This window comes from Saccopteryx bilineata, chromosome 1, assembly GCF_036850765.1.
Source record: "Saccopteryx bilineata isolate mSacBil1 chromosome 1, mSacBil1_pri_phased_curated, whole genome shotgun sequence".
Lineage (NCBI taxonomy): Eukaryota > Metazoa > Chordata > Mammalia > Chiroptera > Emballonuridae > Saccopteryx > Saccopteryx bilineata.
Genome location: NC_089490.1, coordinates 187734437 through 187878615, shown reverse-complemented (window position 1 = coordinate 187878615; position 144179 = coordinate 187734437). Strand labels below are relative to the sequence as shown.

At 39.5% G+C, this 144179-nt stretch overlaps 2 protein-coding genes across 3 annotated transcripts; one reads left to right on the top strand and one right to left on the bottom strand.

The window, feature by feature from the left end:
- Nucleotides 1-45512: 45512 nt before the first annotated feature.
- ANAPC10 (anaphase promoting complex subunit 10) lies at nucleotides 45513-115389 on the bottom strand. Of its 2 annotated transcripts, none has more exons than XM_066232688.1 (5): nucleotides 115279-115389; nucleotides 111921-112047; nucleotides 108793-108883; nucleotides 94412-94532; nucleotides 45513-50155 (listed from the first exon to the last, which is right to left on the bottom strand). In XM_066232688.1, exons 2-5 carry the CDS (start codon nucleotides 112033-112035, stop codon nucleotides 49925-49927), a joined length of 558 nt encoding a protein of 185 aa, XP_066088785.1. In that variant the 5' UTR covers nucleotides 112036-112047; nucleotides 115279-115389; the 3' UTR covers nucleotides 45513-49924. The 2 variants fall into 2 exon arrangements, with proteins under 2 accessions (XP_066088785.1, XP_066088796.1); XM_066232699.1 differs by having other exon boundaries at nucleotides 115290-115375.
- A 70-nt stretch (nucleotides 115390-115459) lies between these two features.
- ABCE1 (ATP binding cassette subfamily E member 1) lies at nucleotides 115460-141482 on the top strand. Its single transcript, XM_066232659.1, has 18 exons — nucleotides 115460-115592; nucleotides 120848-120977; nucleotides 121768-121853; nucleotides 124897-124994; nucleotides 126191-126308; nucleotides 127017-127154; nucleotides 127265-127334; nucleotides 127563-127659; nucleotides 128524-128613; nucleotides 132175-132296; nucleotides 134691-134912; nucleotides 135914-135973; nucleotides 136073-136131; nucleotides 137320-137430; nucleotides 137509-137651; nucleotides 137772-137894; nucleotides 139390-139501; nucleotides 140984-141482. The coding sequence occupies exons 2-18, from the start codon at nucleotides 120875-120877 to the stop codon at nucleotides 141029-141031; spliced, it is 1800 nt and encodes a 599-aa protein (XP_066088756.1). The 5' UTR covers nucleotides 115460-115592; nucleotides 120848-120874; the 3' UTR covers nucleotides 141032-141482.
- Nucleotides 141483-144179: the final 2697 nt, after the last annotated feature.

The window sequence follows — 144179 nt, the reverse complement described above, 5'->3', positions numbered from 1 at the left end:
GATTCCCGGCCAGGGCACATAGGAGAGGCGCCCATCTGCTTCTCCACCCCTCCCCCTCTCCTTCCTCTCTGTCTCTCTCTTCCCCTCCCGCAGCCGAGGCTCCATTGGAGCAAGGATGGCCCAGGCGCTGGGGATAGCTCCTTGGCCTCTGCCCCAGGTGCTAGAGTGGCTCTGGTCGCAACAGAGCGACGCCCCGGAGGGGCAGAGCATCGCCCCCTGGTGGGCAGAGTGTCACCCCCTGGTGGGCGTGCCGGGTGGATCCCGGTCGGAAGCATGCGGGAGTCTGTCTGACTGTCTCTCCCCGTTTCCAGCTTCAGAAAAATACAAAAAAAAAAAAAAAAAGGTGATATGCGCAGCTAATTCACCCTCCCAATAATCAAAAAATTGATTCTAAAAGACACTGAGGCTAAAAAACAAACAAACCTTGAAGAGAAAAGTGAAAATAAAAAATTTTAAAGCCCAGCTCATTTTGTATTTGTCTAGACTCTAGAATCTAGGTGTAGTGCTACTACTTCCAACAAATCAACTCAGATATAAAAAGTTGTGGTCTTTCTCTGCAGAGAAAAAGAAAATATCTTGAAAAGAAAAACTCAACTCTTTCATTCTGTATTTCTCTAGAGTATAGAAAATGAATTCTTAGTTTTTTTCCTTCAGTACTCTGCAGAAGAAGATTTTTTTTTATTAAATTTAATGCAGTGACATTGATAAATCAGGGTACATATGTTGAGAGAAAACATCTCCAGATTATTTTGACAATTGATTGTGCTATATACCCCTCCCCCAAAGTCAAATTTTCTTCTGTCGCCTTCTATCTGGTTTTCTTCGTGCTACTCCCCTCCCCCACTACCTCTCTCCTTCCTCGTCCCATTCCCCCTCCCCCTACCCCCCATCCCCGTTGCCATCACATTCTTGTTCATGTCTCTGAGTCTCATTTTTATGTCCCATCTATGTATGAATGGATATAGTTCTTAGTTTATTCTGATTTACTTATTTCGCTCCATATAATGTTATCAAGGTCCATCCATGTTATTGTAAATGATCCGATGTCATCATTTCTTATGGCTGAGTAGTATTCCATAGTATATATATATGTACCAAAGCTTTTGAATCCACTCGTCCTCTGACGGACACTTGGGCTGTTTCCAGATCTTCGCTATTGTGAACAATGCTGCCACAAACATGGGGGTGCATTTCTCCTTTTGGAGCCATTCTATGGTGTTCTTGGGGTATATTCCTAAAAGTGGGATAGCTGGGTCAAAAGGCAGTTCGATTTTCAGTTTTTTGAGGAATCTCCATACTGTTTTCCACAGTGGCTGCACCAGTCTGCATTCCCACCAGCAGTGCAGGAGGGTTCCCTTTTCTCCACATCCTCGCCAGCACTTATTCTGTGTTGTTTTGTTGATGAGCGCCATTCTGGCTGGTATGAGGTGATATCTCATTGTAGTTTTAATTTGCATTTCTCTAATGATTAGTGATGTTGAGCATTTTTTCATATGCCTATTGGCCATCTGTATGTCCTCTTTGGAGAAGTGTCTATTCATCTCTTTTGCCCATTTTTTGATTGGATTGTTTGTCTTCCTGGTGTTGAGATTTACAAGTTCTTTATAAATTTTGGTTAATAACCCCTTATCAGACGTATTGTCAAATATGTTCTCCCATTGTGTAGTTTGTCTTTTTATTCTGTTCTTATTGTCTTTAGCTGTGCAGAAGCTTTTTAGTTTGATATAGTCCCATTTGTTTATCCTGTCTTTTATTTCACTTCCCCGTGGAGATAAATCAGCAAATATATTGCTCCGAGAGATGTCGGAGAGCTTACTGCCTATGTTTTCGTCTAAGATGCTTATGGTTTCACGGCCTACATTTAAATCTTTTATCCATTTTGAGTTTATTTTTGTGAGTGGTATAAGTTGGTGATCTAGTTTCATTTTTTTGCAGGTAGCTGTCCAATTTTCCCAACACCATTTGTTAAAGAGACTGTCTTTACTCCATTGTATTTCCTTACCTCCTTTGTCAAATATCAGTTGTCCATAGAACTGTGGGTTTATTTCTGGGTTCTCTGTTCTGTTCCATTGATCTATATGCCTGTTCTTATGCCAGTACTAGGCTGTTTTGAGTACAATGGCCTTGTAGTATAACTTGATATCAGGAAGTGTGATACCTCCCACTTTATTCTTCTTTTTTAAGATTGCTGAGGCTATTTGTGTTCTTTTTTGGTTCCAAATAAATTTTTGGAATATGTTATCTATATCTTTGAAGTATGTCATTGGTATTTTAATTGGTATTGTGTTGAATTTATAGATTGCTTTGGGTAATATAGACATTTTAATGATGTTTATTCTTCCTAACCATAAGCATGGTATATGCTTCCACTGTTTGTATCTTCCTTGATTTCTTTTATCAATGCTTTGTAATTTTCCGAGTACAAGTCTTTAGTCTCCTTGGTTAAGTTTACTCCTAGGTACTTTATTTTTTTGGTTGTAATAGTGAAGGGGATTATTTCCTTAATTTCTCTTTCTGACTGTTCATTGTTGGCGTATAAAAATGCCTCTGATTTCTGAGTATAGATTTTATATCCTGCCACTTTGCTGAATTCATTTATCAGGTCCAGTCGTTTTTTTTTGTTTTTTTGTTTTTTTCTGAAGCTGGAAATGGGGAGAGACAGTCAGACAGGCTCCCACATGCACCTGACCGGGATCCACCCGGCACGACGCTCAGCCCACCAGGGGGCAATGCTCTGCCCATCCGGGGCGTCACTCTGCCGCGACCAGAGCCACTCTAGCACCTGGGGCAGAGGCCAAGGAGCCATCCCCAGCACCCGGGCCATCTTTGCTCCAATGGAGCCTTGGCTGTGGGAGGGGAAGAGAGAGACAGAGAGGAAGGAGGGGGTGGGGGTGGAGAAGCAAATGGGCGCTTCTCCTGTGTGCCCTGGCCAGGAATCGAACCCGAGTCCCCCGCACACCAGGCCAACGCTCTACCGCTGAGCCAACCGGCCAGGGCCAGGTCCAGTAGTTTTTTGACTGAGACTTTAGGGTTTTCTATATACAATATCATATCATCTGCAAATAATGATAGTTTTACTTCTTCTTTTCCAACTTGAATGCCTTTTATTTCTTCTTCTTGTCTGATTGCTGTGGCTAGGACTTCCAGGACTATGTTAAATAAGAGTGGTGAAAGGGGGCACCCCTGCCTTGTTCCTGATCTTAAGGGGATTGCTTTTAATTTTTGCCCATAGAGTATGATGTTGGCTGTGGGTTTCTCATAGATGGCTTTTATCATGTTGAGGTATGTTCCCTGTATTCCCACTTTGCTGAGAGTTTTGACCATGAATGGGTGCTGGATTTTATCAAATGCTTTTTCTGCATCTATTGAAATTATCATATGGTTTTTCTCCTTTTTTTTTGTTTATGTGATGAATCACATTGATTGATTTACGAATATTGTACCAGACTTGCCTCCCCAGAATAAATCCCACTTGATCATGGTGTATGATTTTTTCCATATATCGTTGGATCCGGTTTCCTAATATTTTGTTGAGGATTTTAGCATCTATATTCATCAGAGATATTGGCCTATAATTTTCTTTCTTTGTGTTGTCTTTGCCTGGTTTTGGAATCAGAATTATGTTCGCCTCATAAAAGGAGCTTGGAAGTCTTCCTTTCTCTTGAATTTTTTGAAATAGTTTGAGAAGGATAGGAGTTAGTTCTTCTTTGAATATTTGGTAGAATTCAGTTGTGAAGCCATCAGGCCCCGGACTTTTCTTTGTTGGGAGTTTTTTGATAACTGTTTCAATCTCATTTGGTGTAATCGGTCTGTTTAGGTTTTCTGATTCTTCCAGATTGATTTATGGAAGATTGTATGTTTCAAGGAATTTGTCCATTTCATCTAGGTTGTCTAGTTTTTTGGCATACAGTTCTTCATAGTATTTTCTTACAATATTTTGTATTTCTGTTGTGTCAGTTGTTATTTCTCCACTCTCATTTTTAATTTTATTTATTTGAGTCCTCTCTCTTTTTCTTGGTGATTCTAGTTAAAGGTTCATCAATCTTGTTTACCTTTTCAAAGAATCAGCTCCTAATTTCATTGATCCTCTGTATTGTTTCTTTAGCCTCTATGTCATTTATTTCTGCTCTGATCTTTATTATTTCCTTCCTTCTACTACATTTGGGGTTTACTTGCTGTTCTTTTTCTAGTTCTTTTAGATGCAGGGTTAGGTTGTTTATTTGAGATTTTTTTTTTAATTTTTTCTTTATTTTTTCTTTATTCATTTTAGACAGGAGAGGGAGAGACAGAGAGAGAGGAGAGACAGAGAGAGGGAAGGGGGGAGGAGCTGGAAGCATCAACTCCCATATGTGCCTTGACCAGGCAAGCCCAGGGTTTCAAACCGGCATCCTCAGCATTTCTAGGTCTACGCTTTATCCACTGCACCACCACAGGTCAGGCCTATTTGAGCTTTTTCTAGCTTCTTAGAGTGTGCCTGTAGTGCTATGAACTTCCCTCTCAGTACTGCTTTTGCTGTATCCCATAAATTTTGAGTTGTTGTATGCTCATTGTTATTTGTTTCTAAGAATTTTTTTATTTCTTCTTTGATCTCATTCTTAATCCATTTGTTATTTAACAACCTGCTATTTAGTTTCCATGTGTTTGAGAAGTTTTGAGCTTTTCTGTTGTGGTTCATTTCTAGTTTCATACCGCTGTTATCGGAGAAAGTGCTTGATATGATTTCAATTCTCTTAAATTTGTTGAGAGCACTTTTTTGCCCTAACATGTGGTCTATCCTAGAGAATGTACCATAAGCACTTGAAAAGAATGTATTATTCTGCTGCTTTAGGGTGAAAGGTTCTGAACATATCTATTAAATTGAGTTGATCTAGTGTGTCCAATAAGTCTGCTGTTTCTTTGTTAATTTTCTTTCTTGAGGATCTATCTAGTGATGTTAGTGGGGTATTGAAATCCCCTACTATTATAGTATTGCTGTTGATCTCACCCTTTAAATCCATCAAAGTCTGCTTTATATATTTAGGTGCTCCTATATTAGGTGCATAGATATTTATAATAGTTATATCTTCCTTTTGGATTACTCCCTTTATCATTATGTAGTGGCCTTCTTTATCTCTTACTATATCCTTTGTTTTAAAGTCCAATTTGTCTGATATAAGTATTGCTACCCCAGCTTTTTTTTCATTTCCATTTGCATGAAATGTTTTTTTCCATCCTTTTACCTTCCATCTATGTGTATCTTTTGTTCTAAGGTGTGTCTCTTGTAGACAGCATATGTACGGGTCCTGTTTTCTTATCCACGCAGCTACCCTATGTCATTTAATCCATTTACATTTATGGTTATTATTGATATGTAGTTGTTTATTTCCATTTTATTCTTTAAAGCTGTATTCCTTTTTTGCTATATTCTTTTCCCACTTTGATCTGTTTACAACAGGCCCCTTAACATTTCCTGCAGCATTGGTTTGGTTGTAATGAATTCCTTGAGTTGTTTTTTGTCTGGGAAGCTTTTTATTTCTCCTTAGATTTTAAATGATAGCCTTGCTGGATAGAGTAGTCTTGGTTGTAGGTTCTTGTTCTGCATTACTTTGAATATTTCTTGCCATTCCCTTCTGGCCTCAAGTGTTTCTGTTGAGAAGTCGGATGTCATCCTTATGGGTGCTCCTTTGTAGGTGATAGCTTTTTTTCTCTTGTAGCTTTTAATATTTTCTCTTTATCGCTTAGCTTTGGTATTTTAATTATGATGTGTCTTGGTGTAGGTTTCTTTTGGTTTCTCTTTAATGGAGTCCTCTGTGCTTCTTGAACTTGTGAGAGTTTCTCCTGCATTAATTTAGGAAAGTTTTCAGCTATGATATGATTGAACAAAGTCTCTATCCCTTGTTCTTTTTCTTCTTCTTCAGGAACCCCTATGATGCAGATGTTATTTCTCTTCATGTCACAGAGCTCTCTAAGAGTTTCCTCAGACTTTTTGAGTCTCTTTTCTTTTTTCTTCTCTGCTTTCATGCCTTCATTCCAGTTGTCCTCCAACTCACTGATTCAATCTTCAGCTCTATCTATCCTGTTTTTAATTTCTTCCATTGTGGTCTTTATTCCTGATATTGTATTTGTCATCTCCGACTGATTCTTTTTTATACTTGCTATTTCTTTATTTAGGTGTTCATAATGACCATCCATTGTTGTTCTAAGGATCATTACAATCATTATTTTGAACTCCGCATCTGGAAGTTTGATTATTTCCATATCACTCAGTTCATCTCTCGAAGGTGTCTCTTGTGGTTTCATTTGGATTGCACTCCTTTGTCTTCTCATCCTCTTTTTTGGGTGTTTTATTTATAGAGTTGGTTGAGTCTAGGCTTGGTGTTGTCTGCCTCCAGTTTTCAGTTGTGTTATTTCTAGGTCTTCTTGGGTTGGTATCAGCTATTATTTGTAATCCACTTTTGGATTTGGGCAGCTTTGAAGTCTTGATTTGTTTGTTTTCTTAACAGGTGATAGTCTTGTTTACTGATCTCAGCAGGGGGCTTCCTTGAAACTGTATCCAGGAATGCGGTGGGTGTAACCTGAGACTCTGAAGGCCTCTTCCACCAACTAATCTCTCTGGGGGCAGGGTGTTTTCTCAGCTTCTGTAGGGGGAGGTGTATCTCAGATCTCCATGGAGACCTGAGTTACTGCCCCTCCTCCCCACTTCTTGTTTTCAGCTGTGTCTTGTTGCACTGAATGGAGCTGGAGAGATGTCTGGAGATCTCTGAACCAGAAGTAATTCAGTACTGTTTTGTGGGGAAGGATCAGTCCCTCCCCCAGCTATGGCCGCCTCCAGCACAGATGTGTAAGCTTTTTTAGGTCGTCTCCTGCATTCCTTAGCCCCTCACAGTCTGTCCCTCTCTCTTTCCTTTCCACTTGGGAGATAAGCTGGTCTTTTCAACACACCTCGCTCCCTGGTCACCAGGCAAGTGGCTGTGAGCAGTATTTTCTGCTCTTTTCGCTGGAGTGAGATCTCCTCTGGGTTCTCAGTTTCACCCCACCCTCCATTCCTGTAAGCAGGGGAGATTCAGGCGCTCCCTACCAGGTTTGTTGTGGCTTCTTCTTTGCTCCTTGGTTTTTGAGAGCTGTTCTTGTAGTCCAGAGTTGGTTTTTCATGCTGATTTTTCCTAAATTGATTTGTATTCCAGTTTGGTGGTGAGAGCTGGGCGTCTGTGCATCTGCCTACTCTGCTGACATCTTCTAATCTCACTTGCAGAAGAAGATTAATAGATGCGGACAACATACAAAATTTAGAATTGATGTTCTTTACTGCCATCAGTCTGTCTAGACATTCCAGCCTAAGCCCCTTATTTACCAAGTCTGTAGTTTCAGTTTCTTTACCTGGTCATTCCATAACCAATTACATTTATCTTTTTTACTTTTTTATTTATTGATTTTAGAGAGAGAGGAAGAAAGAGAGAGACAGAAAGAGAGAGAGAGGAACATTGATCTGTTCCTGTATGTGCCCTGCCCAGGAATTGAACCAGCAACCTCTGTGTTTAGAATGATACTCCAACCAACTGAGCTATTTGGCCAGGGCCCATAACCCATTACATTTAGATCTTCAAATTCTTCCCCTGCAACATGACACTGAAGGAGTTTTTATTTAAATCACCTAACTGACAAAATGCTGGTCTCTGTTCAGTCCTCAGTTGATAGAGTCCCTACAGAGCACTTCTCCTGCCATGTGCTCTCTGACTTGGGCACATCATCACCACCCTGGTTCCCACCCTACTGCCTCACAGCCCTTCTCAGTCTCCTGCATGTCTCAGCATATCTTTCAACAAAACATTTATTACTCACAAGAGGGGAAATAGTAGTAGTAACTTTAAGGGCAGAAGTCTTGCAGATACCCTTCTTAACCAAGTGATCAAAATTAACATCGCCTGTCATGAGACAAATCAACATCATGCCCCTCCCAGTATTATGCACAGAGAAGGATGTTCTATGACATTAGTGGTATTCTTGACAAAAATGCACAATTCGGCCCTGGCCGGTTGGCTCAGCAGTAGAGCATCGGCCTGGAGTGCAGGGGACCCGGGTTCGATTCCCGGCCAGGGCACATAGGAGAAGCGCCCATTTGCTTCTCCACCCCCCCTTCCTTCCTCTCTGTCTCTCTCTTCCCCTCCCGCAGCCAAGGCTCCATTGGAGCAGGGATGGCCCGGGTGCTGGAGATGGCTCCTTGGCCTCTGCCCCAGGTGCTGGAATGGCTCTGGTCGCGGCAGAGCGATTCCCCGGAGGGGCAGAGCATCGCCCCCTGGTGGGCAGAGCGTCGCCCCTGGTGGGTGTGCTGGGTGGATCCCGGTCGGGCGCATGCGGGAGTCTGTCTGTCTCTCCCCGTTTCCAGCTTCAGAAAAATACAAAAAAAAAAAAAATGCACAATTCAACATGCATGTTTCAACATGAGGAAACAGCAGACCAACCCAAATAGAAAAACAAAATAATTGGCCAGGACTTTCCAAAAGTGTCAAGGTTGTGAGAAACAAAGAAGACCCAAACAACTGTCCCAGATTAGAGAACACTAAAACAGCCTGCCAATTAAATGCAGTCAGTGCAGAACCTTGGGTTAGATGCTGGACCATAAAAAGGACTTTAGTGGGACAAATGGCAAAATGAGAATAAAGTTTGTAGATTAGTTAATGACACTGTTTCAATGTTAATTTCCTAGTTTTGATTATTGTACTGTGGTTATAACATGTTAATATTTGGGGAAGCTGAGAAAAGGGCATATGGAAACTCTACATTTTTTGTAATTTTTTGACAGACTGAAATTATTTCAAAATAAAAAGTTAAAACTCACAGTTGTGATATAAAAATAAATGTATATTTTGGTCTTTTTTCCTGGCTTCCTTGCTTACAGGTCTAAAACCCTTGGAATTCTCAGAAGTGAAGTGCTGTGTCTTTTTGTAGCCTCAGGAGGGGGCTGTTGTCAGGGAAACTAACCAGGTAAGTAGAGGGTTGAAACATTTAACCTTGCCCCCCAGACCTCTGGGGAGGTGAGAGAGCTGAAGGCCGAGTTAACCACTAATGGCCAATGTTTTAATCAATCATGCCTACTAAGAAAGCCTCCTTTAAAAACCCTGACCACAGAGGTTCAGAGAGCTTCCCGGTTGCTGGAAACAGAAAAGTGCTCAGAGGATGGTGTGCCCAGAGTGGGCCTGGAAGCTCCACACCTCTCCCCTCAGACCATGCCCAGTGCACCTCTTCCATGTGGCTGTCGCTGCATTGTAACCTTTTATAACGAACCAGTGATCTAGTAAGTCCAGCACTTTCCTGATTCAGCGAGCCATTCTAGCAAATTATCAAACCTGACAAAGGGGTTGTGGATATCTTTGATGTATAGCCATTCAGTCTGAAGCATATGTACCAACTCGGACATGCAATTAGCATCTGAAAGACGAAGGGCAGTCAGAACACTTAACCTGTGGGGTCTGCCCTAACTCCAGGTGTTTAATGCAGTACTGAATTAAAGGACACCCAGTTGGTATCCAGAGAGCTTGATGTGGAAAGCCCACAGATTTGATGTCAGAAGTGTTGGTGTGACTAGAGGAAACAGTTTTTCCTTTAATAGGTTAATAGTTATGCTAAACATATTGTTCTTCATGGAAACATAATGCTGTTTATTTCTCATAGAGTTGGCTATCTGTCTCATAGAATATTTCTAGGAAAAAATTTTTTTCACATAATATTTAAGTAGATCACTGGCGATGGGGATCGCTGAGTTATCAATGTTATCTTGTGGTCACAACCTCAGACCTGAAATAACATTAAACATTTTCTGGGTGAGCAGCAGCATGGTACGATCGGAGGCAGTGACAAATCTACAGGGCAACAGTAAGACAAAAAGATTGAACGGGAAGAGGGGTGAGTCACGGGAACAGGCCATGATCTGAAAGGGAGTGAGTGAATGAGGACTTGCATGCTGGTTGGCAGTGAAAAAGGAAAGGAAAACTAAAGAAATTCACGTTTTCAAGTTCAGGTTTTGTCATCTGAAAAACAGGGAAGGAACCGCAGAGGCGAGCTATCGTGGGAAATAGTAGCATCTTGACAGAGACAGAAATCGGGAGGGACAGACGATGAACGCAATTTGGGCCACGCTGAATTTTAGGCAGTGACGGAACATTTGGAGTTAGGAGGCTGGAACCCAGAAAAGAGATTCAAGCTGTAAGTACATTTGAGTGTCACCAACAAAATGTGACTTGCTGAAATCATTAGAATGTGCATTCTCTTTGTTGGAGACACTGCAACAAAGAAAATCAGAGAAACAGGCGCTGCAAAGGGGAAAAGACTAGAAACAGGCTCTTCTCATACCTCTATGCCCACATATTAGCAAAAAATGTGGCCACTTCAGTTTAAATGTTATAGCAGACAATGATTGTAATGGTACCTGCCTCTCTAGGATCCTCCATTTCTGGGAATAGCATCTGGCTACAGGGGTGGGGTTCAGTGGCCAGGCCACTGCATGACCCTTCAAGAGTCTCCCCGCTCCCCCACATTTAAAACTTGGAATGAATAAACATTGTGACTGGGTGTCACATTTTTGGTAGAAAAGGTCAACTAAGTCCTATGTCTCGAGTCCCCGAGGCTTAATATCTAAAGTTTGGTTTTTAATTCTCCATAATACACTAGTCTCTTTTCCAACAAGTGCTCTCACTCCCGTTTCTGCTTTAAGGTACTTGGAGTCCATTTCCACCACTGTGAACAAAAGACTCAGTTCATACCACCGTCTTAGTCCATTTGGGCCACTATAACAAAATATCAGAGACTGGGTATTTCATAAACAACAGAACTGTTTCCCATGGCTCTGGAGGCTGGTAATTGTAAGACCTAAGTGGCGGCAGCTTCGGTGTCTGGTGAGGACTGACTTCCTGGTTCACAGCTGGAGGGCTCAGCCCTGGTGACCTAATAATCTCCCAAAGACTGTCCTCCAAACACCATCACATGGGGATTAAGTTTCTACATACAAATTTGGGAAGGGACATCATTGGGCAAACAAGTGTGTTACAAGAGTGTTAGGCTGGCTCGCTTGTACTTTGCCTGATTGGTGCATGAGCACAGGGCAGCATCACGTGTGTACACTCTGTGTAAGGCTGCAGGTGCTTGTCCTCAGGGCGGCAGACTGTAGACTGTGGACTGTCTGCCACCATTGGGAGGGGCCGTTGTTTGCTATTGTTTGCCAGAGAAGGGGTATGTCCCCCAGCCTGTTTGCTAACCAGTTTTCCCTGCCCACTGCGAGACTCTAATAAATGGAATGGCCCGCCATTTTCCGGCTCCACAGTTCCTTTACCGTCTGCCCGAATCCAGTGTGAACCTGCATGGCCATGGCCACCAGCCTTACAGACATAAACACCATAACAACCGCAAATCAATAATGACCATTTCATTGGTGTGGATATGAATCACCTAGGCATCTTGTGGAATGTGGATTCTGATTCACCAGCCCTGGGGTGGAGCCGCAGGCGCTCCATGTCTAACCAGCTCCCAAATGATACCACAACTGCCAGTCTGAAGATGCACTTGAAGTGGCAAAGGCATCATGTAACTGTGCCCCCAAAGAATTCACAGCCTGGCAAGGTAGATGAGCCACGTGCATGTGAAATAAATAACTCAGGGTGCAGCAGAAAAGTATCCTGAGTGACTTTGGCCTTGGCTCTGTTTAAAACTACTGTGTTTAAACTTGCAAATCACCGCATTAAATTGGATGTCTGCCTTTGCCTCTGTAGAACGAGAGTGACAGTATGACTACCATATCTCCCTCAACTTTCAAATTCTATCCATATAGTTAAAATTAATTACACAAATAGGTGCGACATCAACTTAAACAACTGTATATGTTTATAATACTAAGAAGGGAGTTATTCCTAATCAAAATATACATTTAATAATTTCAGAAAATGTGCACAAAATATTGAGTGGAAAAAACAGTTTAATAAGTGATATATATAATATTGTCTTAAGTTAAATATATAATAGATAGAGGGGGGGAACTTCTGGAAATGTTTGAATACATGGTTAATTCTAGCTTTTCCTCTTATCCTTTTCTGTATTTTCTACTAGCAACAAGACTGTTTTTATAAGAACCCCAATCTATAAAAGATAGTGTCCATCCTTGTTCATCTCTGACTGTCCTGACCCCACACCCAGGGCTCCCCACCTAAGCCTTGAGCGAGCAATGGCCTGGTCTGTCCCTACGTTAGAAGCTTCCTTCTCATGAGTGTGCAGAATCTGGAATAGTTTGTCCACTGTTCCTGGAGGTGAACTGAACCCCTGGGAACTGAGCTGCCATTTGATCTGACTGGCCTCCTGCCCAGCTTCTGGTTTTCACCCTGGCTCCCTGCTGGATAGGAACCCAGCCCTGAACCCCAGCCAAAAATGCTGCAGCCCTCACTCCACTTAATCGGTGCCAGCCCAGGAGACAGACCCTGCCATGGTGCTACCACTACTGCCACCCCAACCTCCCCAGCTGCTAGACTGTTCCCATTGGCCCTGGGAGACCTCCCAGGGCTGCAGCTCAGATAGCAGCTCCGATAATGGGATACCCTGAAAAACCTGTGAAATTCTCCCCTAGGCCTGAGACCTTAGCCTGCCAAAAGCCTTTTACAAATGACTTCTTGACATTCACAGCAACACATTTTGCAGGTTAATTCACAGTATTGACAAAAGAGCGGCTACCGCTTAAGAGGTGAAATGCATTTGCTTTAGAATTATGGTCTGATCACACACTTTAATATATACATACTTATGCTTACATTATGGATGAATTGTGACCATATAGCATCTTTGGGACTTGGGTTTCCTCATCTGCAAAGTGACTGGACAACTCTGTCAAATCTTTTCATTTAAAATTCTAGATAAATTTCTTTGCCAAGAAATTAGATTCACTTTTTGGACCCATTCTGCTGCTCCCATTGTGTTCATGCTGCTAAGAATGGCCACGATCTCACACTATTTTGTGCTTAGTGTCGCACGTGAGATTTTCTCCCATGAGGTCCTTGGAGATTAAGATTTTGTTTACTGCCTGACCTGTGGTGGCGCAGTGGGATAAAGCGTCGACCTGGAACACTGAGGTCGCCGGTTCGAAACCTTGGGCTTGCCTGGTCAAGGCACATATGGGAGTTGATGCTTCCTGCTCCTCCCCCTTCTCTCTCTCTCTGTCTCTCTCTCTCACTCCTCTCTCTCTAAAAAAAAATCAATAAATAAAATATTAAAAAAAAAAAAAGATTTTGTTTACTTGTAGCTGAGTATCCCACGCCGCGATTGGCTCACAACAGCCTCCATCAGCCCTGACTGAACCACAAACATTAATCACTAAATTACAACACGACACCAAAAACACTCTACACCTGGGCACAATCTGCAAAGTAAGTGCCCTTTACCGTTCTTAACAACTCCTTACATCCTGTAAAAGTCATCTTTAGATAAAAACAGTCATGTTGAAATCCATCAGGGGAACCCTGAGTTCTTTTGGTGATGTGACAGCAGAAAATGGGAGGACAATTATTTTACGGATTAATGCAGCCCACCTTCTGCAAACAGAACCTAGGGCAGCTTGCAACGTGCCAGGAGAGGCAGGAACTGGCAAGCTTCACCTCACTGATGCTCAGAAGCCCTGAAGCTACCTCCGGGAGACAGAACAACTCATCAGAGCTGGGAAGATAAAGAACAGAGGGACCAGAGAAACCTAGGACATCAGGATAAATAATATCAGACTAGTTGTGAGGCTAGCGCTGCTAGGCTGGGGTCATTTTCTTCCTGAGGATCTTGCCTCTGAGATTCCCTGGGTCACTTTGAGAACGTTTTGTAAAATATGTAAATATTGGTCTCTCTTGTAACCCCTAGTAAAGAAATAGTGCTTTGAGAACCTAGCAGAAGAGAGAGCTGTTAATAAGATCATTTTCAGGAAAGAAAAAAAAAAGGTAAAATCATGGCTCCCATGATATAAAAATAAACATGGGTTAAAAAAAAGTTTTAATCAGGCTGATGTTATAACAGTTAAAGAAAAAGTCAAAACACCACAAATTTATAAGTGAAGGAACACTGGATGGATTGCATATATGGACAAAACTAGTTTAGCCACTTGGGAGAAGTATGTAAATGAAAATCACCCCTAGGTCTCTCCGTTTCCTATAACTTACAGACGTAGCAAAGAGCCCAGAGACAATGAGGTAGTCTGGAAACTGACCATCCAGCGAGGTGTGCTGCCAATGAGGAATGACTACACTGAAACACTGCATTGTTTTCTACAGAGCTTACTTGACCTTCAGTCCTATCAGATGTCTTTAAGCCTAACAGGCCTCTCAGCCATGCTTTGACAAGCAAATTGCTGTCATTTCATACCTGAAATCTCTCCGGGTGTCTGAGAAGCCAATGTCCACAGGGCTCATTAAAGAAAGAGCCACGATTTTTATATCCAGGACGCACGTGGAACAGAGCTGACCTCAGGTTTTTAAGATTCCTAAGAACTTGACATTCTCACCCCTGTGCAGAAATAGGACACGGGGCTTCTCCTAATAAGGCCAAATTATTATTTTCTCCAAAAGTAATATTAACTGTGCTCAAATACTCAGGCGGGTACTCAGCTGAGACCCTAGAGTTCTGTGCCATGACACACTGAAGGAAGGATCATTTGGGCCCCAGATGTTTGGAAGGCTGCTGTTACCTATTACCAGACTTCCTGCTTGAAGTCATTCCTCCACAAGCAGCGTCTCCCACGTGTGCCCACGTGTCGGCATGGCCTTTACACTCCTCTCGGGGGTGTCTCTGATCTCTTGTTGTAGCTCTGCCCAGTTGGTAGAAGCCAGTCTGTCCCCGAGAGAGACACCTGGATGGGAAGGCGGAACTGGGCGAGGTGGCTGAGCCTTCCTCTGCAAGCCACCCCTCCCTGGGGCACGCAGCCAGCGAGGGACCTCGCCCCGTGGCCAATCCCCTCCCAGGCACCATCCTGGTGGTCTCTCCCTGTTCTCCTATCTCAGCCCAGGCGCGGGGGCCTGTGTTCGCTTATCGCGCTTGTTCTGCACTGTTTCATCCCCTGCGCCCTCCGGGAGCTCCGCCCCGCTCCTCCTGCCCAGGCCACACCCTCCCCTCAGGAATGTCTCTCTTATCTATTTGCCTGTCCGGGCAGCTGCCAGTTTTATTCAGAACCTAAAAACTCGTGTAATCTGGAGCCAGCGGCTGTGCGGAGGGATTAGGATCCCCTGCGCTGAGCAGGAGGCGGGGTGGCTCCCAGAGGGCCAGGCACTCAGAAAACCACCCAGGGGCTGCTTTGACCATGAAAGCAGTTCAGCCCGGCCTCTGGTGAATGTCTTAATTTTTGTTTTTTTAAATTCTAACGGTATCCCGATGGATCTACCAGGATTACGTTAACTGCAAAATACACATTCCAGTAGCTGAATGAGCTGACCGGTTGAATGGGGTTATTTAGCATTGTTCATTTAGAGACTGGGGAATGTCTGTCAAGTACAATGGTTTCCGCTATGGCATAGCTGAGGTTAAACTGTTCTGATAGGACGTAGGCAGCAGGTTCAGCAGCTTCTAAAGGAAAATCCTGGTTTGTATTAACAAAACCAAGACATCAGCAGCTTTAAGAAGGGCACACACTCTATTTCCTATGCCTTGCAGGGGTCTCCAGTTACGTAACAGCTGTATTGTTAGATATGAGTGAGCTATGATGACAAATCAAAGCACAACCCCGTGTTATACATTTATTTATTTATTTATTTATTTATTTATTTATTTTTAGCAAGCAAGAGACAGAGAGAGGGATAGGGACAGACAGGAAGGGAGATTGATGAGAACCATCAATTCGTTGCTGCACCTTAGTGCTTCACTGATTGCTTTCTCATATGTGCCTTGACCAGAGGGCTACAGCAGAGCCAGTGACCCCTCCTTGCTCAAGCCAGTGACCTTGGGCTTCAAGCCAGCGACCATGGAGTCATGTCTATGATCCCACACTCCAGCCGGCAACCCTATGCTCAAGCCGGGTGAGCCCATGCTCAAGCTGGTGACCTTGGGGTTTCGAACCTGGGTCCTCTGCATCCCAGGCTGATGCTCCATCCACTGCACCACCACCTGGTCAGGCAATGTGTTATACATTTAGAATCCGAATTTATTCCACCCACAAGACAGATAGAATTATAGAATTTAATTCATAGATTCATTCAAATGTTCTTCACCAAGAGCATTATTGTTCTCTAAACCGGAGAGACAAAGATGAATAAGACAGGTCTCTGTCCTGGAAGAATTTATTATACAAAAGAAACGACAGTGCAAATGAATGTGACAACATCTTCACAAGGTTGGCTGTGTGTCTGTCAGTCACTGTTTATTCCTGGTGTTTAGGTTTCCTGAAAATATACTAACTTGAATTGAAATAAGATTTGATTGGATCAGGAAATAAAATCACCATAAAAATCATATTATTTTGTTTTGACTTCTGGTATACTTTTTAATTGAAATAATAAAAGTAACATATGCTTACTATAAAAGAAATCATCCACAACCTCATCATTTTGGGGGGATCGAGAATGTGCATAGTTGAATACTTATGAGACGGGGCAAACTCCAGTGACTGATTAGTCCAGAGGTCGGGAACCTTTTTGACTGAGAGAGCCATGAATGCCACATATTTTAAAATGTAATTCCGTGAGAGCCATACAATATATTTAACACTAAATACAAGTAAATGTGTGCATTTTATGTAAGACCAACATTTTTAAAGTACAATAAGTCTCTGAATTCTTTTTAATAACGTTGTTATGCTGTTGCTAACCAATGATGAATCAAGTACTTCTACTATTAATGCGACTTCTGGTGCTGCATGGTTTTGCTGATGGCTTTGTAGTCTGTTTGATATGTGGTAAGATTAAGCTTCATGCAGGCATTGAGACTTCCATCCGTTAAACGTGATTGTAGGTTGGTCTTAACGTTCTTTAGATGTGAGAAAGACTGCTCACATGCATACGTAGAGCCAAACATTGTCAGTACAGCAATACTCACACTCTGCAGTGTGTGGTATGTGACGGGAAGTGTGTCCCAAGTTTTGACAATCAACTGGTCCGCAGGTTGAAGTTTTTTCATTTCTCCCCACTTGTGTTTGCTCGCCAACTCTGCTTGCTGTCGTCAAGTCTTTCCAGATATTCATTCAGTGACTTGAACTTATTCACCCACATGTCTGAGGCCTTCGGGTCAGCAGCTTGTAGCTAAAAATCTCTGACGGAGACACCAGGGATATAACTCAGGTTGGCGCTGTGCACTGCACACTCGTGTGGATATGTGACGAGTTTAAAAAGATGAGTGTGCTCACGAAATTCTCCAAAGTGCGCTTTGAATGACTGCAGGAGATTAGATGTGAAGCCTGCTAGCTGCTGGAGATCAAGATGTTGAGCAGGGTCACTTGTTGTGCATGCATCTTTAAACTCTCTCAGTTTTTCAAAGTGTAGTAAACAACCTGTTTCGATGTCAGCGATGAAGAGTTCCAGCTTGTTTTCAAATGCAAACACTGCTTGTTGAAGGGACAAGACTGTATTTCCAATGCCTTGCATTTTCACATTAAGCTGGTTCAGATGTTCAGTCATGTCCACGAGATAGTAGAATTTCAGGAGCCACTCAGTGTTAGCTAACTCAGGATGCGTGACGTTTTTCATTTCAAAAAAAGTCCGGATTTTGCTCAGACAAGCCACGAAACAGCTGAGCACCTTCCCTCTTGACAACCAACGCACATTGCTGTGCAGAAGCAGACCTGGATAATTATTCCCAACTTCATCCAGCAGTGTTTTCAACTGGCGATCATTTAAAGCTCGGGAAATAATAAAGTTGACCACCCGAATGACCAGTGAAATCACCTCACCAAGCTGCTCGCCACACATCTGAGCACAAAGCGCCTCCTGGCGTAGGATGCAGTGAAAACTTAGGATGGGTCTCTTTTCATGTTCACGAAGAAGCGCTACAAATCCTCTGTTTTTCCACACTATGCATGGAGCACCATCAGTACACACTGAAATAAGTTTATCCATCAGTAGATTTTTCTCTTTAGCGAACTCAGTGAAAAACTTGAGTAAATCCTCCCCTCTTGTCTCTTTCATAGGCAAAATAGCAAGACTTTCCTCACGTAGTGTGTCACCAACAGCATACCTTACAATCACACTGAACTGGGATAAATAGCTTATGTCTGTTGACTCATCCAAAGCGAGAGAAAAGAATGGTGCTGCATTTATGTCCTTCACTTGTGTTGCCTCAATTTGATTTGCCATCATGATGGTACAATCGTGAACAGTTCTTGCCGACAGAGGCATGTCTTTTATTTGTTTATCTTGTCTTTATCCGAAAAGTCGTCAAAAAGTTCATTGGCAACATCAAGCATGAATGTTTTGGCATACTCCCCATCTGTGAATGGCTTTCCCTTTCTCACAACTGCTAAAGCACCAGCAAAGCTAGCTGAATTCCAGTCACTTTGTTGGGTCCAAACATGGAATTGCTGCTGACTAGCTTGCACTGTGCACAGTAGCTCTTGACATGCTTTCTTCCTGCTGTCCCCGGCTGGATGTTTCGATGCAAATGTAGTATGGCATGTGTTGAAGTGCCGCTTTATATTTGAACGTTTCTTCGATGCAATTTTGTCATTTTATATTAGACACACTGCAGAACCTGCTCTCTCCACCAAGGCAAATTCCTCTGTCCATTCCTGCTGAAAAGTACAATACTCCTCATCTCTTTTTCTTTTAGCCATCTTCTTTGTCAAAAGGGTTTCTGCAAGTAGCTAGCTGACTAAAAGGAGGGAAGTTTACTTCCTGACCTCACAACGACCCGTGTACGTTATGCATTATCCAATAAAAATTTGGTATTGTCCTGGAGGACAGCTGTGATTGGCTCCAGCCACCCACAACTATGAACATGAGCGGTAGGAAATGAATGGATTGTTATACATGAGAATGTTTTATATTTTTAATGTTATTATTATTTTTATTAAATATTTGTCTGCGAACCAGATGCAGCCATCAAAAGAGCCACATCTGGCTCACGAGCTATAGGTTCCCGAACCCTGGATTAGTCTATATGATGGTCGATAATTCATACTCTACCATCTTGACCCCGCCCCCCTTTTTACCATTTTCTTCCAGGATAAAGAGAATAATAATGGTCTGTAGTAGATTATACCTAAACCTTGCTCCTTCTTTATTTAATTTTTATTCTTAGAGCTAATTTGGGGGGAGGGGGCAAGGTTTGCCAAAGAGCAGTGGCCATTGTTTTATTTAAGCTTTCAGTGATAATAAAAGAGTTAATAATAAAACAAGTAAAACTACAGAGTTAATAGATCCCAATTTAATAACTGACTTGAGTTTCTGAGTTTGTAGAATACAAAGAGATTACCATATGATTTTAAAGCTGAGGTCCACAACTTCTTACACATAGGAAATTGGGACCATCATGGGTTCTCTCAAAGAGGCCTTCCATGGACAAGGTTTTTCCTACATTCATGTTCATTATTAGTCCCGTCAATTCAACCTAAAGTCTTTCATTGTAATCAATCATAACCACCCCTCCCCCCCAAATAGACAAATGAGTTCTAGAATTACCTAAACTTAGTAAATCAGTGTATCAGTTAGGTAAGCCATGTGAAGGATTGTTTTACTAAATTTGTAGGATATATCTGGCTTCTCAGAAGTCTTTCCTGAGTAAGATAAAATACTAAAGATCAATGTGAAAAATGCAGATTTTTAATTTCTGATTTTTTTTAAAGGGCTTCTCCTCAGGAATAACACCCCAAAATTCAACACCAGGTTTTTCTCTGCCTTACCTCAGTCCCTAACTTTGGCTAACTCATCCCTTTGTGCCTAAATTTTTGTCTACCCAAAACATCATATCAATCACTAGAAGGGGAAGAAAACCAAATCATGTGTAGGGATTAAATACATTTATATTTTTAAGAAAAAAATGTTTAAACCAAATCCCTTTAAGATAGCAAAGGCAAATGAGTGTCTCTTCACATCTTTGACCTATCATTTCTTCACCTGTAAAATGAAGAGTTGAGTTAAATGATTTCTTGGGTACAATGTGGTATTAAAATTCTATCTCCACGTTATTCTAGTACAGGGGTTGGGAAACTTTTTGGCTGAGAGAGCCATGAACGCCACATATTTTAAAATGTAATTCCATGAGAGCCATACAACGACCCGTGTATGTTACGCATTATCCAATAAAAATTTGGTGTTGTCCCAGAGGACAGCTGTGATTGGCTCCAGCCACCCGCAACCATGAACATGAGCGGTAGGAAATGAATGGATTGTAATACATGAGAATGTTTTATATTTTTAACATTATTTTTTTTATTGAAGATATGTCTGCAAGCCAGATGCAGCCATCAAAAGAGCCACATCTGGCTCGCGAGCCATAGGTTCCCGAACCCTGTTCTAGTATCATGAGAATTATGTCCAGAAAAGTAAGAAATAAGATATCAGATAACAAACACAAATCATAAACATCCCATAATGCTTCCAATTTAGCTTTTACAAAAACAAAGTAAAATCTCAAAGAGGTGGAGCTGGGGGTGAAAAGTACCCTGAAACCTATGGTCTGACTCAGGCCAAGCGTCAAGGAATGAACATAGTCAGAGCCACGACCAAGTAGACATGGTAGCAGAGAGAATCATTTAGAGGAGATCAGGAAAAAAACTGCTATTTTCTCGATTCTGGTTTTATTCAAACAGATAGAAATTTTACTTTCAAAGCAATTTTTAAATTGTATTTAATAACAAGATATCAAAGTAGATATAGCATTAGGCATTTCTCCAGGCCATTCATACACTCCTTGGGTTGCTGTAGGGACTCAGCATCCAGAGTATTTGAGGTGTGTATGAATAGCTTAGTTAGTATGACAAAGTATCTTAGTGGCATATTTACTAAAGCATTTAATCTACTTCTTGGTGGTGAAGAGATCAAGTGCATCCTTGCTTAGGAGCAGAGTCTTGCTAGAGATAGTAGCAAGGCTGCTGCAGGATGGAGACCATGGACTCACCCTGTGGCTTGCTGATAACCTCAACTTGTCAAAGTTATCATTTGTCTCCGGGGCCTTCTGAATTAGAACCTGAGACATTTCATCAATACCTATCAATCCACACTCAGCAAAGAAAGCAATACAGTGTCAAGCACAGATTTAATTTAATGAGCTGGCCATAAACCTGTCATGGGTTGTTGTTTTTTCTTAGCTTCCCTCTGTCACCACTTCCCAAGTCAAATCCAATCACATACCCAGGGTTCACCAGAATCACTCGGAGTTGAGAGAAACCCCGCAGACGAGCCTGCCACCCATCTGTGTAACCTACCAGAGACGTGGCCAGCCAATAGGGCCCCAGCCTACCTACCTGTTAGAGAGTAAACTAAATGGTTTGTAGAGTTAATATTCCATCATTCTCTTTTTATTTATGTATGTATGTATTTATTTACTTAGTAGTATAAATAACCCTGAGTAAAACCAAATTTCACATTTCTTCCCTCAAGGAAATTTGATTTCTTTTTTCTTTTTCTTTTTCTTTTTTTTCCAAAATACACTGTCTATGGTACAAACGAGCTAAAAGGCCCCTGTTTTAGCTTTACGCCTTTAGGGTGGTATTTAAAGAATGAAAGCAGGAATGGCTGCTATTTAAAGGAGCAGTCATTTAACAAGAGAATAAAAGCTATAATTTAGAACGGAATTGTTTTTAATGAAATAATGCCACATATAAGGGCATCGTCTTTTAACCTATCTCTGTGGGTATAAATACCATGCCAGTATGCCGGTGTTGTAAGTGGACTCCCCAAAGAAGGAGACCCTGGAAAATGAAATGCTTTTATTGTAGTCAAGGTGTTAAAAACAATAATAAAAATAAAAGCCCAGTTCTTCTGGAAAAGACCTGGGAATTGAAAATCACTCCTATGTAATAACTAGAGGAAAATGGATCAGAACATAACTATACTAAGCTTCACTGTTGGACACATAATCACTAATCATATAATTATTAGCCATGCTATTACTGCCAGCATTTCCAGTGCAAGCAACAGGAAGATTAAAATGTTCTTAAGTGTTGGCCTCTGAGGCTGAAATGAAGCAGTTATTAGGTCAAGGCCAGAGATTCATTCTGGCTTTCTCTATGAACAACGACACAAAGAATAATAACACATTCAGTCAATCATTTCTGGGTCAGGCAAAAGAGGGGTAAGTAAGTACACAAGAAACTGGATTTTACACCAAGGTTCTAATGGGAAGGAGTGGGTTGAAAGAATGGATTCTTTAACCACGTGGAATGACTTTTCTGACTTTTTGTCAGAAAAAAGACAGGATCGTTTAGCTAACTTGTCTAAAAGCAGCTGAATACCTTCTCCATGAAGCCGCCCACTCTTAAGCTGCAGGAGGATTAAACCAGTTATTTCTAAGTTTCTTAAAGTCTTTTTTTTTTTTTTTCAGTGATTCCTGGAACTTTCAAAGACTTATCCAAATGAAACACATACCCAGTTTGAGGGCAAATCTACCCCAGAAAAAGCCTCTTTCACACCCTGTTCTATCTCACCTCAGTCAGTTTTTTCAAGATTCCGGCCTTTCAGGCTTCTGAGCTCAAATTTTCATTTCAACTGCTCCACCTCCTAGAAATACCTAATGGACTATTAAAGAATTGGCAAGGAGTAAAAGAAATATTTCATAACTGGTATTTTTATTTTGGTTAGAAAAATTCACAGGTTCTTTTAATTCACTGCTATAGTTCTTAGCCCATTTTAGAAGAGCAGTTGGGGCTGGGATTTTTTTTTTTTTTTTACTTACCTTTGCTGTAGACTACCTGCAAAATCATTAAAAATGCATCCCCAGGTGGGCCTGCGGTTAATTACCGTTCTCTGTGAAATCCATCTGTAAAGGCTCACTATAAAATATATTTTATTTCCCATTTTGTTTATGTTCCCAGGTTACTCACTGCCTTTGCTCAGGCTAATCTTTACCCAGTTGTCATAGAGAAAGACACAATGGTGTTCGAGTTCACAGCCTTTGGGTGTCACAGTAACACCCGGGGCTACTACTGCTCTTGTGAGATGACAGCCCTCATCATTCATGAAGAAGGTGTTTAAATTATCTGATCCTGAATTACAGATCGCCTTCGGAAACGCATCCAAGTGCTCTTTGAGGCTGCCCATGGCGATGCATTTGCCATCCAGCAACTACAGGGTCAGCATCTACTTGGTATGAGGGCTCCCCTTGCTCCACTCACACTTAATCCTGCACTAGGGAGACCCAGAATATACCAGGAAGAGAAAGCACAGCTTCCAGCTAACAAAGGCAGGCTGAGCATTTACCAGCTAGTGATTGTGTCCCCCCACTCAATTAGCAGAATTCTAATGGTTCCATAAAGTTTCAGAAGTTAATATTAGATATGAAAACCCAAGAATCTATATTAAAATAAAACTCTTTCATTGGCATTTGGTCAAGAAACTGGTTGAAATAAGGAAACAGCACTACATTAGGAGTAAGAAGATCTGGGTCACCAGCTGCCAGTGATTTCAGTTTCATCTGCCTCATAGAGCTGACACCGGCCTTAGCTACCTGACATGGTTGCTTTAAGGATCTAAATGAGCCCAGGCCTGGTTAGAGCATTATCCCGTTCTGCCAAGGTTGCAGGTTCAATCCTCAGTCAGGACACATATAGAAATCAACCAATTAATGTATAAATAAATGATGGAACAAAAAAATCAATCTCTCTCTTCCTCCCCCTCCTCTCTCTCTAAGATCAATAATAATAATAGTAAAGACCTGACCAGTGGTGGTGCAGTGGATAGAGCATTGACCTGGGACACTGAGGTCCCAGGTTCAAAACCTTGAGGTTGCTGGCTTGAGCGCAGAGTAGCCAGCTTGAGTGTAGAATCATTGACAATATCCCATGGTCACTGGATTGAAGCCCAAGGTCACTGGCTTGAGCAAGGGGCCACTGGCTCAGCCTGAGCCCCCAGTCAAGACACAGGTAAGAAGCAATCAGTAAACAACTAAAATGATACAACTACAAGTCGATGCTTCTCATCTCTCTCCCTTCCTGTTTCTCTCCCTCCCTCTATCTAGCTATCTAAAAAACAAGCAACAACAAAAAACAAACAAGAAACAAGCACCTGAATGGAGCAATGGGCGTTTATGTTCTTTGTAAACAATAAAGGATTTCACAAAATGTTTGAATAATTCACTTTTCCTGTTAATGTGTTCAGAAAATGAAATACATTTTCAAACAAGATTTTTACTAAAATGTTGCAAAAACACTGCAAAAGATCCCTAATAAAGTTTTTTCCTGATCTTCTCAGAAACAGAGGGGAACAGGTTAGTGCAGCAGCCGCGACAGAGGGACCGGACGACAGAGCGCGGCAGCCGCGACAGAGGGACCGGACGACAGAGCGCGGCAGCCACGACAGAGGGCCCGGACGACAGAGAGCTCAGCGTCTCGCAGCAGGGAGAGTGCTGAAAAGACTTGAGTCTCTCTAAGGAAGTTTGGATGAAAGAGACACACAATTCTCTACAAGACCTAATTTCAGTTTCATTACTGATTTTTTAACTCCAAAGCAGCAAAACATTCATGCAAGCAGAGCTATTCATTGGCCACCGCAGGGCACTTGTCCGGAGATTGGCCCCTTCTTCTGTCTTTACAATGTCTTTGGACACCTGCAAAATTCCAAAGGCAAAGGAAAACATCTGCTCACACCCCTATTCATATGCCTCTGGGTCCTATGAACCAATGTTATTATTAATTTATTAACAATTATTATATTATTGTAGTAGGATTTAGATTAGACCATATATAGATGGCAATGGTAAACAGGATAGATGAATATCATTTTAATTTTAATGGAATTATACTAATTCATTTATGATTTATTGCTAACCCAATGAAGGGTCCTGAAATGTCTACGTGCCCCAGGCCCAGAACAATTTATACAAGGTTGAAATAATTAAACACAAGCTCATTATGAAGTAGAAACAATAGCTTGAGATGCAGTTTGGAGATAACATGAGTTTCTCTAAAAAAAAGACAGAGGACTGGGGTGGTGAACAGACAGGACAATATACAGATGATGTATTACAGAACTGTACACCAGAAAGACTGGGGAAAAGAGACTCCTTGCTCTTTACAAGGCTCAGTTTAAATTAAAGCACATCGATTTATTTTCAAACAAAGTTGTAAAGTCACAAAACAGTCAAGCAAGCATCTTCTCTGAGAAGTCACAGAAAGAAATACAAGTGAATACTTTTCTTGATATTGAATCAATCTTTCCTCCACTCCACCTCTGTCCTTCCATCCCTCCCTATTCTTCTTTCTTTCTCTCTCTCTTTTTTTTCCCTGAAAAGCAACAGGTGTAATCTCTAAAGAAAGAGGGGACAATTTGCCTGGTCAACTTTTCATATGTCTTTATCTTAGTGTCCCCATCCCGCATCCACCCCCCCCCCCACCCGCTAACAGTAAAGATGTGGAGAGAGAAGGTTTTTATCTGACTAGGTCAAAGGTGAGACTCCCAGGACAATGTTGTCCTTTTAATAGTCTCTGGTATGACAGAAAACATAAAACCAGAGGCCACATACCTATCTTATCCACACATACCATCAACAGCAGTAGGTATTCCACCATTGCCTCGGGCAGCTCGTTCTGACAAGTATTCTGCCCTCCACCCACTCCTGTGTCCTGAGGACCCAGTTTGCTCTGACTGCATGTCTATCCCCTGTGTTTTCCTCTTCTCTGCTGTCCACAAAGAGAAGTCAATTAAATCTGACATTTCATAACACCTACATGAATCTTTCTGATGCTAAAGGAATATTAAATTATTTCTATGTGCTATCCAATACTAGAAGATGTGATAGATAGATAGATGATACATATGATACATACATACATACAGTTACTTCAGAGCTACTTAGACGTAAATATGCAACATAATCATCTGTGCTTATGCAATTTAGGCAAAGTAAACTGTTTCCTTAATTCTAAAAGGGGAATAATGATAATTATAGGAATATTATAGGAATTAAATATGGTAATACATAAAGAATGCTTTATCATAGCATCGACCTGAAAATGCTGAGGTCGCCGGTTCGAAACCCTGGGCTTGCCTGGTCAAGGCACATATGGGAGTTGATGCTTCCAGCTCCTCCCCCTTCTCTCTCTCTGTCTCTCCTCTCTCTCTCTGTCTCTCTGTCTCTCCTCTCTAAAATGAAAAAAAAAAAAAAAAAAAAAGAATGCTTTATCATAATGACTGCACAAAGAAAGCACCCAGCAAATGTTAACTATCTTTCATGCTGAGTGCGCACAAGAGGCAGACTTTGCAAGGCCAGTAGACTGAGTACCAGCCTCAGTAAACACGTGAGGGAGCCTCGGCCCCATTCCCGCCAACCCTTCCTCCCTCTTCCACATTCCGGTGTGGAAAGATGCGTGTGAACGAGATCCCTACACAGCAATGCTTGTGACTGACATGGGGGAAAAGCAGCTGAGAATGTGATTGCAAAAACACTTAAAAAAACCTTCTTAGCACAAGAGATGACTCAGATTTCACCTGTTGCTATTCTGGACAATGCCAGAATTACTCCCCAAGTTAAAAATAGCCCGGTCACTGGATAGGTTGGAGTTTGTGGTCAGGACTAGGACATTTGTAACAAGCCTGAGGAAACAGAGTCTAATATGGAAATAACAAAATCTTAACAGTAGCTGAAATAACAACTTACTCCTTTACCTCTTTAGGATGGAAAATTATCTTTTCACTTAAATGCACATGACAATGAGAAAGACTGTGTCTTCTATTATATGAAATTATGAATGATAATTCATATCATTATGACAGTAATTCCTATTACAATCATTTTTACTATTTCAGATACTTTTTTAAAATGTGGAGAATATAATAAACTTCTGGGTATACGCTACTTAAGAAATAAGACATGACAAATCTGCCTCTCCAAGGACCCCATTTCTCAATTCCTCCTTCCCCTGAACCCTCAGGTAATCATCATACTAAATTTGATGTTACTTACTCACTTGGGATGATGTATCATCAAGGCTACTTCCTCAGGCCAAGATAAAAGGGTGTGTCTTCTATGAATTTCAGAGTTAATTATTATTCTCTTTGTGCCTCTGAGTAGAATTTATGAAGTGGCAAGGTCTAATGATATCAGAATTAGGCACTCTTTTTTTCTATTAAATCAAAAGAGGGGAAATGTGAAATTTTAAGGCCACTCCAACTGTGGAATGTAATGTCCTTTTAAAAAGCCCAGGATACTTAGAAACCTGGGGAGAAAAAAAACTGCCTAAATGTGAAAAGAATTCAAGACTTGAGTTTCAGCAATATGCAGACTATACATAAAAAACCTCCACTGTATTCGGAAAATTATAAAGCATTGATAAAAGAAATCAGGGAAGATACAGACAAGTGGAAGCATATACCGTGCTCATGGTTAGGAAGAATAAACATCATTAAAATGTCTATATTACCCAAAGCAATCTATAAATTCAATGCAATACCAATTAAAATACCAATGACTTACTTCAAAGACATAGAACACATATTCCAAAAATTTATATGGAATCAAAAGAGAACATGAATAACCTCAGCAATTTTGAAAAGGAAGAAGAGAGGGGGAGGTATCACACTTCCTGATATCAAGTTATACTACAAGGCCATTGTACTCAAAACAGCCTAGTACTGGCATAAGAACAGGCTCAATGGAACAGAACAGAGAACCCAGAAATAAACCCACAGTTCTATGGACAACTGATATGTGATAAAGGAGGTAAGGAAATACAATGGAGTAAAGACAGCCTCTTTAACAAATGGTGTTGGGAAAATTGAACAGCTACCTGCAAAAAAATGAAACTAGATCACCAGCTTATACCACTCACAAAAATAAACTCAAAAAGGATAAAAGACTTAAATGTAGGCCGTGAAACCATAAGCATCTTAGACGAAAACATAGGCAGTAAGCACTCCGACATCTCTCGGAGCAATATATTTGCTGATTTATCTCCACAGGGAAGTGAAATAAAAGACAGGATAAACAAATGGGACTATATCAAACTAAAAAGCTTCTGCACAGCTAAAGACAATAAGAACAGAATAAAAAGACAAACTACAAAATGGGAGAACATATTTGACAATACGTCTGATAAGGGGTTATTAACCAAAATTTATAAAGAACTTGTAAATCTCAACACCAGGAAGACAAACAATCCAATCAAAAAATGGGAAAAAGAAATGAATAGACACTTCTCCAAAGAGGACATACAGATGGCCAATAGGCATATGAAAAAATGCTCAACATCACTAATCATTAGAGAAATGCAAATTAAAACCATAATGAGATATCACCTCACACCAGCCAGAATGGCGCTCATCAACAAAACAACACAGAATAAGTGCTGGCGAGGATGTGGAGAAAAGGGAACCCTCCTGCACTGCTGGTGGGAATGCAGACTGGTGCAGCCACTGTGGAAAACAGTATGGAGATTCCTCAAAAAACTGAAAATCGAACTGCCTTTTGACCCAGCTATCCCACTTTTAGGAATATACCCCAAGAACACCATAGAATGGCTCCAAAAGGAGAAATGCACCCCCATGTTTGTGGCAGCATTGTTCACAACAGCGAAGATCTGGAAACAGCCCAAATGTCCATCAGAGGACGAGTGGATTCAAAAGCTTTGGTACATATATACTATGGAATACTACTCAGCCATAAGAAATGATGACATCAGATCATTTACAACAACATGGATGAATCTTGATAACATTATACTGAGCAAAATAAGTAAATCAGAAAAAACTAAGAACTATATGATTCCATACATAGGAGAGACATAAAAATGAGACTCAGAGACATGGACAAGAGTGTAGGGTTACGGGGTGGGGGGAGGAGAGGGAGGGAGATGAGGGAGGGGAGGGGCACAAAGAAAACCAGTTAGAAGGTGATGAAAGACAATTGGACTCTGGTTGATGGGAATGCAGCATAATAAGCAAATGGCAAAATAACCTAGAGCTGTTTTCTCTGAACATATGTACCCTGATTTATCAATGTCACCCCTTTAAAATTAATAATAAAAAAATCCCTCCTGCTAGATCAACTAAAAATGCAGGGGCAAATCACACAAACTTAAAAAAAAAAAACCACACAGCTACGTTCAGATAAAAGAAAAATATCCAGGTGCCAGGAATAATGAAGCAACTAAAAACTGGACTAGCAAAAGAGCAGGCTAGCCTGTGTTTGCCTCCCTGGTTGGTGGTGAGCAGGGGTTGTGATCTAAGAGTTTAGAGCTTGGTTTTAAAGGAATGCAAAGGATAAGAGATGAGAACTTGGCTCTTGCAAGGTGGAGAATTGAAACTAAGATTCCAGCATGCAACTGGAAGGACTAAACTCTCAGTTGGGACTACCCACCAGCAAAAGAAGACAGTAGACAATAGGGAAACTGGTTTATTTGAGCGTGGGCTCTGAGTGGAGAAAATAAATACCTTGAGAATTCATGATATGGCCTACACAACACAGAGGACTGAATTTATGTCACGTGTGATCTAGGAAGCCACAGTCAAGAAATTACAAAGAATTAAGTCCTAAACCAAGGATCCCCACTGAGTGTACAAAATAAACCTAAAACTATCTTGGAAGAACATTCTTGATCCAGGCTGCCCAGGAATTTTATAGATAAAGTCTTACTGAAGATGAGCTCAGAATCCAAGATTTAAAACAGAACAAAGAATAGTCTGTACTAGGTAGATTCAGCAGCCAAAAACAGCAGATGGAAACACCCAAGAAATTAACACAATAGAAATATCTGCTGGAAACTACTATGAATTTATGACTAATAGAATCATCACATATTTTGATTTATTAGTCTAAAATTCTGATTACTACAAATTCTACATTCTTTAAAAGACACACTGCCCTGACCAGTTGGCTCAGTGGTAGAGCGTCGGCCTGGCGTGCAGGAATCCAGGGTTCAATTTCCGGCCAGGGCACACAGGAGAGGCGCCCATCTACTTTTCCACCCCTCCCCCCTCCTTCCTCTCTGTCTCTCTCTCCCCCTCCCGCAGCTGAGGCTCCAATGGAGCAAAGATGGCCCGGGCGCTGGGGATGGCTCTGTGGCCTCTGCCTCAGGCACTAGAATGGCTCTGGATGCAACAGAGCAACACCCCAGAGGGGCAGAGCATCGCCCCCTGGTGGGCATGCCGGGTGGATCCCGGTCGGGCCCATGCGGGAGTCTGTCTGACTGCCTCCCTGTTTCCAGCTTCAGAAAAATAAAAAATAAAAAAATAAAAAAAAGACACAGAAATGAAAAATGAGTAAGCAGCTCTTAAAGAAAAGATTACTAACTGCATTTGAAGGGAAGATGAGAATAAACCCAGAAAAAGGAAACATCGAATTATTTGCCATTGAAGTAACTGAATGACTTTGGCACTGTGTAATAATATAAGGTTGTGAAGGCACTTAACAGCCTTCTCTAGGAGGGAACCATGGCCTCCTCTGAGGGTCCTTCTTCAAAAGGACCCACAAAAACATGGATGTACAGCAAGCAACTACCTATATAAGCTCAGAAGGATGCTGGTCTATACAGCAAGGCTAACACTGTAGTCTAAATGTGGGAGAGGTGGTGGTGAAGAAAAATGTTACACTAATTTTCAAATATTTCCTACATTTAACGCTTTGTAATGCGTTAATATATTCACCATTGTCTCTTTACCTAATTGATTCTTCTGAGGCCCCACCCTGATTTATCAATGTCTATTTATAATAGACAGCAAGGGCTCAAGGCTGATTGGCTAATTATCTGGAACCTACACTTAAACTTTCTGCCCAGCCACGTATAAGCAGAAGATAAATTCTATGTATTGTATATTTCCAGCCATTTCTATGGCGTTTCCACTGCCACATTCCTCTCTGGTCCTGAGTTTTTCATTCAGTCATCAAACATTTTCTGGATGCTTATCCTGTATATTGGACTGTTGTTCTAGAGGCCACGTCACCAGGATGGTTTCAGAACCTGCCTTCCCGGCTGCCAGTGCTTCTGGCTGCAGTTGAATCTCACCGCTTTAACCTTCTGAAAACACATATCACTCACTTACCTGTTCAAAACCCTCAAGGGTTTCCTAAAAGATACAGGCCAAACATTTTACCTTGATATTAAAAAGCCCAGCCCTGGCCGGTTGGTCAGTGGTAGAGCATCAGCCCAGCGTGTGTAAGTCCCGGGTTCGATTCCTGACCAGGGCACAAAGGAGAAGCGCCCATCTGCTTCTCTACCCTTCTCCTTCCCCTTCCTCTCTGTCTCTCTCTTCCCCTCCCACAGCCAAGGCTCCATTGGAGCAAAGTTGGCCTGGGCACTGAGGATGGCTCCATGGCCTCCACCTCAGGTGCTATAATGGCTCCGGTTGCAATGGAGCAACCCTCAAGATGGGCAGAGCATCCTCCCCTGGTGGGCATGCCGGGTGGATCTTGGTCCAGCGCATGTGGGAGTCTGTCTGACTACCTCCCTGCTTCTAACTTTGGAAAAATCAAAAAAAAAAAAAAGCCTCCAAAATTTGACCTGAAACAATCTTCCTGAAATTTCTCTGACCTTTCTCCCAGAGGTTTAGAGGTTTATTGGCATTGGTTTGGGAAGCAGTTATCTTCCAAAGAAGCCACATATCAAGTTCTTCCTCCCAGAGCTCAAACTGAATAAAAAACATAACCCAATTACAGTCGTCCCATGCCATATCGCAGTTCACTTTTCGCGGTCTCACTGTATCGTGGATTTTTAAATTGTGTATTATATCTAATTTTGTATTGCAGATTTTTTGCTATATCGCCGGATTTCACAGTATATAGATATTTTATATATTTATTATTTTAATTATTTTTGCGGTAAAATAAGCAAAATAAGTGTAGGAAAGGTTTATAAGAGTGTGGGGAGAGATTATAAAGCCGTAATATATATATAAATAATAAAATAAATATAAGGTCGCCACTCTGCAGATTTTCGCCGATCGCGGGGGGTTCACGAACCTAATCCCGCAAAAAACGAGGGACCACTGTATATTCTATTTATAGAAAACATGAGAAATACAGGGATATAAAATGGTGGAAAGTAAAAGAAGAGAGAAAGACATAACATTGAAACATTAATCAAAAGAAAACTAGCATAGCTGTGTTAAATCAAAAAAGTAGATTTTATGGCCAAAGAAATGACTAAAGACAAAGAAGTATACATCATGAGTGGTTTGATTCATCAGAAAGATGTAACAGTTCTAAATGTGGATGTGTGTACTTAAAAACATAGCCACCGGACCTGGCCGGTTGGCTCAGTGATAGAGCGTTGGCCTGGCGTGCGGAAGTCCCGGGTTCAATTCCCGGCCACGGCACACAGGAGAGGCACCCGTCTGCTTCTCCACCCCTCCCCCTCTCCTTCCTCTCTGTCTCTCTCTTCCCCTCCCGCAGCCGAGGCTCCATTGGAGCAAAGATGGCCCAGGCGCTGAGGATGGCTCTGTGGCCTCTGCCCCAGGCGCTAGAGTGGCTCTGGTCGCGACAGAGCGACGCCCTGGATGGGCAGAGCATCGCCTCCTGGTGGGCATGCGGGGTGGATCCCGGTCGGGCGCATGCGGTAATCTGTCTGACTGCCTCCCCGTTTCCAGCTTCAGAAAAAAACACACAAAAAAAACATAGCCACCAAATATCTATAAACAGAACACTGACAGAATTGTAAGGAAAAGTAGAAAAGTCATCAATCACGTGTAGGGTTTTCACACAACTCACTTATTAATGATAGAACAAGCTGACAAAAAAAATAGTTGGATGTAAAATATGGAATGACCCAATTAATAAATTTGAACTAATTAATATATATGGAGCTCTGCACCCAAAAACTACAGAACAAATATAATTTTTATGAGACATTAATAAAAATGTAGCATATGCTGGGCAAAGTTTCAACAAATTTCAAAAAATGTTCTCTGTCCACAGAGTTATTATGCTGGGAATTAATAAGAAAGGATACTTTGAAAATCCCCATATATTTCTAAAGAAAATGAAGAAATGTCCTTCTAAATAACCCACAGGTCAAAGAGAAACATTCTAATACAAATTAGAAAATATTCTAACCAACTGATAATGAATGTATCAACTCATATAAGATGAACAGAGCCATGCTGAGAGGGAAAGTTACAACTTTAAAAAGTGCATATTTTAGAGAAAAAGAATGCTGAAAACCATCAGTGTAAGGATTTACTTCAAAAACTCAGAAAAATAAGATAAATGAAGCCCAAAGAATATTTAAAATGGAAGACATTAATGAAATAGAACAAATATATGCAACAGAGAGGATAAGTACAGCCAAAAGTTGGTTCTTAGAAAAGACGGATAGAATTGCTAAGTTTCTGCTGAGACTAATGAAGGAGGAAGGGGAGATCACGAATAGCTAATATCAGGAATGATGAAGATCTAACACTATAGATCCCATGGACATTATAAAGATTATAAAATAATAATATGAATAATTTTATACCAAAAAATTTTAAATGTAGATGAAATGCATAAACTCCCAACAAAACACAAATTGCCAAAACTTACAAAAGAAGTATAAAAATCTGAATAGTTTGCCATCTGCTTAGAATTAGAAATCAAACCTATAATTATGTCTTCACAGTGAATCTTCTAAATAAGGAATTCCTCTAATCTCACACAAATTCTTCCAGGAAATATGAAAACAAAAATTTTCTCATTCATTTTATGAAACCAAGGTGGTTCCACTGCCAAAACATGACGAGGGCAGCACAGAGGGAATGTCACAGGCCAACCTCACTCATGATGCAAAAACCATATGGTGCACATAGATTTTTTTTTTTTTTTTTTTTTTTTTTGCATTTTTCTGAAGCTGGAAACAGGGAGAGACAGTCAGACAGACTCCCGCATGCGCCCGACCGGGATCCACCCGGCACGCCCACCATGGGGCGAAGCTCTGCCCACCAGGGGGCGATGCTCTGCCCATCCTGGGCGTCGCCATGTTGCGACCAGACCCACTCTAGCGCCTGAGGCAGAGGCCACAGAGCCACCCCCAGTGCCCGGGCCATCTTTGCTCCAATGGAGCCTTGGCTGCGGGAGGGGAAGAGAGAGACAGAGAGGAAGGCGCGGCGGAGGGGTGGAGAAGCAAATGGGAGCTTCTCCTGTGTGCCCTGGCCAGGAATCGAACCCGGGTCCTCCGCACGCTAGGCCGACGCTCTACCGCTGAGCCAACTGGCCAGGGCCGGTGCACATAGATTTTAAAAATTCCTCAACTGATTTTTAGCAAACCAAACCCAATTATTAATTTAAAAAAGAATTATGTCTATAACCAAATTGGATTTGTCCCAGGAATGATGTTGATTTAACATTCAAAAGTCAACCAAAATAATTCAATTTAATAATAAAGAAGAAAATCATATGGTTATTTCAATAGATGCAAGAAGAGCATTTCACATATTCAATATTCATTCAAGATTTAAAAACAAAAGAAAATTGGTAAACTAGAAATGAAAGGGACTAGCATTAGTTCTATTAATTCCCCCAAACAAACTAAACAAACATTCAAAATGGCAAAATTTTGAAAGTTTTCTTATTGGGATCAGAAACAATGTTCAATTTAACATCTCAGCTTCTATATTATAAATCACTGTAGGCTGTAGTTAATATAATGAGAAAAAAGAAAGTAAACAAAAAGTATAAAGAAAAGAAAATAAGAAATAAAATTGCCACCATTTAGAAATGTAAGAAATCCAAAAGAATCTATAGAGAAATTATTCTATTTAGGACAAAAGTTAAAAGTCTCTACTTATAAAGTCAAGATACAAAAATCAATTTTACTTCAACTAACCAAAACAAACTTCTTAAAAGTATCATTTATAATAGCATCAAAAATATCACATTCTTAGGGATAAATCTACAAAAGATGTACAAGATGTCTCCCTAGGAAACCAAAAAGCATTATCAAAAGACATTAAAGACTCAAATCCATGCCAGATTCTGCAAATTAGAGGACTCAATACCATAAAAGGGTCAGTTCTCAAATTGATCTATAGATTCAAGGCAACCCCAATAAAAATTCTATTTGGTGTGTGTGTAACCTGATCCTCTGAATTTAAAATGTATATAGTAATGGAAAAGGCCAAGAACAGTTGAGACACTCTAAAAAAGAACAAGCTGGCAGAACTTGATCTACCTGATGTCAAAATATATTACAAATAAAGACAGTGTGGTCCTGATGCAAGAACAGACAGACTGAATAGAGCAGAGAGCTCAAACACATACCACACACATATGGATACTTGATTTAAAACAAAGGTGACATTGCAGAGTGCAGAAAAAAGAGGTTTTCGACAAATGGGTAAATTGGATATTCATATAGAGAAGAAAAAAATGAAATTTAACTCCTACCACTTAAGGTGGATTGTTGATCTAAAACTGGTACAACAAAACAAATAAAGCTTTTATAAGATAAGAGAGTATCATCATGATGTTAAGAATGAAGATTTCTTAGCACACAGACAACACTAAATATCATGAAAACGATTAATAAATTGGTTTACATTAAAAATAATTTTTGTTCACTAAAAAAAAAAAATCTTTAAGAGAATAAAAAGGTCAACGATACCATGGGATGATTATAATACTTATTACTGTCAAAGGGTTTATATCCAGAATATCTGAAGTACTTTTATAAATCAACAAAAGAAGACAAATGTTTTAAATGAACAAAAGACTACCACACAATACTTCATAGTTACCCAAATTTCTAAAAAATATATGTAAAGTGGCTTCACCTCATTAGTTACTAAGAAAAGAAAAATTAAAACTACAGTAAGAGAACACTACAGTCATCAAAACGGCCAAAATTAAAAAGCAAAAACATTAAAGACTAGTGAGTGTTTGGAGCAAAAGCAACTCTTAAATCCTGCAACTGAAACATGAATGGGCACATCCCCTTTGGAGAGCGATCTGGCATAATCTAGAGAGCATGAGCACATAGACCCTTTGAGAGGGGTATCTGGCATTATCTACAGAGCATGAGCACATAGACTCTTAGAGAGGGGTATTGGGCTCCTATACACATTTCACAGAAATGCACATGCAATGAGTCAAAACATAGGTACTAGAATTTCATAACAGCATTATTTGTAAGGTTCTCAAACTGAAAATTCCAATAACCAAAACAGAATGAAAAAATTATGGTATATTCTTATACTATACTATTATATATACTTCTGTAAAAATAAACTATAACTACATGGATACATATTATAAAAATCATGCTAAGCCCTGGCCGGTTGGCTCAGTGGTAGAGCGTGGGCCTGGCGTGCAGGAATCCAGGGTTCAATTTCCGGCCAGGGCACACAGGAGAAGCGCCCATCTGCTTCTCCACCCCTCCCCCTCTACTTCCTCTCTGTCTCTTTCTTCCCCTCCCGCAGCCAAGGCTCCATTGGAGCAAAGTTGGCCCCGGGCTGGGGATGGCTCCATGGCCTCTGCCTCAGGCGCTAAAATGGCTCTGGTTGCAACAGAACCACGCCCCAGATAGGCAGAGCATCGCCCCCTGGTGGGCATGCCGGGTGGATCCCCGTTGGGTGCATGTGGGAGTCTGTCTGACTGCCTCCCCGTTTCGAACTTCAGAAAAATACAAAAAAAAAATTAATTAAAAAAAAAATCATGCTGCCCTGGCCGGTTGGCTCAGTGGTAGAGCGTAGGCCTGGCGTGTGGAAGTCCCGGGTTCGATTTCCGGCCAGGGCACACAGGAGAAGCGCCCATTTGCTTCTCCACCCCTCCCCCTCTCCTTCCTCTCTGTCTCTCTCTTCCCCTCCCGCAGCTGACGCTCCATTGGACCAAAGATGGCCCGGGCGCTGGGGATGGCTCCTTGGCCTCTGCCCCAGGCGCTGAGTGACTCTGGTCGTGGCAGAGCGACGCCCGGAGGGGCAGAGCATCGCCCCCTGGTGGGCGTGCAGGGTGGATCCCGGTCAGGCGCATGCGGGAGTCTGTCTGACGGTCTCTACCGGTTTCTAGCTTCAGAAAAATACAAAAAAAAAAAAAAAAAAAATCATGCTAGGTACAAGAAAACCAACACAAAGAAAAATACCCCACTCACAAAAATGAGGGGATCAGGGAACGTGCAGATAGATACTCCAGCACGTTCAGCCTTTTGTCTAGTGCACTTTCACCAATGAAATAAAAGTTGGTTTTGCATCTCATTTGCATAATCAAACAACTTTTTTTTACTTGTTTGCTTTTCTGATGTTCTTGTTTAATAAAAAAAAAAATCAAATGCTTCTTAAAGTACGCGTTAAACATACTAGGTGAAACTTAGCTATACCATTTAACTCCGGGTAGAGGGTAACGTTGGAGAGGAGGAAGAGAAGACTGGTTCAGATGGGACAGGAAGAGGGCCTCTAGGCTCCTGAGGGGTTCTAGTCTTTGGCACAGACGTGGGTGTCCACTCTGACTTAATTCATTGAGATGGTGCTTGATGTATTTCACTGCACGTACACTATGCTTCACACACACATACACACACTTCAAAAGAAAAAAAGGCCGACAAAACTGGCCAAAGATTACAGTAGATAGAGGATCAGGGCTTATATTTATATAATTCCTATACTACTGAGTTACTTCCTTTTAACGTGCAAATAATAGAGAAAAATTTTCACATGGCACTTTCCATTAACATATTTCCTCTTCTCATATTCACTAGCCACACAAAGACTCTCTGCAAAATGGTTACTTTTTATTAAAAAACAAGAAATTGTGCTTCCATTATATTGTTTCTTCATAACACTAGTATATTTCATGCTTCAGTTGACATTATCTTAAAAAGGGATTAAAGTATGAATAATACTGTTTCAAAGACTTCTTCTGTTTTAAATGAAGCCTCCCTTAATTTGAATCCAAAAGTAATTAGATATAAGACAAGCACAAATTGGACCCAAAGGAATCAAGCTGTGTTCCCACTACTGATGATTTTGTTTAAACACACAGCCTGCCATATTCCAAGAACTCAAATATTTTTGTAATGGCCACTTGAGAGCCTTATTTGGAGCTGTGCATGATTTCTGATGGTCTTGTTTACAAGTGGATTTTTCCTTTTTTTTTCAATTTTTTTTTTTTTTTTTAGATTTTATTTATTCATTTTAGAGAGGAGAGAAAGAAAAGGGGAGAGGAGCAGGAAGTATCAACTCCCAGATGTGCCTTGACCAGGTAAGCCAGGGGTTTCAAACCAGCAACCTCAGCGTTCAGGTCAATGCTTTATCCACTGTGCTACCACAGGTCAGGAATGAGTGGATTTTTCTAAGAACTCTATTATCTAAATCTCTGGAATGGAAGGAGGAAACCTAGAACAATGGATCCAAATGAGGTGGACATTTCTGACTCCACAAGCATCATACTCTAAGGCAGGGTCCCCAACCCTTTTTGGGCCACAGACTGGTTTTTTTTTTTTTTTGTTTTTTTTTCACAGACTGGTTTTAATGTCAGAAAATATTTTCACGGACCGGCTTTTAGGGTGGGACGGATAAATGTATCACGTGACCAAGACAAGCGTCAAGAGTGAGTCTTAGAAGATGTAACAGAGGGAATCTGGTCATTTTTTAAAATAAAACATCGTTCAGACTTAAATATAAATAAAATGGAAATAATGTAAGTTATTTATTCTTCCTCTGCGGACCAGTACCAAATGGCCCACAGACTGGTACTGGTCCGTGGCCCGGGGGTTGGGGACCACTGCTCTAAGGAATGCCCTTTGGAAAAGCAAAGATTTCCACCCATTTTTTTTTTTTTTTTTTTACCTCATGCAACCTTCAGGTAGCCTTCTACAGGTCTAATCTTAGAGAATTATATATGATAAATATTCAGTAAATATTTTGATTCACATAAAATTGTTTCAAAAGATATAGCTTTTATCTCACAGTTTCCTTTTCAACTTAGAATGGCGATAGGTGTTTCATCCATCCTGTAACTTAAGGATGTTACATGCTCCTCATGTTTAACACCTGTATACCACAGTCTATATGACCTCCTCACTCCTCCACAAATCTGTATGCTTTCCCATGCCTAAAAACCCCACCTTTGCCTCCAACCTTGCCTCTATTTAAATCTGCTCACTGTTCTGGAACCAGTGAAAATATAGGCAAACTTTGGCCCTGGTTAGTGGCTCAGGGGAGAGAGCATCAGCCAAGTGTATGAACAACCCAGGTTTGATTCCCAATCAGGGCTCAACAGGAGAAGCAACCATCTGCTTCTTCCCCCCTACCTCTTTTTTTTTTCTCTTCCTCTTCCTCTCCCACAGTCAGTGGCTCAATTGGCTCAAGTGTGGCCCTGGGCACTGAGGATAGCTCCATTGGAATGTATCAGCCTTAGGTGCAAAAAATAGCTCAGTACTCTAGCATCAGCCCCAAATAAGGTTGCTGGGTGGAACCCGGTTGGTGCACATGCAGAAGTCTGCTTCATTATCTCCCCTTCATTATCTCCCCTCCTCTCACCTAAAAGAGAAAAAAATTATATATATAATATAATATATATTATATATATATATATATATATAATATATATATGCATACATACATACACAAACTTCTTCCCTACACCCAAGGATTCGCAGCTGGAAGGAAACTCAACTCCTTTACTCTGAGCCTCTCTCTACCCCTCTGCTCCATCCTTGAAGTAAACAGCTCATTGGTAAACATCGAAAGAAGAGTTGAGACTATACAGCTCAGTTCCATCCTCCTCCTTCTAGGGAGCTTCCTGTCCCATTTAGTGCAACCAACTACAACATGAATCTTCAGATTCATTGTTAGAAACCCAAATTAGCTAAGATTTGAAAGCACATCTGTCGACTTGTTATTTATCAAGAAAGGTGATATTTTTGCCTTCATCTTCACTATTTCTCAACTAGTACAGAACCCAGGTAGGCCTCTTCAGATACTACTAGATACGTGAATTTCTGTCTCTCCCATAGGAACCTTACTGACTACCTGGGGCATTGGTGATATCTATCTCTATTAAAATAATACCTATTATCTCTTTTCCTCAATACCACCTCACATGGAGTATGTGAGAGTGTCTCTATGCGTCCCTGGCCATCATCAGGTAGACTGTAAATGTTTCTAACAGGAAACATATTTACTACTTATTTGTATTCCACACAGGAGTTAAGGCATTCAATAGCATATGTTGATTATTTGAGAAAAAAGTATCCTTAATAATTAAAAAGTGGCACTATGGATTATTCCGTCCTAAGTAAATCTTTATAAAATGCATTGCAAGCCTTCCAGCCTCAGTAAATGTTATACGCCCAACTGTAGTTATGTTTCTTCACCAGCACAGTGTTACCAACATGATCAGTTATGTTATCTCATGTTGTTAGAGATAATCTAGAATAAGGACTTCTCCTCAGTTGATCAAAATAGAGAAAACTCCCCCACCGTGGCCTGAGAGAACAACATTGAGACAAGTTTGGAGCTAGAAAAATAGTGCTTATCTTGAAATCCTAAAGGGCTAAGGAAGGGCAGAAGCCAGCCGTAGCTACCAGAAGCTGAGGGATTCAGAACTAGAATCAGGAGTAAGAATGGGTCTCAGAATGGCTCAGAGCAGTTAGGTGTGGTCAGAGGAGTGCGATCCTCATTTACTACTTCCGGGAATGAGCCTGTGTCTTAGAGAACTTAAAGGGATGCTCAGCATCTCTGCCAACTTGCAATATTAGAAAGTTTTTGTTTGTTTTTATTTTTCTTAAGTGAGAAGCAGGGAGGCAGGGTGACAGACTTCTGCATATGGCCCAACCGGATCAACCCGGCAAGCCCCCTATCCAGCAATGCTCTGCCCATCTGGGGCAACCAAGCTATTTTAGTGCCTGAAGCAAGGCCATGGAGCCATCCTCAGTGCCTGGGACCAACTTGCTCCAACCAAGCCATGGCTGTGGGAGAGGAAGAGAGAGAGAGAAAAGAGAGAGGGAGGGATGGAAAGCAGATGGCTGCTTCTCCTGTGTGACCTGACGGGGAATTAAACCTGGGACATCCATAGGCCGGGCCAACGCTCTACCACTGAGCCAACAGGCCAGGGTCACAACATTAGAAAGTTTTACTAGTCATCTTTTCTTTTTTGGTAAGCTTAAAAAATGCAAGAAATAGATTTTCAGTATTTTGCATGGGCTCAAAAGGATAAAATAATATATTTGATCTGGCCCCCATTCCTTCTAACAGAATTTGCAGAATTTAGAAATCCCTAGATTGTGTGGTAAAATTCTACTTGATTGCTATTATAGTGAGGTGCCAGTATACAACAGATGATAAAATACAGACACTGAAAAGGGGCTTCCAAGGTTGCCATACATAGTGTTTCAGACTCATGAGAGAAGAGAAAAACTGCCATTTCTTCCCCCAAAAGATCTCAGATCAAACTACATGAACCTAAGAACAATAACTCTAATACCAGCTACTCTTTGTTGAATACTTGCTATTTGCCAGGCACTGGACCAGGTGCTTGCATTTATTATCTCCCGTTATCCTCTGAGGTGTACTTACTATTAGTAGTTCCAGTTTGCAGGTGAGGCTGCTGAGGCTTAGAAATGTTGTGTGTGGCAGATACTATATATTGTCTATCTAATATCTAGCCTCCCTTCCTCTGTGCATAGAGAATGCTGTTTCATATTTATATATTTATTTTTTATTTTTTGTAGAGAGATGATGTGTTTACCCTAGAAAAGAGTATTTGCCTAAGTCAACAATCTACTCCCTGCTTTCCCAGACAAACCTTCCTCCCTTTCGGGCATAGATGTCCATGTGACCTAGTTCTGACCAATGAGATACAAGCATGCTGAAGACTTCCAGGGCCTCTTCCCTTCCTGATAAAGGAAGACAGGGCTGCCCTTCTTCCTTCTCTCTCAAGGGTCAAGCTGGGACCACAGCAACTGTCTTGTGACCATGAGAGATGACTTAAAATGTCTCCGAGAGCCTGTAATGAAGCTGCCTGGGCCAATGAAGCAACCATGGGCTTCCAAATCTCTGAATAAACAAGAAATAGAAAAACTTACTTGTCATTGTGGTAGGGATTTCTATTATTCACAGATAAATGTAACCGACACAGTGATTTATGAAAATGAGATAAAATATGTGAAAGTATGTCAATGCAAGATCTTGCTTAAAGCAATGCATATTTACTGTATGACTACTAATTCTGTTGAGAATTGTAATCATGCCAATGTAGAAGATAAGACTGATTTCTTGTCTTCAAGAGTTAGCAATATACACAGTATAATATTTATATGTTAATATACTACTGGCAGATTACAAAAATGCTGAGGGGATTTAGAATAAAAGGAGGAGCCCTGGCTGGGTAACTCAGTTAAGAGCGTCATCCTGATACACCAAGGTTGCGGGTTCAATCCCTGGTCAAGGTACATACAAGAATCAACTAATGAATGCAAAAATAAGTGGAACAACAAATTGATGTTTCTCTCTCTCTCTCTCTTTCTGCCCTTCCTTATTCTCTCTCAAATCAATCAATAAAGCTTTTAAAAAGGAATAAAAATTTACAGGACTAAGATCAGGTAGGTATTCAAGAGTGATTTTTGAGCTAGTTTCTACTTGGGAAAGCCATATCGGTTAGTTGAACAGTGACAAGATTAAACACCATTAGATGTTACATATATATATATAAAAGTAAAAATATATGAATAAAGGTGCATAAAACAGACAAGCATATTTTCTTGGCTAGAGCAAAAAAGCCTGAGAAGAATTAAGAAAAAAAAACAGTTATAAAAGAGGCAGGTGAGAGGCATGGGGTGCTGACAGACTTGGGGTTCATACATTTGGTAAATATCTATAGGTGACATGGAATCAATACCTATATTTACAGGAAGACATAAGATGAAACATTGTTCAGATACTTCTTTTTTAGCATAAACTAAAGACCAATGGTCCAACTGGGGGCTTCCTGCCATTGGCCTAGAATAGGGGTAGTCAACCTTTTTATACCTACTGCCCACTTTTGTATCTCTATTAGTAGTAACATTTTCTAACCGCCCACCAGTTCCACAGTAATGGTGATTTATAAAGTAGGGAAGTAACTTTACTTTATAAAATTTATAAAGCAGAGTTACAGCAAGTTAAAGCATATAATAATCATTACTTACCAAGTACTTTATGTCGAATTTTTGCTGTTTGGCAGAATAAATCTTTATAAAACAACTTACTATAGTTAAATCTATCTTTTTATTTATACTTTGGTTGCTCTGCTACCCCCCACCATGAAAGCTGGAATGCCCACTAGTGGGCGGTAGGGACCAGATTGACTACCACTGTCTTAGAATGATGTGACCCGGGTGAAACTAAAGGTGATCATTAAAGTGGAATCTGCAGGACTCGGGGTTACTGAGTATGAAAAGTTGACAGGAATAAAAATCACACCAGTTAAAATATCAACAATTTCAAGAAAAAATAACGAATTTTTTTCTTTCAAACAGTTCAGATGACTTAACAAAAACAAATGAAAGAAAACTTTTGAAGAATACGTTCCTCTCCTATTAGCTGCTACCTTAAAAAATAAGCACTATTTTAAAATAAATAGTAAACTCCTTTGCTTGGTCTTTGGTAAACACCTATGTTTTAACAATAGTTTAATAGATCATTATCATTCAATCTCCTTATATTGAGACAATCCTCAAGTTCATTTGTCTTCATATCCACCTAACATGTGATTCTTATAAATTTTAACAGTTGAAAACAAACAGCTGGATGAACTCTCTGCTTCAGTCCTTTGGACACTTTGCTTCTTGGTAAATGATCAGTATTTTGATACTGCTGTGTAACGACAGGAAATGATCTGTTAAAATCTGGATGTCCAGCTACAGATGAATGCCAGGGTAAAGAGGAGAGCTGGTCTCAGAATAAAGTCTATAAAAACAGTGCAGGGAGTTACTTCCAGGACCACAGGGGGAGAATTGTAATTTGCTCTCAACATGGGAAAAGCAAACGCCTCGTGGAAGAACATCTTATGGTGATCACTGAACGGCCCCACTGCAAAGCTGCCAATTGCAAACACAGTAATTAAAACGGCTCCAAGGGTAAATGCTCTAGAGCTGCAATAATACATAGTGTGAAACAAAAAATTCACTGAGGAACAGGTTTTGTAAGTAGGTAGAACTCTCCTAAAATTGGTTCACTTGTAATTTTGCTTATGTTCGCAATAGCAACTTGTTTCCACTAACCAGAAAGGACAGAAGATAAAGGTGGTGGAATAAGAAAACTGTAACTTTGCCTGACCAGGTGGTGGTGCAGTAAATGGAGTGTTGGTCTGGGATGCGGAGGACCCAGGTTCTAAACCCCAAGATCTCTGGCTTGAGCGCAGGCTTACAAGCTTGAGTGCAGGGTCACTGGCTTGAGCATGGGATAATAGACATGGCCCCATGGTCACTGGCTTGAAGCCCAAGGCCACTGGCTTGAGCCCAAGGTTGCTGGCTTGAGCAAGGGGTCACTCACTCTGCTTAGCCCCCCAGTCAAGACACATATGAGAAAGCAGTCAATGAACAAGCAATCAATGAACAACTAAGATGCCTTAACGAAGAATTGATGCTTCTCATCTCTCTACCTTTCTGTCTGTCTGTCCCTATCTGTTCTGCTCTCTGATTCTGTCAAAAACAAAAAAACAAAACTGTAATTTTTCATATTACAAAAAAAGTACTTTCAGATAAAATTGAAAAATAGTACTTTACTAGTAGTAAAAAATAATTTTAACTTTTCATATAAAATTGCCACTAATTATGGACATTTTCTTAGATTTATAGTTGAGGGAAGTCTAATTAGCCTTTAGATTTGTCCTGGTAATATTAATAAATCGTTACCATGGACAATTAATAAACTAATCCCTAAGAATTTCTTCTTCATCATCTTCCTCTCCTGAGACTTTGTGGACACCACTGCACAAAAACAGTCATGACTAAATAGCGGACCAAGAGGCACAGAATTTCCAAACACCAAAATCTAGAACAGTGATTTTCAACCTTTTTCATCTCATGGCTCACATAAACTAACTAAAATTCTGTGACACACCAATATATATGCTGTATCTTTTGCTGATCTGACAAAAAAAAAAAATTGGTCTAATTTTGATTTATTCACACCAGAGGGCTATTGTTGTGTTGACTGTTGTCATTTTTTTATTTGACAATCTAAGGGAGAAAAGGTCAGTGCCCCTGACTGAATAGTCAGGTATTGCATGTGTTAGAAATTCTTCCAGCACAGTGGCTGAAAATTGCTGCTGGAGGGAGTCATAGCAGAAGTGGGGAATGCCGAAACGACACGGGCAGAAGAAATCTTGGCGTAAAAAATGCAAAAAGCAAAAGTGCCCACACATAATCACAACCACAAAGCATTATTTTCCCTAATATTTTAATGCAACACATTTTGAAAATTTTATCATTTTAAAGGTAATTGATGAAATAAACTAAATAACCAAGAATTCAATAAAAAACAATACATTTTATTAAGAAGTTTAGAGGAGTAACAATTTTCTAAAACACTAATAACATTAAATACTTGTATTTGACTCATAAAATTTTATACTCATTAAATTTATACTGTAAGTATATTCATCTGTATTAAATTAGTAGTCATAATGGCAGCACAGAAAGCATTGTGTCTAAATTATTTTTCAAGATATGTCTGTTTTAATTATTGGAACCTTCCAAACAAGAGTCATCTTCCAAACAAGAGTAAATGTGCAAAAAACTCACTTCATTTCAAACACACAGATCATGGGTTTTAAATTAGTTGTTGTTACTTATACACACACAATGACAGTCTGGATTCAAAAACAGGCTTTAAAAATGAATAACTAGCTGATATTACAAAGAGTATTTCCAAAATTCTACCTCCTCCACAATATCTTATTTCGCTTCACCTCTAATTTCCTGAACAAGAAGTCAACTCTCTTCCCCTCTCATTCATCAATTAGAGATGTTACCACACTCATTTCTGATTTGGTTGTTCCAGGGTTTTTCAACTGCCAGTCCACGGACTGGTTGGCCAGAAATTTCCTGCCGGTCCGCGAAACAGTGAACTGCCGGATGTTGCATGAAGATTACAGACCCAATGATCTTAGTCCAATTTGCTCATGCTCAGGGCGATTTCTGCCTTAGCAGCCCAGAAATAATTCTATTTTCATCAGTCCCCAAGTGTAAAAAGGCTGAGAACTGCTGGTTTAGAGGACTACTATATCCCCTAGCAGGCTGGCTGTAAGTAAGTGGAAAGCAAGGTCCACATCAGATTTATCTTGGTTTCCTGATTACATCTAATTCAAAAGTTGTGTATTTATTAGTGTTCAATAAACTGCTGTTTTAAAATTCCAGTTTTATACAGTTTCTTGTGACTTTACTGCCTCAGCTAATAAAACTGATTTGAAAAGTGTTTTATACTTAGATTACATGTGAAATTTAAAAATTAAAGCCTTTTAACTGCACAGTTTAATACTAAAAAATGTACACTTGTTACAAATGAATTGGTGAATTTGCTGTTATTAACTATTAAAATGCCTTTTAATCTTAGTTTTTGATTCTCAAATCCTATTTATTAATAAATAAATTGCCCTGACAGTGTATAGTTCAATTGGTTAGAACATCATCCCAATATGCCAAGGTTGCAGGTTCAATCCCTAGTCAGGGCACACAGAATCAACCAACGAATGCATAAATAAGTGGAACAAGCCCTGGCAGGTTGGCTCAGCGGTAGAGCGTCGGCCTGGCGTGCGGTGGACCCGGGTTCGATTCCTGGCCAGGGCACATAGGAGAAGCGCCCATTTGCTCCTCCACCCCCACCCCCTCCTTCCTCTTTGTCTCTCTCTTCCCCTCCTGCAGCCAAGGCTCCATTGGAGCAAAGATGGCCCGGGCGCTGGGGATGGCTCCTTGGCCTCTGCCCCAGGCGCTACAGTGGCTCTGGTCACGGCAGAGCGACGCCCCGGAGGGGCAGAGCATTGCCCCCTGGTGGGCAGAGCATCGCCCCTGGTGGGCGTGCCGGGTGGATCCCTGTCCGGCGCATGCGAGAGTCTGTCTGACTGTCTCTCCCGTTTCCAGCTTCAGAAAAATACCAAAAAAAAAAAAAAAAAAAAAGTGGAACAACAAATTGATGTTTCTCTCTTTCTTTCTTCTTCTTTCTCTCTAAAAATCAATAAATTTTAGAAAATTTTAGAAATATTCACGTTGTTGCATGTATTAATTGTTCATTTTTATTGCTCAGTAGTATTCTACTATATGGTATACCACAATTTACATTCTCCTGTTAATCAATATTTAGGCTGTTTTCATTTTTGGAATATTACAAATAATGCTGCTATGAACATTCATGTAAAAGTCTTTGTATAAACATATGCCTTATTTTTCTTGGGTAATGCCTAAGAATGGAATGGCTGGGTCATATAATTAGGTGTATGTTTAACCTTTTAAGAAATTACCAACCTATTTCCAAAGAGGCTATACATTAATTACATCCTCACTAGCAGTGTGAGGTCCAGTTCTTCCATAGCTTGCTAACCCTTGCAATTGACTTTTTAATTGTAGCCCTTTTAGTGCCTGTGAACCAGTATCCCAATTTGGTTTTAATCTGCATTTCACTAATGTCCAATGAAGTTCTGCATCTATTCATATGCTTATTTACAAGTTGTATGTCTTCCTTAGTGAAGTGACTGTTCAAATCTTTTGGTCACTTTTAGTTGGGACTGTCTTACCGCTGAGTTGTAAGAGTTCTTTACTCTAGATACAAATCCTTTGTCAGAGAGCTATTGTTCACTTTTAAAAGAGAAATGGAACTGCCTTAGATAATTATATTTTGTTATTACAATACATGGCCTATCTGTACTTTAATCCTAACAATAAGGGCAAGCCTTGCCTGACCAGGAGGTGGCGCAGTGGATAGAATGTCGGACTGGGATGCAGAGGACCCAGGTTCGAGACCCCGAGGTCGCCAGTTTGAGCGCGGGTTCACCTGGTTTGAGCAAAAGCTCACCAGCTTGGACCCAAGGTCGCTGGCTCGAGCAAGGGGTTATTCGGTCTGCTGAAGACCTGTGGTCAAGGCACATATGAGAAAGCAATCAATGAACAACTAAGGTCTTGCAACGAAAAACTGATGATTGATGCTTCTCATCTCTCTCCATTCCTGTCTGTCTGTCCTTGTCTATCCCTCTCTCTGACTCTCTCTCTGTCCCTGTAAAAAAATAAAAGAAAAATAAGAGATAAAAATTAAGGGCAAGCATTATCTCCGTAATCCTCAGGTACCAAGTTTTTTCATGCCTAGTAAGGTGGTCAGCAGCTGGCATATGAAAAACATGAAAAGGAAGTAGAAGTAGAAAATATCCTCATTTTCTCAACATTCTTCTTAATTCCTCCTAAGTTTAGGAGTCCCTTTGTAAAATAGTAGTAGGAGACAACAGCCTGGATCCTGTAAAGGATAATTAGTTTTCCTTGTTTTTTTTCTTGGAAGCAGATTTTTCCAAAGCGGTTAGCAAGTAGTAACATTATTACTAATAAATCCTTGTGTTTTTTATTAGATTTATCTGTCTCTTAAACAAAGAGACCCTGTCGTTTACATGAATTTTTTCTTATCAGACTAAATAAAGCAAAACATCTAAATAAAGCCTATTGAATACTGCTACTCTAATTTCCTTAATTCTCTCCTTTGTTTTCATTCCTATTCCTGTGTTTTTCTTTCATCCTTCTCTCCTGCTTTTCCGCACCCCACAGTGATACTGGGACTAGCTGCCAACTTCAAATGAGTTTTGGACTGTTCGGTGACTCTATAGATCACCTACCATATTTTTTTCAAAGACAACAGAATGCACACAACAAAACCCTGTGAAACTCATAGAAGGGACAACAGAGATTCTGCTGAGTGAAAAAGTAAAACCTTTATAGTAGTCATGTAAATTAGTACTCTCTGCCAGAAAGCAAACACGGAATTATTTTTCAAACTTGACTACTTAAGACTTCAGTCTCTCCAGTAATGCCAGAACTACCAAGGAATCTTCCCAAGCAGGAGCCAATCTGGGGAAGCTCTGTGGTTAGAAGAATACCCTCCCCAAAAGTAACAGAAATGGGGGGAGAGTGGTATGCATAATCAAATCTCCTCTTCCTTCTAACCTATGCATGGAAATAAAACACATTTAAGTTCCTTCCATATCTTTTTATATATGAAAAATAATATACATTCAAAATTTGTCATGAGACAATTTATCCCTCAGGAATGCTTCAGTGTCAGACACAAACTTGAGACTAATTCTTCCAAAGCAGCACTAGAATTAGGATCAATAGCAGCTTACCCTGGCAATCTCTGATTTGGTATCAGAATATAGAAAACACAACCCTACAGTCAGAGTATTTCACAGAAAAGATGACAACACAGTTAGCTATATTCCCCAAATAAGAATGGTTCACACTGAATACCTAATGCTGAACTTATTTTGACACTTTATAAAAAGGTCCAGTATTTACAGAATAAGCTTCCTCTGGCTAGAAAAAAAAAGAGTAATTTTGGCTTATTAAAGATAATATTTATTGATAAAACATAGGCTTGTTCTCAAACATGCAGTAAATTATGACTCTAATGCATGATCACTATATGAAATAACCACCTGGTTAGTAAAAAGTTATTTGTATCTTAAAATGTTCAGTTCAACTGGTTTTCTCTTGGTATAAGAAAAGTTTTATGATTGGCTTTAAATCCATTTTTAATAATACAAAATATGTGAGCTTTATTATATGTTAAAAAATAAAAATGGTATGATCCAAAATTTTTAAAGCTACAATGATTATAATACAGAAATTGTAAAATAACTATAACTGATGCTTTTTCAATAAAGATATCAGGTATAACGTTCACTGCCTAGAGAAAACAAAGACATAGTTAATGACTTCTGTTCTGTTTCCAGGTCACCTTATTGAACGATACATCATGAAATCAATGGTTGTACATCTAGGAAATTTCCCAATGGAGCTCTCTTCCACTGGTGTATATATTTTAATTTGTCTCATGTGGGTGTCTCTTCCATTTTGGTGATTGGCTAGAACAGCAATCTGTATCATGAATGTGCGAGTTGGCTTCTTATGATTATCAGTTAAGGGAACGTGAATCCAGCCACTTGGTTCCACCAATTCAAGTTGCTGCCAGGAAAAGAAAAGTCAGATTAGGTTTTCACCCAATACATATATATAATTTATTATAATATATTCTAAAATATATCTGTGGATGGTGTCAAATGGGTACTTGGCATATCAGGATGATCAGGTTGTAAGTTATACAAATGTTTAACCTCTATATTGTACACATGAAACTAATATAATAGTATATGTCAACTGTATTTGAAAAATTACAAAAAATATTTTTAAATAGAAAATAAAGATGACTTAAAATTAGCCTCTTGTTCACTGACAGAATGACAATATGAAACTAAACATTCCTAGTTACTGGACATTTTTACCATGGTCTATACTTACAGTTGCTAAGCACATTCTATATACCATCTTATTAGGCAGTCTTAGTATTGGAATTAGACATATATAAATGTATATATAAAATGGAAGGCCATGCTCATATATGTAGGAAATAAATCTAACATGCTTCTGACATATTTTATTTCAAGAAATATGCCTAATACATCCAAATTCATATAATAATCAGATTCAATATAAATTATAATATTAACAAAAGAAGGTCAGTCACCAAACAAGCATCAAAAAAAAAAGATTTATGGGACCTGAAGATGGCACCGGAGTAGGCAGACGCACAGACACCCAGCTCTCACCACCAAACTGGAATACAAATCGATTTAGGAAAAATCAGCGTGAAAAACCAACTCTGGACTACAAGAAAGCTCTCAAAAACCGAGGAGCAAAGAAGAAGCCACAACAAACCTGGTAGGGAGCGCCTGAATCTCCCTTGCTTACTGGAATGGAGGGGGGGTGAGGCTGAGAGCCCAGAAGGGATCTCACCCCAGGGAAAAGAGCAGAAAATACTGCTCACAGCCACTTGCCTGGCGACCAGGGAGAGAGGAGTGTTGAAAAGACCAGCTTATCTCCCAAGTGGAAAGGAAAGAGAGAGGGGCAGACTGTGAGAGGCTAAGGAATGCAGGAGAAAATCTAAAAAAAGCTAACTCATCTGTGCTGGAGGCAGCCATAGCTGGGGGAGGGACTGATCCTTCCCCACAAAACAGTACTGAATTACTTCTGGATCAGAGATCGCCAGACATCTCTCCAGTTCTAATCAGCGCAACAAGACACAGCTGAAAACAAGAAGTGGGGAGGAGGGGCAGTAACTCAGGTCTCCATGGAGATCTGAGATACACCTCCGCCTACTGAAGCTGAGAAAACACCCTGCCCCCAGAGAGATTAGTTGGTGGAAGAGGCCTTCAGAGTCTCAGGTTACACCCACCGCATTCCTGGATACAGTTTCAAGGAAGTCCCCTGCTGAGATCAGTAAACAAGACTATCAACTGTTAAGAAAATAAACAAATCAAGACTTCAAAGATGCCAAAATCCTAAAATGGATTACAAATAATAGCTGATTCCAACCCAAGAAGACCTAGAAATAACACAACTGAAAACCAGAGGCAGACAGCACCAACCCTAGATTCAACCAACTCTACAAACAAAACACAGACAATGAGAAGACAAAAAAGTGCAATCCAAATGAAACCTTCACGGGATAAACTCAGTGATATGGAAATAATCAAACTTCCAGATGCGGAGTTCAAAATAATGATTGTAAGGATGCTTAGGGATCTTAGAACAACAATGGATGGTCATTATGAACACCTAAATAAAGAAATAGCAAGTATAAAAACAGATCAGTTGGAGATGACAAATACAATATCAGGAATAAAGCCCACAATGGAAGGAATTAAAAACAGGACAGACAGATCCGAGGATCGAATCAGCGAGTTGGAGGACAACTGGAATGAAGGCATGAAAGCAGAGAAGAAAAAAGAAAAGAGACTCAAAAAAGTCTGAGGAAACTCTTAGAGAGCTCTGTGACAACATGAAGAGAAATAACATCTGCATCATAGGGGTTCCTGAAGAAGAAGAAAAAGAACAAGGGATAGAGACTGTTCAATCATATCATAGCTGAAAACTTTCCTAAATTAATGCAGGAGAAACTCTCACAAGTTCAAGAAGCACAGAGGACTCCATTAAAGAGAAACCAAAAGAAACCTACACCAAGACACATCATAATTAAAATACCAAAGCTAAGTGATAAAGAGAAATATTAAAAACTGCAAGAGAAATAAAAGCTATCACCTACAAAGGATGTCCATAAGGATGACATCCGACTTCTCAACAAAAACACTTGAGGCCAGAAGGGAATGGCAAGAAATATTCAAAGTAATGCAGAACAAGAACCTACAACCAAGACTACTCTATCCAGCAAGGCTATCATTTAAAATCTAAGGAGAAATAAAAAGCTTCCCAGACAAAAAACAACTCAAGGAATTCATTACAACCAAACCAATGCTGCAGGAAATGTTAAGGGGCCTGTTGTAAACAGATCAAAGTGGGAAAAGAATATAGCAAAAAAGGAATACAGCTTTAAAGAATAAAATGGCAATAAACAACTACATATCAATAATAACCTTAAATGTAAATGGGTTAAATGACCCAATCAAAAGACATAGGGTAGCTGCGTGGATAAGAAAACAGGACACGTACATATGCTGTCTACAAGAGACACACCTTTGGCCCTGGCCGGTTGGCTCAGCGGTAGAGCGTCGGCCTGGTGTGCGGGGGACCCGGGTTCGATTCCCGGCCAGGGCACATAGGAGAAGCGCCCATTTGCTTCTCCACCCCCCCTTCCTCTCTGTCTCTCTCTTCCCCTCCTGCAGCCAAGGCTCCACTGGAGCAAAGATGGCCCGGGTGCTGGGGATGGCTCCTTGGCCTCTGCTCCAGGCGCTACAGTGGCTCTGGTCGCGGCAGAGTGACGCTCCGGAGGGGCAGAGCATTGCCCCTGGTGGGCAGAGCACATGCCGGGTGGATCCCGGTCGGAAGCATGCGGGAGTCTGTCTGACTGTCTCTCCCCATTTCCAGCTTCAGAGAAAATACAAAAAAAAAAAAAAAAGAGAGACATACCTTAAAACCAAAGATACACATAGATTGAAGGTAAAAGGGTGGAAAAAAACATTTCATGCAAATGGAAATGAAAAAAAAGCTGGGGTAGCCATACTTAGATCAGACAAATTGGACTTTAAAACAAAGGATATAGTAAGAGATAAAGAAGGCCACTACATAATGATAAAGGGAGTAATCCAAAAGGAAGATATAACTATTATAAATATCTATGCACCTAATATAGGAGCACCTAAATATATAAAGCAGACTTTGATGGATTTAAAGGGCAAGATCAACAGCAATATTATAATAGTAGGGGATTTCAATACCCCCCTAACATCACTAGATAGATCCTCAAGAAAGAAAATTAACAAAGAAACAGAAGACTTATTGGACACACTAGATCAACTCAATTTAATAGATATGTTCAGAACCTTTCACCCTAAAGCAGCAGAATAATACATTCTTTTCAAGTGCTTATGGTACATTCTCTAGGATAGACCACATGTTAGGGCACAAAAGTGCTCTCAACAAATTTAAGAATATTGAAATCATATCAAGCACTTTCTCCAATAACAGTGGCATGAAACTAGAAATGAATCACAACAGAAAAGCTCAAAACTTCTCAAACACATGGAAACTAAATAGCAGGTTGTTAAATAACGAATGGATTAAGAATGAGATCAAAGAAGAAATAAAAAAATTCTTAGAAATGAATGACAATGAGCATACAACAACTCAAAATTTATGGGACACAGCAAAAGCAGTACTGAGAGGGAAGTTCATAGCACTACAGGCACACTTTAAGAAGCTAGAAAAAGCTCAAATAAACAACCTAACTCTGCATCTAAAAGAACTAGAAAAAGAACAGCAAGTAAAGCCCAAATGTAGTAGAAGGAAGGAAATAATAAAAATCAGAGCAGAAATAAATGACATAGAGGCTAAAAAAACAATACAGAGGATCAATGAAACTAGGAGCTGGTTCTTTGAAAAGGTAAACAAGATTGATGAACCTTTAACTAGAATCACCAAGAAAAAGAGAGAGGACTCAAATAAATAAAATTAAAAATGAGAGTGGAGAAATAACAACTGACACAACAGAAATACAAAATATTGTAAGAAAATACTATGAAGAACTGTATGCCAAAAAACTAGACAACCTAGATGAAATGGACAAATTCCTTGAAACATACAATCTTCCATAAATCAATCTGGAAGAATCAGAAAACCTAAACAGACCGATTACACCAAATGAGATTGAAACAGTTATCAAAAAACTCCCAACAAAGAAAAGTCCGGGGCCTGATGGCATCACAACTGAATTCTACCAAATATTCAAAGAAGAACTAACTCCTATCCTTCTCAAACTATTTCAAAAAATTCAAGAAGAAGGAAGACTTCCAAGCTCCTTTTATGAGGCGAGAATAATTCTGATTCCAAAACCAGGCAAAGACAACACAAAGAAAGAAAATTATAGGCAAATATCTCTGACGAATATAGATGCTAAAATCCTCAACAAAATATTAGCAAACCGAATCCAATGATATATGGAAAAAATCATACACCATGATCAAGTGGGATTTATTCTGGGGAGGCAAGGCTGGTACAATATTCGTAAATCAATCAATGTGATTCATCACATAAACAAAAAGAAGGAGAAAAACCATATGATAATTTCAATAGATGCAGAAAAAGCATTTGATAAAATCCAGCACCCATTCATGGTCAAAACTCTCAGCAAAGTGGGAATACAGGGAACATACCTCAACATGATAAAAGCCATCAGCTCCTGGGCTCAGTCAATAGCTTCTTACACTTACAAATGCCTAGCCCTGTGCTGGGTGTGCTCTGGGGATGGAAAACAGATTAAGAGGACATTGTCCTTGCTGTGGGGACATATCTGGTGGGGTTCTGGTCAGGCAGGTCCACAGCTCATCTATGAGAAACCCACAGCCAACATCATACTCTATGGGCAAAAATTAAAAGCAATCCCCTTAAGATTAGGAACAAGGCAGGGGTGCCCCCTTTCACCACTCTTATTTAACATAGTCCTGGAAGTCCTAGCCACAGCAATCAGACAAGAAGAAGAAATAAAAGGCATTCAAGTTGGAAAAGAAGAAGTAAAACTATCATTATTTGCAGATGATATGATATTGTATATAGAAAACCCTAAAGTCTCAGTCAAAAAACTACTGGACCTGATAAGTGAATTCAGCAAAGTGGCAGGATATAAAATCTATACTCAGAAATCAGAGGCATTTTTATATGCCAACCATGAACAGTCAGAAAGAGAAATTAAGGAAACAATCCCCTTCACTATTACAACCAAAAAAATAAAGTACCTAGGAGTAAATTAACCAAGGAGACTAAAGACTTGTACTCGGAAAATTACAAAGCATTGATAAAAGAAATCAAGGAAGATACAAACAAGTGGAAGCATATACTGTGCTCATGGTTAGGAAGAATAAACATCATTAAAATGTCTATATTACCCAAAGCAATCTATAAATTTAACGCAATACCAATTAAAATACCAATGACATACTTCAAAGATATAGATCACATATTCCAAAAATTTATTTGGAACCAAAAAAGAACACGAATAGCCTCAGCAATCTTAAAAAAGAAGAATAAAGTGGGAGGTATCACACTTCCTGATATCAAGTTATACTACAAGGCCATTGTACTCAAAACAGCCTGGTACTGGCATAAGAACAGGCTCAATGGAACAGAACAGAGAACCCAGAAATAAACCCACAGTTCTATGGACAACTGATATTTGACAAAGGAGGTAAGGAAATACAATGGAGTAAAGACAGCCTCTTTAACAAATGGTGTTGGGAAAATTGAACAGCTACCTGCAAAAAAATGAAACTAGATCACCAGCTTATACCACTCACAAAAATAAACTCAAAAAGGATAAAAGACTTAAATGTAGGCCGTGAAACCATAAGCATCTTAGACGAAAACATAGGCAGTAAGCTCTCCGACATCTCTCGGAGCAATATATTTGCTGATTTATCTCCACGGGGAAGTGAAATAAAAGACAGGATAAACAAATGGGACTATATCAAACTAAAAAGCTTCTGCACAGCTAAAGACAATAAGAACAGAATAAAAAGACAAACTACACAATGGGAGAACATATTTGACAATATGTCTGATAAGGGGTTATTAACCAAAATTTATAAAGAACTTGTAAATCTCAACACCAGGAAGACAAACAATCCAATCAAAAAATGGGAAAAAGAAATGAATAGACACTTCTCCAAAGAGGACATACAGATGGCCAATAGGCATATGAAAAAATGCTCAACATCACTAATCATTAGAGAAATGCAAACTAAAAACACAATGAGATATCACCTCACACCAGCCAGAATGGCGCTCATCAACAAAACAACACAGAATAAGTGCTGGCGAGGATGTGGAGAAAAGGGAACCCTCCTGCACTGCTGGTGGGAATGCAGACTGGTGCAACCACTGTGGAAAACAGTATGGAGATTCCTCAAAAAACTGAAAATCGAACTGCCTTTTGACCCAGCTATCCCACTTTTAGGAATATACCCCAAGAACACCATAGAATGGCTTCAAAAGGAGAAATGCACCCCCATGTTTGTGGCAGCATTGTTCACAATAGCGAAGATCTGGAAACAGCCCAAGTGTCCGTCAGAGGACGAGTGGATTCAAAAGCTTTGGTACATATATATACTATGGAATACTACTCAGCCATAAGAAATGATGACATTGGATCATTTACAATAACATGGATGGACCTTGATAACATTATACGGAGTGAAATAAGTAAATCAGAAAAAACCAAGAACTATATAAATCCATATACAGATGGGACATAAAAATGAGACTGAGAGACATGAACAAGAATGTGATGGCAACAGAGGTGATGGGGGCGAGGAAGGAGAGAGGTGGGGGGGGAGGGGAGGGGCACAAAGAAAACCAGATAGAAGGTGACAAAAGACAATTTGACTTTGGGTAGGGGTATACAGCACAATCAAATGTCAAAATAATCTGGAGATGTTTTCTCTCAACATATGTACTCTGATTTATCAATGTCACTGCATTAAATTTAATTTAAAAAAAGATTTATTTAGTCTAGGAGATCATCTAAACCTAAAAATCTAGATTTTTAATTTTTTTAATTTTTAATTTTTTTAAAGAGAGACACAGACAGGGACAGACAGGAAGGAGAGAGAAGCATCAATTCAATTCTTCATTGAAGCACCTTGGTTGTTCACTGATTGCTTTCTCACATGTGCCTTGAGCAGAGCAAGTGACCTCTTGCTCAAGCCTGCAATCTTGGACTTCAAGCCAGCAACCTTTGGGTTCAAGCCAGAGACCATGGGGTCATGTCTATGATCCCATGCTCAAGCCAGTGACCCCAAGCTCAAGCTAGCAACATCCGGGTTTTGAATCTGGGTCCTCTGCATCCCAGGCCAAGCAATGGAGCAGCAGCCTCAGATGGGCACAGCATCGCCCTGTAGGGGACTTGCCAGGTGGATCCCAGTCAGGGCACATGTGTGAGTTAGTCTCTTTGCCTACCTGCCTCCCCGCCTCTCTCTTAATAATAAATTTTTAAAAGTACATTACAAAGTATAAATAGCTGTTAATGTCTCTCAAATGGCTTCACCAGGAACTACATTGCCTGGAAGTCATAAACACCAATTCATGCGTCTACTTCATTCCTATTGTGCCCAGTTTAAAATTCTCAGTGATCTCTAAAAAGTTATTATTCTGATACTGCCATACTTAAACTTTTTTCACAGATTAAAAAAATTCAAATACATGAGTATATATAAATTTAATTTTTTATAAATGTTTGATAAAAAGATTAAAAGATTTTAAGCAAAAAGTTATTTATAGAAAATTAATGGAAGGCAAAATTTTTCCAAAATAGCTTTTTTTCTTTTGTTCTCTTTCTCTCATTTCTAGTTTGGACCTCAATAAATGAAAATTGCATCACCATTAAGCTATAATTTTTTCTGTACTCCTCCTTGATTTTCTTTCTGCCTTCTCCCCCTTTTGGCTTCTTTTTCCATGTATCTACTTACTTGAAAAGTTTTATCCCCCTACTTTTTCACCTGCTGGTTATCTGTATCCCATTCCAATCTGAATTAATTAATTTATTAATTTATTTACTTTTTACAGAGACAGAGCGAGAGTCAGAGAGGGATAGATAGGGACAGACAGAAACGGAGAGAGATGAGAAGTATCAATCATTAGTTTTTCATTTGACACCTTCGTTGTTCATTGACTGCTTTCTCATATGTGCCTTGACCGGGGGCTACAGCAGACAGAGTAACCCCTTGCTTGAGCCAGAGACCTTGGGGTCTCGAACCTGGGTCCTCCGCATCCCAGCCCAACACTCTATCCACTGCGCCACTGCCTGGTCAGGCGCAATCTGAATATTTTTAAAGACTTTACTTATTGATTTTACAGAGAGAAGAGGGACACAGGGGACACGAAGTAGTTGCTTTACTCTAGCTGTCCATTGGCTGCTTGTGTATGTGCCTTGAGCGGGCAAGCCTGGGGTTTTGAACCTGTGATCTCAGTGTTCCCATCAGTGCTCCATCCACTGTGCCACAACAGGCCAGGCCCGATCTGAATTTTTTTTAAACACAGTTTCATATACAAAAATATATAACATGGTTTACTAAAGATAGTAAGAGAATGTTATAAATGACAAGAAACTGATAACTCAGTAAAGATAAATTTAAAGATCAATAAAGACTTATTCTTGTTGAGTTAATAGGATACTTAAAATTGTCCTATATAATTGTATCCAGACTCATGACTTCAGGTACCTCAAGTAGGTACTGTACATACTGAGGATTCAGAATTTTACATCTCTTTCTTCAGAGGCAGCTTTAGAAGATGCCAGCCAGGGGCCAGCAGAGACCCAGAGCTAAGGCTCACCCTGCCTGCTTCCTCAGCCTTACTTTGAATGTCCTTTCACATTATTTGCAGTCATATCATCTGCAATAATGCAAAAATAAATGTATACTAGGAAGGAAACGGATTCTGAAAATATTCCAAAGCTCAAGAGATGGCAAAGAGATATGAACTGTATTCCATTTAAAATGGGGTCACCTGGGCCCTGGCTGGTTGGCTCAGTGGAAGAGTGTCGACCTGGCGAGCAGGAGTCCCGGGATCGATTCCCGGCCAGGGCACACAGGAGAAGCGCCTATCTGCTTCTCCACCCCTCCCCCTCTCCTTCCTCTCTGTCTCTCTCTTCCCCTCCCGCAGTCAAGGCTCCATTGGAGCAAAGTTGGCCCGGGCGCTGAGGATGGCTCCATGGCCTCTGCCTCAGGCGCTAGAATGGCTCTGGTTGCGACAGAGCAACGCCCCAGATGGGCAGAGCATTGCCCCCTGGTGGGCATGCCAGGTGGATCTCGGTCGGGCGCATGTGGGAATCTGACTGCCTCCCTGTTTCCAACTTCAGATAAATACAAAAAAAAAAATGGGGTCACCTGTCATGTATGTTTAGGCAAAAAAAAAAAAAATTAACTGAAATTAAATGAACTGGTTGGAAAAATAAGAAGACAAGAGAGAGGAAGTTAGAAATGCAGTGGTTCAATGAAGGAGGTGTCACAGCTAACAAACATGAAGTCAGAAAGAGGAAACAGAGAAGGAAACCATAAAAGAGCAGCTCCCAGAACCAAAGACAGGTGTCTCCTCACTGATGGGATCCACTGAGCACCCAGAACAACGCAGGAAGCCGCAAACGCACACACACATGCACACTCATGCATGGTATAACACTGAAGATTTCTATACATCAACAATAAGGAGGATAATTATAAAAGCTTCTACAGATAAAAATAAGTCACATGCAAAAGCATGAAAAATCAGAAGCGTTCCTCAACATTTTCACTGAAAACTATGAGGCAATGGAGAATGTGCTTAAAATTCATGAAAAATTACTTCCAAACTAGAATTCCATACCCAGCCAAATCATCCCTCGGGGGTGAGATTAAAATAAAGTTTTCTGTCATTCAAGGCTTCAAGAATTTTACCTCGCACGTGGAGGATGCAGTCCACCAAAAAAGGGAAGTAAACCCGGGAAACAAGGAAACCTACCGAAAGAGAAGGTGAAGGAAATTCCCAGCATGATGGTGAAGGGATATTTTAAGAAGACAGCTGTTAGGCCAAGTCCTCTGAGAAGCAGACACCACGACAGGAAAAGATGCACCAGATATTTATTAGGGGAAATGTCTTTGGGGAAAATGGACGGGAGCCAGGGAAGGCTGGAAGAGCGCTCAGACAGTGAAGCAGGCCCGAGCCCAGGGGAAGAGACAGGGAGACAGGAAGGTGGGGTGGACTGTGTCCCGGCAGGGCAGCTCTAGAGAAAGCCTGGCACAGCTCCCAGGGACTCCCGGAGCCCAGGCTGCCGGTCAGAGGAGTCCAGAGTCCCCAGGAACAGGAACGAGTTGTTTGGCACCCCTGCTGGGCGCACCCATGGGCTGGAGCAAGCCTTTGGAAGGCATGGTCTTGGCACTAACTGATGATAGATCTCAATGAGCAGTTGAGGCCTTCAGTCAATTACTCCTCCCAGTCATAGCTCTGAGGAACATTCTCATGGCCACCTAAGGTAGCTCTGTAATGTAACCTGGGCCTAGCTTAAGCTACATTTCCCACGGTTCCCTTCCTCACATTTTTTGTAGGGCAGGACATGAAATATTATCATACAAGAGCTGGAAGGCAGAAGTGAAGTAGCAGCCATTTTGTTTGTCACACTCAAATTGAGGCAAGAGCTCTCATAGATCACACAGGTTGTCACTGCCTGCTGGCTCACTTCGCTGTCGTGGGGCAGCGGCTGGGCCTGGGGACTTCAAGTTCCAGCATCAGAAGTAAAAACAGCTATAAAGATCTATTTAAGCAACTCTTTCTGTGTAAGGTAAAATTCCTGTAAAAAATCGCTTGCTATACACTGCCATGACCCTACAAACACACACACACCTGCTGTGCACACACACACACACCCAAGTCCTCTGTTCCTGACTGAACTCCCACTCACACACTGACACAGGAGCTGAGCTGCAGGCCCAGAAGGGATGTTGCCAAGAAAACGGTGGTAGAACCAAGAGCACATACCTGACTGTTTCAAGAGGTATTTTATAGCTCTGTCACGGAATATAGGGATATATTGATAACTGGTAACATTTTTAAAATTAAGGAAAATAATGAGGCAACTATTAATTTCAGGAAAACAAACTTAGGTCTAAAAGGGAAATTTAAGCACTGAACATGACATGAATCAGATAGAAACAATATGTATGTGGCCCTGGCGGGATAGCGCAGTTGGTTGGAGCATTATCCCAAAGTGCAGAGGTTGCCAGTTCGATCCCTGGTCAGAGTACACACAGAAACAGATCAGGGTTCCTGTCTCTCTGTCTATCTCCTTCCTCTCTTGCTAAAATCAATTAAAAAAATTTTTAATGAAAAAAAATATTTATATGGTCATAATAATGTGCTTAATGATTTCTGCCAACATCACAAAAAACTATACTATGACAAGGAAGAGAAGGAAAGTATACTGGAGAAGACATGAGATCATAGAGCTAAGTACTGATGTTTCACAGTGAGACATCATTAGACCATGTCTTTAAATATTGATATGTACACATTCAATATTTGGAACTGTATGTATCTGTTGCAGACATCTGTGTACATGTGTTATTTAGAAATATGAAAGCAAATAAAACTAAAAGAAGAGGACTGCTGGCAAGGAGTGGAGTCAGGATCTCAGACCGGGAGAGAAGTGCTATTGTTAGAGATGCTACTGCAGACTTAACCTGTGTACATCTTCTACGGTAATAAAAATACTTCAACTTAAAAAATTAAACGTAAAAAGCGATAAAAATATTTTTAAAACTAAAGAAATGATCACAGAAAGGGCAGTGGTTGCCTCTGAGGAGTAGGGAAAGGACTGTGATAGCGAAGAGAAGAGGATACACCCCCAGCTTCTGGGTGCTCATAAAGTTCTGTGTCTTCTATGAAAAAGTTACACATACATAAACCGCATGAGTGTTTATGGACCTGGGGGAGGAGGAGCGCTAAGCACACGGTGCAGAACTGCTTATGCTACAAATGAAGGGTAGTTTTCTCCAAGTCCTTGACATTCCAGGTAAATTATGATTTGCTATTAAATGGGCTCTAAAGTAAACAAACGTATGTTTTCTTTACATTTTACATTACTTTATGTTTTATCCTAGAACAAAAATGAAACAGAATTAGTATGTACAGTAGCCATGAGAAAACATTATGCAAATATGTACAAATTTAGACTTTTCACATGCATGAGTAATTCTTAAGGTATAGCAAATTAAAAAGTACACTGTCATGCTATCACCACAAATCTTAATAGTAAATAAGTTATCAAAACAAGGAGAGCTTAAAGATAGCTTTTGGGTACACATGTCGGTAAAATAGGAAAGTAAACAGGCTGTTTGATGGCCTTCCACTAAAGTATAAACCACTGAAAAGTAGATGAGGGAATCAGGAATTTAAGATCCCAAAGAATCACTATAAAATACTTTTTATATAAATTGTGTAACCACCAAGTAATAACTGCTTATTTAAAAAGTCCGGTTGAAGCAGAAGGATATATGGAGACCCAATTACCTTTAAAAAAAATGTTCAGTAAGCCTGACAAGTGATGCACAGGGAGGGGACAGAGCATGAACTGGGATGCTGAGGTCCCAGGTTCAAAACCCCAAGGTCACTGGCTTGAGCGCAGGCTCACCGGCTTGAGCATGGGATCGGATCATCAGCATGATTCTATGGTTGCTGGCTTGAGCCCAAAGGTTGCTGACTTGAGCTCAAGGTCGCTGGCTTGAGCAAGGGGTCACTGGCTCAACTGGAGCCCCCAGTCAAGACACATATGAGAAAGCAATCAATGAACAACTCAAGTGCTGCAACTATGAGTTAATATTTTTCGTATCTCCCTGTCTCTTTCTCTCCTCTCTCCTCTCTCTCTCTCTCTCTCTCTCTCTCTCTCTCTCGCAAAAAAAAAAAAAAAAAAAAGTCTTCACAATCAAGCTGCCTTCAAAACTTGTTAAAAAACTAAGCCAGGACTTATGAAAAACAAGTGACACATTCAACAGATATATCTGATTAAAAGACATCTGAAGATTTATATCACAGCTCCACAAAGGTAATGAACAAGCAGAAATCCAGCTGCAATACAATCCAAAATGCATTCTAAGGAGACACAGAGAGCTCTGAAGTGGCCGGGAAAGAAAGGTAATGGGAATTATTTAGAAGTGGATGAAAGAAACATCTATTAATTAAGGATGATACCACTCAAGTTTTCTGGCTTTAAGATTTTTCCTTTTGTATGAAATAATCATAATTACAAACTACTCACACATTCAGAACAGCGCCTCTCTGCTGGGCGTTGCGTTAAGAGTCTGACATGTACTGGTTTTGCTCCAGCTTCGTGATTCCCGCCTCCGCAGTACACTATTCTCACCTCCATTCTACACACAAGAAATTTGAGCAGAGAGAAGCCACGCTTCCAAGGTTCACAGTCAGAGGGCAGAACAGAAACTCAACCCCCAGTGGGCTGACTCCAAAGCCCAATGCCCCTGGATCAACTCAAGGACAGAAATGCATACCTGATGGTTACGTGCCACTCAAGTCCCCAGTTTCATGAGGTCACACAGAAAAGCACGCTAGCGGGTGCTTTTACAGCCTGCAACCACCACTATCAGTGTTCACGGCTCTGCTGCCTTCGGGGCTGTGCACTGAGCTGCTACCAGGGGCCAGGCCTTCACATACACTTCCTGTCATCATCCCAACACCACACCCCAAGTCACAGCCAAGGAGCCTGCACTTCAGAGAGGTTATACAATGTGCTGAGGGTTACTTCGCCAGAGCAGGATGAAGCCAGGATTTGAAAGGAATTTCCCTGCCAAAACTCTGACCATCAAAGCAATAAAGTAGTCTTAAAATATGTCTGTGTGCAATAAGACAAGAATATATTCTGATATTAGTACGAATGAATAAACACTGGCAATTCAAAATGCTGTGATCGCAAATAGGCGTTAAAGAGATGAGGATCACTGAAGATTGGCAAGAAGCAGAGGTATCATGACACTTATTGCTTCCTGTCGGTCTCAGCACCTGGAAGACAGTGGGACACGTGAAGTGTTTGTTATAGGTCCTGGCAGCAGGAAAAACCCAGGACACACCTCCAGCTTGGTTAAAAATCAGACACAACCATCTCTAGTCTTCTCAATAACAGGTTTCCAAACAGCTGAACTAACCCCCCACCCCCACCCTCAACACACAGACATTTGGCTTGTAGGATCTGTGATTTCCATCGGTCCCATAAGTCATATATATGACCAATTTTGTTTATAAAAGTACAAAAAAACTACCTCATAATGTACTTTCAAGTGTTTATCCAAATCTAAAACATCTGTCTAGAATAGTTAAGCTGGAATTATACAAAATAAATATTTTGGAGTAAAAAGTAATGAATTTTATTTAACATGAAATTTAAAAGCACTAAATTAGCTCTACTACTTATGACTTAGATATTATGAAGTTTGACTATCATTTTGAGGAGAACGTGAACTTGTTTCCTCAAACTGCAGCCAGTGACAACTGAGCAGAAAAAGCAGGGACAGTTGTGTTCTATTCACAAGCACCAACAAACAGCCCAGTGGGGAGATGGCAGAGTGCCAGGCTGCTCTGTGAGCAATTAGGCTTCATGGCAACCAGGAGGCTCAGGCGTCTTAGGCCCCTACAAAACCAGCATGCTAAGGTACTTCTCTTCCCTGGAGGCAAATGGGAGACACATCTTTTTTTTTTCTTTTTAATTTTATTTTTTCATTTTTAGAGAGGAGAGAGAGAGAGAAACAGAGAGGAGCTGGAAGCATCAATTCCCATATGTGCCTTGACCAGGCAATCCCAGGGTTTCAAACCGGCGACCTCAGCATTTCCAGGTCGACGCTTTATCCACTGCACTACCACAGGTCAGGCCTGCGCCACCACAGGTCAGGCACACATCTTGTTTAGAGATGATCTTTTCCATCTATAGGCCTGAGAGGTTAAGATTAATAAAAAGCAAACCGAGGAGACCATGTGAGAGGTTAGCAAGCGTCCCTGCCTACTGGACCTATTGACTGAGGGTAGTAATGGGTTCCACATAGTAATCTCATTCTAATAATCAGAAGAAACAATAGTTAAAGGATTGATATAATTATTATAAAATGTAAAAGTGCTCTTATTTGATTAAGAAACTAACAATAGTTAAAGGATTGATATAATTATTATAAAATGTAAAAGTGCTCTTATTTAAGAAACTCAGTGCTCTTATTTGATTAAGAATATTTAGAAACAAACAAACCTGAAATTATCTTTCAATGAAAAATAGTTCAAATGAGTAAACACCTAGTTTCAGCAAAAACATGTATAACTTCTATGTGGAAAGTTTCTAAGAAAAAAAAAATATGTTCAATAATTCAAATAAACCTCAAAGGAGACTGGACATCAACTTCTGTTTCACCGAATTTAAACCTGAGGCTCCCTGTTATCTGGTAAATGCTTTCTCTTTCTGATGTTTTATGCATTTCAGTGAAAGGTTCAGACTGCCAACACACAACATTACATTTTACAAGTTTGCTGTCTGGGTCCACCATGATACTCAGCAGCATAAGAAGAAGAAAAATGAAGTAAGATTAAAAATTTTAAAATGTTGTCTAAGGATCCATAATATATATCGATTAATCATATAGGGTCAGTTGAAAAAATTCAGTAACTCAACATTGTCAAGAAGCCACCATATTTAAGTATCTGAATTTCAAGTGAAATACAGGACAATTTTATGATATTTTTATATTCACCTAGCCAAGATACACTTCACTTTATAAATAAAATAGATTTTAAAAGGCAAAAATCAATATTTAAATCAATCCTTCTTTGTATATAGATTTCTCTCCAAAAAACCCTCATTATTTCTTACCTTCAATACTTTATCATTTCACTTGACATTTTTCATTATTTTATAGTACATAAAGAAGCTTTTTCTCTACTTCTGGATGTGCCAGTGACAATCATGTAATATACAGCTATGACAACTAATCCTATAAACAGAAATCCTCACAAATTTGAAATATAAGGACAACAAATGTTTCACTACACTCAAAAACACAGAGTCTTTATTCTAAAAGGAACTTTCGGTGAAAAAATGATGTGTGAACAGCAGACATTGATGTTCACACAAGCACACTGCAGACAACCCAGCAGGCGGTTCTCTGTTTTTTTTGGATTGTGCTCTGGAGGTGCTGGTACAATGGAATTACAATACCATAATTGCTTACTTCTCTGTGTATTTTTAAAATAGCAGGTAAAGAAAAAAAAAATCAGCTACAAAAATAACAAAACAAAATGTTTTTAATTCTTCTTTTCAAAGGGCGTAATTTATAACCATTACACAAATAGAGAAGAAGCACAAAAGGAGGAAAAAAGAAATGAAGTAATGTTCCAAAGGTTCAGTTTACAAGGACCTCACACTAAGTTTTTTTTTCTCTGCAACTCTTACTAGAAACAGTATTATTTGCTAGAAATGCACTAGCTGCCAAGAGCCATGGCCCATCTAAAGCAAAATGCTTAAGATGGAAACAGAGTGTTAATACAGAAAAAAGGGCAAGATTCAGTATAAAGATTTCTGTGAAACCCACTTTAAAAAGAATAAAGCCTTGACTTTGATATCTTTTTGACTGAAAATAATTGCAATAATAGAGAAAGTACTAATTTATATATAGCACTGTATTAAAACAATAAGCTGTAATAAATTCAAACTTTCTAATTAAAACTTTGTTTTGGGTAAGTTATTGGGAATTCAACACTAGTCTTGGTTCACATGATAGAACAATGGGAAAATTTTCCAAATGGTTGAACACTAACCCTGACAAGTGTGGAGAGCCAACTACAATACATTATACGGTAGCATAACCTGCCACCCACGTTGCTGAGAGAACCGCTTTCAGACACATGCACTGAGCCGTAAAACCACAAAATCCCTTACTACACATTGTCTTTCTTACTCTAGGTGAAATATACCATCAATTCTTTCCGTTATAAATCTTTTTTTATTACTACTTTTGAAACCCACTTAAGAATTTGATTGTCTTTTTCTTACAATGTAAAAGATGCCTTTTTAAAAAAAGAAAATGCAACAGAACTGTTATCACCCTTCTACAGTATTACAATGAAGGCTGGTATCTGTGGCCCAATTTCTCCAGCCTACTTGTGGGGATCCATTTCTCCCAAATGAGTTTTTAGTTTTCGTTTTTTTTCCCATTAAAGACCAAGACCTGATAGTGATTCACTAAATTTCTTAAAGCATTTGAAAACATTTGCTTTGTTTAAGTAAGATTGATGTATTGCTCTGGGGGTTCTTTACTAAAATACACGGTTTGCTTCATTACCAAAAGAGAGAGAGAGGGAAATTTTCAAAGTTTGTTATAGAGTGACAGTTCTCTTTCTGTGTCTCTTCCAACATTTCTTCCTTCCCCCGCTCTGGCATAAATCCAAACCTCAACCAACCAATCAACTAACCAAGCAACTAACCAACAAACAGAAAGCTATTTTAGATTCAAAAATATAACAATGCTTTACATAATATTTGTCTTATACTGGTCAATGCAGCAGGGCTGCAGGACTTCAAACATGCTTCACCTCATTACAGCACTGTGCTTTGTCAAAGTCCGTTCTTGCCAATTTCAGAAAACAGCTCACTGCAATAATGACTACGGAATCTATACAAAAGGGCAGAGACACAGAAGAAGGGTGAAAATGTAACAAACTTAAAGATACTACTTGCACAGAGATTCAAAGACATTACATTCTGGAGATTCAAGATGTTAAAATCATTTCTAAAGCCAAGTGTTTCTCTCTAACGTTTTGCCTAATTAATTTCTCTCCAAACTTCTTCTCATCTCTTTCACATTTCCCTTCCCCCAACTTCCGCCCACCAAGACCCACCTCCACCCACAGTCTGCTCACTGAATCAGAGCATTCCAGGGCAGGCACAGGACAGACCAGTTTCTTCTGGGGTTTTCATCTGCAATGTTGTTGGCAAAGAGAATTTTACCTGTAAGTGTTTCTATTATACTGACAAGGTCAATTAGTCCTGTAAACTATTGGTCTTTCTGCCTGATGGCTTGGTGAATTATTCAAGTAGGACCCGTTCATAACCTATAACTGAATGCAGCCAATTAACCTCAGAAACACGACAATGCCAGTAATCTAATGGGATTTTGAGTTTATATTAACAGACCACAGTAATGTCATTTTCCCTAAGTTAGTGGTATATTATTTAATAGAAACTATATGCTTTTCTCAAAAGTGAATTAATTTGTTATGGTATACAAATTACAGAGTAACTTCTATTTTATGGAAGGTTCACCATAAAGACGTTGAAGCTTTATGTTCTTTTTTTTTTTTTCTTTTTTTTTTTTTTTACAGAGATAGAGTCAGAGAGAGGGATAGATAGGGACAGACAGACAGGAACGGAGAAGCATCAGAGATGAGAAGCATCAATCATCAGTTTTTCATTTTGACACCTTGGTTGTTCATTGATTGCTTTCTCATATGTGCCTTGACCGTGGACCTTCAGCAGACCGAGTAACCCCTTGCTCAAACCAGTGACCTTGGGTCTAAACTGGTGAGCTTTTGTTCAAACCAGATTAGGCCGCACTCAAGCTGGCAACTTCAGGGTCTCGAACCTGGGTCTTCCGCATCCCAGTCTGACGCTCTATCCACTGTGCCACCGCCTGGTCAGGCAAGACGTTGAGCTTTTTAAAAACAATAATCAGTTATTATGCCTGTATTTACCTATGTGGTTTATATAACTAAATATAGAACAGGAGATGTAATAACTATGTATGATGCCAGGTGAATACTGGAAATATCAGGAAAAATTTTGCAAACTATATCATTGTCTAAACACTATGCTATATACACCTGAAACTAATAAAAAATAATACTGAATGCAAACTTATTAAAAAAACTTTTTTTATTAAAAAAGAATCGTTTTTAAGCCTGACCTGTGGTGGTGCAGTGTATAAAGCGTCGACCTGGAAATGCTGAGGTCGCCGGTTCGAAACCCTGGGCTTGCCTGGTCAAGGCACATATGGAGTTGATGCTTCCAGCTCCTCTCCCGTCTCTCTCTCCTCTCTCTGTCTCTCTCTCTCTCCCTCTCTCTCTCTCCTCTCTAAAATGAATAAATAAAATTAAAAAAAAATTATATATAAAAAAAAAGAATCGTTTTTAGTGTGGGGAGGGAGGAATATGAGAACCCTATAGTATGCGATATCCAGTGCTCTTATTAAGATTCCTCTGGAGGTGTAGAAAGCACTACTCTTATGGAAATAAACTTGTATTTTACTTCAAATATTCAAAAAATCTTTAAGCTGTCAAACATTATTTATTTTTAAAAACCACAAAAGGGAATTTACATTAATTGAGTGTTTACTATGTGGCAGGCAATATGAGTAAGTACAGTACTTTGCAGACTTGATCTTACTTGTCTCAGGAATCCAATGAAACAAGCATGGTTCTCCTTATTCCCCTTGTGAGGAACCTGAGGCACCGGCCGGGCTAAATGTGCCCCCAGTTTCACACAGCTAACAAGAAGCAAAATTAATAATTAATGTTGCAGGCCAGATCTGGGCCCTGGCTGGTTGGCTCAGTGGTAGAGCATCGGCCCGGCGTGTGGATGTCCTGGGTTCAATTCCTGGTTAGGGTACACAGGACAAGCAAGCATCTGCTTCCCCACCCTTTCCCTTCCCCCTTCTCTCTCACTCTCTCTCTTTCTTCTCCTCCCACAGCCATGGTTCAATTGGTTTGAGTGCATGCTGTATGGTTCTTCATACAGTAATATTTTTAAAACTATTTGATCTAGTGAGCCAATTTAACATATATTCTAGCAAAAACTGTACTGTGATTTACCTCTGTTTTTGCTTTACAAATTTCAAACAGAAGCAATTTGTTCAATTGTTAGGCCCAAGCACCCTAAAAGCAAATGCCTATTAACAGGAGCATTTTTTTCAAAACTCCAATTACTACTCTCAACTTCCCTGCTACAAGAGCCTTCAGATTGGCCAAGGGATCTCAGGGCTGCTTCTCTCACTGCTTAATGGAAATGTTTGAAAACTATTTATGCAGTTAGGGTAGAGTTTTATTTGGAAAATACTGGCTTGGCTAAAAATCATGGCATGTAAGATGTGCACAAATAACATATTTTTTTAAATGCCCGCTTATACCCCCTACTCTACAAAGTGTTTACTATTAATATTTTATTAGTTTAAAAGAATAGATCCTGTAGAAAAAGTATTAAGGCTACGAAGTAGAATTCAAAGTCATCAATGTGAAGTCAGCTTTGCTTACATTTTAAACCAATCAATCAAAATAAATACCATAAGCACAAAAATTTCAAGAACAGAGCCCCAAATCAAAGGAAGTATCCAAGTTAGTAAACAATTACCTTAGTTAATAAAGAGAGAGCTAATAATTTGACACAGTGGGTCAACATGTGATCAAATAAATTTTATGCTATTAAGTGGGTCATATCAAAAGGACTAAAACTGTCCCTCCAAAAGCCACAAAATAAGAATGCTACTGATGCTGTAGTTTCAAAGGGTTAAACATGTATATTTAGTCCAATGCCAATGGAAATTTCACTAAAGTAAAACACAAATAACTAGAAAACCCAGGTAGGAGGTATGCTCAGTCCAACTCTGGATAACTGATATTAAAATGCCAAATGTCATTAAAAAATAACACAAAACACTTCATGCTTAAATCCAGCAACAAGGAATTGAACTCAAGACAACTACCCACTACCTATTATTAGAACATGCCTTACAATGGATAAGACACATTTATCTAGCACATTCCGGCCCTGTGCAGTCCTGTACGAGTACAGATGAAGCAAGCAGCTACAGAGCTAAAGGAAGAAGTACGGAAGAACATCAGCTTACACTGACTGAGAAGTCTACTGTGTATATGGTATATTACACAATGGAGTATGTAGCTTTTACACACCTTATCTCATTTAATCTTCACAACCATCCAAACAAAGTAGCTATTGAGATTGTTTTTTGTAAGTAAATAAACAGAGGCTCAGAAAGGACAGAGAAATTTTGCGCTGTATTACAAAATAAAGAACTGACAGTAACAAGATTCCAACTCTGATCTGACAGAACCAAAACCCACAAAGAAAGCACCATGTGGCAAAGACAATCTAGAAACACATTCCTTCCTCTGGCTTAGATCTCGTCCTCTGTCACACTCCGAACAAAATATTTAAAACTCAGATTGCAGATTATGAAACAGACTGGGGTTTTTGCCCCATCAACCAAGGTTCGAGAACTCTGCGTCCAATGGCGAGGACAATATGCCTCTAGGGAAACAGCAGTGAGTTTCAAATGACTACAGCTTCAGGTTAAACGGAGTTCAGTGAGTCATGATAATTCCATGCCAGTGATAATCCTGAGCTTAGTCAACAGAAACTTTTCAAATCTGAATTTCATATTTGCCTTAGACAATCCACTCTCAACACACAGCAACTCTTCCTACAAAGTAAGCGTTTTAAAGCCAGGAACACTTCTCAGTGCCTTTCTCTGATTATCTCAGAGAAATGATAAAATTTTAAAATGGATAAAGCTAATGTTTAACAACTAGATTTTACAAACTAGCTGAGAATCGTTTTGACTTTGTATCCGTCCCTCGCTTCCTGAGCAAAGAGGCTCCTGGGCACTCAGCTAGATGGGGGCAGGCAGGCAGAGCTCTTCTCGCTCAGTTCTTATTCCCTAACATGCCTTCCTTAGCAGGCTTAACCTGAGCTGCTCGCCATGCCAAGAGCAAGTTACAGGCTCTTAGATTCTTCCAAGGTAAATGACAATCCCTTTAGTCATTATTTTAGGCTTTTTTCATCCCTTAGGACGCTTCTTGCACAAAATAACATGCACAGAATAAAGTGAGATAGAGCCCAGCCGCCGAGATGTGGTTCAAAGCTGTGGGCTTGAGGCTGAGACGCAGTTCCTAGGGAGGGCTGGGTGGGCCACCCTTGCTGCAGGGCGCCACCACCTCTGTGAACATTCTCTGCATACACAAACCCCTAGCCCTATTTCTGCTTTTCACCTTTTTTCCTAAAAGTAAAAATCCTCTTCAGCTCTCTTTTGGTTACCAAAAACAGGTACAAATGTAGGTCTTTATAAAAGTTAAGTGGCGTATAATGTTTTTTCAAAAGTGAGGCATACTTGTATTTTCTTTAAAAAAAGAAAAGACTACATTTTTAGAACACTTTTAGATTCACAGCAAAACGGAGAGCAAGGTCCCACAATTCCCCATACACCGCCCCCCCAAGCAGGGCCTCCACATTATAAACATCCCCCACCACAGTGGTCCATCTGTGACAGCTGACAGCCTGCATGGACACATCATCATCACCCAAAGTCCAGGCTTTCCATTAGGGCTTCCTCTCGGTGGTGTATATTTTATGGGTTTGAACCAACATATGATGACAAGTATGCAAAGTTATAGTATCATACAGAGTGTGATCATCATCATCAATCTCCTAAAAATCCTCAGTGCTCCACCTGTTTATCACTCCAAACCACCCCCAACTCCTGGCAACTCCTGATCTAAAACTGTCTTCATTGGTTTGCCATTTCCAGAATGTCAGAGATGTGGAATTTTAGAGTATGTAGCCTTTTCAGACTGGCTTCTGTCCCTTAGTAATATGCATGTAGGGTTCCTCTATGTCCTTTCATGGCCTGAGAGCTCATTTCTTTTTAGCGGTGAACAACTACCATTGTCTGGACATACCAAGTGTTTATGCCAAAAGCATTAGCATTACAAGTATCAATCAATTTTCAATAGAATATGTTTAAAACGCAAACAATTTTTAAATGCAATTCCGAGAATATATAGTCAGTCTATCCCCTGTTGCTCACCAGCTCATTTTCTCAGCTACACACTTCAATTTTTCTTAATAACGAAATGAACTATTTTAGTAACTTGTAATTTAATGTGATTTTAAGGGAAAAAAGATTGTATGAAAATGTACTGCATGTTGATTCCCAGCTATACCACCAACTTCCTGTGTGACACTGGACAGCTCACTTAGCCTCTGAGGCCCATTTGTAAAATAATGGGCTTGGGCTTGATTAGTATTAAATTCAGGAAGGTGTGCTGTGACTGCCAGAGTGTAGGAGCAGGAACAGGGAGGTGATGATAGGGACTCTGTGAGGCTGAGAACAAAGAAGATCAGCACAAAGGAAGACAAACGTTTGCATTCCATTGGTCAGAGACCCTTATCAGAAGTTTATGTTTGAAATTCGCCACTAAGCTAAACCTAGCCCCTGTTGCTATGCTGCGTGCGGACCCCTTAGCAAATAGGTAACTGCCACATCTGCTTCTGTATAATGCTTGCTTACTTAGGATATATAAGGACCTAGCTGTAAGCACCAGGTGCGACTCTCGTTTGTAGCCCCTTGTGGGCACGGTGTCTCCGGACATCTTGGGAGTTCGCCCCTGCGCAGGTTAAACTGGCCAATAAAGTACTATCTAAGCTCCTGAAAGTCTCTGACGTTTGTTCTCATACCCGGTGGATGCAACATTTTGGGGGCTAACCCGGAATTCTCCCTTGGCGGAGTTTTGGGTCGAAGACCGGAGGGACAGCCACAGCTCAAGCTGAGTAAGTATTTACCAAGGATCCTCATTTGGTTTGGCTTTTGGGCTCCGGAGCGCACATTGCTGAGGTGATAGGTGGGACACCGCCGGTAACCCACCCAGGGCTTTCAGAAGCGGGATGCTGCTCTCTGAAATTTGGGTATTTGGATTTGTTAACTTTAGGAGTGACTGGTCACATTAGGAATCCTTTTTGCACTGCGCTGCACTGCGTTTTGTTTGAGCTCGAATGACTGAGTTGAGTGTGAGAGAGAAAAGTGTGTTCCTTGTGTTAATAGTATGTGTTGCCTGTATCCTACCCTTTCTCATTATTCCTGAGTTATCCAGGATGGGACAACAAAAGTCTGTGCCAGGATCCCTGCTCGAGTACCTGTTGAATAATTTTTCTGATTTCCAGAAGAGGGCTCAGGGGTACGGAGGTCCGCAGCCGAGTCCAGGTTTCCTCCGAACCTTGAGCCAGCTGGAATGGCCTGCGTTTAATGTGGGATGGCCCACAGAGGGCACTTTTGACCTTCCAACTTTATTTGCTGTTAGAGCCACTGTCTATAGAGCACCCCACTCAGACCAATACCTGTATATAGATGTGTGGGTAGATATAGCCACCTGTCAGCCTGGGTATATCAGAAAGTGTCTGAAGGACAGCCAGCAAGGCAGGCGAGCGGTTTGTCTCACTACGGGAAATAGGAAAGTTGGGGGGGTCAAAGAAAAAGTAAAGGGAGAAGCCCATTCCCCGACACAGCCTGGTAAGCCATCCAGACTTTACCCCGTTTTGCCTGGGCCGCCGGAGGACCACCTAGACCTGGTGAATTCCCCTCCACCCTATCAGCGGCAGGAGGAACCAGATTCCTTGCGGCAGGACGTGAGCGAGCTCTCGAGCCCGCCCCACACCCGAGGAGGGGTGGTCTATGGGGTGGGAGGGGCAGCCATCTTGCCCCTCCGGGAGGCGCAGCCGGCACCAGATGCTGGTCCATGGGCACCTCCTCGCCTCATCTATGTGCCTTTTTCCACCAGTGATTTATATAATTGGAAACATCAGAATCCCCCATTTTCCAAGAAACCTCAGGGACTAATATCTCTCCTTGAGACCATTTTTAGGACCCATCAGCCTACGTGGGACGATTGTCAGCAGATTTTACAAACCCTCTTCACTTCTGAAGAAAGGGACAGAATAATGAGAGAAGCTGCTAAGGTGGTATTGGGAGGAGAAAGGGAAACTCGGGAGGGAAGAAGGGAAATAGAAGATGTTCTCCGGTCTCAACCTCCTACCTGGGACCCTAATACCACTGGGGGAAGGGACGCGCTCCTCCAGTATCGCTGGGCTCTGTTGAGGGGATTCAAGGCAGCAGCTAGAAAGCCAACCAACTTTAGCAAGGTAAGTGAGGTCATCCAGGGAAGGGAGGAATCCCCGGCAGCTTTCTTAGAGAGACTCATGGAGGCTTATAGAGTGTACACTCCCTTAGACCCAGAAGTGGAAGAAAACAAGAGGCTAATAAACATAGCCTTTGTGACTCAAGCCGCTTCTGATATAAGGAAAAAGCTTCAGAAGATTGAGGGGTTCGAGGGAGAGAATAAGAGTAAGCTATTAGAAATAGCCCAGAAGGTATATATCAACAGGGATGATCCGGAGGTTGGCAGAGCAAAGGAGGTAGCCAAAATCCTGATTGCTGCTCAGAAACCTTCCCCCAAAGGAAAAGGGGGACAGAGAAAGGGCCAAGGACAGCGGATAGACAAGGATCAATGCGCCTATTGCAAGGAGAAAGGACACTGGAAGAGAGAGTGCCCAAAGTTGAGGGCCGACAGCCAGAGGCCAAAACAGGCCCCAGAAGTATTGCTCCAAACCTTAGACTGATGGGGCCAGGGCTCCATTCCCGTTGGCTCCCAGGAGCCCATGGTCACCTTAACAGTCGAAGGCAAGCCAATAGACTTCCTAGTCGACACGGGAGCCACCTACTCAGTCCTAAAGAAATCATAGGGCCAGATGCAGAAGGCAACTACTAAGATAATAGGGGCAACGGGAAAAGCAGAAGCCTACCCATGGGCCACCACAAGAATTACTGACTTAGGTCGAGGCACCATCACCCATTCTTTCCTAGTCATTCCAGACTGCCCTTACCCACTACTTGGAAGGGACTTATTGCAGAAACTTCAGGCCACCATAACCTTCCGACGGGAGGAAAGCCCTATGGGGAACGAAGAGGCAGAGGTCAGCATGGAAGTAACTGTCCCACTGTCTGAAGAACACTTACTTGCCACTGTCCTAGAAGGTAAGGAGGCCGAAGAAGGGGTTCCAGAAGCCCTGCGTGCCTGGGTGCCTGAGGTCTGGGTGGAAACCAACCCCCCCAGGTTTGGCTGCTCACCAACCGCCTGTCCTGGTGCAACTGCTTAGCACTGCTGGACCGGTTAAGGTCAGGCAGTACCCAGTCCCAGCCCGAGCTAGACAGGGAATCGCCCGGCACTTGTAACGCCTGCTGGAGGCAGGCATCCTCCGAAAGTGCCAATCAGCCTGGAACACCCCGCTGCTTCCCGTCCAGAAACCAGGGAGCCAAGACTATCGTCCAGTCCAGGACTTGCGGGAAGCGAATGCACAGGTAGAGACTATTCATCCCACGGTGCCCAATCGTATGCCTTACTGAGCTCATTGCCCCCAACCCATACCTATTATTCGGTCCTGGATTTGAAGGATGCCTTCTTTTGTATTCCCCTGGCACCTCAGAGCCAAGAGATCTTTGCCTTTGAATGGAATGACCCAGATAATGGACTGGTGGGACAGTTCACTTGGACCAGACTACCACAAGGGTTTAAGAATTCCCCCACCATTTTTAATGAAGCCCTCAGCAAAGATCTGCAGGCTTTCCGCTCCTCCCATGCATCGATCGTACTGCTCCAGTATGTGGATGACATCTTCATAGCTGCCAAGGACGAAGGAGAGTGTGAGGAAGCTACCTCGGAAATGCTACAAGATCTTGGGCGAATGGGGTATTGAGTCTCCGCCAAGAAGGCCCAGATTGTGATGCAAACTGTAAGTTATTTGGGGTATAACTTACAGGGAGGGCAAAGGACATTGTCCAGCCAGCGAATTCAGACAGTCTTGCAGATCCCCAAGCCTACTAACAAGAGGCAGGTACGAGAATTCCTGGGTGCAGTAGGATACTGCTGACTGTGGATATTAGGCTTTGCAGAACTAGCTAAACCCCTGCACGAACTAACCAGGGGTAAGGAAGAGCAGTTCACATGGACAGATAAGGAGAAGCAAGCGTTCCAAGCACTGAAAGAGGCCCTGGCGGCTGCCCCAGCTTTGGCCCTGCCAGATCTGGCCAAACCCTTTCAGCTATTTATAGCAGAAAAGGGAGGGGTAGCTTTAGGGGTACTGAGCCAGGAACTTGGGCCGTGGAAGAGGCCTGTCGCCTATCTGTCCAAGAGACTTGACCCTGTAGCCTCGGGATGGCCAACATTTCTAAGGGCACTTGCTGCCACCTCCATACTAGTCAAGGAGGCTAGTAAATTGACTTTAGGGCAGGACATCAAAGTCACTGGGGAACACTATGTAGAGCAAGTGCTGCAAGCACCTCCTGACAGGTGGCTATCTAATGCGCAGCTAACGCAGTATCAGGCTCAGCTGCTGAACCCTCCATCTGTTCAGTTCCTCAAAACTGCGGGCCTGAACCCAGCGACCCTGTTGCCAATACCGGACTCCACAGTGGATCACAGTTGCAAACAAATCCTTGACACAGTGACTGGCTCCCGCCCGGACTTAAGGGATCAGGCCTACGATAAGGCAGACCTGACTCTCTTTACTGACAGGAGCAGTTTTATTAAGGATGGACAGTGATATGCAGGGGCAGCAGTGACCACGGAAAATAAGGTTCTGTGGCAGAAAGCACTACCTGCAGGAACATCTGCACAGAGGGCAGAGCTAATAGGACTAACCCGAGCCTTACAGATAGCAGAGGGAAAAGTTGCCAACATCTATACTGACAGCCGGTATGCATTCGCTACTGCCCATGTCCACGGAGCCATATACAAGGAGAGAGGCCTCCTAACAGCAGGAGGGAAGGACATTAAGAACCGCAGTGAAATTCTTGCCCTCCTAAATGTCATTTGGCTACCTACAAAAGTTGCCATCATCCACTGCAAAGGACACCAAAAAGGGAACTCTCCTATTGTAAAGGGTAACAACTTAGCAGACTCGGCTGCAAGAGAGGCAGCCACTGGGCCACAAGAAAGCTTTCTGCCATTGCTGCCCAAGCCAACGCTACCTCCGGATCCTAGATATTCCCCAGAAGAAGAGCAGGAAGGGATGCAGTTGAAAGGGAAGAAAAATGAGCAGGGATGGATAGAACTTCCAGACTCCCGGCTCTATTTACCCCAGGGAATAGTAAGAGAAATAGTAGGAGATTTTCATACTAGTACCCATCTAGGACAAAACAAGCTAGAACAACTTATCAGGAAGTATTATGTAGGGCCCAACATCAGGGATATTGTCCACTCCATTGTCTCGAGGTGCAGCATCTGTGCCAGAGTAAATGCGCAGAATAAGAAGCTACCCCCCTTTGTGAGGTATCGGGGAAAAGCTCTGGGAGAGCTGTGGGAAATAGATTTCACAGAGATGACCCCTGGGAAGTCAGGTTATAAGTATCTATTAGTATTAGTAGACACCATCTCAGGATGGGTGGAAGCATTCCCCACGCGAGGAGAGGCTGCTTCCACAGTCTGTAAGTCTTATTAAGGGAAATCATACCTAGATATGGCATTCCCCTAGCCCTAGGATCAGACAATGGACCCGCATTCATATCTAGGATATCTCAAGAATTAGCCACTAAGTTAGGTATTAATTGGAGATTGCATTGCATTTATAGGCCCCAAAGTTCAGGACAAGTAGAAAGAATGAACAGGACTCTGAAGGAAACTATAATTAAGCTAAGAGAGGGGACCAGCGAAAACTGGGTTGAGCTCCTCCCTTTCGCCCTTTTTAGAACTAGATGTACTCCCAACCTTAATAAATGGGCCCCCTATGAAATCTTATTTGGGCAACCTGTGCCTCTTGTACCTCGATTGACCAGAGGGGAACTAGAGATTTCTAATCATAATTTCCTCAAGTCCTTGCAGGCCCTGCAGCACATCAGAAGCGAGGTGCAGGCCCTCCAGAGATCAGCCCAATCAAATGTGGAACACAGCTCCCGACTACTGGAGCCACCGGAGCCTGGACAGTGGGTGTGGATTCTCAACCACAGACAGGGCAACCTTGAGCCGCGGTGGAATGGACCGTTCCAGGTGATCTTGAGCACCCCTACAGCTGTCAGAATCGCTGAAAAGCCCTACTGGATCCACCTCTCCCACGTGAAACCGGCCCAACCACCTGACGAAGGATCTCGGAGATGGCAAGTCAAGCGGACCCCTGGAGAGCCCCTAAAGCTCACCTTCTCCTCCACTTAAGACTGATGACTTTTTATTGTTTACCCAGCAAGGGACTAGAGTTGCAAGAATGGGTTTTAATCAGGCAGCAGATGGCACAGTTATAGCACAGAATAACACCTGGGATAGTGACGATACCATAACCCTCCAAGCTGACTTTTCAAAATTTTTCGAAGATAAGTTTTGTGATTCACCGGCGGCTTGGAGATATGTTAGAGGCAGGGGTCCACTAGGAGCAGAACACTTTATTTTAATAAAAAGGTTGGTCTTTCCCCACAACCATGCGATCCCTATCGCCATAACAGGGCTTTATGGTATACTCCATACTATGCTTGCCCTGAACTTCCTCCCGGACAGCGCCGCATTTGTGGGTCCCACACAGATTATTTTTGTAAAGAGTGGGGTTGTGAGACGCTTATCAGTGAATTTAAATGGCATCCACCTAAACCAGACCCAGACATAAGCATCTTTCGGTTAGGAACCAGATTAGGGGGAAAAAGGCTAAGTGATACTTGGGATTATGATTGTTCTATAGATAATTGTAACCTCACCATTAAGAAGCCTCATGACCCAAGTTGGAGCTCAGGGAAAACCTGGGGCCTGAGACTATATGTAACTGAACATGATCCTGGTACCTTTTTCACCATTAGAAAACTCCCTACACAGAACAGACCTCTCCTTCGAGGGGTAGGGAACGGGCTGCCACCCAAGCCACCTAGGCCCCCTGTCAGCCTCACGGTAGCACCAAAGCTCCTGGACAATAAGACAGGCCCAGACCAGAGCGGAGCTACCATGACTCCTACTGCAGACTCTTTTCCAGTCGAGCCAGGAAAGCAGGACCATAAATTGCCTTTTTACACTCCCAGCCCGTTACTAGAAAGACCATACCATCAAGAGATGTATGCCCTAGATTTACTGGATAAGGTATTTCCCTTCTTTAATAAGACACAGCCTGAAATTACAGAATCTTGCTGGCTTTGCCTTAGTCCTAGACCCCCTTTCTACGTAGGGCTAGGAGCCAATACCTTGAGAGGTGGGGAACTGGCTCCCACTACAGTAACCCTTACGAGGGACTGAAACCAGGATCAGATGAAGGATTGTTTCTCAGAAGGATCTCTCACTTTAGCAGAGTTCCATAGGAAAGGAACCTGCTACCTCCTAGCAAATTTCATCTTAGGTAATTCCAATTACAGTGACTATTGCCTTAACCAAGAAACCCTACCTGCCACCCTAGAGGGCCCAAAAGTAGCGAAGGCGCCTGAAGGACTGTGGTTTGTGTACACTCAAGGTATTTTCAAGTGAATAGTCCCCACTCATCGTGAACTTTGTATAAGTGCTTATATTATTCCACAGGTGTATCTGTATGGGGGAAACCCCGAATTCCTTGTTGCTTCCCCGAGGCAGGAAAAACGAGCTCCACTCCTTATCCCTATCATAGCTACCATAGGAATTATAGGGTCAGCAGCAGCAGGGACAGCATCCCTCGTTCAAGGGGAACTTACCCTCAGACAGCTGTCCATGACTTTTTCCAAAGATATTGCGCTTCTCCAAAACCAGGTAGTATACCTCGAGAAGCAAATAGACTCCCTAGCCGAGGTAGCCCTTCAGAATAGGAGAGGGCTAGATCTCCTCCTTGAACAAGGAGGACTGTGTGCTGCCTTGAGAGAAGAATGTTGTTTTTACACTAACCACTCTGAAGTAATTAGAGAGAATATCAAGATACTTGCAAACAGATTAAAGAATAGGAACCTAGAAGAAGACAGCTCTAGCTGGTTCAAGACCTCTCCTTGGTTAACTACCCTTATATCCGCAATTGCTGGACCCCTCCTATTATTCTTATTGGCTCTTACCCTTGGACCAATAATCCTTAATAAGCTCCTTGTGTTCGTAAAGGAGAGGATAGATGTAGTGAAGTTAATGGTTCTGTCCCAACCTTACACCATTCTCCCCACTGATGAAGAATCAAGGGTTTGATTTATGCCCAAAAGAGATGGGGGAATATTAAATTCAGGAAGGTGTGCTGTGACTGCCAGAGTGTAGGAGCAGGAACAGGGAGGTGATGATAGGGACTCTGTGAGGCTGAGAACAAAGAAGATCAGCACAAAGGAAGACAAACGTTTGCATTCCATTGGTCAGAGACCTTTATCAGAAGTTTATGTTTGAAATTCGCCACTAAGCTAAACCTAGCCCCTGTTGCTATGCTGCGTGCGGACCCCTTAGCAAATAGGTAACTGCCACATCTGCTTCTGTATAATGCTTGCTTACTTAGGATATATAAGGACCTAGCTGTAAGCACCAGGTGCGACTCTCGTTTGTAGCCCCTTGAGGGTACGGTGTCTCCAGACACCTTGAGAGTTTGTCCCTGAGCAGGTTAAACTTGGCCAATAAAGTACTATCTAAGCTCCTGAAAGTCTCTGACGTTTGTTCCCGTACCTGGTGGATGCAATTAGAAGTTGCTAACTGGTGGCCCTTGGCCATATTCAGCCTGTGGATATACCATATTTGCCCAGCACGTTTTTAAAATTGGTAAATTTCACATTCGTGTCTAGATTCCTGATTTTCCTTTAAAAAGTATAATTGGCAACAACGGGTCTATATTCCCATGTGCCACAAAGGCTCAAAATGAACAGTAGCTGTCCCCTTGGAGAAGGCATGAACTCATAGTGATACATTACCTCTCAAGTGTTTTTCAGCTTTAACATTCTCACATTAACAGCCATATAGCAAAAGGTTCACTTAACCTTTCCAAGTCTCAGCTGTATTTGAATATAGGGATAGTAATTACATCTGACCACCAATAAAGCTTAGCATAGTGACATGCATGTAAAAAGTACTTAACAAATAGTAGAGGTAACAATAAACACAAATGATGGTTCAACATATCTAAATCAAAACTAACATGCTGATTCTTCTATTTCGAATGCAACATTGGTCCCATCCAAAAAGGAAGGAAGGAAGGGAGGGAGGGAGGGAGGGAGGGAGGGAGGGAGGGAGGGAGGGAGGGAGGGAGGGAGGAAGGATCTACTATTTGCCTCTAATCTTTGGAGATTATTAATTTCTCATTTACCATATATTAAAAGCCTAAAAAAAATGAAGGTCCTGAGTGGACTCACTTCAATTAAGATATACTTTAAAATTATGATACAGTTTTTCAGCAAGTGGTTTTCAGCAAGACCCTGCTAAAGCTCTTTCTGTTGCTACTATTGTTCTAATCAGGCCATTTTAACTGCCAAGAATAAAAATTCACCCAAAAGTTCCTTTAGGAAAAGGAGGCTCACTGAAATGTTTATATATCCACCAGAACCCTGGAAAAAGAAAACAACTATCTGATACAACTAGGTATCAGACAGGTCAGTAAATGAAGAATATGGGGACACAAGCCAGTGGTTCACCTCTATTCCTCCCTCTCCTGGTTATGCTCGATCCTGACATCCCGACATCCCTCTGTCCACTCTCTACCATCGTGCCTCTTCCCATATCTTACACATTATACCCTTCTATGTTCCAAAAAACTTAAGTTTACACATGGCCTTTCACCTTGCCCTCCCTCTCCATGTCACTATCTATCTGGATCAAGTCTTGCTGCTAACCTGCCCATCTCTTCTAAGTCAGATTTCTGAGAGAGGCAAAAAGTTAAAACTAAAACCACTGTATGATACTGCAATCCCACTTCTGGGTACATGCCCAAAGAACCAAAAGCAGGGTCTCAGAGATTCTGCACACCTTGCTTATGGCAGCCTTATTCACTGTATTCAAGAGATGGAAGCAACCCAAGGGGCCGAGATAGAATGGAGAAACATAATGTGGTAAATTATATATACAATGGAGCATTATTTAGCCGTAAAAAGGAAAGAAATTCTGTCAGATGCTACAACCTAAATGAACCTGGAGACAATAGTGCTAAATGAAATAAACCAGTCACAAAAAGACAAATACTTATGAGTCCACTTATGAGAGCTATCTACAGTAGTCAAATTCAGAGATAGAAAGGAGAATAGTGGTTGCTAGCGACACAGAGGAGGGGACAATGAAGAGTTGTTTAATGGATACAGATTTTCAGTTCTGCAAGATGGAAAAGTTCTAGAGATCTGCCACACAACAATATGAACATCCTAACCCTATTGAACTTAAAAATGTTAAGATGGTGCCCTGGCTGGGTAGCTCCGTTGGTTAGAGCATCATCCCAACATGCCAAGGTTGTAGGTTTGGTTCCTGGTCAGGGCACATACAAGAATCAACCAATGAGTGCATAAGCAAGAAGAACAACAGATAGATGTTTCTCTGTTTCTTTTTCCCTCTCTCTCTCCCCCGTTCATCTCTCTATAAAAAAGGTTAGGAGAATGTTACCATTCTTTATCACAATTAAATTTTTTACAAATTTTTCTGAGAAGGAATTCAATTTGCCCAGATAATCTTTTTTGAAGCAAACTAAACAGGTATGGGTCAGTGGCAAGCCTGTGGACTGACGGCTGGTGTATTTATTAAACACTTACTGTTTCCACCAGTGTGCTGGGCTCTCAGCCGAGTGCCCACCCCAGCCCTGCTCTACTGGCCACACTCACTCAGTAGACTTTCCTTATGGGAAGCGGTTGATAAGCTGTGTTTCTAAAACCATGTCGTTTTCCCTTTTGTAAGCACAGATTTTTACTGCATTATCCCTGGCCATAGGGTTAAATAAAGAGTTTTTCATTTTGTTTTTCTTCTTTGCCTTTGGCTGTTACTACTCCCACAATGTCTACGAAAAACAGTACAGTTCTTCCACAACTGCCACAGAGCGCTGGAAACAGCAGCCTGACAGCACGCACTCTTGAAGGAGACCTCACTGGCTTCCAAGTTTACCTTAAGTACGCACCAGCAGCACAAAACCTTCCAAAGCGGAGCATTATGAAACAAGAATCCCCTTCAGAATCTTCTGACTTGGCACAAATACTATGGTAGGAAAAGCTGGAATTCCAGCTATTAAAACAAGTAATTTCATTAGCCTCCAACCTATAAATTTAGAAACTATTACTCCAAAGAGTGATTAAATGACTTGCAAGAACTGCCTTAGTTCAGGGTTGCATTAAATAAATTGCCTATGAAAACACGTGTAACAGAGGCTTACGAAGAAAACGTTTCAGTCTCTACCCAAATATCCCTCACCATTCTCAGCTTCTGTGACATCGTAATCTCTTAATTTTCTTATCTCTAGCAGTTACTCTTGGCTTTTTTTTTTCCAGTGAATTTTTAATATTTTTATTGCGGTGACATTGGTTAATAAAATTATAAAGGTTTCAGGTATGCGTTTCTATAACACATCATCTGTGTATTGTACTGTGTGTTCGCACCCAAGTCAGGTCAGGTCTCCTTCACCCATTTATCACCTGTCCCTAACTCTTCTTTCAGCTTCTTTCATTGGGTAATCTTTTCTACCCAATCCTGGGATATTTGCATTTATAGTTTCCCGGCCTAGCATTCTTCTTTCCTACTGTATACACTCCAGGAATGAATCAAAACTCACTCCTCAGCTTCTACTTACACCCTGAGGATTCCCGAATCTACACCTCTAACCTAGACTTCTTTCCTCAGGTTCAGAAGCATATACCTCACTATCCACTGAAAACCGTCCATCTGAAAAGATAGCAAAAGTCAGTGACAAAATTAATCTCTTTAGCTTAACCTTTTTTTCTGTCCCCACTCCCAACGTTCCTTAACTCTGTATTCTGTCTCTGATTATTGGCAACACTCAGCCAGTTGCCAAGCCTGTGAAGAAGTCTAGATGTCCTCTCCTACCTACTTGAACCCCTACCCATACTGCAACTATATCCTGGGTTGCAAACAATCACAAATCCTTTTGATTCTCCTTCAAATGCATCCCTTTCTCTTGAACCCAACTTACTTAAACCCACAGCCTTAATAAAATCCTCATAATCTTCACCTGGATATTACCTACCTGGTCTCCATATTGCTCCTGCCCCAGCATTCCCAAGATCACATTTGATCAGTTTCATCATCTAAAGTCTAAGAGCCCTAGGGCCTGACAATAAGCACGATCTGATTCTTGCCTATACATTTCCACTGTAACAACTATATATTTATCCCCAGCAAGAATGTAGCTCCTTGTACACAGAAGCCTTGTTACCATCATAATAAACGTGCGTGAATAAACACTTCTCCAGTCTTCCTAGCCACTCCCTCGCACCCCCCTCCAGGTACACGTGATTGCTGGCAGCTGTCCTGCGCCCGCTCTCAGGCTTCCCCACCTTCATGTGTCCTGTGCCCCTTCAGAATGCTTCCCCTCTCTCCTCCCGCTAAGCAGGCTTTACGTTTATGCTTAAGATTCCGTTGAACCATCACCTCTTTTAGAAAATCTTTGTAAACCATTGTCCTAATATCCCATGTGTTCCCACTGCCCCCGTGTGTGTTTACTATTGTAACTGCTGACTTTTATTTGCCTGTCTCTTCCATCAGGCTCTGAAGTGCTTAAGGGCAGAAACGACAACTGACAACTGTCTTTGCTGTTTCCCCGTACCTAACCCCGTGCCAGGCACTTAACAGACCCCAAATAAATATTGACTGAATAATGCATGAATCTGCCTTGCATGGGAATGCAGACTACATATCTTAAAAAATCTATAATCTAAATTTGTGGTTCAAAAAAATCACAAGAGATACAAGAATACTTTTCTCTTAAAAAAACATATGATTGGCCCTGGCCGGTTGGCTCAGCGGTAGAGCGTTGGCCCAGCATGTGGAAGTCCCGAGTTTGATTCCCAGCCAGGGCACACGGGAGAAGTGCCCATCTGCTTCTCCATACTTCCCCCTCTCTTTTCTCTCTCTCTCTCTCTCTCTTCCCCTCCCGCAACCAAGGCTCTATTGGAGCAAAGTTGGCCCAGGCACTGAGGATGGCTCCATAGCCTCCGACTCAGGTGCTAGAATGGCTCCGGTTACATCAGAGCACTGCCCCCTGGTGGGCATGCCGGGTGGATCCCAGTAGGGTGCATGCAGGAGTCTGTCTGTCTCCCCCCCCCCACACACAACTGCTTCTCACTTTGGAAAAAAAATTCTTTCAGCTAAATTCAATAAAAAAACATTTTTTCCAAGGTCCTAATAAGTTGTTAAACACTCAAACCAATTTATGTCATTCCACTTTAAATCAAGTTGTTTAAAACAGACCCTTCATAAGTAAATATAAGTAGATTTTAAGATCAATTGCTAGAGTCACAGCCTTTGACTGCATCTTTTTATTCCGCCACACACATTACTGAAACTCAAATTATAATGGCAGGCCTTGGTTGGTTGGCTCAGTGGTAGAGCATTGGCCAGCATGTGGAAGTCCAGGGTTCAATTCCCAGTCGGGGTAGACAGGAGAAGTGACCATCTGCTTCTCCACCCCTTCCCCTCCCTCCTTTGTCTCTCTCTCTTTCTCTTCCCCTCCTGTAGCATGGCTCCAATGGTTGAGCAAGTTGGCCCCAGGCACTGAAGATGGCTCCATGGCCTGCCTCAGGTGCAGAAACAGTTTGGTTGCTAAGCAATGGAGCAGCACCTCCAGATGGGCAGAGCACCGCCCGGTAGGGGGCTTTGTTGGGTGGATCCTGGTAGGGGAACATGCAGGAGTCTGTCTCTCTACCTCTCACTTAATTAAAAAAGAAAAATAAACTATGATAGTAAATGTTATTTTAATAGAAGAGCTGACTTATTAACCACTCTGTCAAAGTACCATATACGGACTCTCATGCATAATACTGATTTCATACACAAGATAGAGAGCCAAAATATCATCACAGCTCTCTTAATATGGAAGACTTGTTTCAAGCTACCTCTTTAAAAAAACAAAAACACTTGGTAACAGCTTTATTATCTGATGATGAAAACAAGACTTAAAATTCAGTTAAGTGCTCAATTTTACACTCCATCAATATTTTATCCTTTTGTGGCAAAAGGATAAAATTTGATGACAAATTTTAGAAGTGAAATGCTAACGATAAACCAAAAGACAACTTTCACTTATGTTAAAGGCATCTGCTTAACCTTACTTAAGTTGTTTTCCAGACCTACATGGAAATATTTTTGAGAGCTATGACTGTATGTCTAATAAACCACTTTTGTTTTGTATTTAAGTACAAATATTTCTACAATAGTTTTTAAAAAGAAATATATAGTTGGTTCTCTGTATCTGGGAGTTCCACATCTGCAGATTCAACCAGTCACAACTGAAATACTTGGAGGAAAAATGTTATGTTGTTGCTAACGTGTACTATATAGTTAGTTCTATGATGGTTTGCTTTTATACTGAACATGTACAGCATTTTTGTTTCATCATTATTCCCTAAGCAACACAATATAACAACTGTTTACATAGCATTTACATTGAATTAGGTATTCTATTTAATCTAGGTAGGCAACCTAGAGATGATTTAATGCAGTGGTAGTCAACCTGGTCCCTACCGCCCACTAGTGGGCATTCCAGCTTTCATGGTGGGTGGTAGCGGAGCAACCAAAGTATAAATAAAAAGATAGATTTAACTATAGTAAGTTGTTTTATAAAGATTTATTCCGCCAAACTTAACAAAAATTTGACATAAGTACTTGGTAAATAATTATTATTATATGCTTTAACTTGCTATAACTCTGCTTTATAAATTTTATAAAGTAAAGTTACTTCCCTTTATAAATCACCATTACTGTGGAACCGGTGGGCGGTTAGAAAATTTTACTACTAACAGAGATACAAAAGTGGGTGGTAGGTATTAAAAAGGTTGACTACCCCTGATTTAACATATAAAGAAGGCCTGACCAGGCTGTGGCACAGTGAATAGAGTGTTGGCCTGGGATGCAGAGGACCCAGGTTCAAAACCCTGAGGTCATCGACTTGAGCGCGGGCTCACTTGGCTTGAATACAAGCTTACCAGCTTGAGCACAGGGTTGCTGGCTTGAACACAGGATCATAAACATGACCCCATGGTCACTGGCTTGAAGCCCAAGGCCACTGGCTTGAGCAAAGGGTCACAAGGTCTGCTGTAGCCCCTTGGTCAAGGCACATATGAGAAAGCAATCAATGAACAAACTAAGGCGCCACAATGAAAAATTGATGCTTCTCATCTCACTCCCTTCCTGTCTGTCTGTCCCTCTCTCTATCTCTCCCTCTCTCCCATAAAAAAATAAATAAATAAATAAATAAATAAAAATGAAAAAGTACTGGAGGATGTGCAAACACTAAGGAACTTGAGCATCTGCAGATGGGGAGGGGGGCTGTTCAAGAGATGACTGTACCTGGTCAGCAAATTGAAAAGGACATAAGTTTTCTTAGACTTTATCTGGAGATGTCTTCTAAAATGTTCAAATGCTCACATCTAACATACAGTATTCTTTGGTTCTTCTAATTAAATAACAAAAAATTTTCTTCATATATTTTTTTCCGTCTGAGAGGAAAGGAGAAGAACAACATTAAACCAAAACATAATGCTAAAATATAAAGGTTTAAAAATTTAAAAAGCATCTGTATCTTTATTTGAAAACTTCTCTTGAATAACATCTTGAACAAATGAACATGACTTACTGAATAAAAGCATCACGACTGAAATAAAACATTCTGAAAAGATAACATAAAGACTCATGTTTTGTATTTTTTTAGATTTTATTTATTAATATTTAGAGAAAGGAGAAAGAGAGGGAGAGAGAAGGAAGGGGGAGAAGCGGGAAGCATCAACTTGTAGTAGTTACTTCCTGTATGGGCCTTGACCAGGGAAGCCCAAGGCTTTGAACAGGTGACCTTGGCGTTCCAGGTAGACATTTTTATCCACTGCGCCACCGCAGGTCAGGAAAGACTCATGTTAAATGAATGTTAAATCTCACTTCTGTTTAGAAAAGTCTGTTATATAGAGGCAACAAATGATAAACGTCTTATCAAATGTTCTTAGGTTGTTGGTTTCTGATTTGTATAAGATGGATAACTGGGGGGGTAGAATGAGCAGCATAATTCAATTTAACTTTGGTGTCTAAAATGTTCTATTTGGCGAAACCCAGTTATAGTATCTTGTAGCCATTAAGCAGAAAGTACAAACTTCACTTCCATTTTAAGTCTCTTCTCATGTGTAGAGGTTAAAATATGCATTCTAGAACAGCAAATGAAGTATCTGATCTCTTTGTAGAGATCTTTCAACAAAGCTAACAAAGATGTAGATAGAAATGCATGCTTCATAAAGAAACTGAAGGAAAACACATGACAGAGAAAGAATAATTTTGGTTCCCATTAGCTTTTCTCATCCTGAACTAAAACAATTTTAGTTATCACTCAAATCAATAATAAAATGACAGAAAGTAGGTTTTTAGAGTATTTCAAATAAACAAATCCATAATTTCTAGTAAAAAAGGAAAACCTATTAAAACACTCCAATACTCACTACACCCTCCAGTGGGCAGGCATCCATGGAAAAATATAAAAAGATTTAGTTGGATTTTCCACTCAGTTAAATCAGTCCTATAACTAATAAAATGATGGTTCTAAAATCTCAAAGTTCACATTATTTTAATCACTTACTATCTGAGTTAGAAGAAGCAAAGACTTTTTTTTAAGTAACAATTTATATCTTATAGAGGAATAATGTAAGAAATAAAATCGTAATCTGCTTATTTTTCCTTAAAAACAAAGTGCTATGAGATTCTTATTTCTTTAACTTATAAAGGGAAAAAAAGTAAGCAGAATAAATCACATACAAAGACATAATTAAAAGATGAAGTCTCCTTTCTATCATGAACTGCAAAGGCAGCACTAATATTTTAAAGCAAAATACAAGAATTATGGTTCCTTAGTGAGAACTATGTCAGAAAAGCAGTATGTTCATTAAGTTTCTCAGGAAAACAACTTCCATTATCACCTGGTAATATTTAGTATTACTGGTCTCATGAGGTTATGTGGTCACTACACAGAAATATAAACACACTTAGAATAAAATTAAGACACTACCTAAAAGAGCCCTTATTCTATATGGCTAATGTTTTAGCACTTAAATGATATAATAGAAGCAAAGACTAGATTAAAAGTATTTTACAATGGTTCAAATGTCATTTAAAGTTCCTCCAAATTAAAACAGAATACAAAACATATATTTAACACATAAATCTAGAAATCATATATGAAAATGAATATTTCCAAAAGTGTATCAAAGAATTTTTGAATATCCATATACTTAAAACTACTACAACTAAGACTACTTCAGGTCTTATTAACTAGGCTGTGAGACTAATAATTAAAGGACAACAGTGACATCTAGCGAACACTTCAAATATAAACCACACATATCTTGAATCAAAACTATTTCCAGTGTTTCAAATACTTCAACCTGCCTGAGGAATTATACAACAACTCTTAATTTTAAACCAAAACAAGGCTACTCTGCTCCCAAATGGCTTCCCAACATGAGTGACCCATTCATGTGATAAATACAAAATGCAGAAACAGAGTATTAATATAAACATTAAGTCAAATAAGAGTACAGACCACAGATTAACTGGAAGTCTTTAAAAAAAACACAGGTGCTTTTCAGATCTCTCAGAACCAACAAGTTTAAAAGATTTTAAGGGTTATCTGAGTTCAATGATTTTCTGACAAAAAATACTATGGTTCAGAACTTCACAAATATACCATTCAGAATCACTGAAAATCTTTCACAAATGTAATTGTTTTTTCCTTAAGTGAGAAGTGGGAAAGCAGAGACAGACTACCACATACACCCCAACCGGGATCCACCTGGCAGGCCCCTATGGGGGCAATGCTCTGCCCATCTGTGGCCGTTGCTCTGTTGCTCAGTAACTGAGCTATTTTAGCACCTGAGGCAAGGCCATGGAGCTATCCTCAGTGCCCAGGGCCAACTCACTCAAACCCTCTGAGCCATGGCTGTGGGAGGAGGAGAGAGAGAGAGAAGGGGGAGGGGAAGAGAAGCAGATGGGCGCTTCTCATGTGTGCCCTGACTGGGAATTGAGCCCGGGACCTCCACATGCCAGGCTCTACCATTGAGCCAACTGGCCAGGGCCACAAACATAAATATTTTGAAACTTAAAAAAATTCAGTTCACAAAAGCTGTCCCAATAGCTTCAAAAGATTGTTATGTTTTTGTTAAGGGAAATCGAAAAAGATATAATGAGATGGAAGAATATACCTTGTTCTTGGCTAGGAAGAATAAATATAATCAAGATGGCTATATTACCCAAAGCAATATACAAATTTAATGCAATTCCCATCAAACTTCCAATGACGTTTTTTAAAGAAATAGAGCAAAAAATCATCAGATTTATATGGAACTATAAAAAACCCCGAATAGCCAAAGCAATCCTAAAGAAAAAGAATGAAGCTGGGGGCATAACAATACCTGACTTCAAACTCTATAATAGGGCCACGACAATCAAAACAGCATGGTATTGGCAGAAAAATAGACACTCAGACCAATGGAACAGAATAGAAAGTCCAGAAATAAAACCACATATATATAGTCAAATAATTTTTGATAAAGGGGCCAACAACACACAATGGAGAAAAGAAAGCCTCTTCAATAAATGGTGCTGGGAAAACTGGAAAGCCACATGCAAAAGAATGAAACTGGACTACAGTCTCTCTCCCTGTACAAAAATTAACTCAAAATGGATCAAAGATCTAAACATAAGACCTGAAACAATTAAGTACATAGAAGAAGACATAGGTACTCAACTCATGGACCTGGGTTTTAAAGAGCATTTTATGAATTTGACTCCAATGGCAAGAGAAGTGAAGGCAAAAATTAATGAATGGGACTACATCAGACTAAGAAGTTTTTGCTCAGCAAGAGAAACTGATAACAAAATAAACAGAAAGCCAACTAAATGGGAAATGATATTTTCAAACAACAGCTCAGATAAGGGCCTAATATCCAAAATATACAAAGAACTCATAAAACTCAACAACAAACAAACAAACAATCCAATAAAAAAATGGGAAGAGGATATGAATAGACACTTCTCCCAGGAAGAAATACAAATGGCCAACAGATATATGAAAAGATGCTCATCTTCTTTAGCTATTAGAGAAATGCAAATCAAAACGGCAATGAGATACCACCTCACACCTGTTCGATTAGCTGTTATTAGCAAGTCAGGTAATAGCAAATGTTGGAGAGGCTGTGGAGAAAAAGGAACCCTCATACACTGTTGGTGGGAATGTAAAGTAGTACAACCATTATGGAAGAAAGTATGGTGGTTCCTCAAAAAACTGCAAATAGAACTACCTTATGACCCAGCAATCCCTCTACTGGGTATATATCCCCAAAACTCAGAAACATTGATACGTAAAGACACATGCAGCCCCATGTTTATTGCAGCATTGTTCACAGTGGCCAGGACATGGAAACAACCAAAAAGCCCATCAATAGATGACTGGATAAAGAAGATGTGGCACATATACACTATGGAATACTACTCAGCCATAAGAAATGATGACATCGGAACATTTACAGCAAAATGGTGGGATCTTGATAACATGATACGAAGCGAAATAAGTAAATCAGAAAAAACCAGGAACTGTATTATTCCATACGTAGGTGGGACATAATACTGAAACTAAGAGACATTGACAAGAGTGTGGTGGTTACGGGGGGGAGGGGGGAATGGGAGAGGGATAGGGGGTGGGGAGGGGCACAAAGAAAACAAGATAGAAGGTGACAGAGGACAATCTGACTTTGGGTGGTGGGTATGCAACATAATTGAACGACAAGATAACCTGGACTTGTTATCTTTGAATATATGTATCCTGATTTATTGATGTCACCCCATTAAAAAAATAAAATTATAAAAAAAAAAAAAAGATTGTTATGTTCAAACAATGAGCTACAACTCATGAATAAAAAAGAATGAAGGAGTGATACATGCAACAACATGGATGACTGAGTGAAAGAACCTTTATATATAAGTTATGCCCTGTATGACTCCATTCACATGACATTCTATCTAGAACAGGTACAATGAACTATGGAATGAATGAATATATACACACATACATAAACAAAATCAGAACAACAGTGACCTCTGGGGGCAAAATGGAGATGAAGACTGGGAAAGAAGATGAGGGAAATTTTCGGGGGGAATGAAATTGTTCTATATCTTAATATGAGTTGGGGCTACACGGAGGTATGCATTTTGTTAAAACTTACTAAATAATATACTTAAGATTTGTGCAAAATTTATATAAATTGTACCTTAAAAATGAACTAAGCAGCCTGACCAGGCAGTGGCACAGTAGATAGGGCGTCGGACTAGGATGCAGAGGACCCAGGTTCGAAACCCCAGGGTCGCCAGTTTGAGTGTAGACTCATCCAGCTTGAGCGCGGGGTCTCTGGCTTGAGTGAGAGATCATAGACATGACCCCAAGGTTGCTGGCTTAAGCCTAAGGTCACTGGCTTGAACCCAAGGTCGCTGGCTTAAGCAAAGGGTCACTCGCTTTGCTGTAGCCCCCTAGTCAAGGCACATGTGAGAAAGCAATCAATGAACAACTAAGGTACCACAATGAAGAATTGATGCTTCTCATCTCTCTCCCTTCGTGCCTGTCTGTCCCTGTCTGTCCCTGTCTGTCTCTGTCTCTGTCACAAAGGAAAAAGAAAAATGAGCCTAAGCAAGTATTAGTAACTCCTGCTATCATGTATTATGCTGAAGTACCTGGGCTGACACGTACAGATAAGTACAACTTAGTTTGATATACATATAAGTATTAGATGGATTGTTAGATTAGAATTAAGCAAATAGAGCAAAACATTAACAACTATAGAATCTAGGAAGTGAGTAAATTGGGATTCACTATAAAATTCTTCCCCTTTCTTATGAGTCTGAAAATTTCCATAATAAATAAATTATTGAAAAAAAAATAAAGGTGACAATTAGAATTCAAAAGAAAATTTTAAATATTATTAAAAATTAAAAATGTTTTCTAAAATATCAATAATTTTACTTTTATATACAGGTGTAGGCAAAAGCAGGTTTATACTTCTGAGTATGTAAAACACAGTTTATTCCTATATTATTTATTCACTATTGTATTATTTTCCATATGAATGACTGTTTCCTACTTTTTCCACACCCCTATATTAACATTCTACTCTCCCTAATTTGATGTCAAATATGACTATTCTCTAAAGAGCATGTTACAGGGTAATATATATGTTTTAAAACTTGAAAACATACCCGAATTTCTTGAAGGTTGTGGAAATTGTTTCCTACTCTGACTGAGATCTTGCTTGGAGTATAACTTTCATCAGATTTGTAGTCTGCATAAATACATAATGTCTTCACTGTCGTTTTTCTTCTAAAAGCAATAACGTAAAAACAACATGACTTTTATCACATGGAAAGATTACATCCAAAACATCTTATCTTCTGATGTTAAAAATCATTGTTTGCTAAAGAACTATTTAAATCAACAATTTCAATGTTCTTTACTTTTAACAATGATAAAAATGAAAATATACATACACATTTTCCTTATATAAGGCACCTCCTATATATAAGGCATGGTCAAGAACAAGGTGTGAGCAAAAAAGGAAGAGTTTAGCCAAAACAGGCCCCTTACAGGGCAAACAGGCATTAAGCATTTCGGTTCTCTTCATTTGTATTTTAGACAAAGAGATTATTTTAACATACTTACTTTATATATAAATATGTAGATAGATAGATATAGATATATATAATCTATTCCTTAATGCAAAACATAAAATCCTGCTGTTTTAAAAGTATACGTATTTAGAAAGGTTAGCAAAAACTACGTAAAAAAATTAATCTCAGAAAAATACAAGTGACTAGCCCGGTGTTTCCCAATGTGGGGCCCACGCCCCACAGGGGGGCAATTCGATAGTTAAGGGGGGCAATTTGAAAATGGACTGGACACAACTTTAACTCTTTCGCCCCGGGGCCATTTAAATGCAATGCCAAATTTAACAAAAAATGCAATTCTTAAATAATTGCAGTAAATAATTATTAAGTATAATTTCGTTTGAAGAGACCAAAATATCAACTGGGTGATTGGCGTCGTCAAGTAAACTTCATCCTGGGTTCACTGCGGAGCCTGCCGTCTGCCGCGGGGAACCCCGGACATTTTAAAAACTCACTAAACAATGCAGTTATTCTCACCTAATTGGCCCATCGCAACTTCTGTAGTGTTTCACATCATTCAGTTGGTGTTAATTTGAAATAAGTGTCAGTCAAAACTGTTGTAAAAGCTTGTTGATTTAATAAATATACATATATATAGTATAGATATAATTGGTAAGTATTTGATTTTATTTTTATCAATATTAAACTCTTTATTAAGTACTTCTTGCATTGGGGCTAGAAAGCACTAATATTTTATAAATATTATTGGGGTTATAATAGTGCATACACGACAATTTTAATTTTAGAAGCATAACTTTCCAGAAAATTTTGTCAAGTGGAAAAAATATAGATACCTTTTGATTTGCGGTGGTAGTGTAGTAAATGTGTTATATACATTTAAATAAATATGCATTTTTAGTATACGTTTACTCTATGTCACATTGAATATATTTTAACACATATTTTACTATTAGTTTTTAATTGAACTTATTTTTATTATAGCCCATAGTAAAATGAGTGGTGCAAGCAAGAAAAAAACTCGTCAATATTCGGAGGAATATTTAAAATTTGGGTTCATACCCGCTGTTAACGATGAGCGGATTCCTTTTTGTCTTTTATGCCAGCAATGCTTGACCAACGAATCAATGAAACGAGGTCGTCTTGAGGCGCATTTGAAGGTGAAACATAGTGCTCATATTAATTCAGATTTGAGTTACTTTAAAACTTTAAAGAAAATTTTTGAAAAAAGAACAACATTAAAGTCTCTATTTACTGCTCATACTTCAACTAATAATCGTGTTCTTGAGGCTAGTTATCAAATTTCTTTATTCATTGCTAAAACTGGAGAAAATCACACTATAGGAGAGAATTTAATAAAACCATCAATATCAGCATTTATTAAAACGGTTCTCTAAAAAGATGACTAAGATGTAAAAGCTATGCCACTCAGTAACAATTCTGTTAGCAGAAGAATAGATGAAATGAGTGAGGATATTGAAAAACAACTTATTGAAAAGATGAAAACAAGAAAATTCTCCTTGCAAATGGATGAATCAACTTTGAGAGATAGTGAGGCAGTATTGATAACTTACGTAAGATATATTGATAAAGGACATTTTGCTGAAGAAATGTTGTTCTGTAAAAGATTAGAAAGCACCACTACCTCCAAAGATATATATAATAAGCTAAAAAACTACTTAGATGTCAATGAAATACCAGTGAAAAATATAACATCTTGTGCTGCAGATGGTGCTCCCAATATGATGGGCAAGAAAAATGGCTGCTTAAAATTGATGAAAGATGCGAATCCAGAAATGATTCTTGTGCATTGTGTTATTCATAGGGAAAACTTGGTAGCTAAAAACATCTCGCCTGTTCTGAATGAAGTATTACATACAGTAATAAAGTGTGTTAATGCTATTAAAGCTAGTCCCAAATGTGAGCATCTTTTCAAGCTATTTTGTGAAGAACAAAATGAAGACCATGTAAGACTTTTACTTCATACTGAAGTAAGATGGCTATCTAAAGGAAACTGAAAAGATTTATGGAACTGTTTGATACTCTTAGTGATTTTTTAAGCGACAAACCTGAAATGAAGTATCTGTTAACAATAGATGGTAAAGCATTTGTGAGTTATTTAGCCGATATCTTTGAAAAACTAAATATATTAAATAAGCAACTTCAAGGAACAAATAAAACTCTTGTCGATGCAAAAGCAAAGATATTTGGTTTCATTACCAATATTGAGTTATGTCAGAAACATATTAACAACAAAAACTTTAAACAGTTTCATTGGCTCCAAAAATGTGAAGTAACTGATACCGCTTTACTTGTTATTGTCAATCATTTGAATATTCTATCGGCTGATTTAAAAGAAAGATTTTCTGATTTAAAACAAATTGATTTCCCAACATGGATGATGCAGCCAGTGTTAGTGGATTTGTCTGATATATCAAATATACAGTATCAAGAAGAACTCGCAGAATTGCAAAATGATGAGTCAGTTAAAGCTTTATTTAATATCAAAGGAGAGATGGCATGGCTTTGTGAGGAAACAGAAATCAAATACCCAAATTCAACCAAATGTGCAAGAAAACTATTGCTACCATTTCCATCTTCAGTTTTAGCTGAATGTGGATTTAGTGCTGTAAATGATTTACTGGTAAAAAAAAGAAATTGGCTGGATATAACACAACGTGGAGACTTGAGACTAAAGCTAACCAAATTGGAACCTAATATAAAAATCTCTGTGCAGCAAGCATCAAGCGCAAGGATCACACTAAATTAAAATAATAAATTAATATAGAAAAATCTGTATTTAATTATTTGGAATTTAAATTTGTTTTTCATTATATGTTTTGAAATTTTACTTACTGTGTTTTGTTAACAATTTCATAGTGATTTCTTCCTAGAACCTATCATTTATGTTTATTAAGTGAACAAATCAATTTTTTAATGTTAAAAATTATGTATGTTACATAGGGGGGACATAAAAATTTTAGAAAGGTTAAGGTGGGGCATGGCACAAAAAAGGTTGGGAAACACTGGACTAGCCTGACCTGTGGTAGTGCAGTAGATAATGGGTCAACCTGGAATGCTGAGGTCGCCAGTTCAAATCCCTGGCGTTCCCTGATCAGGGCACATATGAGAAGCAACTACTATGAGTTGATACTTCCCATTCCTCCCATCTCCCCACCTCTCTCTCTCTCTCTCTCTCTCCTCTCTAAAATCAATAAATAAAATCTTTACAAAAAATGCAAGTCAATAAAAAAAATATGTTCAATCTCTAGTAATCAAAGAAATAGAATTTAAAACACAGACATTACTTTTGTTATCATATTGCAAAATATTAAAATGATTTCTAATACCCAAATTTGATTAGAAAAAGGTACTTTCATAGCCAGTCAGTAGGTACACAGTTTTGACCCACAAATTCAACTTTTAAGAATGCGTTAAAAGACAATATAACTACTTAAAAATGGATGCAAAGGCCCTGGCCGGTTGGCTCAGTGGTAGAGCGTCGGTCTGGTGTGCAGAAGTCCAGGGTTCGATTCCCGACCAGGGCACACAGGAGAAGCGCCCATCTGCTTCTCCACCCCTCCCCCTCTTCTTCCTCTCTGTCTCTCTCTTCCCCTCCCGCAGCGAGGCTCCAATGGAGCAAAGATGGCCCAGGCGCTGGGGATGGCTCCTTGGCCTCTGCCCCAGGTGCTAGAGTGGCTCTGGTCACAAAAGAGCTACGCCCCGGAGGGGCAGAGCATCGCCCCCTGGTGGGCAGAGCGTCACCCCCTGGTGGGTGTGCTGGGTGGATCCTGGTCGGGCGCATGCGAAACTCTGTCTCTCCCCGTTTCCAGCTTCAGAAAAATACAAAAAAAAATTTTTTTTTAATGGATGCACAAAAATGTTTATTGCCCTGTGTTTAAATTTCTTTTAAAGTTATGAACAACCTAATATTCATCTTACTGGGGAATTAGTTAAATAAATTATATACTAAAAAATTATTTAAAATAATCACGCAGAGGTACAGTTAGATATAAAATGGTGGATTACAACACAATATATAAAGAAAGATTGCATTTTGGGGAAAATAACACATTCTGAAGGCATATAAACTTACATATAGGGGGTCCTCAGGTTACGACACAATTCTGTTCTTACGACAGTGACATAACCCGACTTTTAGGGTAAGTTGAAACACACCTTAGCTTAAGTCACTTACCTATCCTAACCCAGTCGTAAAATCAAAATCTAGAACATAAAAATACAACTAAGCCACAGAAAAAGAAAAAGGACATAAATATATTGTACTTTACACCGTACTATAGTAACAGAAAAAAATGACAAAAAATGAGTAAGCCAAAATGCTCACATCTCAATTTTTTAAAGTTTTTATAGAAGTGAGCATCGTAAACTCAAAACGTTGTATTATGTTGAGACTGCGTAACCCGAGGACCCCCGGTATACATATAGAAAAAGGCCTACACAAAATCATACAAAAACAGTAAAAGTGACTGTTTTGTTGGGTTGGAACTATGGGAAATCTTCATTTTCTTCTTCATGATTTTGATGTTTTCTGAATTTTTTACAATAAGCATGTTACTTTAGTTATTAGAAAAAAAAAGACAATTTTAAACATCAACCACAAAAACTACTAAGAAGTCCATTTAAAATGAGCTTTAAAAGTTAAGTTCCGGGCCCTGGCCGGTTGGCTCAGTGGTAGAGCATCAGCCTGGCGTGCAGAGGTCCCGGGTTCAATTCCCGGCCAGGGCACACAGGAGAAGCGCCCATCTGCTTCTCCACCCCTCCCCCTCTCCTTCCTCTGTGTCTCTCTCTTCCCCTCCCACAGCCGAGGCTCCATTGGAGCAAAGATGGCCCAGGCGCTGGGGATGGCTCCTTGGCCTCTGCCCCAGGCGCTAGAGTGGCTCTGGTCGCAACAGAGCGATGCCCTGGAGGGGCAGAGCATCGCCCCCTGGTGGGCAGAGCAGAGCGTTGCCCTTGGTGGGCGTGCCAGGTGGATCCCGGTGGGGTGCATATGGGAGTCTGTCTGACTGTCTCTCCCCGTTTGCAGCTTCAGAAAAATACAAAAAAAAAAAAAAAAAGTTAAGTTCCGGTATAAACTGGCACTAACTTAACAACAATGAGCTCCTTGAACAGAAGTAGTCTGTGTCAAAAGTCAACCTATAAAAACAGCAGGAGACCTGCAGCTCTTCATGAGGGTCCACACTTCTGCAGCCCAAGCTGCTCATCAGAAAGGAATGAGGAAAGTTCAGCACTTTCCCTCAAATAATAGACAGATGAAGATGTTAAGTGCTAAATACCCAGGAACTGCTGACAGGATAAGTAATACCATTACCAGGTTTTCAAAAGAGGCCAAGGTATCAAACTGACATCTCTCTGTTTCTGCAGGGCCAGGAAGGAGACATGGGACGAGAAGAAGGGGAAATTCTGAAGGGCACACAAAAGCTCTTTTCCTTGATGAGCCATAAGCAGGCACTGAAAGCTGTTTCTTATTACAGAGAAATCAAAAATCATGAAGATTACTCTTAAGGACTTTTTTCTTTTATGAAAGCAGATCTAAAGGACCAAGCTTTTTGCTCAGAATAATTTTATCTTGAAGTTATGAAATTCAAGATAACTTAGTCGCTGGAATCTACAAGATTATCAGGGTGAGGTTAGAAAGGCAAAGAATAGTAACAACACTAATCTTTGTAAAAACAACAGCAACAGTGAATACTGTGTCTGGCCCAGAACTCATGGTTTCTGTTCATTATCTCATTTACTCCACAACCTTGTGAGATAGGAAGTATTTTCATCTTCATTTCACTGATTTAAAAAAAGCCCTAGCCTGGTGGATCAGTTGGTGGGAGCATCATTCCCAGATGCCAAGGTGGTAGGTTCGATCCCCAGGCAAGGCAAACACAAGAATCAACCAATGAATGCATAAATGAGTGGAGGGAAAATCAATGTCTCTCTCAAATCAAAAAAAGTAAAAAAAAAAAAATTTAATAAAAGGAAAAACATAATAATACTCAGACTAATAATTGGTTAAGTTCAGGTCCTAGCCAGTTGGCTCAGTAGTAGAGCGTCAGCCCTGTGTGGGATGTCCCAGATTTAATTCCCAGTCAGGGCACATAGGAGAAGCGACAATCTGCTTTTCCAACCCTTCCCCTCCTCTTCTCTCTCTCTTTCTTTCTCTCTCTCTCTCTCTCTCTCTCTCTCTCTCTCTCTCTTCACCTCCAACAGCCATGGCTTGATTGGCTCAAGCAAGTTGGCCCCAGGCACTGAGATGGCTCCATGGCCTCTATTTCAAGTGCTAAAAATTGGCTCCAGTTGCAACAGAGCAGCAGCCCTAGATGGGCAGAGGATCATCCCCTTGCGCTTGCCGGCTGGATCTCAGTTGGGGCACATGCAGGAGTCTGTCTCTCTGCCTCCCCTCCTCTCAATAAAATTAAAAAAAAGAAAAAGAAATTGGTTAAGTTAAAAAAGCTAGTAGTGGGTACTGTAGTTCAAATGTGTGTGTGTCTGCTTCACATGATCTTAAACTATCAACTGCCTACTAACTAATTGTACTTAGCTTATTCAACAGTCACTGATACCAGTTTATAGTAATATGTAAGTATTTATATTTCTTTAAATTTTATCTCTACTATGGGATATTATCTAAGGTTCATGGATCCCCAGAAATCGTATGTACAATTTATGCTATACACATTGATTCATTAACTTTGCAAAGGAAATTGTGACCTCACCAAAAATTTAAAATTATTACTCTAAAAGGTACTCATAAAACCTTTTAAAATTATTTATAAATTTATCTCATGGTGAATTAAAACAGCACTGCATGTGGGAAGATTAAATGTATAGATTATTATGAGAAATATGATCAACTATTCAAATCATTATGTGGTCCTCACTAGGTGGGGCTCAGTGGATAAAGCATCATCCCAGTGCACTGAGATTGTGGGTTTGATCCCCAGTCAGGACCCATAAGAGAGGCAATCAATGAGTGTACAACTAAAAATGGAACGAGTGGATTCTTTTTTCTCTCTATCTCCCTCCCTCCCTTCCTCCCTTCCTCTCTCTTTGTCTGTGTGTCTCTTCTATCTCTCTCAAATCAATGGAAAAAAATTTTTAAATCATCATTATAACACTAATCACCATCAACTGAATGCTTTCTATATGCCTGGCACCATGCTGAACTCTTAGGATAAGGTATTATAGGAAGGGAGAAGGGCGAGGGTAACACTTCTCATTTCTGATGACGTTAAGTAACATTCTCAGCCTGTTTACTCACCCACTACTCCCTTTCTGCTGAGAAAGAGCTGTTCGCAGGAAGCAAACATTTGCTTTGTTCCTTCCTACCAAAATTTTAATAGGGGCAGGCTCTACTTGTCGACCACTTTCATAACTGGCTGGGTAAGTCTATTTAATTCTAGGGTTCAATACTAGGAAACATGCTTGACTGCAGATATAAGCCCCTTTCTCTAACATAAGCTTTGTCAGTTTTATTGGGGTAATATTTTGGTCTCCACCTGCTCACTCCTGAATAATTTCTCAACTGACTTGGAATTCATGAAATTTCAACAGAAGACACTAGTAACAGATACTCCAAGTTGCCAACCTAACAGCCCCCTTTCCCTTTTATCTTCTTAACATCCAGCTAAAAGACTCTATTCCCCAGCCTCTCTTAAAGCTAGATATGACCATGAGACTGTTATGATCAGTAAGATTTAAACCAAATGATTGAGTGAAATAGTTTAAGAGGAAGACATGACCCATGAACCTTTCCCACCTACTCCTTCCTGCTGCTTAGGACACAGATATGATGCAACCTGAGGACAGAGTCCATGAGCTAAGAAAAGTGGAATGGAAAGAGGGAATCTGGGTCCACAAGACATTGTGGGCTTCCATGCTACTCCTGGACTGCCAGATTCCTCTTATGTGAAGAGGAAAAAGAAATAAATTCCTATCATATTTAAAACACTTTATTAGAAGCTCTGTTATAGAAGTTCTCATTCCTACTTTTCTTTTAAGTGAGAGGAGGGAGACAGAGAGACAGACTGTTGCATATACCCCAACCAGGATCCACCTGGCAAGCCCCCGGGACATTCTCTGCCCATCTTGGGATGTTGCTCGGCAACTGAGCTATTTCTGGAACCTGAGGTGAGGCTCCACACAGTCATCCTCAGCACCCAGGCCACTAGAATTTGGCAGGGGGGTGAGGGGGTAGGTGGAGAGGGTAGGTGGAGGGGTAGAGAAGCAGATGGTAGCTTCTCCTGTGTGGCCTGACTGGGAATCAAACCTGGGACATCCACATAGTGGCCAAGGTTCTACCACTGAGCCAACTGGCCAGGGTGTCATTTCTACTTAATATGGCATTATTATGCCCACATTACAGAAAAATCAGGTTAAGCAACTAGTCCTCACTTACACATCTAGTAAAGCACAGAGCCAGTTTTGTAGTCTGTATGACTACACTACATTAAGAGTAACTACAAATTCTCAAGGTACAAGACTTAAAACTAGAAAACAGTATAGTTATAAAATTGCTTATCCTTTCCTATTAACATGCTAGATACATTATTACTGAGAGACTGAGGCATAAAAGAAACATAGTCTGCATACTTTCCTAAAAGAAGAAGCAAATGAATAATTTCTATACAGAGAAACAAATATACTCTTCTTTATTCTTGATATAAGGTAGGGAACTCCCTCTTTGTATGCAAGTTTGTTTCTGATCAACGTTAACAGGATGCTAAAGCAAAAGTTTTCACTAAAGACTAAGACAACAAAGACCATGCTTCACAGAACATATAAGACCTTAGCACAAAATTTTCAGCAGATGTACTTAGTTAAAACCAAAACAAGCAAACAAAAAGTCAGGGATGACCGCCATGAAGAAATCATTGTTACAGGACTTGTCCTCCCACCACAACCAACTAGAATAAACAGACAACATATATGGAAAGCTGTCTGCAGACACCAGCCCACAGGCAGCACAGGAGGTTGAGTCCTGAGAGAAAGAGATGACCAAGGCGAGCCTGGGAAAGCCCAGCAGAACCTCAGAGTCTCACGGAGCTGAGGCCAGAGCTGTACTGAGGAAACGCTCCAGAGTCCCCTTGAGCCTCAATGAATCCCAACTGCACATGCACAGGTGACACTGCATGACGACGCGAAGACCAGCCAGTGCTGGGGAAGAACAACACTGGAAAGCAACGGCAGAACAATGCCCAGAGCTGACCCCAGGCAGGGGATCGCCAACTCCCAACAACTGAAACGCGAGTCCAAATATCTCTTCAAATATCCAGGACATTTGTATGGGATCCAGAAGGATTAAGATTTGCAAACCACGAGGCTAATCTTGCCCCAGAGAAGTGATCTTAAAGAGTGGTCTGGGAATCTGAGGGGACCTTAAGACCCTTCCAGGGAATCAACAGGTCATAACTATTTTCCTAATAATACTAAGATATGATTTGCCCTTTTTAAAAATCATTCTCTTAGGAGTAAAAATGCCTGACCTGTGGTGGTGCAGTGGATAAAGCATCGACCTCGAACGGTGAGGTCACCAATTAGAATCCCTGGGCTTACCTGGTCAAGTCATATATGGAACTTGATGCTTCCTGCTCCTCCCCCTTCTCTCTCTCTCTTTCTCTCTCCCCTCTCTCTCTAAAAATGAATAAAAATTTTTTTAAAAAAGGAGAATAAAGTGGAATTTTCCAGATGCTACCTGACATGGGATTTAACGAAGGAACATATATATATTGAATATATATATATGAGACTCCAACTGTCTTCTCTTAAGTGAAACACTAAGGAGATTCACAAAAAAAGTACAAAAGTAGCATTGTTCTCACTATTTTTGCTGGTTTAGGAAGAGAGAGTTTTCATTTTAAAATGTTACTTATTAACATAATAGGTTAATTATTATTTAATTTTAGATGAATAAATACTTTTAAATTCCTCAGCTATACGTTTTAATATGGTAAAAACTGATAAAAAATAAATAAACAGCCTGACCAGGCGGTGGCGCAGTGGATAGAGCATCGGACTGGGATGCAGAGGACCCAGGTTCGAGGCCCCGAGGTCGCCAGCTTGAGCGCGGGCTCATCTGGTTTGAGCAAGGCTCACCAGCTTGGACCCAAGATTGCTGGCTTGAGCAAAGGGTTACTTGGTCTGCTGAAGGCCTGTGGTCAAGGCACATATGAGAAAGCAATCAATGAACAACTAAGGTGTCGCAACGAAAAACTGATGATTGATGCTTCTCATCTCTCTCTGTTGCTGTCTGTCTGTCCCTATCTATCCCTCTCTCTGACTCTCTATCTCTGTAAAAAAAATTTTTTTTAATTAAAAAAATTAAAAGAAATAAACAAAAGATCTTTGGAGACCTCAATAAAAGTTAGGGTGGCACTAAAACTGAAAAGTTGGGAGAACTGCTGCCCTAGCACAGAGGTCAGCAAACCACAGTTTATAGGCAAAAGGTGGCCTGCCACTTATTTTTATAAATAAAGCTTTATTGAAACAAAGCAATACTCACTAACTCACATACTGTCCACAGCTGCTTTTACACTACAGTGGCAAAGATGAGTAGTTGGAACAGACTAAAACAAGTTTTCAAGGCCTAAAACACTTACTACCTACCCTATTATAAAACGTTTGCTACTCTCAACCTCAAGAGTACTCTAGACTCACTGGAAAGAGGCTTAAAAATAAAGCCTCAAAAAGGTCAAATTGATTTTTAAGTAACTTAACTACCTGCCAGAACCAAGACCAATTCTCTTTAAGAAAAAAAAAAAAAAATCCAGCACTAACAAGGTAAAATTTACTATATCCAATATTCAATCAAAAATTAGTACAGCCTGACCTGTGGTGGCACAGTGGATCAAGGGTTGACCTGGAATGCTGAGGTCACCGGTTCAAAACCCTGGGCTTGCCTGGTCAAAGCACATATGGGAGTTGATGCTTCCTGTCCCCCCCCCCCCCTGTCTCTCTCTGTCTCTCTTCTCTAAAATGAATAAAAATAATTTTTAAAAATAAAATATTTTAAAAAATTAGTACAAAGAACAATGTGACCCATAATAAAGAAATACAAGTCAATAAATACAAGAAATACAAGACAGAAACGATGAAATTAAAAGATATCTATAATTTATCTATAGGTGTATAACAAACTGCCTCAAAACTTAGTGCCTTGGAAAAGTAGTCATTATTTTCTTTCTGAATCTGAGTGTGGGCAGGCTCGGAAGAGAACGCTCCACAGAGCGTCAGGTGGGGCAGCCTGACCCGAGACCTGAAGACTGTGTGACCAGGCGGCTCATTAACCCGAGCAGGTTGGTGCTGGCTGCCCGCTGGGGGCGGAGCAGAGGCCTTGGGCTCCGGCTCCTCTCTTTATGGGCTTCTCTATTTGATGTGGGGTTTTTTACAACGTGGTAGATGGTAGGTACCAAGGGAGAGAAAATAAGGTAGAATCCATATTGCTTTTTATGACCCAGCCTCAGGAAAAAACAGTATTATAACATCCATATTCTGTTAGGCAAGAAATCCACAAAGGCCTGACTAGTTTAGGGGGAAAGGGGGGGACATAGATGGCGTCTCCTGATTAGGCAGTAGCAAAGCTGGACAGAGCATGTGCAATAAGAAATAATGTGAACACACTGGGAAATACAGTCTGCCATAAATTCGTTCAAAGAAAACATGAAATCAAGGCAAGGTAAAAGATATTTAAAAAACCAAATGAAATTTCTGGACATGAAAAAGAAATCTGAAATAAGAGATTTATTGGATGGGACTAAAAGCAGATTAAACATTGCAGAAAATAGTGAACATATAAGATAGCTATAGAAACTCTGCAAAGAGAAGCAGAGAAAACAAAAAGCTCTCATCCCTCATTAAATAGAATAGAACGTCAGTGGTCTATAAGACAGTATAAAGCAAACTAATATGTAATTAGAGTCTCACACTTATGAAAAAGTTTAATTTATAAATAAGGCACAGTAAGAGATTAACAATAAAACAATAATTATAACCAATCAATGAGATAATGACACGAAAGCCGTAACATAAATAATTGGATTTCATCAAAATTAAAAACTTTTACAACTTTTAAAACTGTTATACCCACAGAATGGTAGAAAACATTTGCAAATCATATTTAATAAGGAATTAATATTTAGAATATATAAAGACCTCCTAAAACTCAACAAGAAAACAAAAACTCAATTCAAAAATGGGCAAAGAACTTGAAGAGCCATTCTCCAAAGAAGATGTCAAATGGCCAATATTGACAGATATAAAGACAAAAACAGAAAAATAGAACAGTAGTGACCAGAGGCCGGGGAAAGAAAAGCACAATAGGGAGTTATTGTTTAATGAGTACAGAGTTCCAGTTTGGGATGGTAAAAAGTTCTAGACATAGATAATAGTGATGGTTGCAAAACAATGTGAATGTACTTAAATGCCACTGTGCTATACACTTAGAAGTGATGTTATGTAAGTATTTTACAATTTTAAAAAACCATTGAAATTCACCATCTCAACAGACTAAAGAAGAGAAACCATATGATCATATAAGTAGATACAGAAATGGCATTTGAGAAAAACCAACAGTTATTCATTAAAAAAAAAAATGTGTACACATACTAGGAGTAGAGGGAACTTCATCAACCTGTAACCTAACAGGCTATTCTGGCTTCTTGCTAGTAAGGAAGAACAATCCTCAGCAGGGAGCTGGAGGTATCACCAGAGGTATCACAACTAGTAAGGAGACAGTGAGGGATGCATCCTCATCAAGACAATAACAGGTGAATCACCCACAGCATTAACTGACCATGGAAGCAGATTCTTTCAGCCACAAAAGCATACATAACATAGTTAGCTTTAAACACAGAGCCACGTACAAAGAGCACCAATGCTAGATCACCAAGATAAAACTGGCAATTAGGAACTTTCCTTCACTTTGACTCCAGCAGGCCTGAAGAGGTCGGAGATTAGTTAGGAAGATGGAAGAAGACAAGCAGAAGCAAGGCAGATAAAGAGAAGCAAACCACAACTTTCTTTTTCCATTTGCACCAGACTCAAACTTAGGGGAAAAAGAAACCTTCAAGAAACTAAAGCAAGTCTGAAGCTTTCACTATTAGCTAGGACTAAATGTTCTCTTTTTTTTTTTTTTTAAGGGAGAAAGGAAGATGGAGGGGCAGACAGAGACAGACAGACAGGAAGGAAGAGAGATGAGAAGCATCAATTAATTCTTCATTGCAGCACCTTAGTTGTTCACTAATTGCTTTCTCATATGTACCTTGACTGAGGAGATCCAGATGAACCACTGACCCCTTGCTCAAGCCATCGACCCTGGGCTTCAAGCCAGCAACCTTTGGGCTCAAGCCAGTGACCATGGGGTCATGTCTATGATCCCATGCTCAAGCCAGCAACCCCGTGCTCACGCTGGCAATCTCAGGATTTCAAATCTGGGTCCTCTGCGTCCCAGGCTGTTGCTCTATCCACTGTGCCACTTCCTGGTCAGGCAGGAAATCTTACCTTTTGCCACAGCATGGATTGATCAGCATTATGCTAAGTGAAATAAGCCAGTCTGAGAAAGACAAGTACCATATGATTTCATTCATATGTGCAATCTAATGAACAAAATAAACTAATAAAATAGAAATAGACTAATAGAAATAGAGAACAGACTGACAGCTGTCAGAGGGGAAGGAGGTTGAGGGGCTGGGTGAAAAAGAAAAAATTAAGAAAAGAAAAACAACAAAGAAAAAACAGTGTGCTGATTACCAGAGAGAAAGGGAGGCAGGGGAAGGCAGACGAAGGTAAAGGAGGGATAAATGGTGACGAAAGGAGACTTGAGTTCGGGTGGTGAACACAACACAATATAGAGGTGATGCATATAGAAAATGTACACTTGAAACCTATATAATTTTATTAACCAATGTCATCCCAATAAAATCAATAAAAAATCTTTAAAAATGTATTACCTGAATTGGATGTTCACTAAATGAGGCTGGGAGCCATCTGATTGCCAGTAAGTTTCTAGATTGTCATCTCGTAATTGATCCACTCCAAATCCTGAAAACAACACAAGTGACAATAAATTCTCATGCTAAAGAAAAAGCTATATATTCAAAATATAAAATTACCATACATATATTTGTCCAGAAAATTTGATGGTCAGTGCCCTCAAATTTAAATTAACCAGAATTCTTCCATCATCTTAACAAGACCTCAACTCTGGGAAGAAAGATCACTCGCACTCACAAATGCTTAGCTGTTTGCTTTAATTTTTAAAAAATATCTAGCTTGACCTGTAGTGGAACAGTGGACAGAGCATCGGTCTGGAATGCTGAGGTTGCTGGTTCAAAACCCTGGGCTTGCCTGGTTAAGGCAAATACAACAATCAATGACCAACTAATGTGAAGCAACTATGAGTTGATACTTCTCGCTCCCACCTCCTCCTCACTGTAAAATCAATAAATAAAATCATTTAAAATATTTTTTAAAAATCTAAATATACTGTATATATATTTATACAGTATTTATTTCCCAAATGTGAACAAACACCGTTTTACAGTGCTACTTAAAATTTTTCAAGGGCTCATATTCACAATAAAGTATGAAAAGCTTAACAAAGCCCTCTATGATCAGGCCTCTACCTAACTAGTTGCTTCACCTACGCCATTCTGTTCTACACTGACTATTACAGTCCTTGAATGAGCCATGTTTTGTCTAAGCTGTACTGTTCCTCTTGCCTCTATGTCCTTACTCAGTGAAGTCCTATTCTTGCTCCATCGTGCAGACTAAGCAGCATTTCCATGAAGACGTCCCTGAGCCTTTCAAGCAGAGTCAACCACTTTCTCCTCTCAACCACTCCTGCAAGGATCCCCATACTTAGTGGAAACCAGTATGACATACTGGAGGCTGATCACTTGAATAGCATTTCCACTTACTATGTGATCTTTGCCAGATTACTTGATATTTTTGTACTACAGTATCCTCATTTAGAAAATGATAAAAATACCATACAGAGCATACTTCATATGACATTTAGAGACTTCACTGAGATAATCTTTACTTGATACATATAAAGTACTTAAAATAGTACCTGTCATTTAGTAAGCTTAGTCACTTATTATTACTAAACATAAGCTATATATTATTACATTGTATAATAATCACTACTTTAAAGCTATAATCCCTCCACTAGATTGTGAACTCCTTGACAGCAAAGACCATATATTTTATCATTAATTTTTTAATAAAAATAATTAAATTAAAATTATTTAAATTTTGGTTTTTAATTTTTAATTTAAATCTAAAATTTTTAACTTTTTAAATTTAAATTAAAATCTTTTAATTTATTAAAAAAATTTTAAACTGAAGGTCAATAAAATCAATATTCTCTAGCTAGCCTAACCAAGAAAAAAGAAGACACAAATTACTAATATCAGAAATGAAAGAGACGCCATTGTTACTGATTCCATGGGGAGGTAGGAGCAGAAGACTGACAATAGAGGGGCACGAGGGAACTTCTTTGGAAGATGAAAATATTCTATATTTGATTGTGATGATGCTTACATGACTGTACATTTATTAAAACTCATAGAACTATGCCTAAAAAGGATGAGATTTATTGTAAGCAAATTATCCTTAATAAATAACTCATAAAAAGAAAGAGAAAGAAATTATAAGTAAAAACATAAGTTTGGTTTGAAAGATGACTACAGGAACCTTAATGTATAATTAATACAAGTTCCTGAAGGAAACAACTACTAAACCAAGAACATTATAATTAAAGATTCTACAGCTAAAAATCTTTCTGAGCTTGAGTCTACAAATTGAAACTGCCCATCTGACTCTGGCCGGTTGGCTCAGTGATAGAGCGTCAGCCTGGCATGTGGAAGTCCTGGGTTCAATTCCCAGTCAGGGCACACAGGAGAGGCGATTATCTGCTTCTCCAACCCTTCCCCATCCCCTCCTCTCTCTCTTTCTCTCTCTGTCTTTCTCTTCCCCTCCTAGAGCCATGGCTCAAATAGTTTGAGCAAGTTGGCCCTGGTGCTGAGGATGGCTCCATGGCCTCGTCTCAGGTGCTGAAATAGCTCGGTTGCTGAGCAACAAGCAGTGGCCCCAGATGGGCAGAGTATCGGCCCCAGACAGGGCATGCCGGGTGGGTCACGGTTGGGGTGCATGCAGGGGTCTGTCTGTCTCTCTGCTTCTCACTTAATTTAAAAAAAGAAATTGCCCATCAAATCATAGATTAGGTGAGAAAGGTTATATAAATACATGTATCCCAAGTTATAGAAAGAAAAAGAGAGAGAGAAAGACAGGCATTGGCCTTCTTATTTGCAACATGAAAAGAAAATGGTGAAAGAGCATCCACAAACTTTTGAGAGAAAAGGACTGACACTCAAGAATTCTATCTATATCAGCCCTAACCAATGACTCAGTGGACAGAGCACTGGCCTGGGCATATGGATGTCCCAGGTTTGATTCTTGGTCAGTGCACACAGGAGAAGCAACCATCTGTTTTTTCCCCCTCTTCCCTTCCTGCAGCCAGTGGCTCATTGGAGTGTGTAGGGCCAAGTGCTGAGGATAGCTCACTTGGTCCAAGCAAGTGGACCTCAGGCACTAAAAATAGCTTGGTACTCAAGCATCAGCCCTAGATGGGGTTGCCGGGTGAATCCCGGTCGGGCAGGGCACATGCAGAAGTCTGTCTCTCTATCTCCCCTTCTCTCACCTAAAAAATAAAAAAATTTTTAAAAGTTCTATATCAACCAAGAGTAAAATAAAGTTATTTTTAAATATGTAATCTCTCAAGAAATGTATCACCCACTTATCCCATATAAAGAGCCAACAACAACAAAAAATGCTAACTAAATAACTGAATCACAGCAGAGAAGAGATGATAAAGAGGAGATTTTATGCCATATGTAGTTAAATTCAAGGAGATATTAGTAAAGCAGCTTGGAAGAGATATGTAACATGAAAATTCAATTAAATTTATTTTAGAAATAAAATAAAGTATACAAACAAAAAGTATTAATTATAGTCAGTCCAGAATACAAAGAAACTATAAGTACGTATTATAAACAGCTTTTGTTTTGTTTACCTGGTTTGCAAGATGAAAGTGACCAAACAGCCTGTGACCCAATTTCTCGTACTGTTCCGGTCCTTTCCAACTGCTTCGGGTCAGCACCAGGAGGTGTCTTGTTTGGTGTAGTCATTTTAAAAATATTCTATGTAGAAAAAAAGAATACCCACATTATACCAGGACCTGAGCATCTCTGTACAAAAGATAAAAATAAAAATAGCAAAATGAGTCACTAATAGACCCTTGATATTAATCATCTACTTCTCAAATGCAGTTAATGTACTTTTAAATTTTTCAACCAGTGTAATTTAAAATATCTTGGAAATTCAGTTTTTGTGTCTAAAATATATTATGTGCAAAGCAGCAAAGTACAGTAAGCAAAAGGGTACATAATCAGAGTTTTAACTAAGTCTCTCCTTTAACTAGCCTAGACATTGGGCAGGTCTGGGCTTATTTTGCTCCCTGTTAAAGAGGTGGACTTGACCTATAATTCTATAATGCAGGTCTATATTTCTTTTTTTTTTTTTTTTTTTTTTTTTTTTTTACAGAGGCAGAGATAGACAGGGACAGACAGACAGGAACGGAGAGAGATGAGAAGCATCAATCATCAGTTCCTCGTTGCGCGTTGCGACTTCTTAGTTGTTCATTGATTGCTTTCTCACATGTGCCTTGACCGTGGGCCTTCAGCAGACCGAGTAACCCCCTGCTGGAGCCAGCGACCTTGGGTCCAAGCTGGTGAGCTCTTTGCTCAAGCCAGATGAGCCCGCGCTCAAGCTGGCGACCTTGGGGTCTCGAACCTGGGTCCTTCCGCATCCCAGTCCGACGCTCTATCCACTGCGCCACCACCTGGTCAGGCAGGTCTATATTTCTATGAGTAAAAATTCTTAATTTAGATGACTGTTTTCCCTAGAAAACTCAGACAGAAACAGACTTATTTCAGAAATATGTGAATATTGGTCTTCATTTTAAAAAAATGTGCTGCAGAGAAAAATCACATCTCCCCACTCATTGTCAAAAGCTTCATTTATGTATATATGTGCTCTTACTATAGAAGACAGTCAGAAAAACAGCTTCAAGGTCTGAGTTACTGGCCTATTCTAAACCAAAAGTTTACTTCATCTTTCACAACTTTTGTTAATCTTGTTAAGTCTATGCAAACGTGAAAAAAATACTTCTTGGATAGTGAACAATCTATAAAACTGCCTCAGAAATACGAACTTACAGCTATGGAACATCATTATGTGTGCTACTAAAAACCTGGGCCAGGCCTGACCAGGCAGTGGCGCAGTGGATAGAGCATCAGACTGGGACTCAGAGGATCAGGTTTGAAACCCACGGTTGCCAGCTTGAGCGTGGAGCTCACCAACTTGAGCATGGGGACACTAGCTTGAGCGAGGGATCATAGACACGACCTCATGGTCTCTGGTTTGAGGCGGAAAGTCACTGGCTTGAAGCCTAAGGTGGCTGGCTTGAACAAGGGGTCACTCGCTCTGCTGTAGCCCCCCAGTCAAGGCACATATGAGAAAGAAATCAATGAACAACTAAGGTGCCACAACGAAAAACTGATGCGTCTCATCTCATCTCTCTCCCTTCCTGTTTGTCTATCCTTATCTGTCCCTCTCTGTCTCTATCTCACACACACACACACACACACAAATCTGGGCCAGCAATTCAGCCATTTCCTTGACGCCTCCTTTTAGAGCTCAGTTGTTCCCTAATCCCCACAGAGGCACTTAGATATTGACTAAATAACAGTAGGGTCACTGGACTATAAAATTCGTTAAGGCCGCCCTGGCCGGTTGGCTCAGAGGTAGAGCGTCGGCCTAGCGTGCGGAGGACCCGGGTTCGATTCCCGGCCAGGGCACACAGGAGAAGCGCCCATTTGCTTCTCCACCCCTCCGCCGCGCTTTCCTCTCTGTCTCTCTCTTCCCCTCCCGCAGCCAACGCTCCATTGGAGCAAAGATGGCCCAGGCGCTGGGGATGGCTCTGTGGCCTCTGCCTCAGGCGCTAGAGTGGCTCTGGTAGCAACATGGCGACGCCCAGGATGGGCAGAGCATCGCCCTCTGGTGGGCAGAGCATCGCCCCTGGTGGGCGTGCCGGGTGGATCCCGGTCGGGCGCATGCGGGAGTCTGTCTGACTGTCTCTCCCTGTTTCCAGCTTCAGAAAAATGAAAAAAAAAAAAAAATTCGTTAAGGCCTAAAACTTAAATGCCCAATTAGCAATTTCCTGAATGAATAAGGGAATAAATACAGGGGGTCCTCAGGTTACCAGTCTCAACATAGGATGTTTTGAGTTTACGACACTCACTTCCATAAAACCTTAAAAAAACTGAGACGTGAGTGTTTCGGCTTACACCACTAGTGTACTTACAGGCTACATGGGCGAACTAGTTCCAGACTAGCCTGGAACAATTCTTTAAGAAGGTAGAGAGGCCTGCAACAGACCTTGAATCCCCTACATCAGCTGCTTCTCGAGATGAAACGCCTGTAGTACAGGTAGAATCATCTCCGGCGTCTCCTGCATGTTCCTTAGGCAATCCTGATTCACCTGACCCAGTATCTCCAGCACCTTCTGCAGGTTCTCCTGCCTCTCCAGCTTCCTCCTCCCGATAGGTCACTCACTTCCACCTTGCAATGTCCATTCCAGTGTGCAAGCCAACCACAGGAATAAAGGTAAGAAATTTTTTTACACTCATTTTGGTCATTTTTTTTGGTTTGTTTTGTTACTACAGTATAGAGTATGTTTATGTCCCTTTCCTACTTCTGTGGCTTAGTTGTGTTATGTTCTAGGTTATGACTTTACAACTGTGTTAGGATAGGTAAGTGACTTAGGCTAGGGTATGTTTCCACTTACACCAAAAGTCCAGTTATGTCACTGTCATAGGAATGGAACTGTGTCATAACCCGAGGACCCCCTGTAGGTTCAATCACACATTGATGGATTTGACACCTGCAAGTGCAGTTAGGTCTAGGATGAGGCAATTACACCTCTGACAATTATTACACTCTAAGCATCCTATATCAAAATAAAAATAAAAGGCCCATCTCTCTACTGGAGCAGAATTCAACTGCCGAGCTTGGTACTGAACGCCACCAAGTGGATAAATCGCGGAGCTCGGATAAGACTGTGTTCCTGGCCACACAATTCAGAAAGAACTGAAGCCAAAGAGGGAACGCCCCGCGAGCAGTGCCTGGACCAGACACTTGATGGTCCTGCTTGACACCTGTGCTAGAAGCGCTACAATGAGCAACCGCTAAAGCTCCATTCTTGACCCACCTGCTTTGACTAGATTGGATGCGGGAAAAAAGATACAAGTTGGGGAAGAGATAGCTAGCTACAACCATCCACCACGTCGGGGAAAAGCTCACGCACTTACAGCTCACAGACCGTGTTTGCGCAGGTCCGGGTTCTAGGATTCCCTGCAGCTCCGCGACACTCCCACTCAGTTTCTCTGGCCCGGCTTCCCTACAACGTTGAATGGGCGTCGCATCACAATGACGTCCGTCCTCGCCGTCGCGCCCGGCGCTCCCTGTCACGTGAGCGCACGACGTCACTATGGCATGCGCGAGGCAGTGGCTGGGTACCGCCATTTTGGCCGGAGGCCGCAGGAACACGTTGTGTTGCTGGGAAGTGACGGCAAAAGCTGCTTAGTCTCTGCGCTCCCCTCCGCAAGGGGATCGTTTTCTCCAGGTACGTAAACAGTCCGGAGGGTTAGCCTTTAGCTGCGATCCTCCATGATCTAAAGATCGTAGGGGCGTTCTACGAAAACCCTTGATTAGGCCTCGACTGACGGCGATGGGCACGGCAGCGGCGCGTGGCAGCCGGCATGGGTAGGATGGGACAGCTGGGAGTGCCGGCGACGGCCTGGCGCGTCGTGCTTCCGCTCCAGCTGATCTGGTGCCCGGCCCTTGTTGCCTGCCACCCCCGGCAGAGGCTACGAGAATGGAACCAGATGCCATCGCGACGACCCAGCCTCCACCGCGTCCGGTTCTCCTTTACCCCGCTCTTCCCCTAGAGCTGCATCTTCTGGAGAGGAAGACCCCTTCAGAATTTACAGCACTCCTCTGTTACCCTAACCTTTCCCCGGCACAGTAAGATTGGGTATATTTTCACATATTCGTATTTGATGATGGCCTTTTCTTACACCGTTTGGCGACTATGGAATGAGTCATGGCATCTTGCCGCCTTCATGAAGTTGATTCCTCGACCACTAACAGCCTTTATAGAAACGATGGTCAGACGTCGCTCTACTTTTCTCATAGAGCAACCTTCTACCTCTGCTAGGTGTACCTCAGCTGCAGCTGGGCTTATACTAGCTAATCTCCCGGTTGAACGCCTTTAGCTTTTTTGATACGCTTTTATAGCATTCGGCACTTTTCCTCTTGGTGACCATTCCCGCTTCCCCTTAGTTATGTCTTCAACTCCTGGAGATCAAGGGTGGTGTCCTAACTCAGAATGCCCTTATTTTCCTTTCAGTGATTCATACATTGTAGTCACGATGGTCAGTGCCCGGTTTCCACCTCCTTTAAAGTGTATAAGCCCATTTTCTCTTTCTCATCGTTAAGTCGATAAAAATGAGAACTGTCAAAAGTGTTGGGGGGGGGGGGTATTCTCTCTTCCACCGGACTGCTAACTAGGCATTAATGATAGTGGCATTTGTGTTGTGATCTTCAGTACATTTCTCCCATATTCTGAGAATATTCATTCTTTACCAGGTACTGAACAATAATGCTTTGTCAGTGTTAACCAAGAGCGCTTCACCTGTATTTGAACCGAAAGGGTTTCTTTTATTTCAGTTAAAAACCTTGTTTTCCCCTATTAAAAAAAATTTCCAGAAGAACATTTAATGTAATTGCTGGGGAGCGGGAAGGGGTGAAGGAAGCAGTGTCAATTTAATGTCCCTTCTAAATGTCTTCATCTTAAGACTCGAAAATCAGAGTGGTACCACTCCCATCTTATGTGTTTGATAATACTAATAATCTACAATAATCATAGGTTAGAATATTTCATGTGATATTAAGTATCATTTGGTAACAGCAACCTTTAAATGACTCTCACACAGTTCTGTAGTAATTTTGGTCTTGCACTGCAAATGCTTTTCATATATGCTGCACTTTTTCCTCCCAGCTGGAAGAGTAACAGCGAGGGTCATTGTTTGAGTACCTATTTAAAACACAGTTTCTCCAGATCTGAAATATTTTCCAATCCTTCTTTGTTCCCAGAAATAATGTATCACTTTTTAAAATGTAAATCAGCTTATTACTGTCTTTGGTATGTTTATTTATTTATAGTAATTATTATAGTCACTTGGTTTTTTGAATGGATGAAATATGAGATGAAACATTATAGTAGTTTGGCAGATATAAAGTTTAATTTAAGCAATTTCATGATAAAAGATGTATTCCCTAGAGCCATGATGGCAAACCTTTTTATAAAAACCTTGACCAGCACTGCAAAAGTGGGTGGTTTTTATAAAAAGGTTCGCCATCACGACCCTAGAGAATACACTCATTCGCCACGTAATTTGTATGGTACCCACGCTAACTAAGCAATCTTCAGTTGTCACTTCCAGAATGATAGCTTTCTGAAGTAATTTCAAAGTCTTTTCCCAATTCAAAAGTCATTTGATTTCTCCCTCTTATAATCTTTATGAGATCCAAGCCAGTTTTTCAACATTTTAAAGGGGTAAAGTGAACCTACTAATTAACATAATTGTGTGTATTACATAAATATTTAGTCTCCTTTTCGGTGATTTTTTCCCCCCAGAACATTCATTAGTAGATAACCATTACTATGAAATATTCGTAACTTGAAAGATTTCTTAAGTTGTTACAACCTGTAGGAAAATTATTTACTGTACATATTTATTTTTTCATTCACATGCTTCAGCTTCTATGTTTATCACTGGTCTAGCCACTGATTTGAACAAATGGACAAAAATCTCTGCCCTTATGATAGAGTACATTCGACTTGAGGGGAAAATATTGTCTGTGTGTGTAGAGAGAGAATATTTAAATGCATATACACACAATAAATATGTATATATATTATATATACATATATGTGAAATACATATAAACTTGTATAGTAGTACTAAGAAGAAAAGCAGGAAGAAGGGACAGAATGTCAGTTGGGTATATTTTTGGTAGTTTAGAGAAGGAAGCTTCACTGAGAAATAAACATTTAAGACTTGGAGTGAGCCATGTAATTTACCAGGAGAATATTACAGGCAGAGGGAAGAGAAAATGCCAGACTAGGAAGCAAGAACGTGCCTGGCGTGCACTAAGAACGGCAAGGAATAATGTGAAGAACAAAATGAGCAGCTAAAGTAGTTGGCGACAACGAGCTCAGAATGTTAACAGTGGGTGATCAGTGCCACGCTGGTTATTTTAAGGACTTTGGCTTTTATTCAGAATGAGTAGGGAAGCCATTGCAGGTTTTAAGTAGAGGAGTGACATGAATTGGCTTGCACATTACAAGGATGAATCTGGCTCCCGTATTGAGGATGAACTGTCAAGGGTTGTAATAGAAGTAGGTAAGAGTAAAAGCAAAGAGATCTTTTGGGAAGCTGTTAGAGTAATGGCGTAAAACAAGCTGTTTAAATGGAATGATACTCACTAAAGTTTGGAATGGATCCAGAGAAAATAGACATTCGAAAAAACTGACTAGTCTTGCTATAAAAGAAAGAAGAAATAAAGCAATGAGGGAAAGTGGAGTCAGATAATAGAGTTCAAGTGCTGATAGAATAAATCAGTAGAAAGAATTGATGACAGGCAGGAGGGAGAATTGTTGGGACATTCTTCTTAGTGGATGTCTTTGTGTGCAAATGGATTTATCTTTGGAAACAGGTATAGTGTGACTTGGTTGGGAGAGGGTTCACTTGAGGTGACACTAGCTAGTCAGCATGGCTTTGTTTTATTTCTCTATTTTCAGCTATATATGTGCAGATAAAAGAATTGCATTTAACTAGGATTGTAGTTAAGGGTATAAATGACAGTGAAATTTTAGCTAGGTGCAGAGGTAAATGAAGTTATAGAGGTTTGAGGGAAAATGGAAATGTGGTAAAACTCAAGAAGCAGTAGGTCTGAGAAATAGGGAAATTCAAAGGTTTGGATTGCTGTGTATGAGAGGGATGAGCTGAAAAGATAAGAATGGTGGTTGGTGAACCAGGTGTTTGTAATGGAGGCTGTGGAAGGATTGCAGTTATTGATAGTGACGAGGTCAAGGGTTTGACCAAAGGAATGAGTGGCTGAAGTAGGGTGAAATCAAGATCATTTTAGGAGAGAGGTTAATCAACTGAGAGGACAGGCTATTAAAATACTCATCTATGAACATACTGAATCAAGAATTATGACAGGAGTTGTAAAAGAAGGTGAAAGTTAGTTAAGGCCTGAAATCCTCAAAGAGTGGGAGCCGGTGATCTGATAGTCAGTAAATGACAAAGCAGTTGGATGATCTGAGAGGCAAAAGCTGATTTTTTTTGAGAAGGGAGAGAAAGTAATAGTCTGGAAGTAAAACTGAGGGGCAAGATCTCTTATCCCCCTCCAAATCAAATGATACTGTGCTGTGTGAGAAATACACTGCTCACAAAAATGAGGGGATATTTCAAAAAATATGAAGCGATAAAAAAAATAAGCACTTGGTTTTTTTTTATTAAACAAGAATAGCAAATCAGAAAAGCAAACAACAAATCAAAGAAAGTTCAATTATGCAAATGAGATGCAAAACCAACTTTTATTTCATTGGTGAAAATGCACTATACAAAAGGCTGAAAGTACTGGAGTATCTTCCCTGATCCCCTAATTTTTGCGAGCAAGGTACTTGAGAGGTCTACAAGGGGAAACAGTCTGTCAAAAAGACGACGACTCAGGATCAGTCATGGTAGAAAAACCCAACAGAATGTCTTTGTCAGTGGGTAGTCTTTTGGCTTGAGGTTCTTTCGTTACATATTGGAAAAGAGTATTAAGGCACTTTTTGGACTTACTACTTTAACCACCATCCTAAGAAAAGTACATCTAATTTCAGTCTGTCAGTAAGTCCAACATTGTAAAAGAATGTCAAGTTCCTTTTGACTTTAGCTATGTAATTGATGGCACTGTTAAATGTCAAGGCTTATAAACCCTTAAAAGTTAGCACAGTCTATACTGGGTTACTTGGTTTCCTTTTCATTTCAGTGCTTGTTTGCGTAAAATTCATCGGTGCGTACTGCAGATTCCCAGAGAAATGCACTTTTTACTTTTGCTACTTACCAACATGATATTAAGAACCTTAGTGATGGCCATTTTCATCGATAGAGTCATTATAGTTGCGTGTGTCTTAGTTGTCCTGTCAGATTTTACTGTTCATACTCCGGCACTGGTGTCAATACTGAGTGCTGAGGCCTGGAGTTGTGTCTTGTCTGCCACGTGGAGGTTCCCCAGTTCCCTTGGTCTTTTTGGCTTTCCTGGCTGTTGACTAATTTTATTTAGGCATAACAGTTGTAAATTTGGTTTGTTTGGTTGACATTTTCCTCCTTGAGATCGGATTAAATGTATAAATTCAGGGAAGGTTGAAATCTCTAGCTGTAACTATTCTCTATTGTAAAAACAGACTTGTCATTCTGTTTGTTGGAATCTTTTCTGTTTTTCATTGGTTTGTTTGAAGTTGCCTCACATTTGTTTGTCTTACCTTGATTCTTGGATTCTTTCTTTTTTGGTGACTATTTAAGATGGTGTTTTTTGTTTCTTTATATAAATTTTTTGATTAATGGTATATATGTAACGGTATGTATTTGTTTTCCAACTTTATTAAATTATTTTATTATTTATACTAGTCTTTTACTAGTTCCAGATAATTGTATCTGACTATAGTGATAATGTTTGTCCTATTTAACTTTTATGACAGGCTTATTTCTTAATTACATTGATTAATTTTCTAATTACATATTGTTAATTTTTCTTTAATAGAAGAGCTGGATACGCCTACCTAGAATTATGGCAGATAAATTAACTAGAATTTCTATTGTGAACCATGACAAATGTAAACCGAAGAAATGTCGGCAGGAGTGCAAAAAGAGTTGCCCTGTGGTTCGAATGGGTAAGCTGTTCTTTGGATCATTTAAAGATAAAAGATTTAAAAATAAATAGATTGTTGAATCTCTAGACTTTAGCTGCTAGTTTCTTTGGTATCTAAAAAGAAGACAGAATTTTTTTATTATTTTATGAGCATGTGATTGTTTTTTTTTTTTATTAAAGGATACTATATTAATATAAATATATTTTTTAAATTTATTGAATATGAAACAAACCCGAGTTTAAGTTACTGAGATTCTTACTGTTCTACAAAATCCAATATGTTTGTATTTGATGTTAATCTCTCTTTTAAGAGCTTAGTAAGAATAACTGTTCCTGAAATTTTGTCATATTTTCAAGAGTAAATTTATAGCAATTCAGAATTGATGAATTGTTGGTATTCTTTCAGAACTATATTAAAGTAATTGTAATTTTAAATGTACTAATGAGGTATAGACTTACTCCTGAAAAAGACTTTAGATAACACCTATTAAAGTCTACCATGCTATTCAGAAATTTCATAGTTTTAATATCTGTTTAATTTTAAGTTTAATTTTTCTGTATATTAGATGACTACATACCTTTTTGAGAACTTTACTGATTTAACTGACATATTTTTTTCTCTAGTATACATTACCATTTTCAAGGTATATTTTATGAATTAAAATATTTAGGTAAGTCAGCTTAAAAACAAAACTTTAAGGATCTGCCACAATTGTATGAGCATGTTTTCTTCCCCAGTAGTATATTAAACAAAATAAACTTATTAGAGTCATCTCCCACATGCCTGATAAGAGTATCTTTTCCTTTGCCAGGAAAATTGTGCATTGAGGTTACACCCCAGAGCAAAATAGCATGGATTTCTGAAACTCTTTGTATTGGTTGTGGTATTTGTATTAAGGTAAGTGATACTTTACTTACTGGATCAGATTTATAACCTAAAAATGAAATTAAAGAGGCAAAATACAAAGCAGTGAGTAAAGAATATAGATTTAAGAAAATTGTACTTATAGTAATAATTTAATATTGTTGCTTTTTTTAATTAAGCCAACGTTTTGTTTAAACATTACACACTCACCACACTCAATTTTGTAAAATTAAATTTTTCTTCCCACCCTTTTTATGAGAAGGGCATTCTCCAGCAATGTTGTCACCAGAACTTATTGGAAATAGGAAAACAAAAAATACAAGTTATGTGGCATACATTTTTTTCAAGTCTCTGTTTAATTTTGAATTTATACCTTTTAAATAGAAGCGCACATACAAGTAGCCAAAATTTTTCAGTTTAATAAAATCTTTAAATGCTTGTTTTTGCTGTATTATATGTTATTCTATTGTTGACTGTATTCCAATAGTGCAATTTTCCAAAATACCGAATTAGTTTTTGTTACATTGAATAGTTTGATTAGGGTTTTTGACTTAAGAATGTTGAGTTTCAAACTTAAATTCATAGAAGCCAGTTTATGAACTTCTTATTTTAGATATTTTTATTTGTAGATTGTATATGTTAGAAAGGACCTTTACACCCTGACAGGTGGCTCAGTGATTAGAATGTTGGCCCAGCATATGGACGTCCGGGTTTGATTCCCGTCAGAGCACACAGGAGAAGCGCCCATCTGCTTCTCTCCCTTCTCTCCCTCTTCCCCTCCTGCAGCCAGTGGCTTGATTGGTTCGAGTATTGGTCCTGGGTGCTGAGCATGGCTCAGTTGGTCTGAGCATTGGCCTCAGGCACTAAGGATAGCTTGACTGATTCAAACATTTGCCCAGAAGGGCTTACCGAGTGGATCCCAGTCAGGTCACATGCAGGAGCCTGCCTCACTTAAAAAAAAAGAAAGGACCTTTACCACAAAGTATGGGTGCCACCCCATCGTTTATTCTACTAAGGCTTATGTGTATTTTGCATTGGTTTTTGAATCCTTAGTTTAAGTATCCAGAAATATTTTGCTACCTGAAAGCATTTTCCCTTATTTTGAAAATATAAGCAGGACATGTTTCTTCCAGCCAGTAATTTACTAATCTCTTATATGCCAGAATTCTGGGTGCTGGAAATCTGATTTGAAACAATATATTTTTAATTCTATGAAAAAAAGAATAACTTTTCTTTCTTCATTGCTATAGAAAAATGAAGTTTCAAAGTTTGAGGTGTGCACTTTAGTGGCTGAAAAGATACTAATGTGATAAGTCTGTATGGCAGTGGGGTAGTGTATACGCCCTGAACATTAAGATACTTATAACACACCTCATATATGAACAGTATGGATATTTTTTTCCTTGTAGATTTAGAGAAGTCTAAATTACTTGCAGCCTAAGCATTTTATGTACATTGATGGAATAAAGAGATTTTATAGATGAAGGTAACTTTGTTGGCAGAATAAATGTCTCATGTAAAGAATTAATCTTTTTGGTTAGAGCAGCGGGGTTAGAGGGTAGTAATTACTTTGTTAGGAAACGAGTTTGGGTGGGTTTTTTTTTTAAATTAACGATAGCTGTGTTCTTGTAACATAAAATGGAAATTCACAGAAATTCTTATATTCAGAGACTTTTAAATTGTTCCCTGAGCACACTGAACAGTTCTACTAAACAGATCTCAAATGTGAGGTGATGCTCTTTGGGATGTACCTTTTTTAACTTATCTGGACTTTCTAGCCATGTTACCAGTCTTAAATGACACTCCGGTTCTTGCCGATCTTCTGTGGACATTTACCTGATTGATAGTCAACTGTTACTTGAGTAAGCTTTTCTATGAATAAGCTTGTTTTTCATCTGAATTTACTTGGTTGGAATATGAAGGATTTTCTTTATATAAGATGGTTAAAAATCACAATAGAAAGACAGTCCTTGCTTTATCCATATGTCATGCTAGCTGTTGTTAAGACATAAACAGACCCAAAAAGAGTACAATTCATGACCTTAAAGGACTTTACAAGGTAGGAAGGGATCTTTCATGGACTGAAGATGCAGTCACGTTTTATCTTACCTCTCAGCCTTATCTAATAATGTAAAAAATAAAAATAGGGGGCTCTGGCCAGTTGGTTCAGCAGTAGAGCATCGGCTGGCATGTGGAAGTCCTGGGTTCGATTCTCAGAGCACACGGGAGAAGCAACCATCTGCTTGTCTACCCCTCTTTCCCCTCTTTCCCTCCTTCCCCTCTTCTCTTCCTTCCCCTCCTCCCTTCCTTCCCCTCCTCCCTTCCTTCCCCTCCTCCCTTCCTTCCCCTCTTCCCCTCTCTCAGCCATGGCTTAAATGGTTCAAGCAAAGTTGGCCCTTGGTGCTGAGGATGGCTCCGTGGCCTTGCCTCAGGGTCTAAAATAGCTTGGTTCCCAAGCAACAGAGCAGTGGCCCCAGATGGGCAGAGCATCATCTGATAGGGGCCTTGCAGGGTGGATCTTGTCAGGACACATGTAGGAGTCTGTCTCTGCCTCCCCACCTCTCACTTAATAATAATAAATAAAAATACCTATCAAATAGGACCTCCAAGTTCTATAAGATTTTACAATAAGTATTAAATGCATATTAAATACTTTAAGATTACAGCATCACTAAGGGTAATACAAAACTAGTGATATGATTCTTACCTTTAAGGAGCATAACTTATTTTTTTAAATCTATAAGAAAATGAGGCCTGACCTGTGGTGGCGCAGTGGATAAAGCGTCGACCTGGAAATGCTGAGGTCGCCGGTTTGAAACCCTGGGCTTGCCTGGTCAAGGCACATATGGGAGTTGATGCTTCCAGCTCCTCCCCCTCTTCTCTCTCTCTCTGTCTCTCTCTCTCCTCTCTAAAATAAATAAATTAAAAAAAAAATTAAAAAAAAAAAGAAAATGAAAACTATTTTATATCTTTGCACAACTCCCACATTTGTAAGATTTCTTATAAAAAAGTCTTAATCTCTCCATTTTAGTCATGTATACTTCTAAAAATTAACACAAATTTAATTCTTTAACAGAAATGCCCCTTTGGCGCCTTATCAATTGTCAATTTACCAAGCAACTTGGAAAAAGAAACAACACATCGATATTGTGCCAATGCCTTCAAACTTCACAGGTATATTTTCAAGTCAACATTCTTCTTCAGTCAAAAGTAAAATGCAGTCCTGACCTGTGGTGGCGCAGTGGATAAAGCATCGACCTGGAAGTGCTGAGGTCGCCGGTTCGAAACCCTGGGCTTGCCTGGTCAAGGCACATATGGGAGTTGATGCTTCCAGCTCCTCCCCCCTTCTCTCTCTGTCTCTCTCTCTCCCTCTCTCTCTCCTCTCTAAAAATGAATTTTAAAAAATAATAAAAAATTTAAAAAAAAAAGAAAAGTAAAATGCATTTAGAATTTTCAGAGAAATGCAAAACTTGGGGAAAAAATTATATTACCCATGCACTAAGGAGAAATGCAATATTGTAACATCATGCAGAATCATATGTATATCTCAGTCATGTATTCTAACATTAGAATTACCTGGGAACCTTTTTAAAACTACTAATGACCAGATTTTAGCCCAACTGAATCACATCATATCTCTGGATGGAGAGTCTGGACCTCAGTAAGTTGTAAAAGCTCCCACATGATTCTAACATTTAACTGGGGTTGAGACTCACTGTTGTTAATAATACCCTTATTCCCAAAATGACTTGTAAAGAAATTTATCTTTGACTTGATCCATTAATCTCATGATCTACAGAGAATATTACTCTGAATTTTGGGATATTATTGTTAAATCACAGGAGTCCTTTGAAGTTTTTAATCTGCTGAACATGAATATTTTGAATCTGGAAGTCTAGGTTTAACTAATAAAAAGGTGTTTCTCAACCTGCCAGCATTAAGGAGCCTCTTGCAGCAGGGAGAATGAAGTGGAATTGTTTCTGGTTGATGTGGCACTTTTCTCCTTGTAAGTAAATGGCAGGCAGAAAAAAAATCAAAACAGTGTGAACTTGCACCTGCTGTGACATTTTTTGCTAAAGCATTTTTGTTATACATTAAAACTGGGTCTTATATGTAAAGGAGAATTGTTACTTTAGAATGGACTTTGAATGAAAATGGAATAAATAAAACTTGGAGTAATATTGTCATAGATGCATGTCTAACTATTAACAGTTACTCTTGGCTGGGTTTTCTTTTAATAGCCAATAATATGTGGCATAGATCTCTTAGCTTAATGGGTGTGTATGGAGTGCAAATGTATTAAATAGATCATTCAGATGTCATGTAGCTTTTTCTACCTGAGTTTTATTGTTTCTGTATATTTTTGACAGGTTACCTATCCCTCGTCCAGGAGAAGTTTTAGGATTAGTTGGAACTAATGGTATTGGAAAGTCAACTGCTTTAAAAATTTTAGCAGGAAAGCAAAAGCCAAATCTTGGAAAGTACGATGTATGTATTACCTACCACCTGGTCAAGATGAGTATCTTGGGTGGGTTTTTTGAGGCTTTGAAGGAGAGTATACAGGGGTCCTTGGGTTACGACGCAGTCTCATTCCTATGACAGTGACATAACCTGAATTTTGGTGTAAGTCGAAACACTCTAGCTTAACACAAATGGAACACTCATGCTTTTAACAGTCCACAATGGCGTACGTAGGCGTGCTGGGGGACACCAACTCCCCCACTCCTATGCCGCGCTACTGCGTGCTCTTCCACCGTGTGTAGCTAAACTAGTTCACTCATGTAGTACAGGAGTGCATGCTAACGGGGTAAGCCGAAACACTCGTCTCAATTATTTTAAGTTTTTATGGGAGTGTCATAAACTTGAGACATTGTATGTCTAGACTGTCATAACCCAAGAACCCCTGTATGTGATATTTGAAGTTATTTTCAAAATTATTTGTGGTATAATGCTGAGAAACTACATACAAATGAAACTCCTTAATTTTTAATTAAAATCTGTTGATGCTACTAACTGATTATTCTGATCTTCATTAAACTGTTATGAGTTGGTATGGCTTGATTTGAAACTAAATCCTTAATTTTAAGTTGGAAGCCAGTAGTATTGTTTGGACATGTGTTCTATTTTGTATAATAGCCATCCTCTTGGTAATTGTATTATTAAATTAAATTCAGGTCATTATATGTGTATTGCCAGGATCCACCTGATTGGCAAGAAATTCTGACTTACTTCCGTGGATCTGAATTGCAAAATTACTTTACCAAGATTCTAGAAGATGACCTAAAAGCTATTATCAAACCTCAATATGTAGACCAGATTCCCAAGGCTGCAAAGGTCAGTTGCTTTCAGGAGGAATTTATGCTTTATACTATCAGTGGATGTTTCAAGTTCAATTTTAATATTGGAGGACATCAGTGATAACTATTTTTGGTATATTATGACAGGGGACAGTGGGGTCTATTTTGGACCGAAAGGATGAAACAAAGACACAAGCAATTGTATGTCAACAGCTTGGTAAGTGCTTATTTTGTATGAGGTTTAATAGGCCCTAAACTTAACTCATAAATTAAATGTCTTTATATGGATTACTGAAATCTCTGGTAGTTGTGGTTCTTACTTTTGATGTTGCACAATTTTCAACTGAAATATTCAAACCCAGAATGACCTGCAGGGTACATTCTGCTTAGCAGAGGTAAAAGGAAACTTTTAACGTTAAACACAATGCTTCTATGTTCTTTGTAGATTTAACCCATCTAAAAGAACGAAATGTGGAAGACCTTTCAGGAGGAGAGTTGCAGAGATTTGCTTGTGCTGTCGTTTGCATACAGAAAGCTGATATGTAGGTTACTTTACACCTTTTCTAGATTGTGATCCTTACTGTGGAGGTTTTATTTGGAACACTGCTAAGAAAGCAGTGGTGTTGAGAGGAAGGAACACAGATAGGGTCTGAGATTTAATTCCGAGGTCAGGTGTTGAAGCAGTTAAGCAGCCACTGCCCATTCTCCCTGTTCTTCCTGCAGGGGAGAAGCTCGGTGATTTAGAGGAGTCCTTTACAACCCATGCAGTTCAGAGCTTTTTAATGTAAAGCAGTTGTTTATTATTTAAACTGTTTGTACATTAGAGGAATCTTTTTTAAGGCTTTAAGCTCTCCAACAAAGCCAGCAAATTTTTCAGATCCCTCCAGTGGAACATGAGGTCTTTCAGGTCACACGAACTGGGGACGGCTGCCATGTGGGAAGGAAAGGGCGGTTCCCTTCCCGTGCCAGGGCTCCCTTTTCCCAGACGCCGCTCCCGTCCTCCGCGGATTAGAGCCGCGGTTCTGCTCTGGTGTCAGCACGCTTGCTCTTCTGCACAACACCCGGAGTTCTGTACGCTGCTCTCCCAGAGACCATGTGCTTTAATGAAACTGACTTTAGCTAGTTAAGAGAAAAACTCTGAATGACTTTGCTCTATACCAGAATATTTTTCATAAGCAGGTAGCAATTTATAAATTAGCCTGATCTGGGAGTGTCCCACACTCAATACACAGCCCTGCTTTTCATAATGGCAGCATACAGAAGTTTTCACCATTATAGGGTGGACCCCATTAGGGTAAGGTGGTTTTTGTTGTTGTTCAAATGCAAGCTATATTACAGTACTTTAAAATAATGTGCAATGGAGAATTATATTTGTCTTTCAAGTTATATTTGCTTTTCTCTTTCAGTTTCATGTTTGATGAACCTTCTAGTTACTTAGATGTCAAGCAGCGTTTAAAGGCTGCTATTACTATCCGGTCTCTAATAAATCCAGATAGGTGAGTATAGATTTGGTATATGCCTGTGTTATTCCATTTGGGCGATTTTACAGATTTCTAAAGATTAAACACTGGGGCTAGTGTCATATACAAGTGATGTTTCCATCTTGGTCATTTGGAGCTACTGCTTGAATTTACCTTCCTGTGTCTAAAACATAGGTTCTTAGTGCAAGATTAACTACCATGCCTGTTTCCAGGGAACTGTGAATACTCTGAAGTGATCTGCAAATTCTGGTATATATCAGTGGGTTTCTGGGAAGCAGATCCTTAGCTTTTACCAAATCCTCAAATGGGTATGTTAATCAAACACACAAAATTTAGAACATATGGAACACCAAGATATTCCAGTTATTCAGGGTCGAACAAAGCACAAGAGAATTCTTAATAATCTCTGTTAGGTAATCCCAATGTTTTTTGTAGTTTGCAAAGGCATTTTTGTTGTTTTAATTTAGTGATTTTTAGAGTGAGACATCAGTTTGTTTGTTTGATTTATTTTTGTTGTTCTATTTATTTATACACTCATTGGTTGATTCCTGAATGTGCCCTGACTGGGGATCAAACCCACAGCCTTGGTGTACTGGGACGATGCTCTAACCAACTGAGCTACCCGGCCAGGGCCAATTTGCAGAATTTATTAATTCATTATCTCATTTAAGCCTCACAGTAATATTCCTAATTAGAATCTTTAGACTATAAGCAACAAAGAAAGAATCTTAGTTGGCCCAAATATTAGCTGTAATTTTACTTTGTTCATAGGCCTGGGCATTATGATAGGATTTTGGGGGAATACAAGAGTATAAAATGTAGTATTAAGGACTTCTCAGTCTGTTAAAGAAAAGAATACCTAGTTCTTTAGTTCTATACTCTAGTTCCTTTTCATAAAATATTTTATACCCTTTATTATATTGAAATGCTGCAAGAAAGATATCCAGTCTACCTTTGCACCTAATCTTTTTAAAATACCAAGTTACGTTTTAACTGTAATAAAAAGGAGAGTGAAAAGAATAGTGATTTACAACCAAGTGACATTGATATGTATCTCAGTTTATAAAAAGGCAAGTCATTATGGTCCTATGAGAGGACAGCAACCTTAATAGGATAACGTATCAAAACAATTAGATTGACAAAGTAAAGGATTGAGTTAGATGTTTTCACAGATGTGCTAGATCTCAGGTATAGATAATCTCTCTTTAGTGTAAATTGATAAAAAGTTAGAAGAATTACGTCTGCAGCCTGAAATTCCAACTGATGTCAGGACAAAATGTTCAGTCTTAAATGCTTTATAAAGATTTGGAGATCATATCCTTGGATAAACACTAAGAAAGAGAGGATGGGTTGGAGAAAGGAAAAATAATGCAAGAGATTCAACCTCTAAGACTATTTTCAGTAAGATTAAAAACCAACAGGAAAACTAAAATTAATTGTAGGGTATAAATTTTCACAGCTTAAATTTCTCATTATGCTGCAGATTTCTGTTCCTTCTCAAACCCTCAGAAAATAGAGTGGCTCTCCTAAAATTTTTTACATTTTGGACGTTTGCATAAGTTCCATTTAAAAGTAAGGAAAGCAGGAGGTTTGACCTGTTTTTGTTTTTTCCTTTCAAAGTAAAGTAAAAGCTACTAGGTAGTATTATGCTGCCTTATATTGGCCCTTGAAGATTTTAGTGGTAAAAGAGGATTATTCCAGATAATGGAATGTTACCAAACAGGAACACAAGGCAGGATGTGTACTGGCTCACTAGTACTTTTCATATTAACCTGGCCCCCATTTTCCTTTCCTTCCTACTTTACCTGCCTGACTCCTGGATTACTGTGATAGCTTCCTTTTAAAAATTCTGGTTCTTGCCAGACTAAGCTTCTTGCAAAGATATTTTTTCCTCTCATTCTTTTATTCTAGAACTATGCTGTAGCTTCTAGCCATATATTGCTATTTTTATTTTAATTGAAATTAAAAATTAATTTCCTTAAGTCAAAGTAGTCACATTCTAAGTGCTCCACATTCCATGTGGTTACTTGCTACCAAATGGGACAACATAGTGATCAAACATTTCCATAATCGGGAAACTACTGGACACTGTTTTCCTCATTGCAAGTTAACATAAGTCCAAATTCCTCATCTCCTTCCACAAGTTCCTTGAATATCTGTTGGTGCATAGCACAAAACTAAAGATCATGGAGATAGAGATTACAGTCTGGCTTCAGGTTGTTTGGAGCCAAGTTGTAGGGGTGGGGTATTCACAAAATTCAGGTGTTGGATTAGAGCAGGGGTCCCCAAACTTTTTACACAGGGGGCCAGTTCACTGTCCCTCAGACCGTTGGAGGGCTGGACTATAAAAAAAAAAAAACTGAGCAAATCCCTATGCACACTGCACATATCTTATTTTAAAGTAAAAAAAACAAAACGGGAACAAATACAATATTTAAAATAAAGAACAAGTAAATTTAAATCAACAAACTGACCAGTATTTCAATGAGAACTATGCTCCTCTCACTGACCACCAATGAAAGAGGTGCCCCTTCTGGAAGTGCGGTGGGGGCCGGATAAATGGCCTCGGGGGCTGCATGCGGCCCACGGGCCGTAGTTTGGGGACCCCTGGATTAGAGTGACGAAGATTCAAGAATGAGGGAAGGAAAATTGAATTGACTATCAGAAGAGAGATCCTATAGAAGTTAGGATTTGAGACTGTAGGAAGGACTTCAACTGGTGAGGATTTAGGCAGGAGACCTTTTTGGAGATAGAAAATCCCTGAGACCCACACAAATGGAAAAGTGGATTATTTTTAGAAAGTAATGAAAGATCCATTTTTTAGTGTCCTATAGAAAAGAAGTAAAAATACTATAGTAGCTTAACTTTGAGAGGGTCTTAAAGCAGTGGTTCTCAACCTTTCTAATGCCGTGACCCCGCAATACAGTTCCTCATGTTGCGGTGACCCCAAACCAAAAAATAATTTTGGTGGCTACTTCATAACTGTAATTTTGCTACAGTTATGTTTCGGAATGTAAATACCTGATATGCATTATGTATTTTCCGATGGCTTTAGGCAACCCCGCCAAGGTCGCGACCCACAGGTTGAGAACCGCTGTCTTAAAGTCTAAGGATGTTATTTTTTCATTGGGAACTGAGAACTGTGTCTAGGAACCTGAGGAAGAGGAGATTGGGCTTTCCCAGATACATTGGAAATCCCTAGGTTAAGGGTGCTGTCGTCATTCTCTGCATCCCTTCTGCAGCTAGCATGGGACAGGTAGGGTTTAATGTGTAAGCTGAATGACATAAACAGTTTAGGTGACACCTGATTTAAATCTATTGTTTCTGCTTTGTCAAGTTTAAAAATGTTCTTTATTAGTAAAACATTTTTTCTATTCATAAACTGTTTCATGTTAACTTTTTTTCTTTTAGTTTAAGGTACCAATTTGATATATGAACACTGATAGTCTTATTTAATGAAAATACTGCTTCTGATCTATTTTCCTAAAATTTATAATATGATAAAAAATTATGTAGTACTAATTAAATACAATTTTAATTTTATATGTTACATTTTAAATTTGTATTAATTTTCAGATATATCATTGTGGTGGAGCATGATCTAAGTGTATTAGATTATCTCTCTGACTTCATCTGCTGTTTATATGGTGTACCAAGCGCTTACGGGGTTGTCACTATGCCTTTTAGTGTAAGAGAAGGTAACTTGCAAAACTGTTTTCGCAATGCTGTATCCCCTTTTCCTCTAATGCTTATAAAATGTGTCATTGTTGATATTAAGTAGTTACATGTTCTAATATTATTTATATATTATAAAACTTTGGTCTCATGGAATTTAATCACTCTACAGAAAATAAATCTATATGTATGGTTATAGTCATCAGTTACATAAAACCTATTTTTTGCAGAACTTTTTGTTTGGGTAGGTAGAAATGTTCTATCCATTTTATTGTTTATTTGCTATATTAAGTTTGTTTTATAGTTTGGCTTCTGTAGAATCATTGTCTTATTTAACATCTTCAACTTGATCTATAACAGACCAATACCAATAGTAAAACTCTTAAAATAAATTTAGTGCTTATCTTATTTCAAATTCATCTGTTGTCTATCCTAAGTTTATAGAAGTTAAGACTGCCTAGAAGTCTTAATAAGATAGGTTAGTATTATATAGTACAATTTAGTAACTTACTAAAGTCTAATAAAATAGTTTAGTAAGTATATTTTTATATATTCCTTCTACTTTTAGGAAAGAGGGACTTCCCTACCTAAGGTAGACAAAAGTAAAAAGTAGCCTGTCACTAAGAGGCTCCTGAAATAGTAGCGGTGTGCCCTCGACCTGCTATGCATTTTTCCTTGTCATTTCCTCGCACTCTTTCCTTTTCATTTCTTCTCTTTGGTTGTGCTACTTTAAGTTGACAATCTAAAACACCTAAAAGGACTAACTTAGTTCATATCTTGAAAAAAATACCATATTCTGTAAGTGATAATTTTTGAGTTGCCTAAGACACTTTGAAAAAGAAATTTAAATTGCATTATACATCTTACATAAAAAAGGCTGCAGTAGCTTTTAAAGTATAAAAAGTACTGGTACATAAATAGTTTAAGATGTGAGGGAGAATTTGCTGTCACATATCTTCTTGTACTTTGAGATAGATGCATATTATTTATGTCTTATTTGCCTCAATTAGCCAGGATTTTTTGAGCACCTACTCTAAACCATATAGTAGTGATGGTTCTCGAATCGTTTTGATAATGAAGAGGACACCTGGCAATCACTCCATAATTGTGGTTATAAATGCTATGTGTAAAGGCTGTGCTATTGAAGGCATAGTTCCTGCTGAGGTTTTTAATGTGCCTTCTCTGTTAAAAACACAATTCCAGTAACAAACAACTTAACCTTTCTGCTTTTCTTCACTGTGTTGAAAACAGTGCAGCACATGCAAAAGCTGCCTTGGAACTGTGAAGGCGAGAAGTCAGGCATTGCAAGAGGGGGGGTGTAGAGGCCAATTTATTAATGCTTTGCTCCAAGTCCCTTATTTCTCCGAGTCTTCATTTTCTTACCTGATAAATTGTGCACTTGGACTAAGTGGTCACTTAAGTTTCCTTCAAGTTTATGTTTTTATTTTTTATTTTAAATTTTTAAGCTCACATAGTTTTTAAATAGTTTGAGGATTTTTTTAAGGCCGTTTTTTGCCAGAATAAATAGATCTACTCATTTTTTCTGTCAGCAAATATAATGAACACTTAGTTTTAGTTAGAGCATACAGGCCTCTAATGTGGTTCTCAGTTCCAAATGAAATGTATAACATTCGTAGACTTTTCTTTAAAGACCTTCCAAAACTTCAGCTACTATCTTCTACTTCCCTTATGTGTATATATCGGAAACACTGAAAACAGATCTTTTTTCCTTGTTTCTTGAAAAATCCACTTTTTCATTTCTGTGTGTCTGCCATTATGGATCTTAACAACATTAATATGGACGGATTCTCATGTATAATGTTAATAGTTTTTAAAACTTTAGGTAATGGTGTTTTAACTTTGTATAGTGAAGCCAAAAAAATGTCAAATGAAGTTCATTATTATAAATTTCTTAAAACCTGCAAAAATAATTGGGGGGAAATGCAGCAAACCATTAACTTCAATGTATGAATATAATTCATGGAAAATAAATACTCATAATTTAAATTCTTATTTAAAAAAAATTCCTTGAACTACTTTGTTTTATGTCAATCTATGAAAATACTCCACTTTTAGTAGTCATTTTTAGAGAATACTTGCAGTTTGTGACTTAAAAACTAGCATAAGTGGTACCATATACTTCTGCATTCAACCTGATGGGGAAAAAAATCTTAGAAAAATCACATCATAATGAAAAGATGTGTTTTGTATGTGTGTGTACCTAGGCATGTATATACATGCATGAATTACTTAAACTTGCATTAGATGCATAAAACATGTTGTTACTATATTATATCACAAATCTCCAGCTTAGAAAGCTCCCAAGAGAGCCTGTAATAATAGTTTCTTGCTTTAGAAAAAGTTTAGTCTTTAATTGATCTTTACTAATTAATCTATTCTCAATGACTTCTCAACAGGAATAAACATTTTTTTGGATGGCTACGTTCCAACAGAAAATTTGAGATTCAGAGATGCATCCCTTGTTTTTAAAGTGGCTGAGACAGCAAATGAAGAAGAAGTTAAAAAGATGTGTATGTATAAATATCCTGGAATGAGGAAAAAGATGGGCGAGTTTGAGCTAGCAATTGTAGCTGGAGAGTTTACAGACTCTGAAATCATGGTGATGTTGGGGGAAAATGGTAAGCTTTTCTAATTTTGTGATATTTCAACGTCTGTTCTGTTTACTTAGTAACTTAGATTTAACTACCCGATACGACGTTTAAATAGAAAACGTTGACTCAGGTAAAGGTCTGGAAGTTGGATTGAATCCATACATTTCTCTGTGTAGTACACATTTTGTGACATTGTATGACTTAATCTCAGTGTCATTCGATCAATTTCATATTTGTTTCATAACCTTTAAGTAAAAATAAGATTTTTTTTTTAAATCTGGGTTTTCTGTGTGTAAACTGATAGGGCATTTACTCACACGGGATGCTCACCAGTAAGGAAGTGCTGGTCATGTGGGAGTCGTCTTCTGGGACTTCCTTGCACTCTTTCTTTGAGAGCTTTTCCTATTTTAAATTCAAACTGGTCTACCTTTGTAAATAGTTGTATTACCAGTATTTTTTAACATTAGGTTGCCATCATAAATATAATTAGAAGATGAATTTGAGTACCAAATAATCTGGTGTTCCTTTCATGAATTTAAAAGTATATTTACAGTTTACAAAAGTATAGAGGAAAACATTTTTATGAGGATTGTTGCAATAGATCAGCTTGTAGTTAATGGAGGAATATTGAAGTGGGTTGCAGTTAATTTAAGTATTTCATGTAAAAGGACTTTATAATATGGTATGGATCATGACAGTACTATTTTAATAAATTGTGTGCATTAACATTTTAGTTATATTAAAAAGTAGTTCAAATCTTATATTTACAGGCCTACCATTTATTAAAATGGTCATTATAAGCTTTAACTAGTTTGTATTCCTTCTGAGTTTAAAAGGATACCTAAAAGGTGAATCATGCAAGTTTAAGTATTTGCGTGACCTTTCAGAATTTGCGTGACCTTTCAGAATTCAGTAGTGTTGTGTATATCTTTAAAACGAATTTCTCAGTGAAAACCCAATAAGACATGGTAATTTACTATAATTGTGAAGCATCTTTTAAGTCAATTTGTTATGTGTTGTATTGCCAGGTACTGGTAAAACGACATTTATCAGAATGCTTGCTGGAAGACTAAAGCCTGATGAAGGAGGTAGTGCTCTAATCTTGAGTCCTTTTACTCTGCTGCACATAGTAAACTTGAAAGACCTGTGCAGTTTTCAGTGTCTTATTTATTTGCATTGTTTTGCAGGAGAAGTACCAGTTCTAAACGTCAGTTATAAGCCACAGAAAATCAGTCCCAAATCAACTGTGAGTTACTCTGCTATTTGGTTATTAAGTAAAAGTTTTTATATATACCTATAGAATCTTTTACTGTTTCAAAATTTTTATCCAAGCTAGTTTCTGTAGTTTTATCAAAAAGTGGCTAAAAACTCATTCCCGCTACTAGGAAAATGCTTTTAAAATCTGATAGGCATCTTTTTTCAAAACAAACCTTTTAAAACCTGTGTTTTGTGCTGCAAATAACACCCATCAAGAAAGTGAAAAGGCCATCCTCAGGGTGGGATAAACTGTTTGCAAATCATGTATCTAATAAGGTACTCATATCCAGACCATATAAAGAATTCTTAAAACTCAATCTAAAATTGGGGAAAGGATTTGAGTAGACATTTTCCCAAAGAAGATACATAGATGTTCAGTAACATCTTGACCTTTTAGTGAAATGGAAATCTAAACCACAGTGGCGATACTATGTCACACCTACTGGGATGACTTGAATTAAGAAGAATAGTGTTGGTGAGATATACAGATATGGAACTTTACACATTGCTGGTGGGAATGTATAATGGTGCAGCGGCTTAGAAAAACAGCCTGGCTGTTCCTCAGACAGTTAAACATAGTTGCTTATTAACCAGCATTTCCACTCAAGAGAAGTGAAAACTATCTCAACACAAAATTTGCACACAAACACATTATTTATAATACCCAAAATGTGGGAAACAGCCCAGATGTCCAATTGATGAATGGATAAACACTGTATACCCATAAAATTGTATGTTAACAGTACTCAGCCATAAAAAGAAACAAAATACTGATACATTGTTAAAATATGGGTGAACCTTGAAACTATGAAGTTAATCTTTAGCTTTTGCTGGTGGTGTAATGAACTTTTTATCTGTACTCACCACTCATCTATTTGAGATGACTTAGTTTGCAATAAAAAGTTTTATCATTGACACTTTCTATAAGCTTACCTTTAAGTTCTCAAATTCAGACCTTTCCTCAAATAATAAGCAGTAGGCATCCTAAGATTGTCATTATCAATGTTATCTTCCTAATTATGTCAAGTTACTTAATACCCAAACTGACCTTGAAAATTATTCCTATTCGCAGGTGATAACTGTTGTTCGCAAACTGATGTACTTTTGCTATGGAACTTTATGACTCAGAGTATACTATAATGAAATAAACTGTCAATATTTTTTTCGTTAAAAACAGGGAAGTGTTCGACAGTTACTACATGAAAAGATACGAGATGCTTACACTCATCCACAATTTGTGACTGATGTAATGAAGCCTCTGCAAATTGAAAACATCATTGATCAAGAGGTATTCTGATTTTTTTGTTATTTTATTATTTTAAACTGGCAGTCTCTACATGGTCTGCTAAGCTTCTTCTCCAAATAGGTGCAGACACTATCAGGTGGTGAACTACAGCGAGTAGCTTTAGCTCTTTGTTTGGGCAAACCTGCTGATGTCTATTTAATTGATGAACCATCTGCATATTTGGATTCTGAGCAAAGATTGATGGCAGCTCGAGTTGTCAAACGGTAATGACCTGTTCACAAGAATATTACTTTTGGTTATTTGCACTGGCATACAACTGTGCCTAACACAGCATTTGAATATTTGATGATAGGAAACTAAGAGGTTTCAAAATCCTGTTTCAGTTTCATACTCCATGCTAAGAAGACAGCCTTTGTTGTGGAACACGACTTCATCATGGCCACCTATCTAGCAGATCGAGTCATTGTTTTTGATGGTGTTCCTTCTAAGAACACAGTTGCAAACAGGTAAAACTACTTTCTAGAATATTCAACCTAATTATTACTTATGACAATTAGAAAATTATTAAAATTTTTCCAATCAGCTAATAAACATTACTTATACCATTTTAATTTTTAAGAACCAGAAATTCTAGGAATTATTCTGTGACTTACAAGATTATTCACGTGGACTGCTGGATGGGACCCAGTAGAATAGTAGTTTTCAGACTATAGTATAGAGCTCCAGGCCCAGGGATATAAGCATAGAGGGTTTTAGGCCTCTCACCTTTTTTTTTTTTTTTTTTTTTTTAATTTTAGAGAGAGGAAGGAGAGAAACATCTATTCATTGTTCTACTTATTTATGCATTCGTTGGTTGATTCTTGTATGTGCCCTGACCAGGGATTGAACCTGCAACCTTGGCATTACTGGGACGACGCTCTAACCAACTAAACTTCCTGGCTAGGGCTCCTCAGATTTTCTTTTAGGTTAACTTCTGTCTGCATTATTTGAACTTCCAAAACACAGTAGGATTTGGGATTTGCAATGACCTTGAAAACCATAGATGTTAATATATGACAGAAAAAATAAGATCTACTTACATTGACTACAGTAGACCCCAAATGTCTGGTATTGATCTACACTGCAGTTAAAATGAATGATCTTACCTTTTCCCTTTTTTTCCTATCATTTTTTCCCTTACTAGTTTGATTGAAAGCATTTATAATATAAAGAAGCCTAACATTTAAATCAATTTTTGAGAAATTTCTTACACTTTCAGTGTTAAACCTTACATTAAGTTGAACCATATGAATTTACTAAATGCAGCCATTTTTAATCTTTAAAAACAGAATTTCATGTGATTCAAACATGTTTTCTGGTATTGTGGAGGAATGGAGTTACTTGAAGTATTAATAAAAGTACTTTACTGAGCTTTCCAGAATTCCTTTTTCATTTTAAATTTGTATATCAATTACTGAGAATTACATATTTGTTAGGGCAATTTCTTAGGCCATATGAAGCTTACTTACTCAAATAATGATCCCCTTTTGTATTTATAAAATATGTATTCCACATGTATGGTGTGATTTAGCAAGATTTAAGATAAATAAAGCATAGAAATTTTAAAAATTACTAAACTATTGTTATGCATATTCCCTTTACTGCCTAATTTTTAACATAAATATTATCTTTTCTGTTAAATTCTCTTCTCCCCTGAAAATTTTAATTTGAAATTCTGTAATTTCCTAATGATCTTTTTTGTTTTTGTAAAGTAGTACTTTCTTCTTAAATGTTTCTTTTTCCAGACCAGAAACGTTAAACTGTGTTGCTTTGCACAGATTATAGCAAAACTACAGTCCACACAGAAATTCTTGAGCAAAATATGCTGTGATTATACTACTATCCAGATGACTTATGATTGGGGAATTAGAGAGAACTAAAGTTATTAATAGTCTTTATCCAGAAAAACAGCTAAATTTGAGAGGTAAAATTTAATCACAGTTGATCCTGTTTTTCTTCTAGTCCTCAAACCCTTTTGGCTGGCATGAATAAATTTTTATCTCAGCTTGAAATTACATTCAGAAGAGATCCAAACAACTACAGGCCAAGGATAAACAAACTCAATTCTATTAAGGTATGTAGAAAAACTATCCTAATTAAATCATTTATTCCTCAGTGTAAGTAATTGTAAAGCATGTTTTAGTTGGAAGGCTGTTTCATTAGAATCTGTATTTCCTCAATTTCAGGAGTCAGGCTTTTCACATGTTAGTATCTGATGGCATACCTAAGTCTTACAGGCAGTTGTGGTATAGCTGCCATTGCTGCCTGAGCCAGCGGAGCTGCTCATGTCGTCTCTGGCCCATGCCTACTGTTGTACCACCTGTGTTAATTGCCATTTTAAATGCCTTCAGAAAAATTATGGTAGTTTGCCATTGAAAAATATTCTTGACTACATTAATCAATTTCTCATGTATTTTTTTTGTGCATACACAAGAGCAACATGATTAAAATGTATATTTTAAAAGTCCAAACAAGTTCCTTCAATGAGCATAAAATTCTAAACAATGGAAAAATATTAATTTAGTTTTTCTTTCTTTGTGGTAAAGAATTTTGCACCCTACACTTGATGTAGCCTGTGCAATTTGTTTTTAGATGGCAATAATCTCTTGGTTGCTCAAAGAAACCCACAATTTTTTTTCTAAAAAACCATTTCTATGCAACTCCTCCTTAAAATGCTATTTACATGTCGTGGTTCTCTGGCCATTGTACTTAATACTTTAGAAACTTTAGACGATACACCATACTTGTAGCATTTACTGGATTTAGATTTTGAACTCGGCTAGCTTTGCAGCTAAACCACGAGTTCTTGGTGGTTTAGATCATACACATGTATTCTCAAGATCATACACATGTATTCTCAAGCACCCAACACGATGCTGGATGCCTTTAGCCTTCACTGTGTGTATTGTTTATAAATGACTTCTCACTGGCTAGGATAACGAAATGACAAAATTTGACTCAAAAGTGAAGAACTTTGTCAGTTTTGAAAAACATGAAGCAGATATGAGGATCTAAATTCTAGAACACTTCCTATGTACAGCTTAGTATTTTCTTAAGAATTTCTTCTCAAGTATTGTGAAGTTTTTGTTTTTAGAAATTTCTAGTTCAGTTCTTTCTGCCCAACCATCTGTCATATCTTAACCCTAATAAAGGAGCAACTAGACAAATAGGTAGATGGATCGTTCCTTAATCAGTCGATAAAACAGTACTAGGGAAATGTTTTGTTTTGTTTAATAGGCAGTTCTCAAACTTACAGTATGGACCTTTTGTACCAGGAGCTTGAAGTTAAAATTATGAAAATGAAATTTAAGTTTTCCTGGGAACGGTATTTTATATAGCAATATTTTATGTGTGTAAATAAGGCATTTTATGCAAAAGGGCTTTGCTTAAAGTGAACCAAGGGAGGTATAGAGAAATGGGTAGCAGTAATAGTAATCTTGCCTTTTAGTGGTCCCAGTATACACTGATAAACACTACCAAGCACACTGACTGAAAGTCTACCTCTACATATTGGAGAACAGTGTTAATTTTTGTTGCTCTCTATTTTATTTTTTAGGATGTAGAACAAAAGAAGAGTGGAAACTACTTTTTCTTGGATGATTAGACTGAATCTGAGAATAAGCCATTTATTAAAAAAAACAATTGGGGTTTTTGTCATATGAAACTTTAATCAGATTTTATGCCTCACATACTCTGGAGCCTGAAGTATAATTTACTTATTGTTATATAAACCAGTTGTGTTGTAAATTGTACTCTAAACACAGAAAAATGCCACTTTTCTGTACTTGGTAAGGCCCTTTTTGTGTATAACATTCTAAAATGACATTTCAAGCTATACTAATTACCTTCAAATTTTCATGAAGATATTCAATAGATGTATTATATTCATGTACCAAATGCTGACAATGTTGCCCCATTTAAAAATCTTGAAAAAGATTTCTGTACTTACGTTTTGCCATGTATGCCAGTAGAAGAATGAACTGCCGTTACTTTAAAAGCCGGTCAAAGACTCCACTAATGAAATTTGATAAATAAACATTAGGATTATATTGTTATCTGTTTTTAGTCTTTGCAGATACTGTCAATGTAGACTTTCAAAGGAAGGTCGTCTACTACAAACACCACTGTCAGAAAAATGGCTGTTACCAACTTAACCATTGTTTACACTTTTTGGTGCTTTGGAATATCTTTATCAAAAATCATTTCAATACTCTACAACCCCCTAACTTGACTCTGATTTACTTGGTTTTAATATTCCATACAATTCCATGTTCTGTAAATATTCTCAAGGTAATGTGAACATGTTTATATAATCACTGATCAAGATTTAGGAAAAAGCATTTTAAAAAACACTTCCTTCCTTTAAAAGTACAGGTTTGGCCCTGCCCGGTTGGCTCAGTGGTAGTGTGTCGGCCTGGCGTGCAGGAGTCCCGGGTTCGATTCCTGGCCAGGGCACACAGGAGAAGCGCCCATCTGCTTCTCCACCCCTCCCCCTCTCCTTCCTCTCTGTCTCTCTCTTCCCCTCCCACAGCCAAGGCTCCATTGGAGCAGTTTGCCAGGAGGCTGAGGAATGGCTCTGGTTGCAACAGAGCAACGCCCCAGATGGGCAGAGCATCGCCCCCTGGTGGGCATGCCGGGTGGATCCAGGTCGGGCGCATGCGGGAGTCTTGTCTGTCTGCCTCCTGATTTCCAACTTCAGAGAAATACCCAAAAAAAAAGTGCAGGCTCAAAATCTTGACTTACTAAATAAATGGGGCAAGCAAAATGGTGGGGAATTAGAAATTATTGAACAGACTGCTTGACACAGTAGCTTTAACATGATAGATGGAAAGGATGGTTTTACTGGGCTCCAAAAGGCATTTAAAAATTAATGTAATCTGTAAATAAATTTGAGAATTCAAATATACAGAAATCTATGGAATAAAGTTATGATCTCCTTTCACATTACCCTTCCAAAGGTTATCAGTGTTTGCATTTTAATATATATCCTTACATATTCACGCTGTTTTTATGTGCACTCACCTAATTTTTTTATTGTATATAAACTGGGTTATACTAAAATACATAGTTCCTATTCTTCAGGATAGGTTAAATTTGAGTGATTATTTCAAATATATTGAATTTAAAAAGCCAAAAGCTATTTTTTATTTACTGATTCTGTATTGTCCTAAAGAAAATACTTGTATGTTAAGAGCACAGTTCTTTCTACTTAATGCTTATGACGGAGCATGTATTAATTTTATTTTTCTTGTAAATGACATTTTTAAAATACGGATTAACATGTTATTTAAAATTTTACATAGCAGTAGAAAATGTCTTACAGTTGCTAACAGTTTCTCTGTAAAATCAGTTATTACCAACCCAAATTACCATGCTAATGTTGGCTGTTAAAAAGAATGCGACTGCTTAATACATCCCAATTGGAAGAAATCTCTAAGCTTGATGCAAGTTCAAAATTAAAATACACAATAGGGTACTCAAGAAGCTTAATGCTTTGGGAAGAATAACTTGATTATAGAACATGAAAGAATACATACATACACATGCACCCACATTTGGATTTTATTTTGTACATATCAACCATTTAGAAATTATTTGTTTCTACCATCTTGAAGTCCAGTCCCAAATCTTTCTTGCTCATATTTCAATGTATAGTTTGGTGTCTAGCATGTAGTTTACCTACTGTATTGAAGGAATTAATCTACTTACCACAGAAAGTAGGAAGAACAGGATAACTATTCGGTTCTATAATTTCGCTCATTAACATTTAGTATGTGTGTGTCAGACTTAACCCAGTGCCCGGTGTATTATAAGCACTCAGTGGTTCAGATGAGAAATAGTTGTATTGTAGTCAGAAAGGGCTACGTGAAGGAGGTAGCTCCCAGGAAAAATAGCACCTATGATGGTAAGTGATGAAATAATCCCTGTAAAGCAGAAGTTGTCAGGTTAGAGGCAGAAATCGGCACAGGCACTGAAGAGGGTAGTGGAAGGATGAATACAGGCAGATTGTTGCGGATTTTCAGTACCTTCAAGATTCAAGTTAGAGGTTTTTACATGCTCAAGGTAGGCATTGAAGAGAGCAAAACCTGTTACCAAGAAGCAGCTACTAGAATTAAGACAGCAGTTAGTTGTTCAGGAGCTTATAATTGTTTATCCCATTGTCTTTCCATCTTCTGAAACATTTAGCATGTCCATTTAACACATCCATTACTGTATATTTTGTCTGTCACATCTTGCTCTTGGATTGTTCTCTTGTATAATTTTGGTTTGTGAGGCTTTATCTGTAAAAATCCTACGGTTTAGGTATCAAACACTTCCTTTCCCAACCTTATACAACTAACACCCTCCTTACCAACTCTATAGAGCAGGCCGGACCCCCAGCCCCAGGCTGTGGTTCACGACTGACACACACACAGCATCCTCTTCCGTGGTTTCCTAGTCTCCTGCAGCTAGGCATGGCCGTGTGGACCCAGTCCTAGCCACGAAGTTGAAAGGAGCAGTCTCTTGGGAGTGTCTCTAGAAGCCACCTTGCTTTCCTAGTAAGTGTATCTATCTGGTACTTATTCTTGTAGATGTTGTGCCCAAAAGTGACCTGAGAAATGCCAAAAATGCCACAAGGAGGCTAGTCCTAACGTGATGAGCAGCCCCTTCCTCTAGATCTCTTTCAAAAGGGAAATAAATCCCTTTGTTTAAGCTAATAACTTATACTGATTTTATGTTCAGTTAACTTTGGCTTATTGACTGAGGTCTGT

Excerpts from the sequence above, each read along its gene's own strand:
- ANAPC10 (XM_066232688.1), bottom strand. The coding sequence starts at position 112,035 with ATGACTACACCAAACAAGACACCTCCTGGTGCTGACCCGAAGCAGTTG. Across the intron at positions 108,884-111,920 it reads ACTTTCATCTTGCAAACCAG|GATTTGGAGTGGATCAATTA; the intron begins GTAAACAAAACA and ends TGTTGTTTTCAG. Across the intron at positions 50,156-94,411 it reads ACAACCTTCAAGAAATTCGG|CAACTTGAATTGGTGGAACC; the intron begins GTATGTTTTCAA and ends TTTTCCTGGCAG.
- ABCE1 (XM_066232659.1), top strand. The coding sequence starts at position 120,875 with ATGGCAGATAAATTAACTAGAATTTCTATTGTGAACCATGACAAATGT. Across the intron at positions 136,132-137,319 it reads AAATCAGTCCCAAATCAACT|GGAAGTGTTCGACAGTTACT; the intron begins GTGAGTTACTCT and ends CGTTAAAAACAG. Across the intron at positions 137,431-137,508 it reads AAAACATCATTGATCAAGAG|GTGCAGACACTATCAGGTGG; the intron begins GTATTCTGATTT and ends TTCTCCAAATAG.